General features: G+C 57.8%; 6 protein-coding genes across 13 annotated transcripts in view; 4 read left to right on the top strand and 2 right to left on the bottom strand.

Moving 5' to 3' along the window:
- The window catches only part of RCAN1 (regulator of calcineurin 1), a 57,430-nt gene extending 47,606 nt beyond the window's left edge, over nucleotides 1–9,824 (top strand). Inside the window, exons 1-4 of one of the 2 annotated variants that reach the window (XM_081087306.1) lie at nucleotides 2,655–3,062; nucleotides 5,322–5,495; nucleotides 6,640–6,799; nucleotides 8,879–9,824. In XM_081087306.1, coding sequence (XP_080943432.1) covers nucleotides 2,976–3,062; nucleotides 5,322–5,495; nucleotides 6,640–6,799; nucleotides 8,879–9,048 — 591 coding nt within the window. In that variant the 5' untranslated portion in view covers nucleotides 2,655–2,975 and the 3' untranslated portion in view covers nucleotides 9,049–9,824. Of the gene's footprint in view, nucleotides 1–2,654; nucleotides 3,063–5,321; nucleotides 5,496–6,639; nucleotides 6,800–8,878 lie in introns of those variants that run through there. The other variant, XM_081087305.1, reaches the window with a different exon arrangement.
- A 6,649-nt stretch (nucleotides 9,825–16,473) lies between these two features.
- On the top strand, nucleotides 16,474–37,665 carry KCNE1 (potassium voltage-gated channel subfamily E regulatory subunit 1; the record flags this gene model as incomplete). Its single annotated transcript, XM_081087398.1, has 2 exons — nucleotides 16,474–16,526; nucleotides 37,231–37,665. Exon 2 carries the CDS (start codon nucleotides 37,276–37,278, stop codon nucleotides 37,663–37,665), a length of 390 nt encoding a protein of 129 aa, XP_080943524.1. The 5' UTR covers nucleotides 16,474–16,526; nucleotides 37,231–37,275.
- A 13,376-nt stretch (nucleotides 37,666–51,041) lies between these two features.
- On the top strand, nucleotides 51,042–55,843 carry SMIM34 (small integral membrane protein 34). Its single transcript, XM_081087911.1, has 2 exons — nucleotides 51,042–51,275; nucleotides 54,674–55,843. Exons 1-2 carry the CDS (start codon nucleotides 51,269–51,271, stop codon nucleotides 55,078–55,080), a joined length of 414 nt encoding a protein of 137 aa, XP_080944037.1. The 5' UTR covers nucleotides 51,042–51,268; the 3' UTR covers nucleotides 55,081–55,843.
- A 3,181-nt stretch (nucleotides 55,844–59,024) lies between these two features.
- LOC308516656 (uncharacterized protein C21orf140 homolog) lies at nucleotides 59,025–59,777 on the top strand (the record flags this gene model as incomplete). The annotated part of the gene is made up of 1 exon (XM_081087702.1): nucleotides 59,025–59,777. One exon carries the CDS (start codon nucleotides 59,025–59,027, stop codon nucleotides 59,775–59,777), a length of 753 nt encoding a protein of 250 aa, XP_080943828.1.
- Nucleotides 59,778–61,817: 2,040 nt separating this feature from the next.
- Nucleotides 61,818–70,927, bottom strand: SMIM11 (small integral membrane protein 11). 7 transcript variants are annotated; one of them, XM_081087907.1, is made up of 8 exons: nucleotides 70,479–70,886; nucleotides 67,385–67,422; nucleotides 66,979–67,057; nucleotides 66,371–66,410; nucleotides 66,288–66,337; nucleotides 63,361–63,531; nucleotides 62,735–62,946; nucleotides 61,818–62,116 (listed from the first exon to the last, which is right to left on the bottom strand). In XM_081087907.1, exons 5-6 carry the CDS (start codon nucleotides 66,297–66,299, stop codon nucleotides 63,373–63,375), a joined length of 171 nt encoding a protein of 56 aa, XP_080944033.1. In that variant the 5' UTR covers nucleotides 66,300–66,337; nucleotides 66,371–66,410; nucleotides 66,979–67,057; nucleotides 67,385–67,422; nucleotides 70,479–70,886; the 3' UTR covers nucleotides 61,818–62,116; nucleotides 62,735–62,946; nucleotides 63,361–63,372. The 7 variants fall into 7 exon arrangements, with proteins under 7 accessions (XP_080944033.1, XP_080944031.1, XP_080944034.1 ...); XM_081087905.1 differs by lacking the exon at nucleotides 67,385–67,422; XM_081087908.1 differs by lacking the exon at nucleotides 67,385–67,422 and having other exon boundaries at nucleotides 63,335–63,531; nucleotides 66,288–66,410; nucleotides 70,479–70,927.
- Nucleotides 70,928–72,191: 1,264 nt separating this feature from the next.
- On the bottom strand, nucleotides 72,192–77,072 carry KCNE2 (potassium voltage-gated channel subfamily E regulatory subunit 2). The gene is made up of 2 exons (XM_081087903.1): nucleotides 76,996–77,072; nucleotides 72,192–73,438 (listed from the first exon to the last, which is right to left on the bottom strand). The coding sequence occupies exon 2, from the start codon at nucleotides 73,429–73,431 to the stop codon at nucleotides 73,060–73,062; it is 372 nt and encodes a 123-aa protein (XP_080944029.1). The 5' UTR covers nucleotides 73,432–73,438; nucleotides 76,996–77,072; the 3' UTR covers nucleotides 72,192–73,059.
- Between the last annotated feature and the right edge of the window lie 60,644 nt (nucleotides 77,073–137,716).

The raw sequence follows: 137,716 nt of genomic DNA, 5'->3' as shown, positions 1-137,716 counted from the left end.
ACTGAAGAGTTAGAATCTCCCTCCCTCCTCTCCTTCCTCCCTCCTCTCCCGCCTCCCTCCCTCCTCTCCCTCCTCCTCCCTCCTCTCCCTCCTCCCTCCTCTCCCTCCTCTCCCTCCTCTCCCTCCTTCCTCCCTCCTCTCCCTCCTCTCCCTCCTCCCTCCCCTCCTCTCCCTCCTCTCCCCTCCTCCCCTCCTCTCCTCCTCCTCCCTCCTCTCCCTCCTCTCCCTCCTCCCTCCCTCCCTCCCTCCCCTCCCTCCTCTCCCTCCTCCCTCCCTCCTCTCCCTCCTCCCTCCCTCCTCTCCCTCCTCCCTCCCTCCTCCCTCCTCTCCCGCCTCCCTCCCTCCTCTCCCTCCTCCCTCCCTCCTCTCCTTCCTCCCTCCTCTCCCGCCTCCCTCCCTCCTCTCCCTCCTCCCTCCCTCCTCTCCTTCCTCCCTCCTCTCCCGCCTCCCTCCCTCCTCTCCCTCCTCCCTCCCTCCTCTCCTTCCTCCCTCCTCTCCCGCCTCCCTCCCTCCTCTCCCTCCTCCCTCCCTCCTCTCCTTCCTCCCTCCTCTCCCGCCTCCCTCCCTCCTCTCCCTCCTCCCTCCCTCCTCTCCCTCCTCCCTCCCTCCTCTCCCTCCTCCCTCCCTCCCTCCTCCCTCCTCTCCCCTCCCTCCTCTCCCTCCCTCCTCTCCCTCCTCTCCCTCCTCTTTCTCCTCTCCCTCCTCCCTCCCTCCTCTCCCGCCTCCCTCCCTCCTCTCCCTCCTCTCCTCCCTCCCTCCTCTCCCGCCTCCCTCTGGGTGACCACCATTTGAGCCCCTGAGCCTGATGTGAAAGTGGAGCCTCAGGTTCCACTGAAGTTGGTTCCATCCGAAGGCAGGTGCAGAGAACCACGTGTTTGTTTAGCTGTCGGGCAGCCCATTGAGGATCGGTCCTTTATCCGTGTTTCTAGGAGAAAGACAGTGAGTGGGCCAGTCTCCAGATGCCTCCGTGCTCTCCTCCCTCCCGCGTGGGACCCGCACTGCGGTCCCGGCGAGTGGACAGAGAGGCCCGGCGTGGCCGCAGCTGCTCCGGAGCGCGAGCCTGGTGTTTATAGAGAAGACGGTGGAGCTGCCTCTTCTCCCTCCTCCCATGGCCCCCCGTTTGCCAAGGGGCCCAGGAGGCGAGGGCTCTCAGAGAAGGTCCAGCCCCGAGGAGCGAGGAGCGGGTGCAGCTCTGCATCCTTCTCCTCCTCCCTCCCCCTGCACCCCCCCAGCACCTCCCACACCCACACCCAGCACCACCTGGGTGCGTGTGCCTCCGGACACGCCGCCACTCAGGCCCCAAGCGCGCTCCCTTCCCAGCGCCGGTCCCCTGGGTCCCCTGGGTGTTGGATGCGTGCTGTGCTGCCCTCGGTGTGGCCCCCTTTTCTGGAATGCCTGCATGCGGACCCTTTGGGTTGAGAGCTCTGGCTATTTGGCAAAGTGAGCGCCATGCCTGGGTCCTTCCATAACCGCACCGGCATGAGTGCTGGGCCCTGAACCCAGCGGCGCTCGTCCATCCGTGGGGCGGCCTTCCTGGCTGGAGGAGCTCACGTTCCGGTAGTTTCCGCTGCAGATGTTCTTTTCTGATTGGCCGACTGTGGGTTCTTAGAAGTTAATCTAAACGTGAGTGGTGGGTCCGGTGTGTCTCTAGCACAGAGGGTGCTAATGAAGCTGGGAGGGTGGGGAGGACAGGGCCCGCAGGCAGAGGGACCTCAACTCCCAGATGCTCTGCAGACCTGACCTCTGACCTGAAAGGGCCAGCTGAGCTAGCCTTCCGGCCTGGGGTCCTTTCCTTCCACTCTTTCTCCCTTCCCTAGGAAAACACCCAAAAACTTTCAATCACATGATCTCACTCATATGTGGAACCTAATAAACAAAATAGATCCAGAGACACAGAAGCAAGGAGCAGACTGCGGAGTCTCAGAGGGAAGGGGAGGAGGGATGGGTGGGAAGAGATCAGCCAAAACACTGCATGTGTGCGGACCCAGGGACAGACAGTGGGGGGAAGGCAGGTTAGAAGAGGTCAATGGGGGGGCATGTAAGTACTCTCCACAATAAAGATTATAAATTAATTAATTAAATAACAACTTTCCGTCTCTGAGTCTCAAAGCCCAACATCCCCTTAATGTTCCTTTCCTCACATCAGACACCGGTTCCGTGAATGTGTTTGCAGCTTCCTCTGACTTCAGTAGCCGTTAGAAATGATCAGTGTTGTGGGTTCCTCCTCCTCAAATCGCAACGATCGAGTTTTCCAGTGGAAACCCTGCATTGCACAATCCCCGCTGTGGGATCCAAGTGGGAATCGGGACATTGGCCGAGAAATTTCAACTGCTGGGGGCGGGGGGGGGGGGAGCTGTATTTCAAAACGAGCTCCACTTCTTTCTTAAAAACAGTTCACTGACCAAGACAGACTCCCAGTGTTTCTCACCCCCACCCCACCGTCCTCAGGAAATGCCGGCCCCAGCAGCCGGCCAGGCTGGCTCCCAGGCTCCCCAAAGCCGGACGCTCCGGACGGAGGCTAATTGCTGTTTACTGCAGGCCTTCCTCCTTTTCTCTGTAACATTTTCCATCTCAAGGGGCGTCCATTCAGCAGGAGCGTGTCCGAGCGTGAATGGAATTACTACCAGTGGAAAGTATGCCGCCAGGAGCGGTGAGAGAGCAGCTGCAGGCACAGGCGCAGATTTTCCATCCTCCGCTCCCCAGCCCAGGGCAGGGCCGGTGACTAAGGCGCTGACGTCACCTCTTTCCAGGAGAGGCTCACACTGTCCCTGTCGGCTCAGCCTGCGGCTCCTCGGGGCTCGGGAATCTGCTGCCCAAACCGGATGCGCCCGGAGCCCAGCTTTTTCCCGGGGGCTGGACCGCCGGCTTTATAAGCGCGGGCTCCACGGAGAAGCCCAGCCTCTCAGAGGAACCTCGCTCTCGCTCTCGCTCTCGGGTGCGACCCTGCGTCTCTCGCCTCCCCGGGAGGAAGCAAGATGCATTTCAGAAACTTTAACTACAGTTTTAGCTCCTTGGTTGCCTGCGTGGCAAACGGTGACATCTTCAGCGACAGTGATGCGAGGGTAAGGCTTCTGGTGCAAAGCGAGTTTTGAGTTTTCAAAGCTTGAGGCTGGCTGGGACTAGTCCTTCTCTACTTCCCGTCACTGCCTGTGAACTGAACTTGCGGGGTGGGGGAGTGTGGCTCTCCTGTGGCTTTGGGGAGTAAATCCAAAATGCGTTGAGCCTTAACAAGCAAGTGTTCGCCCACGGGATGGGCTGGGAGGGACTTCCAGAGCTCGGGGAAGCCGGAGCCCTGCCAGCGCGGGAGGCTCTCGTTCTGGGCAGACCGTTCGGAGGGAGGGCGGAGTGAAGAGCACGCGTCGCTGTGGCCCCTGCAGTTCAGGAGAATGATTTTATCTTGGGAAGTGAGGCTGCGGAGGTGGCTGCGTGTCTGCAGCCACACAAGCAGGAAAGCTGGGAAATAACTCCCGTGCCTCCGGGAGCAGCTCCAGGGCTGGCGGTGAGCGCCGTCGGTCACGTCCGTGGCTGTAACCTCCCGGAGGAGATGTGAGGTTTCCGGCAGCACCTGCCACCCGCCAGCTCCGCCGTGTGCGCGGAGGAATGCTCGGTTGCAGCACGTGCTGCTGTTCGCCCTGTGGGTCAGACCTGCTCTCCCCGCGGCACAGGGGCCATCGACAGCGACAGCCGGACGTGCGCTGAGGGACAGGGCACTTACAGGAGGGGCCGGGAGCGGCAGGCCTCACAGATGGCGCGCGCTCTGGTCCTGAGCCCTGGCTTGTCTTCTAAAAATACTCGCCCAAGTCACCTCTGCTCAATTATGAATCATAACTTCAGACCCGCACAGTCAGTCACCGAGCCTGTTCATGAGGCCGTGCGGAACCCCCAGCGCCCGTCAGGACCCCCGCGGGAAGTGCCCGGCGGGGAGGTGGGGAGGCCCTGGCCGCAGTGAGGTCGGGTGGGTGCACCGCGTGCTCCCTGCTGGTCTCTCAGTCCTCGCCTCTGCGGTCGCCCGGGGAGAGTACAGGGGTGTCCATCACCGAGAGGAAAGCCAGGCAATTCCAAGAGCGAGTGAGTTCCCACTCCCGCCTCACAGCCGCTGGTGGAGTCTCCCGGTGGCTGGCACGGGGACCTGCCCCAGCCCTGCCATGTGCAGCGGGCACTTGCCTGGGGCCATCCCTGCCCTGTGCCCAGCCCCGAATGTTCTAGAACAGGGGTCCTCAAACTTTTTAAACAGGGGGCCAGTTCACTGTCCCTCAGACCGTTGGAGGGCCGGACTATAGTTTAAAAAAAAACTATGAACAAATTCCTATGCACGCTGCACATACCTTATTTTGAAGTAAAAAAACAAAACGGGAACAAATACAATGTTTGTATTTGCATGTGGCCCGCGGGCCGTAGTTTGAGGACCCCTGTTCTAGAAGATGCTTTTCTCTCGCATTCGGCATCCCCTCTGCCCTCTGCAGAAGCAGCTGCCTCCCAGAGGTCTCAGGTCCCTGTGGGCCAGCTCTGTCCTGCATCTCCCGTGCGGAGAGCAACTGCTCAGCCCAAACACTGCAAGTTCTTCCAGGCCTGACTGTCCACCGCTCCCTCTCTGGCTGGAATCCTGAGGGGCTGCGGTGGCTGCCCCGCGCTCCCCCCGAAGGACACCCCCAGTGCCCCCTCCAGCGGGAGAGGGGGTGGTCTTCTCAGCCTCTCCAGGAGGCCGCTGGCTCTTTGCTGTGCCGGCATCTTCGCTGGCCCCGCCACTGGAGATGCGCACGGATGGGCGCGAAGCCCGCGTGCGGAGGTGGGTCTCTGCAGGACCTTGGCTTTTAGGGCAATTGTTTTAGTTCAGAAGCAGCAGGCTGAGTGAGAAAACAATGGGGGAAATTTTTAACCCCCTTCCTTTACATTAAAAAGCGCAAGACTTATTACCTGGTTTTCCAGGTCAACAAACACGGCTTTCTCAAGTGAGCCGCCTGCGTCTCGGCCCGAAGAGGCTCGGGGGGCACAGCCCGGTCCTGCGCTGGTGGCAGGACGGGGTCCCAGGCGGGGCGTCGCTGGCTCGGGCCCTCTCAGGCCGGGCAGGGGACGGAGCACACCTCACTCTCCGTTACAAACGGCGTTCCTGTGACGCTGAGAAGTGTTGATTGGTAATTGTCCCGCCGATTGAGTGAGCTCTGTCCGTCCTGGATTCGTCCTTCCTTCTGACGCCATCTCTCTTCTCCCGGGGGTTGAGCGAGGTTCCGGGGTAAGAATCCGCTTCCTCCTACAGAACCGTCATGGAGCGGCTGTCCCGGGCCCGGGGAAGGCATTGAACTCCTTTTATCTTTGCTTCCCAGGCCAAGTTCGAATCCCTCTTTAGGACCTACGACAAGGACATCACCTTCCAGTACTTCAAGAGCTTCAAGCGCGTCCGGATCAACTTCAGCAGCCACCTGTCTGCCGCCGACGCCCGGCTGCGCCTGCACAAGACCCAGTTCCTCGGGAAGGAGATGAAGCTGTATTTTGCGCAGGTGCGTGGGGCTCGTCGGCGCGCGTGCTTCTCCATCCCTGTCCCCCCAAGAAAGTAGCCTGGACAGTGATAACGTCCTGCATCGATTTAAACCCGAGACTCCGTCCTGAGAAAGGCGAACCCACCCTCCAGGTTTCCAGGCCTCCCCTCTCCAGAAAGCGCAGGTTCTGTGACAGTGACTTCACAGGTGGCCTTGGCTGGAGTGTTGATGGGCAGGTGGCAGCCTGCCCTGGGTGAGCGTGGCCCCGGCCCCCAAGACGTGGGCAGTAGGTTTCTGAGAATTTGTTGGGGGTGCCGCCCCCCAGGGGCCCGCGCCCGGGTTCTCGGCAGCAGCCAGCACTGTGGGCCGCGTTTGCTTTGCCTCCTGCTCACCACCCTTCCAGTGCCCGGGCCTCCATGGGAGGTGACCACCTTCAAGGCAGCCCACAAAGTTCCATTTGATGGCTTCTGGGGTGCCACTCCCGGTTAAAGTGAGCCCCGCGGGGAGCGGGGTGCGGGGTGCGGGGTGCGGGCTGTGTTCCCCAGGCAGGGAGCAGCCCCTCTAGGGAAGCTTCCTGAGCAGAAAAGGCCAACTCCCTGGACTTTAGAGCGGGCGCCTGCCCCGCCCCGCCCCCTAGTGGTGAGTGGGCGCAGGCTTTCTGAGGGTGCCTGGCTGTGAGCTGCTCCTGGCTGCCCTGGTGGGTTTCCTATAAATAACGGCTTAGTCCCTCCACCACGTATTCTGATGGTTCAAGTAAATGCCTGTGCAGATTGGGGGTGGGGGGGACCACCCAATGGTGAGATTTGCTGCTCAGCCCCCTAAGCGCTGCTAGAACTTCTAAGCTCCAATAGGATCAGAGGTGCTTTGATGGTGGGAGCTGGTCCCCGGCCCCGCCTGGTCCTGAAGAATGACGCACTGCGGTGTGAGGAGCCGGGAGGAGGGCGTCCAGGCCCATTCTGACTGGACCATTTATACACAGACCGTCTCTGTCCATTCTCCCTCCGCCTCTGGCCTGAGCACCGCGAGCCCCAGTCCTGGCAGGCTCCCCCGAACCCGAGCCAGACACCCTTTGGGCCTCTTTCCACGTGGCCGACCTGGCCCTGTCCTCGCACCTGCATTGGGAGCAGCTTTGCGGCTGCTTCATCGCCCCCCCTTTCTCTCCCAGACGCTGCACATCGGGAGCTCCCACCTGGCCCCCCCAAACCCGGACAAGCAGTTTCTGATCTCTCCTCCCGCCTCACCGCCTGTCGGCTGGAAGCAAGTGGAAGACGCCACCCCCGTCATAAATTACGATCTCTTATACGCCATCTCCAAGCTAGGGCCAGGTGAGCGGGGCCCCCAGGCCAGGTGAGCGGGGTCCCAGGGCCAGGTGAACAGGGTCCCAGGACCAGGTGAGCGGGGTCCCAGATGGGGGGGTAAGTGAGTGGGCCCCGGGGAGGGGGGCAGTGGCGAGGAGAGACAGTGCGGAGGGCCCAGACGCAGGTGCTCGGGGTCGGGAGGTGTGGCCTCCCCACTGTCCTTCCCACCCCGTGTGACCGGTGCCAGCGAGAATCACCCGTCCGCACCTTCAGCTTCAGTGGAACTCGTGGGGCGGGCGTGCTGCCTCTGGCCTCGCTCCTTAGGGAGGAGCGCACAGGGAGGGAGGTGGTTGTGGGGACTGAACGCCAGGGCCCCTCCTGGCCAGCATCCCGTGACCCCGTCCTCACCCACTGACACAGCCTGTGTGGGCTCCGCGTGGAATGAGCGTGGACTGTGGGAAGGAAAGCAGACCCCCTTGGAGATGCTGCCCTGTGGGAGGGTCCTCTGTCACTGCCTGACTCTCAGCTCCCTGCCCAGTGTCGGGGTGCAGAGCCACTGGTCACAGGAAGGAAGGACCGAGCCCCCCGCACCCCTCCTGCCCCAGGGGCTGCTCCCTGTGGAGCTGGCCAGAGATAGAAGGCTCCAGCCCCCGAGGGGACAAGGTGTGAGCCTCGGGGACACCGGCTCCCTGGCCTCGGCTCCTTCGTGAGACGGGCTCTGACCCCCGTGGGGCCTGGGAGCTCCCACGGCGCCTGGCCCCGGCCACGCTCAGCTCATGGTTTCCCGAAACAGTAAACTGTTGGGGGCGCCTGGCCGTGCGGTAGAGGGCCTGGGGAGGAGGCGGGTGTGGGGTCTCGGGGTGAAGAGGGGTGGCCCCGCCTGGTCCCTGCAGCAGAGGAGTAAGTGCTGAGCCATGGCCCCTCGTTTCTCCTTGAGCCGCAATCAGATGTCCTCGGCCGAGGGTTTCAGTTTCTCGGCCGTCAGCAGTTTCATATGGAAAAGGTTACATTTCTGAAATGTCCTGTGCGGTGGAGGGCAGGGATCGGTTACCGACTGCCCGTGGCGCGTGAAGGTCGAGGCGGGCGGCCGGCTGGCGGCATGTGCTCCCACAGCTCCTGCCAAGGCGATCAGGCTGAGGGCTGGAGTCCCCGGGCAGAGCAGGGGGACGGGGTCTTCCCGGGCAGAGCAGAGGGACGGGGTCTTCCCGGGCAGAGCAGAGGGACGGGGTCTTCCCGGGCAGAGCAGGGGGACGGGGTCTCCCCGGGCAGAGCAGGGGGACGGGGTCTCCCAGGAGCAGAGCAGGGGGACGGGGTCTCCCAGGAGCAGAGCAGGGGGACGGGGTCTCCCAGGAGCAGAGCAGGGGGACGGGGTCTCCCAGGAGCAGAGCAGGGGGACGGGGTCTCCCAGGAGCAGAGCAGGGGGATGGGGTCTCCCAGGAGCAGAGCAGGGGGGTCGGGCCCCTGCAGGGGGGCCGGAGTTCACGCCCCTCCACCTCGGGCCAGGCTGCTGGAGAGGACGCTGCTGAGGGAGACGCCTCTGCCAGCACCTCCCCGCGGGGGTTCAGGGAGAAGCTGTGGTAGAAACAGACTCCCTAAAACCAGCGTGCCCTGGGCTTCCTAACGGAGCCTGGTGACTTGTCATAGTCTGGCTGTGCTTTGCAGCCCACAAGATGGCAGAGGTTTTGCACACGTAGTCCCACCCCCACACCCTCTGGGTGGCACCTGATGGGTGGGTAGGAGGGTGTGTTAGGAGCACCGTGGCCAAGGTTGCCCGTGACCGTCGGACCCTCCCGGCAGCTCTCCCCCAGCCGAGGCCCTGGCGCCTTTCAGACAGTCACAGCCTCCCAGGCTCACTGCGGCTGGGCAAAGGCATCTGCCCGCCTGTGGTGGGTGAAGGCGCCTCCCGCGCGGACAGGAGGCCCCGCGGGGAGGCGGAGGCCCTGCCCACGGCTCCTCCTGTCTGGAAGGCGCCACCGAAGCCAGGCCTGTCCGGGGCGTGTCCCCGTCCCCTCGGCCTGCGCAGGAGCGAGGCCGCGCCGCCCGGACACTTGTCCCCGCGCTCGCCTTCCGCTCTCGCCCGAGTGACCCGCGCCGCTCTCTCTCCAGGGGAAAAGTACGAGCTGCACGCGGCGACCGCCACCACGCCCAGCGTCGTGGTGCACGTGTGCGAGAGCGAGCAGGAGGACGAGGAGGAGGAGATGGAAAGGACGAAGAGGCCCAAACCCAAGATCATCCAGACCAGGCGGCCGGAGTACACGCCCCTCCACCTCAGCTGAGCGCGCCGTGCGGTCCGGTCACACCGGAGGAATCTTACTGTGAGGCGGCCTCGGCCTGGGGGGCTGCTGGGCCGCAGGGCGGACAGTCCCGCTCTCGTTGTCAGCGGAGGACCGGGCTTGGCCTCCTGGCCCCGGATGTCCGCCAGTCACGCAGCTGGGTCATCGCACACGGACCTCAGGGGGCGTCTCACGCAAACCCGGCAGTGGTCCATTTCGTCCCTTTCCCAGTGGTTCTGGTTCTGCCAAGGGCAGGCTGATCCCCAGCAGCCCTCGGGGTAGACCCTCCGGGGTGAGTGCCCACGACCACGAAGCATCTGAGGCGGGAGCTGGGGGACCGCAGTGCCGTGTGGACGCTTGGCGCCCCCTCCTCCCTCCCGCCCGCCGGTCCTGCATGTCTGTTACCGGCCCCGGAACTGTCCGTGCCGCTCCCCCTCTTCTGCATGTCGGGAGATCAGCGTGGGAACTGCCGCCTTTCCGGCTCGCGGCTCCTACTGGATCCGTGGCTCGGCGTCCTGCCGGCGCAGCCTGTCGCCGTGCTCACTGACAGTCCGTCTGAGGGTCGAGGTGGGGTCCCCTCCGGCGTCAGAGAACAGCAGGCTCCCCGCCAGCCTCCGGTGGGTGAGGCGTCTCGGCGCAGGCGACTGGGGTTGGCGTCGGTCTGTCTGTCTCTTTCACACGGTGTTCATGATTCCTGGGAATGGCTGGGTGAGGTAGCTGGGTTTTGCCCCATGGAACATCGAGGTGAACTTGTAAATAAAGCCGGTGGTATCTGTTCACACCTGCCGTGCACCTGGTGGAGACACGTGGCAGAGGGAGCCCAGCTGGTGGCGGTGGCCCCCCGGGGCGTGTGCGGTAGGACTCGGAGGTGTGGCTGGGCAGTGGGCGCCGGACGTGAGCGGGACACAGTGCCTTCCCCCTCGCTCACGCGGTTCACTCTGACGCTCCTTGTAGTTGTACGTCTGGTAAGCGGGTGTTCTGTTCTGGCCTTAAAGCACCATGACGACGTCTGTCATTTTAAACTCCTCCCGCTGCCGAGGAACTGCGTGGCTCTGGGGCTGGGGCTGGTTCTCTTTAAGGAAGCGAGCACGTTTGGTGGTTCATGTAAGAAACTGACTGAATGTTCTCAAAACCCTGTTTACAGTGCTCGGCGGGGGGCTGGGCTTCGGGGTTCCCGGCGGAGAGCGTACCTGGCGGCCAGCCTCCGAGTGTCTGATTGACTGCTTTCTACAATAAACCGCACCGCGTGCTCTCATGGAAGTGACCTGCCTGTCCTGTTCTTTATGACGGTCTGTCTGTGGACCCTCTGAGTCCATCCAGTCTCAGGAGGACCGTCCCTCGTCAGGCTGAGTTTAGAAATTGCTGCCTCGTGGCTGTGGCTCACGGGGGTCCGCCACCCTGACACGCCACTAGTGATGGGGACAGCGGAGGGTACTCACAGGGAGCAGACGCCACCGGGGGGGAACCCTCTCCCGGCACCTCTGCCAAACAGCAGCGCTGTGACCGTCACTCGAAAAGTGGGCTTTTCTGTTAGAAAAAGATGCCCATGGGAGATGGGAAGTCACAGAGGCCGCTTCTGTCCGAGAGTCTGTCCGCACGGCAGGCAGCCTCGGCCGGGACTCTCCTTACAGATGGGGGCCGGGGGGGGGGGGGCGGGGTGTTCAACAGATCTTGGCGTTCACCAAGATCTGTTGCTGGACGCCAGCCAGTGACAGGCATCCTGAGCGAGGTTCACGTTCATCCTTTTCCCATGAAAACCACATGCTTCTCCCCTCGGCGGCAGCCTCGTCCCAACAGCACGTGCATGTTTTAAAGCCGCGTGTGCGTGAGGCTGAACCTTGCTGGGAAATCCACACTTCGGTCGCGTCTGTGAGCCTGATGCTTGAGCAGATTCACTAGTGGCCATTGGGCCGGGGGGGGACTGTCACTGATGGTGCCTTAGAGTGGCTCAGAGCCCAGGGGTGGCCAGAGGCGCTGGCACAGTTGGGGGCCCGGGACCCTGTTTCATAATTAACCTGGAAGGAGGCGAGGCGTGGCCTGACCCCTGGCTCCCAGCAGGTCCCCTCACTACAGGGACGTCCAGGCGGTTGGTCCCACTGCGGTGAAGCGGGCAGACCCTGATGCAAATCATTCACCTCCCTCACCCGGACAGTGTCCCATAAGCTGTCCTGTGGCAGGTACGTGGGGCCGTCTCCGCTGAAATTCCACCCCCGTGGTGCTCACGGTCGCTGGTCACCAGGCTGATGGGCATGAGGCCTGGAGTCGTGAGCGTGCCCAGGCCTCCGGGGTTTCTCAGTCCCCGCCTGTGAGGGGCTCAGCAAATGCAGAACTGACAGGCACACGCGGCGGGATCATGCAGAACACACCCTGCCGTGGACTGGCGTGTTCCTCAGGAGATCCTCACTGAGTATATTTCTGAGCTGATGGTGAGGAGACCCATCCAAGAAAAAGACGAGCCCCCAAAATGGACTCTCCGTCAACGTGGAGGGTAGGAGACTGAGTGAAGTGCAAGCTCGTGCAGCTGTGAATCCTCAGCAGCAAAGCCTGACCTGCAGCCGCAGGCGTGTGGGACTTGACGTCTCCAGCGTGTGAGTGAGTGAGCCCACGGGAGACACAGCGTGTGTGTGAGTGCGCCCATGGGAGACCCAGCGCGTGTGTGAGTGTGCCCACGGGAGACACAGCGCGTGGGTGAGTGCGCCCACGGGAGACCCAGCGCGTGGGTGAGTGCGCCCACGGGAGACAGCACGTGGGTGAGTGTGCCCACGGGAGACCCAGCGCGTGTGAGTGAGTGAGCCCACGGGAGACCCAGCGCGTCGGTGAGTGCGCCCACGGGAGACAGCACGTGGGTGACTGTGCCCACGGGAGACCCAGCGCGTGTGAGTGAGTGAGCCCACGGGAGACACAGCACGTGGGTGAGTGCGCCCACGGGAGACGCAGCGTGTGTGTGAGTGCGCCCACGGGAGACCCAGCGCGTGTGTGAGTGCGCCCACGGGAGACCCAGCGCGTGAGTGAGTGAGCCCACGGGAGACCCAGGGCGTGGGTGAGTGAGCCCACGGGAGACCCAGGGCGTGGGTGAGTGCGCCCACGGGAGACCCAGGGCGTGGGTGAGTGCGCCCGCGGGAGACACAGCGTGTGGGTGAGTGTGCCCACGGGAGGCCTGGGTCATCAGAGAGCTTTAATTTCAGGCGTAATGCACAGAGCTCACTTCAGAGGAAACCGATTGTATCAAATATCCGTAGCAAAGAGTTAACACCCTGGACGTGTGAGGACAGAAGTGAGTCGCAGCCGGCGTGTCGCCCTCACAGGTTGCGGAGCCTGAGGAGCATCTGCCTACCGAGCAGCGTTCATCTCAAGGTCAACAATCCGCATAGAAGCTACACATCAGCACTTTACCTTCAAATCATCCGGGGAGTTTAGAATATAATAAATGGGAAATACATCCTTTCTTCCCGGTTCTCTGGCCTTCCACTCCCGAAGCAGGAGGCCGGGGAGTTTGTTCTGCCGCCACCCCTCCTGGCAGGCTCCAGTCACATCTGTGACCCCAGGGAGGGGGATCGGACCCTCATACCCCCTCTTCAGTGCTCCCTTCCCTCTGCTGGTGAAAGGTCACCTTAATCATGGCTTTGGGTTTTGGTGGTTTGTTTTTTTATATATTTTTTTATTGATTTCAAAGAGAAAGGGAAAAGGGAAGAAAGAAAGAAACATCAATGATGAGAGAGAATCATTGACCGGCTGCCTCCTGCATGCCCCACACTGGGGATCGAGCCCACAACGCAGGCATGTGCCCTGACCGGGAATTGAACTGTGATCTCCTGGTTCATAGGTCAACGCTCAACCACTGAGCCATGCCAGCTGGGCATCACAGCTTTGTTTGCGAAAGTAAGAAATGATTTGTAAGGGATTAAGGTGTGGTGTCTACATTCGGCATTTCTTTTTCTTACAAGATTCTGATTAGAGATTCGATGACCATTCTGCATAGCAAATAAGAGCCGAGCGGTCGCTCTAAGGGCTGCTCACAGCTCCCTGGTTCAACACCACCAGGCGCCCCTCTGGCTGACATTCGTGTTCTGGTGATGTGTAATTCTCAGTGTTCCTAGCTCACCAGGGTCTCTTCCCTCGGGACCCTGGCCCAGGTTTTCTCTGCCCAGAACATCGCCCACTGCCCCAGCCCAGCCCGGATTAATGCCCATGTCAGTCCTTCTCCCGTCTGTGAGTCAGCAGCAGCTTCCACCAGGCCCCGCCTGCAGTGCTCAATAAATACAACGGAGTGGTTAACTGGCTTACTGACATTGCTCTACAAGCCCCATCACTAATTCTCTCCCCTTGAGAAAGATCCCAGATGCTCCTCCTGCACCTCCCACTGTACCCCATATTTCCCCATTGTGATGTTTTTTTAATTATAATTTTTAAATTGTTTGTCTTCCTTGTTAGAATATAAGTCAAGTGGAGGCAAGATTCCTGGCTCACAGTAGACATTCAACAGTTATTGGATGGATGGATGGATGGATGGACGGATGGATGGATGGATGGACGGATGAATTGATGGATAACTGTATGGATGGGTAGATGGGTGGGTGGGTGAGTGGATAGATGATGGATGGGTGGATGGATGGATGGATGGATGGATAGATAGATGAATGGATGGGTAGATGGGTGAGTGGATGGATGGATGGATGGATGGCAAGGTGGGTGGGTAGGTGGGTAGATGATGGTTGGGTGGATGGATGAAGGATAATGGATAGGTGGGTGGATAAGTGGATGGATGATGAATGGATGGATGGCTAGGTGGGTGAGTAGGTGGATAGATGATGGATGGATGGATGGATGGATGGATGGATGAATTGATGGATAGGTGGATGGATGGGTAGATGGGTGGGTGAGTGGATGGATGGATGGATGGATGGATGGATGGATGGATGGATAGGTGGGTGGGTAGGTGGATAGATGATGGATGGATGGATGGATGGATGGATGGCTAGGTGGATGGATAGATGATGGATGGGTGGATAGATGATGGATGCATGGATGGCTAGGTGGGTGGGTAGGTGGATAGATGATGGATGGGTGGACGGATGATGGATGGATGGCTAGGTAGGTGGGTAGATGATGGATGGATGGATGATGGATGGATGGATGGATGGATGGACGGATGGATGGATGGATAGATGATGGATAGGTGGATGGATAGGTAGGTGGGCGGGCAGGTGGATGGATGGATGGATGGATGGATGGGGATTTTAGAGGCGGAGGAGTTAGAGGTCACTAAGAAGGAGTACAAATCGTGAGGAATGCTTTCCTCTTCCTAGTGAATAGAGCCATAAGCATCTCAGTGTTTAAATCCAACAAATTTCCAGGCAGCTGGAGAGGTAAGAATGAACGAGAAAATAGTTGTAAGTGTGTTGGGGTAGACAATAGATGAGGACAGAAAAAATATATATGTTTTTAAATTTTCTTCTTAAAATAGAGTGATTGACTAGAAGATGTGACTGGGAAGAATATAAGAGGACTTCTCAGGTGATGGGAGTAGTCGGTGCCTTGACTGAGCAGCGCAATAATGGTGTCAGTGACAACACAGCAGTGGATGAATGAATGAATGAATTGATATATGGATGGATGGATGGATGAGTGGATGGATGATGAATGGATGGATGGATGGCTAGGTGGGTGGGTGGGTAAGTGGATAGATGATGGATGGGTGGGTGAGTGAATGGATGGAAAAAATCTCATCAAATGGCATACCTTAAAGGGTAGCATTTTGTTACATGCAAATATGCCTTAATAAAGTTGACTTAATGGTTTTGTTCCTTTTTATTGAGTTTACTGGGGTGATACTGGTTAATAAGGTTACACAGGTTTCAGGTGGACAGTTCTGTCATACATCACCAGTATGTTGTATTGCGTGTTCACCACCCCAAGTCAATCTCCTTCCATCACCATTTATTCCTTTACCCTCTTCCACCTTCCGCCGCTGCCCTTAATGTTTTAAAAATCAGAATGAAAGGAAAAAGCTTCAAATCTTGGACAACAGACAGAAGTCGGGAGAAGGTCTTAGCTCTGGTCACACCCAGTAGAAAGGTTTTCGTGTCTGACGCTGTACAGAGCCTTAAGCCAGGCGGACAGCCAGCCGGACAGCCTGATTAGCCTGAGATTCCAACAAAGCTTTCCTAGAAGAATTCATGTGTCCACGGCACTTTACAAATCAACTTGGGTCACATTTCTTTAAAGTTCAGTATATGACTAATTTTGGGGTATGTGCGGCACCAACACCCTGCTGCTTCCAGGACAACATACATGTGGTCAGTGTAAATGGGTGGATGTTGGCACCACTGTTCGTGACAGCCCACATGGCCATGTGGCCTCGGGCAGCGGGACCAGGAACATACATCTCAGCGATGCCTCTGAAATGAATGGGCTGTTGGAGAAGAAACAAGAAAAAGACCTACTTCCCACGAGGTCCATTTCATTTCTGAAGCTTCCAAAACACTTTTCCTGCAAATCGCACCAAAAATGCCGCATTCTCTTCCTTAGGGAAATACATTTTAAAGCTACATGGACCATTAGCAGCCATTAAAGAGTGGCTCCTATGCTGTTGGCATGGTTATGCCTTCCCAAATCTAATGCTTTTCACCTGGTTTTATGGCCTCAGTTGCCAAATAACCTCTTTTAACTGAACTTGTCTGAATTCATGATTTTTATAAGGTAGAAATTGTGCCAGTTTCAGTTTCAGATCTTCGTGGCAGGTTGTGAAGTTTGAAAAATGGTGTCTGGCAGAGGTACCCATGAGTGGGCATGGAGAAGCTCCTTAAACTCGTCGCGGTGAAAAATCAGGAACGGAGGGCCCGGCACCCTTTCCAGTCTTATTACACACCCCGCGCTCCAGCTGTGGGACGCCGCCCGGAAACAGCTGGGCGGGGGCGGGCCTCACCTGCAGGCCAGGTAAGCTGACTGAGACCACCAGACAGACAAGCACCCGCTGTCCTGCAGGAGACAGAGTGGTCCTGGACTCGGAGGGAAGAGGCCAGAATGTTCTGCCAGGTTCCTGAGATGGCCTGAGGCCGTGTGAAGGCTGCAGGTGCCTGAGGGGCACTGGGAGGCCAGAAAGGAGTAGAGAAGGGGGCAGTCCCGGCCCCTCGAGTCAGGCACCGCTCACCTTCCCCCTGCGTCCTAGCCCGGACCCCAGGGCGCAAACGGGGGTGGGCGTGCCCCTCTGCTCCCAGGCCCCCACCTGCAGTGACCACCCACCTCCTGAGAGCGCGGTCCTGAAGGCCTGGAGACTGGAATCTAGGCAGTGAGCAGCAGGAGGCAGCCGGCCCCAGCCAAGCCAGCGGCGCCCCCTGCCGCCGGTATTGGGCTGAGCACACCAAGCGCACAGGAGGCAGCGCAGAGCTTGGGGACCAGGTTCTGGTGGAGGCTGAAGTTCCATGGCGGTTGGAGGGAGGCAGGGAGCAGACCTGGCAGAGCTTGCGGGCCACGTGGGAGAGGTAAGAGCATCCTGGCTGGGCCCCACCTATCAGACGTGCCCCCTGGGAGACAGGAGCCGCCGCAGGACCAACCCCAGCTGGCGGGGAAGGTGAGCTGCCGCCAGGAGGGAGCGCCGCGGGGGAGGGAGCTGAGGGCAGCGTCCTGCCACTGCCAGGAGGTGAGTGCTGCCCACAGGGGCATGAGCCCAGAGGGGACCTACAGGCCTCAGGAGACCGCCCGCCCTGTGGCCAGGCCAACACCTCGGCTCAAGTTGGCCTCAGCCGGTGAGAGATGCTGAGCTGCGGCCCTGCGCCTCTATGAGCGGCAGCCCCCAGCCCACCTGGCTCCCCTCACACCGGCTGTGTGCTTCCGGCTGTGCTCTGTCAACACCGATTCCCCGTCTCCTGTTTAGCCAGTACTCCTCTGGGCAACAGGATCAGGAGGGGGAGGAGTCTGAGAGGGATTACAGGGGCTTTGCCCTTGTCACTGCCACTCAAGGTCGTCCTTTCCCACCTCTCTCTGCTCTTTGGTCTCTGGCATCTTTCAGTCAGTTCCCAGAAGACCAGGCGGCAGCATCCACGCCCAGAAGTGAGGCAAATGCAGATGCAACAGGCTGCCCGCTTCTGGACCTGCACTCCGAAAGGCACCCAGGGGTCACATGTTCAGAAGACAAAGTCCTCTGTGTCCCCGGCCTCCCCACCCACCGCGGCTCAGGGGAACCCCAGCTGACCTTGACTTCTTCACCTCTGGGGATCCACCATCTGACTGTTCCCGGGGGTCTAAGGCAGCGGTTCTCAACCTTGGCTGCACATTAGAGTCACCTGGGAATCTTGTTAAAATCCTGATTGCTGGGCCTCATCCCCTGGAAATTCTGTTTCTTTGTTATGGGGTGGGGCCACAACATGAGTAACAAAGAAACAGAATTTCCGGAGGATGAGGCCCGGAAATCAGGATTTTAAAAAGATTCCCAGGTGATTCTAATGTGCAGCCAAGGTTGAGAACCACTGGCCTAAGGTCTTGTCAGCAGAAGTAATTTACCTCCCAGAAACCTGGTGATTACCTTCATGACAGACGTGCTGTTAATGAGGGGCTGGTGAAACACCAAGGTCATTGGTCTGTGAGCTAGAGCAGCCCTGAGGAAGAGAAGCCGGGGCTTTCCCTCCTGCAGAGTCCGTGGGCCCGTTCCTCCCCCCCACGCAGGGCCTGGCCGGCTCACCAAGTCCTATTCGTTCCCCAAGGATGTCACGTGTTCTCGTAGGTGCGTGTGTGTGTGTGTGTGCGCGTGCGTGTGTGTATACACTATATATATATATTTCAAAACTAGAAAAATAATTGAGAATAATATCATGATCTAACTGTATCTCTACTTTATATTTTGCAATATGCCCACCAGACAGTACATACACACACACACACACACACACACACGCACACACACACGCACACACATGCACACACGCACACACACACACGCACACCCAATCATTCCAGGTCCAAGTGAGACCCTCTCCACTCCTGGACTCTGTCTGCCCTCCCCCCGCTGCAGCGCCAGCTGTGACCATGAGCTGTGGTCGTTACTTACAACCTCACGTGTGCCTTTATACTTGGGCTCAGTTTATAAGTCTGTAAGCAAGACGCAGTTTGCTTTCCTGATGGTAAATTTTAAGAATTGGTATATTTTAGGTATAATTTGGAAAATTACTTTTTTTAATCCAACATTGTTTTTTATTTTTTTAAATATATATTTTATTGATTTTTTTTTTTTTATAGAGAGGAAGGGAGAGGGATACAGAGTTAGAAACATCGATGAGAGAGAAACATCGATCAGCTGCCTCCTGCACACCCCCTACTGGGGATGTGCCCGCAACCCAGGTACATGCCCTTGATCGGAATTGAGCCTGGGACCCTTGAGTCCGCAGGCCGACGCTCTATCCACTGAGCCACACCAGCCAGGGCCCCACATTGTTTTTACATCTGCCCACGTGGATGCACAGCCTGATTCACTCTTTGTGCGTCCTGTCTTCTTCCCATCGCTGAGCGTCACTGAATCACACAGAGAACAGAGTCAGCTCATCGCATTAAAGAAAGGGAACCATCCGCGTAACCACCAGCTGGGTCACCAGGGAGAGTGAGCCCTGGCCAGTGTGCTCAGTGGCTGAGCATCCCCCCACGTGCCAAGGGGTCACCTGTTCAATTCCCAGTCAGGGCCCAGGCCCAAGGTGCAGGCTCGATCCCCAGCAGGAGGCGGACAGGAGGCAGCCAATGATGCTTCTCTCCCTCTCCCTTCTTCTCTCTCTAAAAAATCAATAAAAACATATTAAACAAAATTTTATAAAGAACTAGAATAATATTTGCACCCTAGAAGCCCCTCACATGACCTCATCCCATAACCACCTGCCCACTTCTCCAAGGGCACCTGCTACCTTCTCACCATAGTTCCCAGTTTAAAACCTGTGTGGCAGGAAGCGGAGTCCGGAGACTTGTGCCTGGTTTGCTTTGTCCAGTTGGAGAGCTGTGTCTGTGCTTTTGTGTAGCAGCAGTTTGTTAATTTTAAATTCTTTTCTTTTTGCCCTGGCTGGTTTGCTCAGTGGTTAGAGCGTTGGCCTGTGCACAGAAGGGTCTTGGGTTCGATTTCTGGTCAAGGGCACATACCTCCACTGCAGGTTTCCTCCCTAGCCCCAGGAGGGGCACATGTGGGAGGCAACCATTCAATATCTCTCTCTCTCTCTCTCTCTCTCTCTCTCTCTCTCTCTCTCTCTCTTTCATTTCTCTCTTCCATCTCTTCCTTCAACTCTCTGAAAAGCAATGGAAAAAATATCCTCAGGTGAAGATTAACAAAAATAAATAAATAAATTATTGCCTGGCCGGCTGGCGTGGTTCAGTGGTTGAGCGTCTACGTATGAACCAGGAGGCCACGGTCTGATTCCCAGTCAGGGCACATGTCTGGGTTTCCGGCTCAATCCCCGGTGTGGGGCGTGCAGGAGGCAGCCGGTCAATGATTCTCATCATTGATGTTTCTCTCTCTCTCTCTCTCTTTCTCTCCCTCTCCCTTCCTCTCTGAAATCAAGAAAAATATATTTTAAACAAATAAGTATGCTGTAAGAAACATGTGGGTGCAGCTGTCTTTTAAAACAATAAAATAAATGAATAAGTGGATTCTCTTCTATTTAATACACTCTGTGTTTTAGAAAAGTGTGAGGCTTTTCAGAAAAAATGAGACGATAGTCCTGGGAGCGCCCGCCTGCCTCACCCGGTGGCCTCCTGTTGGAGTGGTACCCGGCGCTCTGCTCCTGAACCAGCATTGGTGCCTCAGGAACAGAGCTGTTTGGTCTGGTTTTCTTAGCCTTGCCTGTGTCCTGCTCTGCCCGGGACCCATGGCACTCCCCCGCCAGGTCCCCAGGCTCCGCGTGGCCGGGCCAGTGTCTCGGGTGAGCGCCTGAGGAGGGCTGCCGGGAACGTGGCCTCTGTCTGGTGGCTTCTCATGGCCAGGCGGGGGCACAGTGCTGGGGGCCACAGAGGTGAGGCTGTTTTCATCACACCATTATCAGCTGCAAACCGTCGGAGTGATTTATGACAGCTGACGGCGGCCATGGCCACCCGCCTGAGGTCCTGTCGTCAGGCTTCTCCCTTAGAGTCACCTTTTCTCTCCCTTCCACATGGTGCAGTGGAGGGGGGTCGGATGCACAGCCCACACGTGGCGGGGCGGGGGTGGGGGCTGCTCCCTCTCTGGGAGGCAGAGTATCTGCGGAAGCTGTCCGGAACTCTCGGCGGGGAGATCGGCCTCTTCTTCCTCGTTTATTTATAGTCAGTCATTCATCTAGATCAGCTTGGACCGTGGGTGTTGACGTGACACATTGAGCTATAACCCAGTGCTGCTCTATTTTGTTGCTTGAAACTTCCCTATCTCCCAGGAGCGAGCCCTGGCCCTTTGACTGAAGAACAAACAGTGTCAGAAACCAAGGCCTGGTGATGAGGCTGCTCTGGTCCCTGAGAGCCACTTCTGTGGGCCCCTCGCGGGCAGAGCAGGAATGAGAGGGTTTCACTACATCATGAGGTGCTGTAGATTCAGTCACATTGGCTGATGGTGCTATCACACTCAACTACGCCCTTACTCATTTTCTGCCTGTCGAGTCTATCCATTTTCTGAGAGGGGAGTGTTGACGCCTCCAACTGTAACAGCGGGTTCATCTCTCTCTCTCTCTCTGCAGTTCTACCCGTCTTGCCTTATGTATCTGGATGTTAGACGCACACCTGCTAGAGACTGTTGTGGCTTCTTGGAGAACTGACTCCCTTATCACTCGGTAATGCCCCTCCGTGTGTCTGATCACTGTCCTTGCCCTGAAGTCTGCTCTTCTGAGATTAATAACTGCTGTGATTTCTTTTGGTTACCGTTAGCATGGCATATCTGTCTTCATCCCTTTACTTTTAATCTATATCTATCTTTATATTTAAAGCTGATTTCTTACAGACAACATAGAGTTGTGTCTTGTTTTTTGTGGCGGGGGGGGGGGGGGGTTGTGTCTTGTTTTTTGATACACTCTGACAATCTCTATCTTTTAAAAATATATATTTTTAAATTTATTTCAGAGAGGAAGGGAGAGGGAAAGATAGAAACATCAGTGATGAGAAAGGATCATTGATCGGCTGCCTCCTGCTCATCCCCCACTGGGGATCAAATCTGCAACGCAACTGGGGCATGTTCCCTGACCAGGAATTGAACCATGACCTCCCAGTTCCTAGGTCAGCGCTCAACCACTGAGCGATGCCAGCTGGGCAACAATCTCTGTCTTTTAATTTATGTTTAGAGCATTGGCATTTAAAGTGGTTATTGATACAATTGGATGAATACCTACCATATTTTTGTACTGCTTGCTATCCATTGCCTTCGTTATTTGTTCCCGTTTTTGTCTTACATTCTTTTTGTGCATTTTTGGTTTTAACTGAGCATCTTGTGATTCCATTTTCTCTCCTTTCTTAGCATATCAGTTCTACTCTTTTTAAGCTGACTTTTTTAGTGGCTTCCTTAGAGTTTGCCGTATATTTTTACAATTAACCAGGTCCACTTTCAAATAATACTATCTTAGTTCACGAGTAGTGCAAGTACCATATAGTAACAAAACATTCCTGCTTCTTTCTTCCATCCCTTGTATCATAATGGCCATTCATTTCACCTATACATAAGTTATAATCATCTAATGCATGTGGCTATTATTTTAAACAAACTGTTATCTGTTAGCTCAGTTATGAATATTAAAAGTTTTTATTTTATTTCCACTCAATTCATTGTCCAATACTCTTCCTTTTTTAAAAATATAGATTCAGGGTTCTGACCTATATATCATTTTCCTTCTTTCTGAAGAACTTCTTGGAATATTTCTTGCAAGGCAGGTCTGCTGGAGACAAATTCCCTCACTGTTTGCTTGTCTGAGATGGTCTTTATTTTCCTTTACTTTTGAAGGATAATTTCACAGGATACAGAATTCTAGGTTGGTGATTTTTCTCTATCTCAACACTTTAGCTATGTCACTCCATGCTCTTCTTGCTTGCGTGGTTTCTAAGAAGTAAAATCTAATTCTTATTTTGGTTCCTCTTTGGTAAGCCCTTCCCCCCATCCCTGGCTTCTTAGAAGATTTTTTTTTCTTGATCTTTGACTTTCTGTGGTTTGAATATGATATACCTAAATATATTTATTTTGGCATTTATCTGTGTGTGTTCTCTGAGCTTCCTGGGTCTGTGGTTTGGTGTCTGACATAAGTATGGGGAACTCCCAGTCATTTTTGTTTCAAATATTTCTTCTGTTCCTTTATCTCTTTCTTCTCCTGGTATTCTCATTACGCATATATTACGCCTTTTGTAGTTCTTGGACATTATGGTCTGTTTTGTTTTTTTTAAAGTCTTTTCCTCCTTTACCTTTAATTTCTGGAAGTTTCCATTGATATACCATCAGGGAGTCTTTCCTCAGCCATCTCGTCCCATGCATTCTTTATTTCTGTTGCAGGTTTTCGCTTGACCTCACATTTTAAAAAGTATTTCTTAGAATTTTTCTCTCTCTACCTAAACTACCCATCTTTTTTAGCATGTTAATCTACTTTTCCCATTAGAGCCCCTTGCATATTAGTTAGAATTATTTTAAATTCCTAATTCCTAATCTGATCATTCCAACATCTGTGTCATATCTTAGTCTGTTTCCAGTGCTTGCTGTATCTCATCACTCCATGTTCTTTGCTTTTGGAATGCCCTGGCATCTTTTGCTGAAAGCTGAACATGACATACTGGCTAAAGGAACTTGGTAAATAGGCTTTCGGTGAAGTGACAGGGGTAGGGGCAGTGGTTAGGGTGTTGGCCCTACACTGAAGGGTCTTGGGTTTGATCCCTGGCCTCAGCCCATGTGGGAGGCCACCAATCACTGTGTCTCTCTCACATGGATGCTTCCATTTCTCTCTCCCCGGCCTCCCTCCCTCCTTCCCTTCCCCTCCCTAGAAGTCAATGGGAAAATATCCTCCGTGAGGATTAACAACAGAAAGATCCCAGACGCTGTGAGCAGGTGAAGAAGCCACATAGCGGATGGACCTGTGCCTCCTTCTTTCATGTCCATGTTCCCCTCCTGCTCTCGCTTCTGGACAGAGGAACCCACAGCGGTTCTGCAGCTGCGCTGAGTCCCACTCCCTGTGCTCCCACAGCCCAGGCACGGCTCCCACTTACACCCCAAGAACAACGGGAAAGATCCGCGCTGAACTCTTCAAACCTTGAGTGTCTGCTGTTTGCTGGGCACAGGCTAGACGCTGGGTGGCGATCCCACTGGTCTGACAGCATAAAAGGTGGTGATCCTGCTGGTGATCCCCCCACGAGAACCGTCCTCAGGGAGATGCTGGCTGCAGGTTCCGAGAACCAGTCTCTCCTCTGTTCCCGCAGCCCGGGCAGGTGCGCACGCAGGCTGGGCCGGCGCCGACATGGAGGAACCAAGCTGCTAACCAGCCATGGAACTGCCGCCACACGCCACACGCAGGCGGGTGTCCAGGGAGCTCTGCGTTCGTGGGCCAGGCATGCGGTCCTGCGCTGCTCGCCTGGGGGTCACGTGCTGTGCCCCTGGGCACCGAGCAGAAGCAGAGGAGCATGCCCTCCACCAGCCGGCTCCCCTGGCGGGCACCGCGGCCACTCCCCTGGCGGGCACCGCGGCAACTCCCACAGTTCAGGGCAGCTGAACGTGGGGCTCCATCCCGGACCGGATCAGACGTGGTATTTGGGGGTTCCTGTCCCACGGTGAGCCCGAGGACACCGGTGCCCACCTGAGGCCAGTGTGGCTCCAACATCCCGTCACCTCAACTGAGACTCGGTGTTCGGCTGGTGATGGGTCTCCAGCTCCACGTTCCAGACCCTCGTGCTTCTAGAATCTTGGCCTCAGGCAACAAAAAGCCAGGTTCCTTTTCCAGGCTCCCACCCAGGTCCCTGACCTCAAGCCCAGGGCTGGCTCCTGGCTGCCGTCTGCGTGGCCGCACGCTGGGTGCGCCCCGGGGCCCACCTCCCTGCTGACCGCGGACAGAGAGCCCGTGGGTCGGAGGCTCCCAGGCTCCGTGCTCTGTGTCCGCGAGCCAGGCCCGCTTTCTATTTTTATGCCTTATCGGCCGTGGCTGTGCACTCGGCCGGGAGGGATCAGAGCTGAGCACTGAGCCGTCGCGTCCAGAACAGCCTGCTGTCCTCACGCTGCCCCTCACGGCCTGCGGCACGGCACTCGGCGAAGCTGTTTCAGGTCCACACGGACGCAGGGGCTCCCGCGAGCAGGCGTTCTCCAACAGAACCGAAGACGCCATGTGCCTCGGCTCCGGTTGGTGAACGGACGGTCGTCTGCCGGCCTGGCCCCGCAGGCCCCGAGTCTGCCCCAGGTCGGTTCTGAGGGCAGCTTTGCTGCCAAGAGAAGTAGAGCCCGCACAGCCCTGGCATCTGTGAAGACAAGCCCCTCCCCAGACACGCGGTGTCCACGAGTCCTTGGGCTTCTGCAAACCCCGAGAGCAGCGGAGGATGAAGGGCTGCTCTGCCACCGCTGCGCTGGCGTGATGGACGCGCGCCCTCACACCCATGCCTCCTGCTTGCCCTCCCAGCCCAGCGTCCCGTTAAATCAACTCGGCTCGGCAAACGTTCACTGAGGCTCCGTCGGGCTCAGGCACCCCCTGGCCTGCTCTATGCCTGGGCCAGAAAGGGGCACCCCCAGATCACGGATAGATGAGCAACCATTATCCAATCAAGAAGTAATCTATGGCCCGGCCGGCATGGCTCAGGGGTTGAGGGCCGACCTATGAACCCGGAGGTCACGGTTCAATTCCCGGTCAGGGCACATGCCCAGGGTGCAGGCTCCATCCCCAGTGTTGGGTGTGCAGGAGGCAGCCAATCAATGATTCTCTCTCATTATTGATGTATTTCTCTCTTTCTCTCTCCCTCTCCCTTCCTCTCTGAAATCAATTTTTTTTAAAAAAGAAAAGAAAGCTGGTGAGTGGACCACTGAGGACAGATGGAGCGGTTACATTAGCCCAGGACCCCCTGTCGGATTCCGGGGAGACGCTGTGCGCTGCCTTGGGCGGGGGGCTGCAGCAATGAAAGGGGAGAGTGGTCCTGGGAGCACTGGGTGGGGAGGGCTGCAGGCAAAGGCGATGCCTGTGCCATTGGAACCAGCACAGCTGTCCCCAATGGGGAGAGAAGGTCACTTCTCCCGGAAAGTCTTGCGTGTGTTGGTGGCAGGGGATGGGGCAGGTGGGGAGAGAAGGGGGCGGGCATTTTAGCTCTACTCTGCAGGGGCGGGGGAGGGGAGGGGGTTTGGACATAGCTGATTGGGTGCCTACACCCTGCCCATGTCGGAGCTCAGTAAATATTGAACTGGACTGACTAGTCATCAAAGAGGAAATGTACTTATTGAGAAAAATTCTTTCTTAAAAAGATTTTTGTTGATTTCAGAGAGGAAGGGAGAGGGGGAGATAGAAACATCAATGATGAGAGAGAATCACTGATGGGCTGCCTCCTGCACACCCCACCCCGGGGATCAAGCCCGCAACCTGGGCCTGTGCCCTGACCGGGAATTGAACTGTGACCTCCTGGTTCATAGGAAGATGCTCAACCACTGAGCCGCGCGGGCCGGGCAGAGAAAAATCCTAAGGAAAGGGGTCTAAGCTCAGGTTAGGACAACACGTAGAGTAAGGGTTCCGTCTGAGAGGCAGCGGGTCACCCAGACCCTTTCCCTGTTACAGATGGCGCACGGAGGGGCGTTTGGCGTTTGCTTTTCTGAAGCTTCCCTGTACAGGTTTCCTCTCGCCCTCCTCCGCGTCACCCCAGCACCGCCCAGACTTCTCCCCTCATCATCCGTTCCTCCTGGGAGACCTGCAGCTGCCACACCCACCCACCAGGCGAGGGCCCTGCCTGGGCACAGGAACCACGCCGACGGCCACGAACAGTCACATTTCCAGAAAGTGGCCGTGGTGCACGTTCCCAGAACGGCTGCCCGCGCTGGTTAGACTCAGGCTGGCCAGTCCTCCCACGCAGGGACCCTGGCCACACACGCCCTGTGTGACCGGGAGCTGGAGGCACACCAAGGTAACGTCAGGCATGCAAGGAGCCGGAGAGATGCTAATCTCAGGCCGGCAACTCCGTCCCGGCTCAGCCCCAACACAGGCTGACTTTGTGCCTTGAAACTCGCAGCGCGTAAAGGGATTCTGCCTCCCTCTGGGCCCTGGACCCACTGGGTTTAAACACTCACATAAGGACAATGTTTATATTCCGACGTCAAGCGCCGTCCGCATGGGGATAGTGAGCTTTTGCCGTGGATCACATTCCAGACTGTAATTCATGTATCCACGTTCCCATCAGTACAGCCTATTCCAGGACAGAGCGGGGGGGTTGGGGGGGGTGCTGGTATTTCTTTGGGAAATGTTTCTTAATTGGTTTTGTGCTCTGTTCATAACAAGGTGAAGGTTGTGGTTATTTGTCAGGTGCAAGGGCAGCTGGGATGCCCGAATGGGATGCCCAAATGGCCAGCTGCATGTGTTCCCTGGGTGACGCAACGCTGCCAAGAGTTAGTGCCAACGTCCCAAGACTCGGGCAGAGGCAGCTTAAGTGACTATTTCAATGGGCAGTCATTTCTCTTTTAAAAAAATAATATATTTTTATTGATTTCAGAGAGGAAGGAAGAGGGAGAGAGACACATCAACAATGAGAGAGAATCACTGATCGGCTGCCTCCTGCTCGGCGCACACTGGGGATGGAGCCCGCAACCTGGGCCTGTGCCCCGACCGGGAATCCAACCCTGACCTCCTGGTTCATAGGTCGATGCTCAACCCCTGAGCCACGCAGACCAGGCCGGGGCCTTGTCTTTTCACTTAACATTAAACAGGGAGCCCTCGTGCTGTTACAGGTTATTTCCTACCCATTGTCTCAGTGGCTGCATACGCTCTCCCACGACACAGTGTGATGCTCTGTCCGGGGAAACACAAGGTAACCGTTTTCCTAGTTGAGACGTTTAGAGTCTAGTATGTGAGTAGAACTAGGAAGAACCTTTCCTATGTGTGGAGCTTTCCCACGGTTCAGGTCCTCTCCACAGAACGGATTCCACGCAGGACAATTTCACAGCAAGGCTGTGGACGCTTTCAGACTTTCAGAGTGGCCATGTGGGTGCTACTAGCACCCAGGACGCAGGGGTGCCGCCAGGCTGAGTCTGAGAGGGGCAACGCTGGATGGACCCCTCGCCCACCCCCGGGAGAAGTGATGGGCTGGGGAAGACCGCAGGCTCCGGACAATTTGGGCTCAGGGCAGGAGCTTTGCCACCGGCCGCCTGTTGTGGGACTTGCCCCAGGTGTGTGTGTGGGGGGGGGGGGGGCGGGGGGGGGGGACATTGCGTGGTTTGCCCCTCTGAGCGAGAAGGGCAGTTCCCAGGGCCCCAAGCACTTTGGAGCACAGGTGCCAGGGCCTGATTCCCGAACGGGGACCCCGCCAGCCTGGTCCTCAGCTGCAGCCCAGGCAGGGCCGACACCCACCCGCAGGTGCTCAGTAAATGCCCAGCAGGTGCGGCCACAGCTGGGGTGCGGGCGCCGCTCAGAGAAGTCAGCGGGGTTGGAGCAGACTTGGAGCCATGGGGGGAGCTGTCTGCAGGGCGCTGGTTCCGAGGCGGGGGTTCCCCCCCTCCCCCCTCCCCCCTCCCCTCCCCACCCCTCCCCTCCCCTACCCCAGCAACAGCGCTTCTCGCCTGCCAGCCCCCAACTCCCGGCAGGGAGGCCTGGCTGGTGGAGCGGTAACGGGACCTGCTGCCGCTGGAGCCAAGCGCTTGGGCAGGCGCAGGAGACGGGGCGGCAGCAGGCGGCCTGGGGTCCCGGACCGCGGGGGGCGGGCCGCTGGTGGGGAGGCCACTCCCGCTGGTGGGGAGGCCCCGCCCGCCGCGCACTGGGCCTGGAGGGCGCCGTCCGGGCTGGGCTGTCGGTGCGCTGCGCTCGACCTGCCCACACGTCACCGCCGCGCACCCGCTCTCTCGGCGTCCAGACCCGGTAAGTCCAGGGCTCCTCGCGGGCTCACGGTGCCCCCGACGGGCGGCCCGAAGGGGACTCCAGGGACCGGTCTGAGCCCAGGGCGCCCCGGGCTCCCCCAGACAGGAGGCGCGCGACCCGGCGGTGGAGGCTCCCTGCTCTCCGTCTCCCCGCGGACCGCAGCCGGCACAGAACCTCGGGCACCTCCGTGAGGACAGCGCTGCCGCTGCTGCTGGTCACAGACGCTCTTGCAGGGAGTTTAGGAAACACCCAGAAGCTTCCACAGGAAGGGAACCCGCACCACCCGCGCGCCGGTGCCGGGGCCGGGGCCGCGAAGGGACTTGGGGTGCTGGTGGCTGCTGGCTGCCTTGGCGAGGAGCGCGCGGTCCCGGCGGGTCCGGGAAAGGCAGGGGGCGGAGCGCACGCCGTGTCTGATCTGGAGTTCGGTGACGGCACACGGGCAGCTTCTAGAGAAAGGTGGCGGAGGCAGCCACGTGCTGGGGCTCCCCTCCCTCCGTCCCCCCCCCCCGCCCCCCGCCCCGGGCCGCGCCCCCGGGTCTCCAGGCTCCGGTGTGACCGAGTTTAGGTCGAGTCCGCACTGGGGTGAGGAAGGCGCGTGCAGCTCCATGGCGAGGGGCCTGTGCCCGCGCTGTGGCCACGGTCACGGTCACCGCGTGGGAGCTCCGTGGGCCCCGCTGCTTTCATCACGGGATGAGCTGCCAGAGGCGCCGCGCTCCGGCCTGGTTCCGCCCACAGCACAGACCCGCCCGCCTCATGCTGTTCCGCAGAGGGTCCCCGTGGGTCCCGGTGGGTCCCGGTGGGTCCCGGTGGGTCCCGGTGGGTCCCCGTGGGTCCCCGTGGGTCCCCGTGGGTCTCTCCGAGTTCCCAGAGCGGTCGGTGTGCCGGCCTCCCGCGGGTCAGTAGGATGCCAACTGTTCCGAAACCCAAGTGCCCTCGGCGGACATCAGCGGACTCACCGTGGTCCCCCCGCACCCCCCTCCCCCCCCCCCCCCGCCTCCACGCCCCTGCAGGTGGAGCTGGGAGAGCTCTGTGTGTGCGGGTCTGTGTGTGCGGGCGTCTGTGTGTGCGGGTCTGTGTGTGCGGGTCTGTGTGTGCCGGCGTCTGTGTGTGCAGGTCTGCGTGTGCGGGTCTGTGTGTGCGGGCGTCTGTGTGTGCGGGTCTGTGTGTGCGGGTCTGTGTGTGCGGGCGTCTGTGTGTGCGGGTCTGCGTGTGCGGGTCTGTGTGTGGGGGCGTCTGTGTGTGCGGGTCTGTGTGTGCGGGTCTGTGTGTGCGGGTCTGCGTGTGTGGGCGTCTGCGTGTGCGGGTGTCTGTGTGTGCAGGAGTCTGTGTGTGCGAGTGTCTGTGTGTGCGGGTCTGTGTGTGCGGGCGTCTGTGTGTTCGGGTCTGTGTGTGCGGGCGTCTGTGTGTGCGGGCATCTGCGTGTGCGGGCGTCTGTGTGTGCGGGCGTCTGTGTGTGCGGGTCTGTGTGTGCGGGCATCTGTGTGTGCGGGCATCTGCGTGTGCGGGCATCTGTGTGTGCGGGTCTGTGTGTGCAGGAGTCTGTGTGTGCGGGCATCTGTGTGTGCGGGTCTGTGTGTGCGGGCGTCTGTGTGTGCGGGTCTGTGTGTGCGGGCGTCTGTGTGTGCGGGCATCTGCGTGTGCGGGTCTGTGTGTGCGGGTCTGCGTGTGCGGGTGTCTGTGTGTGCAGGAGTCTGTGTGTGCGAGTGTCTGTGTGTGCGGGTCTGTGTGTGCGGGTGTCTGTGTGTGCGGGCATCTGCGTGTGCGGGCGTCTGTGTGTGCAGGAGTCTGTGTGTGCGAGTGTCTGTGTGTGCGGGTCTGTGTGTGCGGGCGTCTGTGTGTTCGGGTCTGTGTGTGCGGGCGTCTGTGTGTGCGGGCATCTGCGTGTGCGGGCGTCTGTGTGTGCGGGTCTGCGTGTGCGGGTCTGCGTGTGCGGGTCTGTGTGTGTGGGCGTCTGTGTGTGCGGGCATCTGCGTGTGCGGGCGTCTGTGTGTGCGGGTCTGCGTGTGCGGGTCTGCGTGTGCGGGTCTGTGTGTGCGGGCGTCTGTGTGTGCGGGCATCTGCGTGTGCCGGCATCTGTATGTGCTAGGGGTTGAACACACCCACATGCCTGTGTCCTGGGAGTACGTATGGTGCTCCTACCTCGGCCAGACACTGTTCCGGCCTCCAGGCTGCCATGGGGAGCAAGGCGGGCAAAGACCCCCGCGAAGCTCACGTCTTGGTGGGAGACAAACACTAAACAATGTTACCTGAGCAGGTGTGAGCACAGGGGGAGGGGAAGCAACGCCCGGGAGTTGGGGGGGGGGGGGGGAGTGGACATCGCGCTGCTATCAGGCCCCATGCATCACAGCTTCGGGAGCAAGGTGGCTGATATTCATCACACACATTTCAATACGCAAAACACACGCTACTAATGGAATACATACATCATATAAATAAAAATGGTTTAACTCAGTGGTTCTCAACCTCCTGGCCCTTTAAATACAGTTCCTCATGTGGTGACCCCAACCATAACATTATTTTCGTTGCTACTTCATAACTGTAATGTTGCTACTGTTATGAATCGTCATGTAAATTTCTGATATGCAGGATGGTCTTAGGCGACCCCTGTGAAAGGGTCGTTCGACCACCAAAGGGGTCGCGACCCACAGGTTGAGAACCGCTGGTTTAAATTTTACTATATGAAAACCTGCCATGTGGATAGAGGTTTTCACTTGTTCCCCCCGCACCCCCATCTCCTCCCAGAGTGCATTAGGCTTTACCTGTTATTTGCCCTCACGTTGCCTTGCTTCAGCCCTAGCGCTCTGCCCTCCCATTTGGTTGGGCAAACCTGCCTGGCAGCATCTGGAGTTGGAGTGGGGCTGGGTGAGCAAGTCCCACCTCGCCTAGTGATGACAGCAAATGCCCAGACCAATGGGAACAGGGCCCCTTAGGACAGGAGCGATGGGCAGGGCGCTGTGGGGGCCAAAGAGGGCAGGCATCAGGATGGGGTTCACAGGCGAGGGCCCAGTAGAAGATTGACAGGCAATATGGTGGCCACGCCTTTCTCGCAGAGAAACTGGCAAAATCGAGAGGCAGGAAGTGGGGCTTGTTCGCGCCCCACAAAGCCCTGGGGGTGGCCAGGGTAGACCCCACTGGTCCCGTGTTCAGAGGGAAGCAGGGCTCCCCGAATGCATTTAACCTGCTGAGGGAGAGTCCGCTGCCTCCCTCCCTGTGACCTCCCCTGCCCCCGGGGCCGGGAACCTGCTTCACCCCCTCTCCCCACCAACTTCTCGTCCTGTCCCGTGTGGTTTGACGGCCCCTCTCCCACTCCAGGTTCGCATTTCCACCCCTCACACCCGAAGCCCCTCCCTGTCACCCCCGGAGAGGCTGGGAAGCTCCTGGTCCTCTGAGGGACCCCCGCCAGCCCAGGCCCCGCAGGGGGAGCAGGGAGCCCTGTTGGCTCTGGGACAGCAGCTGAGCCCTGTGCAGGCTGCGTCTGCGTCCTCCTCCCTGAGACCCTGACTGCCCTCGGGATGCGCTGCCCCCAGGAGGCCACATGGGAGACCCAGATGGAGCCGGCGACCACCGGGAAGGGTTGGGCCTGTGGGCTCATTCCTGCAAGGAGGCCGTGTGTCACCAGAATTCGGACATGGTGTCCTGGTGAGGATGCAAACGGCTGACAGCTGCTTCAAAGGAAAATTGGTGCATGGAGTTCTTTTTTTAAAACTATACTTTTATTGATTTCAGAGAGGAAGGGAGAGGGAGAGAGAGAGAGAGAGAACCATCAGTGATGAGAAAGAATCATGGATCGGCTGCCTCTTGCACACCCCACACTGGGGATGGAGCCCGAAACCAGGGCCTGTGCCCTGACTGGGAATCGAACCCTGACCTCCTGGTTCATGGGCCGATGCTCAAACACTGAGCCCCGCCGGCTGGGCAACTCATAGAATTCCTGACCCACTAAGACCATATCCACCCACACTGGGCTTTTCCGGAACTGTTTTTACCCCGAGTTTGCTTCCTGAAACAGGCCAGGCCTACTGATGGTTTCCAGGCCTGATGCGCTTTCAAGAAAATGCTGGAGGAATGCTGTTATGATAGGCATGTCCCTCCCTCTCTCCCCAGTAAGTACGTGGAGGCCCGGGGGGCCCAAGGGGCATAGGGTCCATCTAGGACCGAGCCGGGCTGGACCTCAAGATCCCAGACTCCAAACCTGACTCCCCCGCCCCTACTCACCCCAGGACCTGTCGCTCTGCGGACACAGCGTGGGGCCCCACAGCGCCGGGCCCAGCCGGGACCTGCTCAGGAAGCATGCAGAGGCGGTGCTGGGAAGTCGCTCTGAGAGCTCCCGGCTGCTATCAGTGCTGATAGGCGCAGGGCCGGACCATGTGGGGGGGATGCAGGGCTGCCTGGCGCTCCCTGCCCCGCGCTGGCACAGTGGGGGCCTCACAGAGCCAGGGCCTGGGGTCCAGCGGTCTCCACGTGCACCTGTGAGTCAGCACAATGTGCACCTGTGAGTCAGCACAACGGCCGGAGCCCCGTGCCCCCAGGGATCCTGGCAGCTCTGGGTCCGAGCTCTGAGAATGTGTGGCGCAGCCCGAGCATCCAAGGGTTGTGTTTGGAGCCGGAGCCCCCGGTTCCTGCTGCTCCTGCGCCCCGGTCCCTTCAGGTGCGAACGGCGGTGGCTCCCCGTGGGCAGGGGACCCTGATGGCACATTTGGGGCCGGAGCCAGGCCCATGTGGGTAGACCCAGTTTTACTAGATCTGGGAGGCCGGTTCCTCAGCTTTTTTGAGCCCAAGTAGGACACCCATTCCTCTGTAAAGACCAGACAGCCGCCTCTCCGGCACTAAGTCTTTGCATTTAGGTGCATTTTTGAGAAGAGGCGTGGCCTTGGGTGCGTCTGCTCCCCTCTGTGGATCCCAGTTGCCTGTGAGTCGAGGTGGTTGGGGCCGTGGCTCTCTGGGTTCACCTGAGTCCACGTCTCCACGCTGGCCCTGGGCAGCGTGTCCCTCCCGTGGAGGGAACGTGGGAATGGACACGCAGCCCCCACTGGCATGCAGATTGGATCCGGGTCATTAAAACTGCCCTGGCGATGCCAGGCTGGTGCCAGGCTCATTTTGAGGCTCATTACACAAAAACACCACGTGACCCAGCGTGCAGGCCCTGGGGGCACCGAGGGCCTTTAGCAAACGCCGCACAATAAATTAAGAGCAAAGTAAGAAACAGATTTTCTTTACTATTTCGGAGTCGTTGCTTGAAGGCAGCTGATGAACTTGACTTCTCGGGGCCGGCGTGAAGCCCTGACAGGCGGGCCGTGGGTTCGGATGCCACGTGAGTTAGGACGGGGGCAGCCGGGCTGCGGCGAGGACTTGGGAATTTCTCTCACAATTTCTCTTCAGATTCCACCGGGACATGCAAGCCCAGAGCAGAGAACCTGAAAAACAAATGAGAAAATTATGGAAAATTTTGCTATGAAATTATGTTCCTTTTTTTTTTTTTTTTTTTTAGAAAAGATATTTTTTTCAGAGAGGAAGGGAGAGGGAGAGAGAGAGAAACATCAATGATGAGAGAGAATCATGGGTCGGCTGCCTCTGCTCGCCCCACTCTGGGAATCAAGCCCACAACCCGGGCCTGTGCCCTGACCAGGAATGGAACCATGACCTCCTGGTTCCTAGGTCAACGCTCAACCACAGAGCCACTCCGGGCGGGCACGTTTCTCTTCTTATAACATTTCCCCGGTGCCCTGCCGCTCAGAAGATGGAGAGGTCAATGTCCTGAGGCCCCACCCCGCAGCCCAGTGGTTCCCGGGGGCTTTCGGGAACCCAAGGGCAGCGCAGTCTTCGGAGGTGGGATCGGGCCTCTGTAGTTTGTGAAGCTCCCGCTGAGCCAGGTAAGTCCCGGGCTGAGGTTCCCGGGCCGGCAGCTCGCAGCACCCGGAACCTGTCAGAGAGGCACCTGCTCAGGCCCAGGCCCCCGGGTCAGCCATGCGGGTGGAGGGGCGCTGCGTCTCCTCCCGGTGATGCGAAGGCGCCGAGGTCGCGCGCACTGGTGCAGCCGGGCCCGGAGCGCGTGGCCGGCAGGCTTTCAAAGCGCGCGTTTCCGGTTGCTTCTCCTCCACGAAGAAGCCGTGGGTGGGTGTTGAGGGACAGGGCGCGGCGCGGTGAAGGCCCGGGGTGAGCAGTGGCAGAGGTTCCCTGACTCGCCGCGGCTCTAACCCGCCCCCGGGGGGATCGCCGGCCGCAGGCCTAGTCTCACGCGGGGACGGGGACGGAGTGACAAGAACGCCCTGGCAGTAGTTGGCCGCAGGACTCCTTGCCAATTGGGGCGGCTCTGGGTTTTTGGAAAGTTATATTATCAGCCCAAGGCCTGCTCTCTGGGCAGGGCTCTATGAGTGGCTGCCAGTCATTTGGGGGGCATGGGGGACGCTGTGTGTGGGTGGCTCAGCTGCCCCGCAGCCCTGGGCTGAGCTTTAGAGAAAAAGGGAAAGGCTACCCCGCCGTCCCTGCCCGCCCGGGTCAGAGGGGCAAGCGCTGGTTGGCATGAGCCTCCTGCCGCTTAATCCCTCCCAGACTCCCAGGCCCCGGCGGCAGGAAAGGCCGCAAACACACGTGTTTCTGCGTTTGCCCGCTTCTCCGCGGGTGAGGGAGCCATGCGGTCCGCTGTGGGAGAGCCACCCCCACCCCCAACCCCAACCCCAGGCTTCGGCTTCCTGACGGGGTGGGAAAGCCACTGGGTGCCACGTGCGGTCGGCCACTCCACTGGTCCGGACCCACGCCCAGTGTCAGAGATCTTGCTCCCACTCTCCAAAGAGAGAGCCCGGGCTGAGCTGGCCGGTGAGCCTGCCGGGTCCCGTGGCCGGGCGCCAGGAGCAGGTGTCATTCCCATATCGGGGCGCGCTCTGCCCCTCCCCTCGCGGCCCACGCCTGTGAGGGGCTTAGCTACGCTCTGAGGCAGCGCCGGGCGTCTGCTCACTAGAAAATCGGGAGACCCAGGCCTCACCGTCAGAGCTCACAGCCGGCGCCTATGCAGGGAGGCCAGGGGACAGGGCCGGGGACAGAGGGACACAGCGGCCTCCCAGGTGAGGTGTGGGTGGTGCCGACCCGGCCCAGGCATCAGGGAAGGCTTCAGGGAGGAGGTGACAGCTGAGCTGAAGTTTGAAGCCTGACGAGGCACCACTTGGAGTTCATGGGCCGGAAGCAGGAGCAGCCGGGGCTGGAGAAGGGACGGCGGGTCCAGGGTCCCAGAGGCGGCCGGCAGGGCTGGGGCCTGGGGTCTGGGCAGAGCTAACAGCGGAGCGGGGTTGGGGGGCGGGGAAGGCCCCTCACTGGGGGTGGCAACAGCTCGCTGAGGCCGAGCTGCTCTGTCTCCCTGGAGGGGGCATGGGGTCTGAGGAGCCGGGATGGCGGCAGGGGAGTGAGTCCTTGGCAGGTGACTGGCCTCACTGCTCTGGGGCTCGAAGGGGCCTGGGGTCATGGCCAGGGCGTGAGCCTGGAGGAGCAGGGGCAGGGACCAGGGAGAGCTGGAGGGAGAGAGAGGAGGCGACAGCAAATGTGGGTGCAGCAGCTCTCAGGGAGGGGGAGGAGGGAGGGGGAGGAGAGAGGGGGATGGAGGAGGAGGGAGGAGGGGGAGGAGAGAGGAGGATGGAGGGGGAGGATGGAGGGGGAGGAGAGAGGGGGAGGGAGGGGAGGAGGGAGGGGGAGGGAGGAGGGAGGGGGAGGGAGGAGGAGGGACGGGGAGGGAGAGGGAGGGAAGAGGAGGGAGGGGAGGAGGAAGGGGGAGGGAGGGGGAGGAGAGAGGAGGAGGGAGGGGGAGGGAGGGGGAGGGAGGGGGAGGAGAGAGGAGGATGGAGGGGGAGGATGGAGGGGGAAGAGGGAGGGGGAGCAGAGAGGGGGAGGGAGGGGGAGGAGGGAGAGGGAGGAGAGAGGGGGATGGAGGGGGAGGGGGAGGGGGAGGAGAGAGAGGGATGGAGGGGGAGGAGGGAGGGGGAGGAGGGAGGGGGAGGGGGAGGGGAGAGGAGGATGGGGGGAGGAGCACGGAGGAGCATTGGCACACGCCACACGCCACGGGTGCCATGCCTCGGTGGGAAGGGAAGGAAGGCGGCGCACAGAACACGAGTGGACGGCCACGGTGCTGAGGAGGGAAAGGGAAGGAGGAAAGCCGGGGGCACGGAACCCGACACCAGCACATAATGTGTTATCTGCTCAGGCTGCTGCCCAGAACACCAGGCTGGGACTTGCACAGACGTTTATTCTCTCACGGTTTTGAGGCTGGAAAGTCCAAGATCAAGGTCCGGGTGGGGCTCGGTGTCGGGCTTGCAGGTGGCCGCCTGCTCACGGTGTCCTCGCCGGGCAGGGGGAGCGAGGCACTCTTCCTCTTCCTGTAAAGAGGAGGCCCCACCCTGAGCGCCCCCTTTAACCTCAACGACCCCCTAGCACCCCTCTCTCCAGGGACAGTCACTTTGGGGGGGAGGGCTACTTATGAATTGGGGGAGGGGACACGATTTGGACCTTAGCATGTGAGCTAAAATGCACACGGACGATGTGTCTATCACAGGCCCTCATTCTGGTGGTCGCCTGTGGAGGTAGCGGGTGGGACTGGTGGTTGGAAATAAAAGGGAATCAATTTACCAACTGACCAATCAAGACAGGCCATTGTGCAGCCCCGGGGGTGGCACGTGGCATGGACCCAGGCGTGTGGGAAGGCACCTGAGCTTTTTTGTGTGTTTTTTTTAATTGATTTCAGGGAGGAAGGGAGAGGGAGATGGAAACATCAGTGATGAGAGAGAATCATGGATCGGCTGCCTCCTGCACGCCCCGCACTAGGGATCGAGCCCACAACCCGGGCCTGTGCCCTGACCGGGAATCAGACCCTGATCTCTTGGTTCATAGGTCAACACTCAACCACTGAGGTTTTAAAAATTGCCCGTGTCGCCCTGACCGGTGTGGCTCAGTGGATAGAGCGTCGGCCTGCAGACTGAAGGGCCCCAGGCTCGATTCCGGTCAAGGGCATGTACCTTGGTTGCAGGCACATCCCCAGTAGGGGGCGTGCAGGAGGCAGCTGATGGATGTTTCTCTCTCATCGATGTTTCTAGCTCTCTGTCCCTCTCCCTTCCTCTCTGTAAAAGATCAATACAATATATTTTGTAAAATCGTCCGCCTCTGTGTGCATGGTGCGTGGGTTTGGGCCACGACGTGCATTCTGATCTCAAGTTGCCCTTTTCTTCTACAGAGTTTCCCGGGATCTCGCTCTCCGCGGCGGCACCTGAAGTGCAGGATGAGCCTGCCGAACGCCACCGCCGTGACCCCGCTCCTGGCCAGGCTGTGGCGGGAGACCGCCCACCCGGGCGGCAATGCGTCCGGCCCGGCCCGCCGCTCCCCGGGTGACAGCGCGGGCGAGATGGAGGCTCTCTACATCCTCATGGTGCTGGGCTTCTTCGGCTTCTTCACGCTGGGCATCATGCTGAGCTACATCCGCTCCAAGAAGCTGGAGCACTCCCACGACCCCTTCAACGTGTACATCGAGTCCGACTCCTGGCAGGAGCAGGACAAGGCGCTCCTGCAGGCCCGCGTCCTGGAGAGCTTCCGGGCCTGCTCCGTCATCCCGAACCCGCTGGCTGTGGAGCGGCCCCACGCGCACCTGCCCGGGGCGAGGCCTCCGTCGTGACTGGGTGGGGGAACTGGACAGGGCCTCCGGACAGTCCGATTCCTCTAACCCCGGACAGTCCCATTTCTCTCTCGTACTCTGTATGGTATGGACACTTTTTTTTTTTTTTTTTTTTTGCTGTTATGAGGGTGAGGGGTGGGTTAGTAGCACTATTTCTCTAAAATCACATTCGTTCTCTCGGAGACTGTCAGCTGTCCCCCAGAACCTGGCCTCTGGGGGTAAGAGCTGCATTTCCCAGACTCCCTTGCAGCTAGCAAGGTCCTGTGATGAAGTTCTGGCCGGTAGAAGTGGAACTGAGGAGGGCAATTTCTGAGCGATGCTTGAAAAGAGAAGGACATGTCCTCCCTCCGCTCCCCTTCCCTGCCTCCCAGGGGCAGGGCCTGGGGAGAGGGGAGGCAGCTCGGCTCCGGGACCGGAGGGCGTGTTCACAGATGCAGAGTCTCTGGGCAGTGCCACGGCAGGTTCTCCCATCCTTTCTGGACGCCCGCCCGCTCAGACTTCATAGGAAAAGGAAACCAGCTCCCATCTTCCTTAAGATGCTTTTGGTTTACGTTAAAGCAGCAGAACCAATATTCTAAGTAACATGTACTAAGATGCAGGAGAAAACGAACCCCGCTTCAGAATGCATACCAGGAGGAAGGCGCTGGGTGATCATGGCAGGAGGGAGGGTGCCCCCCCCCCCCCCCACGGGCCCAGGGGCAGAGAGGGTGTGGGGCAGTGGCACCGCCTGGGGCTGAGGTGGCAGGGCCTTGCGAGGTGTGCGCCCACGGTGGCTGACTCGTGTCCTCCCAAGACATTCGTTCACGCCCCCGGGCCCTGCAGGGGTGGTTATTGGGAAACAGGTCTTTGCCGATGGCATCAAGGAAGATGAGGCCATTGGGTGACTGATGTCCTCGAAGAAGAGGGCGGTCTGGACCCGGACACACAGGAGAGCCCCGTGTGCCCACGGAGCAGAGACGGAGTGACGCAGCCACAGCCACAGCCACAGCCACGGTCGCCTGGGTGACGCCACCACCGAAGCTGGAGGAGGCGAGGAGGAGGCCCCTGCAGGTCACGAGGAAGCGTGGCCCAGGACCCCTTGACTCCGACCTCTGGCCCCCAGAACTGGGAGGCCACGGGTTTCGGTGGTTTCAGGCCACACGGTGTGGCTTCTGTGTTACGGCAGCCACGGGAAACGCAGGAATCACCCAGTGCCCCTCTCCCCCACCCCCTCCCCAACAGCTGCTTTCCTCCCGCCTCCTTCTCCTCGCCGATGAGGTGGGAAGGGGCTGAGTGGGTGCAGGGAACATACCCCCTTCTCTTCCGCAGTAGAAGGAAGCCTCCTTAGCCCGACCTAAGAGTCCAGAGCCATGTGCCGTGGGTTTCAGCCTCCTGCTCCAGCGGCACAGCAGCGTGTACATGGACGGCCGTGGCCACGGGCAGCTTTAGCTACGGGCAGCCTTGGCCACGGGCAGCATATAGATGGACAGCCGTGGCCACGGGCAGCTTTAGCTACGGGCAGCCTTGGCCACGGGCAGCATATAGATGGACAGCCGTGGCCACGGGCAGCATATAGATGGACAGCCATGGCCACAGGCAGCATTAGCCACAGGCAGCCTTGGTCACAGGCAGTGATGGCCACGGGCAGCATGTAGATGGACAGCCGTGGCCACAGGCAGCATATAGATGGACAGCCGTGGCCACGGGCAACATGTAGATGGACAGCCGTGGCCACGGGCATTATTAGCCACAGGCAGCCTTGGTCACAGGCAGTGATGGCCACGGGCAGCGCCAGCACTCTGGGACCCCTTGCATGCTCACCTGCTTGGGCATTCCTAAATCCCATATAATAAAGAGCTAATACGCAAATGGTCATTGCGCCCTCATGCCCTCCTGCCCTCACGCCGAGGCCGGGGGACCTGAGGCTGCGCCCCCCGCCCTGTGGGGCTTGATTGGGTGGGGGGTGGGGGGGGCGGAGTCCGGGTCTCGAGTGATTTCAAGGCTCACGCGGGTGGGTGGGAACTTGACTCTGGGTCCCGCAGTGCACCCCAGACTCTGACAGGAGGGAGATTCTCATATACATTTTACTAATTTTCTTTCATCTCTGACACTTCTATTATAGATAAAGCAATAGCAATATTAGAATATTTTCTCTAATTAATTCCCTTTTAATGTGCACGAATTTCATCACCCGGCCACTAGTACTTAATAAAACAATTGTTCACGACCCACACAGACTATAAAAGTAACAGACAGCATCGTGGGCCGTCCTCAAACGGACAGCTCCGTCCCGGCTGCGTCCTGCTTCCTGGGACAGACAGCCAGGCCTCAGGGACGCTGGCAGGGTCCTGGCGTGGATGCCTACAGTGCTTCTTGGGTCATAGGGTCCTTTGAAAATCTAATGAAAGCAAATGATCCCTACCCCCTCCCCACCCCACCCCCTCGAAAGAAAATACTCATGCACAGCATCTGGGGGGTTCATGGGCCCAAAAGCCCATTTGCCTGCTGGCTCCCCTGTGGTCCCGGCTGCAGACAGACACACCTCGCCCACATCGAAGGAAAGGCGGGTGGGAGCTCAGGTGTGGGGGGACCCAGGGTGTATGTGGCCCCTGTGAGTCACGGGGTCACACTGACCTTGGTGCTCCAGGCGTGGGCCTGGCTCCTTATCACCAGTCACTCCCCTGGTGACTTTTCCTGGAGGCAGAGGCCGTGAGCTGCAGTCCGCCCGTCCTGGGGGAGCCAGCCGCTCAGCTCCCCCCCCCCCCCGCCCCTCACCTCCCAGGCCCCTCGCCCCGTCACTGTGAGTCAGTGTGTCATGACTCCGTTTGCTCCTCAGATTCTTGGGACTGGCCGAGGGAGTCCGCCCTGGAGAAGCAGACCTACTGTGTGCGCACCTCTCTGACTCGGACGGGGGAGAGTTAGCCAAGCCTCACACCACGCCTGCCCCGCGCCCCCCGGCCTGGCTTTAATACTGCAGGAAAGATAAGCAACTCTTTGGTCTGTTGACCTGGAAGAGCTCGCTCCAACCATGACCTGTCATGCAGCTGCTGAGGGCACAGGCGCAGGGAGGTTCAAGGACACACCCAAGGTCATCGGTTGCTGAATGACCCAAGTGGAGGTCAGCAGGAGCTCTGCCTCCCTAACTTCCGGCTCTTGTCCTGCTGACCAGGCCGGGGCTCCTGGAGGCCGGCGAGGCGGGACGGAGCACAGGGCGGCTCAGAGGGGACGCATCCCTGTGGCCGGAGAGCAGAGACCACGGACACTGCAGGGCAGGGTCGGCGATGTCCCCGACTTACTCTTTCGCACACACTCAACTTGATCATTTTTACAGGCTCCCGCTTGTGGTATCCGACAGTTCATTCTCGAAAGGGCCTAATGCCCCCTGCTGGGTGCCGGGGTGGCTCCGAGGGCAGGAGGTCTGACCCATCTGCCCGGCCGTGGGGCGACCCAGCCGAGGGGAGCCACTGCGGGACTGTGGGTGAAACGCCCCACCCCGGCGCTGACCTGCCTCCTCCCGCGGTGGGCTCGTGCTTGACGGCAGCCGTGCCAGGCAGAGCAAGCGTGTGCATCCCCTGCCCTTCGCGCCTGCAGGCAGGGCCGTGTGGCGTGCAGACCGCCGCCTGGCTCCCCATCCCTGGAGGGCGCCCCATCCCACGTGCACAGCAGTGCCTGCTCCCTGGGCACCGTGAGGGCGACCGATAAGTCACACTTCGGAGATAAGCAAAGGTCAGGAGGACCCGAGGACAAAAGAAACGGGCGGGGAGCGGGGAGGGGATGGACGCGGGGGGTGGCTGTACGGAAGCAAACTCCTTGGATACGACAAACACGTCTAAGTGCAGCGAGGAGCGGGGAGGGTGGGGGGTGAGCCCTGGCCCCCCGGGTGCGCGGGCGTCTGTGAGTCAGCAAAGCCCGAGCGCACCAGCTCCTGGGCGGTCCGCGGGCTCCACTGCGGAAAGGAACTCGGGGCGCGGCTGCCCCCTGGTGGTCACGCGGGGCACACTCCTCAGTGCCTGCCGGGCCGAGGACCACCCGGAGCAGGTGGGGGCCGCTTGGGGCTGGGGAGGTCCCCTTTAGAGACTCTCAGGGAAGTGACTCCTATTCACGTGCCGGGTTCAGCGAGACAGGCCGGCCAAGGCCCCTCCTCCGAGCGGGGCGCTCAGAATTCTTGGGACTCGCTGCCGCCCCCCTTTTGTGATGGAGGCCGCCTCGCCCATGGCCAGGGAAAACTCTCCCCTCCCTTCCAGCTCTTGGAAATCCGTCTCTCAGCCGATCGAAGCCCCCTTCAGTCCCGGCTGGAGCCCCATGCTGTGCGTGGAGGAAGGACTCCCCCAGGGGCGGGGGGGGGGGGGGACCGTAGAGGCCCCGGATGATCTGACCTTCTCCTCTCCGCACTGGTGAGGGGCAGAGGCCCAGGTGAGGCTGTGGGGATGGCCCAGCGCGCATTCCCCGCGGGACAGGGCAGGTCAGGGCTCATTGGGCCTCTAGTCCCTGCAGCGGGATGTGCTGTGGAGGAGGGTCCCTTCTCCCGGCTGCTCCCAGGACACGACATGGACCCGGTAACCATCTTGCCCCCCCCCCTCCCATTCCCTTTGGACCTTCCACACCTGCCACTGTGAGCAGAGGATGCCCAGTGGCCCAGCCCACGCTCAGGACTGTCTGACAGCACAGTCACGGGAGGCCAACAGGACTGGGACCCATCAGTGACGCAGTTGAGTCATTTCAAGCCTTCTGATGGCCCTGCCGAAGCTTAGGGTTAGGGCTAGGGTTAGGGTTAGGGTTAGGGATAGGGTTAGGGTTAGGGTTAGGGTTAGGGATAGGGTTAGGGTTAGGGTTAGGGTTAGGGATAGGGTTAGGGTTAGGGATAGGGATAGGATTAGGGTTAGGGTTAGGGATAGGGATAGGGTTAGGGTTAGGGATAGGGATAGGGTTAGGGTTAGGGTTAGGGTTAGGGTTTGGGTTAGGGTTAGGGTTAGGGTTAGGATTAGGGATAGGGTTAGGGCTAGGGTTAGGGTTAGGGATAGGGATAGGGTTAGGGTTAGGGTTAGGGTTAGGGTTAGTGCTAGGGCTAGGGTTAGGGTTAGGGATAGGGTTAGGGTTAGGGATAGGGATAGGGTTAGGGTTAGGGTTAGGGTTAGGGTTAGGGTTAGTGCTAGGGCTAGGGTTAGGGTTAGGGATAGGGATAAGGATAGGGTTAGGGCTAGGGCTAGGGTTAGGGTTAGGGTTAGGGATAGGGTTAGGGTTAGGGTTAGGGTTAGGGTTAGGGATAGGGATAGGGTTAGGGTTAGGGTTAGGGTTAGGGTTAGTGCTAGGGCTAGGGCTAGGGTTAGGGATAGGGTTAGGGATAGGGTTAGGGTTAGGGTTAGGGTTAGGGTTAGGGTTAGTGCTAGGGCTAGGGTTAGGGTTAGGGATAGGGTTAGGGTTAGGGATAGGGATAGGGTTAGGGTTAGGGTTAGGGTTAGGGTTAGGGTTAGGGCTATGGTTAGGGTTAGGGTTAGGGTTAAGGATAGGGATAGGATTAGGGTTAGGGCTAGGGTTAGGGTTTGGGTTAGGGTTAGGGATAGGGATAGGGTTAGGTTTAGGGTTAGGGTTAGGTATAGGGATAGGGTTAGGGTTAGGGTTAGGGTTTGGTTTAGGGACAGTGTTAGGTTTAGGGTTAGGGTTAGGTATAGGGATAGGGTTAGGGTTAGGGTTAGGGTTAGGTTTAGGGACAGTGTTAGGTTTAGGGTTAGGTGTTTGGTTTTGGTCAGTGTTAGGTTTGGGTTTTGCATTAGGGTCCCCATTGAACCTACTATGTGTGGGTTCAGAACCACCCATTACTGTGTCAGTGGAATCATTTCATCCCTTCCGATGACCTTTCAGAATCAGGTGGATACAGAGCAGGACAATAGGAGGCTAACCCCTTGTAGGAGATCATAAATTCTGAATTTGCCACAGGGAGGAGCAGTGGAAAGTTGCTTTAACCCTAAACCTCACGCTAACCCATATCCTACATCTACACCTACCTCTACCTCTACCCACAACCCTACCCCTACCCCTAACCCTAACTCTAACCCTTACCCTAACCCTAACCAATAACCCTAACCATAACCCTAATCCTCACCAAAAATCCTTACCCTAAACCTAATCCTTAACCCCTAACCCTAATCCTAACCCTAACCAATAACCGTAACCCTAACCCTAACCCTAAACCTAACCAATAACCCTAACCCATAAACCTAACTCTAACCCTAGCCCTAAAACCTAACCCTAACTATAACCATAATCCTAACCTTAACCCTAACATTATCCCTACCCCCTAAGCCTAACCCTAAAACTAGACCTAATCTAGCCCTAACCTTAACCCTAACCTTAACCCCTAACCCAACCCTATCCCTAAACCCTAACCATAAACTATAACCAGAACCCTATCCCTAAACCCTAACCATAAACTATAACCAGAACCCTATCCCTAAACCCTAACCCTAACCCTAACCCTAGCCCTAGCCCTACCACTCACCCACAGTGAATGGGGGTGGGTCTCTGTCCCCCATTGCCCTCCTGCTCACCCACCCCTGCATCTCTCACACTCGACAATCTTCCGAAACCCGCTGCTGTCTAGTTAGAGACGCACTGCAGGAGGCAAGCTGGCGGGGGCTGGGCTCACCCCCAGGCCAGAAAGGCTCCCCCAGGACAAGGGAGGGCTCAGGACGAACTTGGCCACAAAAGGCCTGAGCCAGCAGGAAGCAGGGAGAATTCCCCGGGACCCACGGGAAAGAGCCCAGGGCTTCAGATGGCTCTTCACACACGGCTTTGGAGTGAGGGTTTAGTGAGGGACTCTATTGCTTCCTGTCGCTGCCACGGCCATTTACCACAGGATTAGTGGCTTGAAACAGCCACGATTTATTCTCGCCCAGTTCTTGAAGCCAGAGGTCCGAAATCTCGGTGTCGGCAGCGCCATACCCTCCTGGGGGTCCTGGGAGAGGTCCCTTCCCTTCCCTTCCAGCTTCTGAGCGCCAGCTGTCCTTGGCTGTGGCCGCATCCTCCGCTCTCGGCGTCCATCTCCTCTGGGGCGTCCTTCCTCCTCTCACAGAGCGCAGTCCTGGCTCCAGGCCCACCTCCTCCAGGTGCTCTCATCTGTGGGTCCTTCGCTGATCACATCCGCACGGCTCCTCCAAACAAGGCTGCGTTTTGAGGTTCTGGGCGGACACAGCCCCCTACAGGGGTTCCGGGCCGACGGGGAAGAGCGATGCCAGGCGCGGAGCTCGGTGATAACGGTTCTCACCACACGGAAGTTGCTACCGTCAGCCCAGCTGTGGCTTTCCCACCTGCGGTTCGCCGCGTGTTCCTGTCCCTCGGCTTTTCCAGCGAGCTGGGCGGTCCGGGTCCGGGAAGGAAAACAAGCCTCACGCTGTCGGCAGAGCAGTTAGTGGGGGAATGGGTTCAACAGGCGCAGAACCCAAGGGGCGACCCAGGGAAAGAGGCTGAGAAACACAGACTCGCTCTGAAGTCGGACAGGCAGGCGGCCGGTGAGCACCCCCCAGGGCTGGGCGGGAGTTTGATTGGTTAGGTATGGACAGTCAGAGTTTGGATTTTAAAAATCAATAACCATCATTAGGCCCATATTTATGCACTTTACAATGTTTGTTTTTTTAATGCTTTTGTATGTGTGTGTGTAAAATCCAGGTACTAACCTTTGTGATGCTAGAGAACCCGTGCGGCCCCATCATACAAACATGGCTGTGTCATCAGCGCCCTCTATTGAAAGCCCTTCTGCTGGACACCCCAGGAGTCCCCCCCACCCCCCAGCTCTGCGCGCTGACCTGGTGATTATAGCAACCCCTCGCCACCAGGGGGCAGAGCATCCACATCCATCTGAGTCCCAGCGTCCGCCTCCAGGTGGCTCCCTGGGAGACAGGTGCGCTGTCAGCATCAGGACCGCCTACACGGAATTACTGAGGCCGCCCCTGCGGGAGGGGAGGGTGAGTGACTGAATTTCCAGGGCTTTTGTTTGTTTTTGTTAAAAGTCTGGGCAGCCACAGGTGCAGTTCTCACCTCATTTGCCCCGCAGGCTGTTTCTCTAAGAGCAGGGTGAACTTCCTACGAGAAGATGCTAACGGGGCGGAGGCCAGCTTAGGGGTAATAGATGCTTGTGAAGAAAACAACAGACCATTAAAGGGCCGCCGCTCCGAGGAGGAACGAGAGGGTCTGGGCTGCGGTCAGAGGTGCTCTCTGCATGCGCAGGGGCGTCCAGCTTTTCCACGCGGACGGTCTGCACCACCCGCCGATGGGCACCTGCTTACCCCGCTCAGCGACGTGCAGAAGCTTGCTCCTCTGGGTGCACAGACACCGCCTCCGGCCTTTTGATGCGCGAGGAGGACCCCGCGGTGTGGGTCCCGCGCTGGCTTCAGCCGCTCTCGTTGGGCATCAGGTGGCTTCCAGCCTTTAGCTGTGACGATGGGGCCGTGACAAGCACCGTACCTGTGCCCGGAAACGGCTCGCACACACAGACCCCAGAACGCCTGGAAGCCGGAGCGGTCAGAAGGCGGGCGTGCTGTGACACGTTAACAATGTCACTGTCCTTGCTAATGCTGGCGACAGGAACTGACCCCCATGGGCGTCGCCATGTGTCCCGGCCGTTCTGACAGCGCCGTGGCCTGTGCCGGAGGCCGTGGCAGACCCGTCGCGCAGGCGGCCTGCCCGGTCAGCAAGCGGGAAGTGAGTCCTCCGGGTAGCTGAATGTGCATGCCGAGCGCCCTGCCTGGGAACGAGCATATTTTGATGTTTTAAAAACATCCGTGCTTCCTTTTCTGTGACTAGTTTTTCCTGAATTTGGGCCATTTCCCTGCCGGGGTGCTGCCCTGTTTCTTAATGTTAAAAGCCTTTGCAATATTAAGAAATTGGTCATTTTATTACATGTGTTGCAAACGATTTCCCCCAGTTCGTCCTTTATTTTCTTCTTGAGTCTGTTAATAGCCTTTTGTTTTTGCTGCAAAGCACTTGTTATTTTATTTATTTATTAGTTTTAGAGAGAGGAAGGGAGAGGGAGAGAGAAAAACATCAATGATGAGAATCACTGGTCGGCTGCCTCCTGAACGCCCCACACTGGGGATGGAGCCTGCAACCCGGCCTGTGCCCTGACCGGGAATTGAACCGTGACCTCCTGGTTCATAGGTTGATATTTAACCACTGAGCCACACGGGCCAGGCTACAGGCATGTATTTACTGACGTTTTCTTCAATGCAGCGCTCACCCCCGGAAGTTCAGACGCACTCGTTTCTCTTTTATTTCCTCTTTTGGGGGAAGTCAACCCCACATCGTCGCCACCTTTGCTCCCACGTCCTCGAAGCTCCCTGCTCGTCAGCAGACCAAACACACAAAAGGAAAGCCGCAGCCTGGCCCTGCAGCGCCGTCCCCAGCGGCACCGGAGCCGGGCGCGCTCAGCCCAATCGCGGGCCTGGCCTGACGGACGGCTGGTGTGACTGCCTGGCGGGCGGGTCCGTCTGGGCTGCCCGAGGCCCCGGAGGTACACCCGGAGGAAGGCCGTCCTGGCTCTGGGCATAGGCTGCTCACCTCTCTGTTGTGTAAGCACTGGCGGGGGGGGGGGGGGCGGCACGGCCACTCTGCGTGGGGCCGGGGGCTGCTCTGCCTGTGACCGTGGGCTGCGCCACCCCCTCCAGGGACAGGGCACCTTAGACGGAAGAGAACACCCCTTGAAGAAGAGCATTTGTATTGTCTGCATAAACCCTGACCTGTCTTCCCTCCGCCCACCGGGGCTCTGGGGTTAGAGAGACAGCTGTCAGAACGGCCAGGGACACACAGCGACGCTCATGGGGGTCAGTTCCTGTCGCCAGAGACAGTGGAGGATGCGACCAGGGGAGGCGGGGGAGTGACCACAGCTCAGCGCTCAGTTCTGGGAGCCGCAGGCGGAGCAGAGCCAGGAACGGCCTGAGCAGCCCCGCCCCCCGCCCTGTCACTCACCCTCCACTGAGCAACACCCATTATCCTGGCTTTTTAAGAAATCCTTACTTAATGGTATTTTTTCCATTGCTTTTTAGAAAGAGTGGAAGGGAGGAATAGAAGGAGAGAGAGAGAGAGAGAGAGAGAGAGAGAGAGAGAGAGAGAGAGAGAGAGAGAAGCATCAATGTGAGAGAGACATGTCAATTGGTTGTCTCCCACACACACCTGGACCAGGGCAGGAGGATTGAACCTGCAACCCAGGTACGTGCCCTTTACCAGGAATAGAACCCGTGACCCTTCGGTGCGTGGCCCGACGTGCTAACCCCTGAACCACGCTGGCAGGAACCATTGTCCTGGCTTTTAACACCATAGTATGATTGACCAACAAGGAGGGCTCCAAGGTCACGGATATGCCTGGGCGGTGACGGTCCACAGCTCCGCCTGCAGGGCAGGTGACCGGAGAGTCCAGGGGACCCTGGCCCGGCTTGAAGGGGACGTGCAGGCTGTGGGGAGAGCAGCTTTGGCGCTGGCCCCCGGAGCTGTGTGACACGGGCACGTCACTCTCAGAGCCGGAGAGAGCGTCCCTGCCTGTCCGAGGGCACCCACTGCTGTCCTGCAGGGACTCCGGCAGCAGCCCTGTGGGCAGCCCTGACACAGGGCCTTTCCTGACCGAGTGCCCTGCACAGGGGGACGAAGGCCACCTTCCCCAGGGCCCCCGGTTTCCGGGGCCGAGATGGATGCCGCCCCTGCGACTGCACAGGTGACTCAGCTCTGAAGTCGCACCGTGGGCAGCAGCTGCCCGCGCCCCTCCCTGTCCCCAGGCGCCTGTGTTGGCAGCGCTCCCGTGCAGACACCCCCACAGGGAGCTCGCCTCCCCGCCAGCTTCCTTCCTGCTTCCTGGGACCGGAGGCGGCGGGTCCCTGCCTCCCCCGCTCACAGGTGAGGGGCTGCGGACCACAGAGGGCAGGGCCTTGCCCAGGGCCACACAGTGTGTCACCCGAGTCTGTGGCAGAGCCCAAGGCCACGGTCCCACCCTCCAGGCTGGAGACAGCAGGAACCTAAACAGAACTTTAACAAAGGATAGTATTCCATCAATGCCTATATTATTAAAATACTAGTGGCTCGGTGCACGGATTAGTGCACATTGAAAGGAAATTAATTAGAAGAAATATTTTAATATCGCTATTCACCCTTTCTCTATAACAGAAGTGTCAACCAAATTCACAATCAACAATGACAGATTGAAACACACGCGTGCAATTGGCGCCAGTGAGAGCTTTATATGTACCGTGCATGCGCGAGTCAATGTTTATTTTTAAATTTCCAGTGCGTGTCATATGTCCTGGCTGGTCAGTCAGTCGGACAGACAGACGGTTGGTCAGTCACTTAGCCTTTTATATATTAAAATATAACACACAAACCATTAAAGTCACAGCATACAGTTCAGTGGCTTTAGTGCATTCACAGAGTTGTGCAACCAGCACTAGACCATCACCCTCCCAAGCCCCTCCTCAGCCCCAGGGAACCGCCAAATGGACTGTCTACAGATTTGTCTGTTTTTGACATTTCCTATCAATGGACGCACACAATATTTTGACCTTTGTAGCCGACTTCTTTCACTTAGCAGTGTTTCCAAGGGTTATCTATTTTGTAACATGTATCACTTCTTTTTCTTGCCAAATAACGTTGCATAGTGCGGATAAGCCACACGTTCTGTGTCCTTCGTCAGCTGGTGGATGCTGGGCTGTCTCCACTGTAGCCGCTGGGAGTCACGCACTGTGGGCACTTGTGCACGGTCTGGATGTGTCTCCTTTCTCCGGGTGGGGGCCTTGGAGGGAAGCGCTGGGCCCTGGGCCTGCGCTATAATTTACTTCTCTAGGTCCCACTGATGTGAACTTGATCAAATTACACTTTAAAAGCCAACAGCCTGCCCTGCCTGGCCGGTTGCTCAGTGGTTAGAGTGTTGTCCTGTGGACTGAAGGTCCCAGGCTCTATTCCCAGTCAAGGGCACGTACCTTGGCTGGAGGTTCAATCCCTGACCCCGGTTGGGGCATGAGCAGGAAGCAACCAATTGATGTGTCTCTCTCACATCGATGTTTCTCTTTCTCTCCCCCTCCTCTCCCTTCCTTCCACTCTCTCTAAAAAATCAATGGAAAACCTTGGGTGAGAATAAAAATGAATATATTCATTAAGCCCGGCTGCTGTGGCTCAGTGGTTGAGCATCGACCTATGAACCAGGAGGTCCTGGTTCAATCCCCAGTCAGGGCACAGGCCCGAGTTGCGGGCTTGATCTCCAGTGGGGCACGTGCAAGGGGCAGCCAATCAATGATTCCCTCTCATCATTGATGTTTCTCTCTCTCCCTCCCTCTCTCTTCCTCTCAGAAATAGCCTATCTAATAATAGACAAACATGGTAATTGACCGTACTTTCGCTACGCCTCCCATTGGCTAATCAGCGGGATACGCAAATTAACCGCCAACAAAATGGCTAATTTGCATACTGCAGGCAGGGTGGGACACCGGGAGCCACCAATCGGGCCCCCGTGTGCTGCCTAAGCCCCAGCCCCAGCCAGGACTCCCGTGTGCGGCCCTGGGCGGTGGGACCCTGCGGCTGTGATTGTGATCGTGATCGGAAACCAGGCCGCAGGCAAGGCGGCACCCTTGAACCCAGTAGCCGCCTTGCCTACAGCCCATGATCGTGATCAGAAAGCTGGGCTGCAGGCCAGGGGGCACCCTGGAACCCAGGAGACCATCGGCGAGGTCTGCAGGTGAAGCAGCAATCAAGCTATGAGGGGGAGGGTGGGGGGCGGAAGGAGCTACAGGAGCAGCTCTGGCCGAGACTGAAGACTCCCGCCGGAGCAAGGAGCAAAGCCTGAAGGCTCCAGCCGCAGCGAAGACTGTGTCCGGAGCGAAGATGGAAGGCGGTGGCCAGAGTGAAGGTCTGGGTCCCGGTGCCAGAGGAAAACTGGCGCAGGCAGCCAGGGGAAAGAAGGCCTATCGCAGGAATCTTCGTGCAACGGGCCTCTAGTATTAAAAATAAGTAAATAAAAGCCCACACCCCTCACAAGGGTGGCAGGTCATGGTCCTGTTAGTGGGGAGTCCAGAAGAACGGGGCTGGGGACCCTTTCCAGGGCTAGAATAGGCCCACTTCATGGAGTGTCTGTGACTCAGACGCTCCTCCCGCCTGGCCGGGGCCCACTGCTCCCTGACCCTGCGGGGCTGTGTCCTCCACGGCCTCCTGCCTGTCTCACAGCCAGGACAGCCCCAGAGGAAGTTGGTGACTGGCCCCTGGAGCCTCCTGGCCCCGTGACATGGCCTCGGCACACCTGCCCCTGCCCCGCCCGCTGCAGGTGCAGACCGGGGGTTTCAGGAGCCGCCAGGCTATAGGGCGGGATCCAGCAGCAGGAGAGGCCCGCCCCGTGGGCTGGAGGGGATGGGAGGGCTGGAGGCGACGGGAGGGCTGGACAACCCTTGGGACCAGCATGGGTTCCAACAGCTCCTTCGCTCCAGACCGTCCCCAAGAGCCAGAGCAGGAGGTGCTTCTATTCTGCGCCAGCAGCAGAGAGACCCTCAGTTCTCTGAGTAACTGAGTGAGCGGCAGCTCACCCAGCTCCGTGCTGTAGTTTCTGGCTGGTGCTGCCCTGCGTCTGCCCGCAGGGACACGGCGCCCACGGAAGAGGAGCTCCCGCATGGAGGGTGAGTGATCTCCCGCTGCCAGCAGGGCCGCCCTGGCGTCACTTGTACATTTCACATCCGCACACGTGCGGACGCCACAGGGGGAAGGCCTGTTTCTTCTGCGGGACGTTTACCCACGGAAGCCCCCCAGCCCACCCTGCTGCTCTCAGGAAAGGGAGGGAGAGAGCCGCGTGCTTCGCTGATTAACAGGCTGAGCTTTGTTCATGTGGGAAATAGCCCGTTTCCAAGTGCGTTCCTGTGTGTAGTTTTCAGTTGGGTGTTTTTATATGTGTCTGCACGTATGGCATCATTTCATTCCGTAACAATTCCAGAACGTTCTATGAGTTCATCCGCGTGTTCCGCGTTTAAACAAGTCCTCTTGCCCTAATTAAGTTCATGATGTTCCTGGCGGGTTGAGCTGCTTTTTAAAATAATTATGGGTATTTCCCCTTCTGAGGTTCGCGAGCGTTCCACCAGCCGTGGTGTGGAATTCCTGAGGGTGGTGGTGTTTCTCACGACTTAGTCTGCTCATTCGGGCGATGCCAAATTGGTGTGCAGAGTTTATTTTTAACCGGCTTCTCCCTCATCTGAAAGCACTCAGGTTACTGGTCCATGTGGAACTTAATGAGCTGAACTACCAAGCAAGATAGAGACCGACTCTTAGAGAGCAGCTGCCAGCCTGGGGGGCGGGGAGGTGGTGGTGAAGGGATTGAGCAAAACAGAAAAAATAGAGAGAATTGGTGGACAGGGATGATAGTGCGGTGGTTGCGGGGGGGAGGGGGATGAGTAAAGGGGGAGAGGGCACAGAGGGGATACAAGGTGATAGAATAAAAAATACATACACACAAACATACATGTATTAAGGTTATTCACGCGTTCTGACAATAACTCCCGTAAAAAATACCAGCCTCTCTGAATCTTGCGTCAGCGAAATGAATTAGCAACAACATCGCATAGAAGCATTATGGAGCCTTCGGTGCCCCCAGCAGCGGGCCACGGGCTCACGCTGTCACACGTCTGACTCCATCTGTGCTCACGAGGCGCCCGACACGGGACTCGGCCCGGAATGTTCCAGGGAAGCCCCCGTTCCTCACTGCTCCTCGCTGCGTCCTTCCTGCTTGCGGCTCCTGGGAGCGAGAACAGTTTGGGGTTAAACAGCAGTTTAGATGCTAATCTCCTGGCCTGGGAGGGCACCGGCTTTCCCCAAGGGCACTGCGCTGGCCGGCCGGACAGTGCCTGCTGGGGCTCTGCGGCTTTAAAGCCATTTCTTTGTGAAAATAAATGCACACAGTACGCGATGTACTAGAGGGCGTCCGGGCAAAGCCATCTCCCCCCCATTCCTCCCGAGGGCACCGCAGGTCCCGACTGCCTATTCTCCTACAGATATTTACATTTCATATATATCATATTTCATATATATTATATTTCACAAAAATTTATATTTCACATATATTTATATTTCACATATATTTACATTTCACATATATTTACATTTCATATATATATCTATATCCCATATATATTTATATTTCACATATATATGTGAAAGCTTCAAGCAGATAACACATCCCCCTTCATTTACACACATGATTGCACATTATGTCTCCCTTGGGTTACTTTTTAATTAATATTTAGTACCAAAAACGCTCTTATTGATTTTCGTGGCTGCATAGTACTCCACTGCACGGGGTCCCAGAATGCACTGCACTGTCTGAAGGCGGTGCTGCTCAGGCTGTTTGCGGGCAGCAGCAGGGACTACCTCACACACGCGCTGCTCCCACCAGGCCCCCGTGGGTCCACAGGACGCGTTCCCGCAGGGGGAGCGCCTTCTCGGGCAGTGGCCAGGTGCCGCAGGGACTACCTCACACACTCGCTGCTCCCACCAGGCCCCCGCGGGGCCACAGGACGCGTTCCCGCAGGCGGAGGCCGGGTCAGAGGTGAGTGATGGTGCTGTCGCGCCCTGCGGACTGGGCGTGTGGCGTCACCTCACAGCAGCCACGCAAACACATCCACGGTGCGTTCTGAAACTGCATTTGCAGCCGATAGGCAACAAAACAATATTTTTTTGTGCTTCTGACTTGCATTTTTCTTGTGAGTAATAGTGAGAAGCCTTTAGCATGTTCTATAACTTAATTGTCTGTATCCTTAGCATATTTTTTTCTATTGGCATTTTGGGCTTTTTCTTCCAGAACCAGAAGCTATGAAGAGAAACTCAGGGGTATAAATTGTAAATTTTCTCATTTGTCGTTGTTCTTGGTTTAATAGTAAGCAGAAACAACATTCTTCTATTAGCTGAATTTAACATTTGTTTTCTTTTGTCTGCTTTTCTCCCCTTCTGAGTTTTGGGTTAGGGTTAGGAGGGATGTCCCACTCAGAGATGATAAAGGGACCATCTACTCTGCTTTTCTCTAGCGCTTTAAATGGCTTATTTTTTTAAATATATATATATTTTATTGATTTTTTACAGAGAGGAAGGGAGAGGGATAGAGAGTTAGAAACATCGATGAGAGAGAAACATCGATCAGCTGCCTCCTGCACACCTCCCACTGGGGATGTGCCCGCAACCAAGGTACATGCCCTTGACCGGAATCGAACCCGGGACCCCCCCAGTCCGCAGGCCGACGCTCTATCCACTGAGCCACACCGGCCAGGGCTGAATGGCTTCTTTTCATGCAGTCACCGCTGACTTCTCTGCACTGGTTGGACAGGACGTGGGCGACGTGGGCCCAGGGCCCGTTGCTCCCGAGTGACCCCCTCCCTCGCGGGGCAGGGACGGCCCTTTGTCACCCACAGGCCCCCACGCTGCCTCCGGGGGTGTCAGCTCGGGCCCACTGGTCTCCATCTGAGCCCCGCCTCCCACGGCTCCAGCTGCGGTGGGTTTCGGGGAGGCTGTTTAAGGAGCATTGGGCCGGGCCCTCCAGCGCCCGGCACACCCTCTGCACAGCCCAGGAGCCCCCGCGGGCTGTGGGCAGGCACAGGACTCATTCTCCCGGAAAAGGCGAACTGCGGTCCTGCCTGGCTGGCCCTGACGTTCGGCGAGGCCGGCTCCCACCCAGCACGGCTTCCCCACCTTCTTTCCCGTTCACCGGGACAGCTCACTTCCCCATGTGCCCTCGGTCTAGCTCCCAAAGCAATTCTCCGGGCATTTTCATTGCGATGGTGCTACTTGTGCAGGTTACTTCAGGGACGATTGGCATCTTTATGATGTTTCGTCTCCTGTCCCACAGCTTGGGGTTCTGAACTCTTTGATCTTTAAAACCGTACGGACGTGCTGTCAGGCTCCTGCCCATTGACCAGGAGGTTCCCCCGCAGTCCCCGCCGTCGCTTCCCGCCGACGTGACGACCTCCCAGCACGGGCCTGGTGGCCAGGCAGCCCCGGCCCTGGATGCTGGTCTCACCTGGGTCTCTCTGTCTCTCAGTGGCTGAGTGGACCGCCTGGGGAGCCCCCAACCAGACGCAGGCGGGCGCTGCCCACACCCTGGTGCACCTGCTGCGGGACTCGGCGGAGGGGAGGAACGGCAGCGCGCCCCCCAGGGCCCTGCGGCTCCCGGACGGCACCAGCGCCGCCTGGTACATCCTCACCATCTTCGGCATCTACGCGGTGGTCTTCCTCTTCCGCTTGGCCAGCAACATCCTCAGGAAGAACGACAAGTCCCTGGAGGACATTTATTACCTAAACTTGACCTCTGAACTCAAAAAGAAAGGGCTCCCGAGCAGGGCAGCCAAGTGCTCCACGCTGACCATCAGCAACACAGCTGCCCTGCAGCCCCGCCAGGCCAGCCTGGGGCCCGGGCGCAGGGACAGCGGGCCCCACACCGAGATCTAGGGCACCCCTTGGCAGGCAGGGCAGCCAGGTCGCCACAGAAGAGGCTCGGCCTGCCTGCGGGGAGGGGAGTGTGCTCTGGGCTTACCTGGACCAGGGGGTCGGGGCTGGAAGGCCACCCTGGCCCGGGGCACTTCCAGGGGTGGCGCTGACCAAAGCCAGCATCCTGTGTCCTTCTCGGGCCGCCTGGAGCTCTGAGACGAGACCGTGGGGGCAGGAGCTCCCGGCCACACTGTCCCTTCAGTAGGAAAGCTTGTGTTCCAGGGAAGAGTTCGGGCAGCCACCTTCTCAGAGCTGAGAAACCCCTGGGGGCCCGGGAAGGTGGCCTTTTGTCATGGAGAGAAGGCTGAGTTTGGAGTCCAGAGGCCTGGATGAAACTTCAACTTTAGGGGTTACAAGAACTTTGGGGGGCTAGTGGCTCACCTGGGATGCGTGGGGGTTGGGATATATGGTCCCAAAGGGTCAGTCATTCTGAAGACCCCAACTGGAATGTAAAACCAGAGTCATTAACATCAGAAGTGGGTGGAAAGTTCTTCGTTTTCATTGAAACAGTGGGGTCCACTGAACAAAAGCATTCGTTTTGGAGTCAGAAGGACCCAACTCTAGTCTGGGTTCCATTAGCCACCACTTGGGTGTGAATCTGCTTCATTACAGATAAAATGAGGATAATGACGCCAGTTCTTCAAGCCTTCCGAAGTACGTAAGAGCTAATGAGGTCATGCACGTGAATGTATTTTGAAAAGTAAAATAAATACATAATTATAAGCCTTGTGTTGTTGGTGTTCGTGGTGATTATAGCTGATACTGGTGTTGGGTTGATATTGATGGTGGTGGTGGTGGTGGGAGGTTGATGTAGATGATGGTAGTGGTGGTGAATGGTAGTGACAGTTGATACTGGTGTTGGTGTTGGTAAGGTTGATGTGGATGGTGGTGGTGGTGATGATGGTTGATATTGATGGTGGTGGTGGTGGTGATGATGGTTGTTGTAGATGATGGTAGTGGTGGTGGTGATGGTAGTGACAGTTGATATGGTGTTGGTGTTGGTGAGGTTGATGTGGATGGTGGTGGTTATGATGGTTGATGTTGATGGTGGTGGTGGTGGTGATGATGGTTGATGTAGATGATGGTAGTGGTGGTGGATTGTAGTGACAGTTGATACTGATGGTGGTGGGGAAGTTGATGTAAATGGTGGTGGTGATGATGATTGATGTTGATGGTGGTGGGGAAGTTGATGTAAATGGTGGTGGTGATGGTTGATGTTGATGGTGGTGGGGAAGTTGATGTAGATGGTGGTGGCGATGATGGCTGATGTTGATGGTGGTGGGGAAGTTGATGTAGATGGTGGTGGTGATGATGATTGATGTTGATGTAAATGGTGGTGGAGATGATGGGTGATATTGATGGTGGTGGGGAAGTTGATATAGATGGTGGTGGTGATGGTTGATGTTGATGGTGGTGGGGAAGTTGATGTAAATGGTGGTGGTGATGGTTGATGTTGATGGTGGTGGGGAAGTTGATGTAAATGGTGGTGGTGATGGTTGATGTTGATGGTGGTGGGGAAGTTGATGTAAATGGTGGTGGCGATGATGATTGATGTTGATGGTGGTGGGGAAGTTGATGTAGATGGTGGTGGTGCTGATAGTTGCTGCTGAGTGGTGGTGGTGATGATGGTTGATATTGATGGTGGTGGTGGTGGTGGGAGGTTGATGTAGATGATGGTAGTGGTAGTGGTGATGGTAGTGACAGTTGATACTGGTGTTGGTGTTGGTGAGGTTGATGTGGATGGTGGTGGTGGTGATGATGATTGATGTTGATGGTGGTGGGGAAGTTGATGTAGATGGTGGTGGTGCTGATGGTTGATGCTGAGTGGTGGTGGTGGTGCAGATGGTTGATATTGATGGTGTTGGAATTATATTAGGAAGTTTAATCAGCAGAAGCAAGTCAGTGGGACCCAGCGGGCAGCCAGGCTGTGCTCCCGCCGGGCTGGATGTGTCCGGACAAGGGTCGGTGAGGCTTTGTGCGCGAGGACAGAGGACAGCTCTGCTCCGGGAGAGGCGCAGGGGAGCAGGTCTGGCCCCCTTGCAGCCCGAGTTCCTGAAGTCCACGCGGGAATCCTGAGGCTGCTTCCGTCCCAGGCAGCCAGGTGTGGCTTCCTCCCTGGGGAAGAACCTGAGTGTCTTGACAGGCCCACACCTGGACCACACCACGGTGCTGTGGGGAAGGGGGATGGAAGCAGGTGGGCAAGCGGGTGCCCATGACGGTGCCATAGGAAGAAAGCAAACATGTACGAACACTACCAAGTGCTAGGACGCTGGCCAGCGGAGCTGATGCCCTCACACGCTCTGTGGGGTGGCAACATTAGGGAAGTGAGGCCCAGAGCGGCGAAGAGATCGGCTCATTGTCACACAGCCGGCGGGAAATTCAAAGCTTGGTCCCTCAGATCCCAAAGTTCCTGTGACATTCCCACGAATACACTGCTATTTCCCTGCAAGGTGAGGAGGGGGAGGGCGACTGCTCGGGCTCCGTGGGTCTCTCTCCTTGACATTCTGCATCCCAGCAGGAGCCCAGTGCCCGGGCAGGGGGCCAGAGGATCGGAGCTGCGCACACAATGGCCAGAGTGGAGGGTGGCCCCTGGCCCTGCCATGGCTCTGGCCTCGGGAGTGGGGTCAGGAACCTGACAATGCCCGAGCCCAGATGGCTGAAAGAAACACCTGGGATGCCTCCCACACAACCGGGTCTGCGGAGACCCAACTGGCACACGCACACGCCTATTTGCATGTGTGGCAACTGCTTCCGTTTTATTGGGGGGGGGTACCCCTAGTTCACAAATATCCCGTCTGATGGCTGGTCTGTGCGGGGCAGACGACCGCCCAGCAGAACTGCAGCCAGACCTGCTGTTAGGGTGTCTGCCACTGCATCTTGGGATGAGGGAAGCATGTCAGTGTCCCTGTAGAACACGAGCCACTGGGCAGGGAATGAACCAAGAGCAGAATGTGCCCGAGGAGAGCAGTCCCAGAGGAGGGCCTCCCTGGGAAGCGGCGGGTGCCCTCTGGGGCTGCAGGGCTCTGGCTGGGTCAGGGAAGGAGCTGAGGTGTTGCCTTAAGTCACGTGGAGACAGGGCCACACTGCCCCCTGGCGGTCCTTCCTCACCTCGACTCCCAGGTGGGCGGTGACTGGAGGAGGCTGGTTCGCACCCAAGGAGGCAGGACAGGAAGAGGAAGGGCTCTCGAGGTTCTGGGAGGTTCTGGCCTCCCGTGCAATGGTTTGCTTCTGTCCAGGCCCCGCGCTGCGGCCGAGCAGGCCACCCCGGTCCCACCCAGGCGCTGGCCAGGCCTCTGCATCGTCTCTGCAGGGGCGGCTGCTGGCCGGGCACCGAGTCCCCTATCAGTTCCTCTCAGGCCCCGGGGTTCCAGCCGCCACCTCCAGGGCCAGGCAAGCGCCCTTCTCCCTGCGCTCACAGCAGCGGGAAGACCTGGGAGACTCGGGGAGTAGGCACCATCTACTGGCCACGGAGAGGCGGCGGGCGAACCCCGAACCGCCAGCACCTGACCTGGGATCCCCCGCAGGACTGTGGGAAAGTGACCCTGTCTAAGCCAAGCAGCTGGCGACACTGTCACGGCAGCCCTGGCAGACGAACAGCTGCCCATCATGCCGGCCTCAGGCAGAAGCCACACACACATCTCCCATGGGGGACGTATCATGTCAGCCAGAGGGAACTGTTCTGAACGTGTCCCGTGATGTTCTCACATCCCAGTGTGTCCGTGGGCAGGCCCAGCAGGAAGGCCCTTGTGAGGTCATCGCCCTGGCGTGTCCGTGGGCGGGCCCAGCAGGAAGGCCCTTGTGAGGTCATCGCCCTGGCGTGTCCGTGGGCGGGCCCAGCAGGAAGGCCCTTGTGAGGTCATCGCCCTGCTCTGGGCAGAACGCACAGATGGAGACGGGGGAGCGCCATGCCCCGCTGTGCACACCCTCTCTTTAGAAACATCGTCATCAGGAGTCCCTTTGACAGCATCAAGAGGAAGCAATGCCTCCAGTACCTGAAGATGCTGAGAGCGCTGCAGTTTGACGGGTTTACGACGGTGTATCTCGGGGAAACAGAGATCCCCGAAAGCCTGGCCACGGGGGAGGACTTCAGGGGCGAGCTCTGCGTGCCGAGTCCGAGCTGGTGCGTGGTGCACGCGGGGGGCAGCCAGGGCTGGGTGCCGTGGCGGTACCGGGTGTTCCTGAGAGACGAGCTGAGCGTCCGCCCGGAAGACGGCTTCTTCGCCGAGTTCTGCGAGGTGGTGAGGAAGGCCTACGGGAAGTGCGCCATCGTGGTCAAGGACGCCCGGCGGCCGGAGGCCAGGCCCAACGAGGACGGGGAGCCCCAGGCCCAGGCTCGCGCCCGGTCCGTCGTCAACCTGACGAGCATCACCTGCTGCCCCGACGTGGCCAAGGCCTGTGGGCACGAGCTGCTCTGCCTGCCTCCCCCGTACAACTACCTGAACCCGCTGGACCTGGCCTGGTCCGCGCTCAAGTGGTTCATCATCAACCACAGGAAGGAGTTCTGCCTGAAGTCCATCGACAGCCTCTACACGTACCAGTTCCTCCTCCTCGGTGACCTCATCAGCAAAGGCATGGAGAGCATCAGCCCCAGCAAGTGGAGGACCCTCATCAACAAAGTGCGCAGGTGGGAGAACTACTACCTCGGCAAGTTCTCTTAAGGGCGCGTCCTCGCTGAGCAGCCAGGCTGGGCCCAGGCACGGTCGCGGCCCAGGGTCTCCCTGGGCTCGACTCCGGACCACGGCAGCCACTGGTACTCCCACGGCGACCGCGCAGGGATGCCACGAGGACTGCGGTTCCCGGGGGCGTGGGCGAAGGGCTTCGGCTCAGTAAAGCGTCCTGGTAGCTGAGGGGTCTGGACTCCTGTGTTGAGGCGGCTTTGAGGGCTGGGCCAGGGGCGGACGGGGCAGCTCAGCTCAGGGGGCCTGGTGAGCACGGTGAACGGAGCTCAAGACCGTGCTCAGCGTGTAGGTCTCAGAAACACGGAGGAGCGAGTGCAGGCCCCAAGAAGTGTGCCCACCCGTGTCCGGCCCCACATGACCCACGGAGCCAGCCGTGCTCCTCTCCTCCTCTGCTCAGAGGCCAGTCCCCTGCCCACTTTGCTCACCTGAAGCCAGGCCGCGGAGGAGTGGGACCCGGAACTCGTGTTGGGTGGTTTTGCTTTTCAAACAAGAGCAGCTCTTGCTGGTGCATCCTGCTCACCTGATCACCGAGAAAGCCTTCCCTGTTTTCCCACCGCAAACCCGTCTTTCAGGGTCTTTCACCTCCTGCTGTTCTGTGTCGACACCGATTTCTGTGGTGGCAGTTTTGCCAGCTGTCTGGTCTGATGTCGGCTGAGCCTCACGCCACGTGAACCGCAGGGGTGAAGAGAACACGCAGCCGCCCTCGGACCTAAGGAACGCGCCGCCTGCCAGCAGGAAGGCACCGAGGGCCTGCGGGTCACGGGACGGAGATGGGACTCAAGCTTCAGCTGATTGACTACCGGCTCCCTGAGGCCCTGAGGGGCGAGGGCTCTGAAAAGCTGGCACCGGCCGCCCCGGGTGCCTGGGCCTCGATACACGGTGCCCCTGCCCGACGAGTCCGGGCTCAGCGTGTCCTCCTTCAGACCTAACACCGACCTCCCTTCCTGTCTGCTCCTGAGGGAGACCCTCCCTGTGCCCCGCAGACACGCTGCCAGACACTGAGCAAAGGACACTAGCTCTGCCCCGACACCAGCGGCAGGAAGTCAGGGAGTTCATCGCGGGCGGGCGGGGGAGACGGCGGTACAGCCCCATCCCTTTCGGGGCAGCCACGCACGGTGGGTGACGATGACAGCGACCCCACAGATGTCCTCCCGAGGTTGGCTGACGGAGCCCGGGCATCCCCAACAGCCGCATCCCGCGGCCTCCCGTGGGCCAGCGCGACCCGAGGTGACGGCAGTGCCGCCCTGGAGGCCGCTGCCCTGGCCTTGCCCACCTGGGGTCCAGGCTCCACTGGGCGGAGGGAGCCAGGCTGGCCAGTGGGGCTGCCGCCGCCCAGGCATGCTCTCCTCTCCTTCTCATTGTTTCACAACCAGTTTTACACACGTGCCCTCCTTCAGCCAGACAAGCCCTGCACGCGGCGGGGCAGTGAGCACGAACGCGCTCCCTCCACGGGGCCCGGCTGTGAGGAGTGGAGACCTGCCCACAGCACTTCACACGAAACAGGAGGAGCCCCACCCTCACCCCACAAAGTGGCCGTTCACGGCTGATGACGGATCCCTGGACACCAGGAACCAGGGCCCGTCTCTACTCCCGTCTCAGACTTGGCCCCTTAACCATCACTTCACTGTCCAACTGGCTGGGCAGTAAGGCCCGCAGGCCACGCCACCCCTCCCCGTGAGCGCACCGCCTCTGCCTGCCTCGATGAAAGCGCCAAGGGCCAAGTTCCTGGGAAGAGGAGAAAACGGGAGGAGGGCAGCAGGTCAGAGGGCGGAGGTCAGAGGGCAGAGGGTGAGGGCGTGCAGCGGAGGCTTCCTCCCCACAGCGTGGCCACTTCTACAGCCCAGCCCTGGGGGGGGGGGGGGGGAGAACCTACAGCAGCTGTGGGTTTGCAGAACTCCCTGCCGCACAGCACAGGGTGTGCGTGTGAGGGAGACAGACAGACAGGGACACGGACACACACACACACACACACACACACACACACACACACGCCGGCCGATCCCAAAGACCAGAGACGCCTTTGTCCAGGTGTTTACTTTACTAGAGAAAATACAGGTTCTTAAAGCCTCTGCCAGGTCCCATCACTTTAGTTCCGCTGCAGCTGGGAGTTACCCTCGGGAGTTTCTTCTCCTCGGCCGAGTCCACTCTCCACGTGGCGCCGTGTGGTGCGTCTAGGAGAGAGGGCCGCCGTGTAGAGCAGCGTCTGGGGAGAGGGCCGGTGGGAAGCAGGAGCCGTCTGATGAGCAGCGCGGACGCCCCACTCGCTCAGCGCAGCGCTCATGTGCAGCCACTCTGGCTCAGACACCACTGAGTTCTTCCTATATAATAAAGAGCTAATATGCAAATGGTTGTCACGCCCTCACGCCAGGGCCGGGGGACCTGAGGCTGGGCCGGGGGACCTGAGGATGCGCTGGGGGACCTGAGGCCGTGCCCCCCTACCTAGCAGGGCTTGACGGGGGTGGGGCTGGCCAGGTCTGGGTCTCACGCAATTTTGAGGGGCACGTGGGTGGGCGGGGACTTGACTCTGGGTCCCACAGTGCACCCCAGACTCTGACAGGAGGGAGATTTTCATATACATTTTACTAATTTTTGTTCATTGCTGACACTTCTATTATAGAGAAAGGGCAAATAGCAATATTAAAATATTTCCTCTAATTAATTCCCTTTTAATGTGCACGAGCTTTGTGCACCGGGCCACTAGTCTCTTATAAACGTACTTTCCTTTTTTCATTTTCCAGAAAAAGGTTTCCGCCCATACTTTCGGTATCATGATTTTCTTTCTTCCCAAACCCCCAGCCCTGAGCTCAGCCATCAGGCCCCCCCACCCCCACGCACCCCCCAGCAACTGGCGTTCGAGAGAGGGAGAAGTGTGACCGTCCTCCCCCTTTTCGGTTCCCCACAAAACTCAGCGCATGTTCTGTGCAAGCAGCTCTCACCTTTCGCTTGGACGCGCTCCCTCTTCCCCCACGGGGTCCGGCTCCCGAGGTCCAGCCGATGGAGCATCTCTTTAACAAGGCGGCTCCCACCACAGGAGCTGATGTGGCCCAGCCACGTGGGCTGCTCCGAGGCCCACGTCTGAACGCTGCAGGGCGGGCAGCAGCCGGGGCGAGCGTGAGCCGGGTGAGGACCCCTGCAGCCACACTTCACCCTGAAGACCCACAGCAGGGCCTCACCGGAGGTGCAGGCGGGCTTCAGGCCTGTGACCCGCCTCCTCCCCACCCCCTCTTGCGCTTTTACGCACCCCTGCAGGTGTTTCTAGAGCATGCTTCTCCGGGGAGAAGGCGAAGCTTTCACTCGATTCCCTGAGCCCTGTGGCCCCACCCCTCCACCCTGAAGCACCCCGGCCCTCAACGGGGGAGAATCACAGGCTGGGCGGGGACCAACCCCGAGCTCCCGGCTCATCGGGACAGGCATGAGGGTCAGGACTCTCCCTGTCTCCCTGTCTCCCTGAGCGCTTGACAGCTGGTGCGCCCCTCCCTACCCCCCACCCTGCCTGCACCCACCTTAGACCCGAGGGACACGGCTGGGCTGCCCACCTGCATCTCCCACCCGCAAGCCGCACCTGTGGCTCCCTTTAGCGCGCTTTCTTCTCCGACTTCTTCTCCGCTTCCAGCTGTCGCTCTCTGGCTTCCAACCTCTTCCTTTGGTATGCTTTGGCTCCGGCAAATGCCAGGCAGAGAATTAATGTTTTCGCTGCCAAGATGTACAGCAGCAGGGGCACATGATCCAGCACCTGGGAAGGAAGAAGCCGTTCCAAACGTGCGACTGTGTGCGACCACGTACGAGGTCCCGGCCCCACGTCGCTGACATCCAGCCCAGCGCCGCCCTTCCTGCCAGGACCGCCCGGGCTGCAGACTCAGGACCCTGCTCTGGAGGCGGCGGGTGGGCCCGCTCTGTGCTGCCACCGGCTGAGTGGCCGGGTGACACCCGGCTGTTCCGAGCATCTGTCTCTCCGCCTGCCCAGGAAGCTGGGCAGCCCCTCCCTCTAGATTCCCCAGCTCCAGTCCCCCCCCATTTCCTCTTGGTTCCCACCACCCATGAGCACTGGCGCAGAAGGTAAAATAAATACAAAAGTAAGGACACCCTGTACGCCAGTTCACACGGAGCTGCAAACACACCATTCCCACGGAGCTGCAAACACACCATTCCCACGGAGCTGCAAACACACCATTCACACGGAGCTGCAAACACACCATTCACACGGAGCTGCAAACACACCATTCACACGGAGCTGCAAACACACCATTCACACAAAGCTGCAAACACACCATTCCCACGGAGCTGCAAACACACCATTCCCACGGAGCTGCAAACACACCATTCACACAAAGCTGCAAACACACCATTCACACGAAGGTGCAAACACACCATTCACACGGAGCTGCAAACACACCATTCACACGGAGCTGCAAACACACCATTCACACGGAGCTGCAAACACACCATTCACACGGAGCTGCAAACACAGACGCTCCCGCCTGCACTGACCACTTCCTCTGAAGCTAGGTCATGGGCTGCCTGCGGAGTCTGAGGAAGCTGTGACCTAATGGGGGAGGAATATACTGGAAATCAAAAGGAGGAACCGAATATTTCAATTGTTCTCAGCGAACTAAACAGCGAGAACACGAACTCCGAGTGACTGGACAGCAGCTGACACCAATCACGCCCACAGGCGCGGGCAAGCACACCGGCCAGTCGCTCTGGCAGGAGAACCGAAGTCCTAACACTTCACAAAATGAAACTTTTACTCCAACACAAGCAGCTTTGCTACTGGTTTCCAGTCCTCCCTCCCTCAGACCCACAGCTAACCACCCTCCCCTCCCGCTGCAGTCCTGCAGGTCCCATTTTACAGACGAGGCTCGGCTGCACGCTTCTAAACCAGCTATTAAACGGTACCTTATTTTACCTCCTGGGAGGAAAAAACCCGTTTGTTGCCATAAATACGCCTCTTGGTATGTTCCTGGGATTTCTAGGCAGCTGAGCCTCACTGATACTGGGAAAGCGCTCTCTCCAGTTCTGGAAATCTCTGCGCGAGCCGTGCAGTCCTGCTGCATCCCTGCCCATGTCCCAGCCCCAGCCCCGGCCACGGCCCCGCTATAGTCCCAGCCACGGTCCCCAGAGCCGCCACGTAGCTGCATGGCAGCAGCTACGGCACGTGGATCCGACGGCGGACAGAGCCAGGAAACCCACTGAGACAGAACCACCACAAACAGACCCGGGGGAGCGGGTCCCTGCTTGCTCTCTCCTTAGAGGTTCCAGAGAGGAGTCGGCAGAGCAGGGCAGCCAGGGTCAAGGACACCACAGGGCTGAAGCGAAGGGTCAGGGCCCGGCCTGCCTCTGGGGCGCTAAGCTTCAGCTGGGTGAACCCCCTTCGATTTCTAACAAATCCCTCCATATGTGCAGACCTTAGGGGGTGAGTGAGACAGCTGCGGCGAACAGGCCTGGTGAGCACAGGGGAAGTCCTGCCCCCCGAGTCCTGATCGCCTCGTCTGGGGTCCAGGGCTTCTGAGACAGTGGACCCCTGGACAGGCCCCACGGCCTCCTGAAGCCCCCCAACCCCGCACCCCAGGAGCTGGGAAGGAGGGGTGTGTACTCCCCCATCCTGCTTCCAGACCTTTCCAGATCTTCTCGCAAGAGAAACCCAGGGATGTTTCGAACAAGGAAATGCTTATAATTGAAAAAAAAACAAGGTCCTAAGTTTAAAATACACATATCACATTTACATACATGAAAAAATACACCAACATTGTTCGTAGTAGCTCTCTGGGTGGGATGACGATGCATGATTTCTATCTGACTTCCTACTTTTCAAAGTGTCTACAAGGACATATATTTTAGTGGCTGTCCTGTGACCAACCCCCAGCTAACCCCACCTGCTTCAGGATTTCACATGACACTCAACACACCCTTCTCCCACGGCCGCTCGCTAGCAGGCGCCTCTGTGCTGCCCTTGAACCTGTGCTCCCAGCACCGGCCCGTGCCTCCCGGGGCTCAGGCGTGTTCACTCCCCAGGCAGGGTCAGCTGCACCTGCTGTCACGGGAGATGACTGAGTGCAACACGACACGGACGAGTGTGACTCTGTACAGAGACGGTGTCCGTGACAACCAGGTGGATGCCTCCCATGCAGTTCCACGTTTCAGTTGGAAAAGAAAAACCCACTTGTTGGCAACAGAAATGTAAAGACCAGGGAAGAAGATCTGGGGCGACTTCGTATGCAGACGCTCCCGTGACCGCGATCCAACGTAAGGAAACCGGAATGTGAAACCGTGGGTCACTCTAAAGGCGTGGGCTTTGCAAGACGAGGGGCCGATCCGAGACCGGCCGTGGGCCCCTCTAAGGGGGCCTGGCCCCCTCCACGCGCCTGCATGTTTAACTTAAAGCCAAATATGAACTATGATTCCTGCTTGCATCGACGACTTCTCATTCTGAATTTCTACCATCAGGGGGAAGAAAACCCCTGAGCCACCCATGTGTAAAAGCGCGCTCACCTCCCAGTTCATGCTGGACCCACGGTGACGTCACTCCTGGTGGACGCAGAGCCGGACTAGCAGTCACTCCTGGTGGACGCAGACCCCGGCCAGCACACGGGGAGGAGCTGGGCGCCAGGCGTGCTGGGAAGAGAGGAAACAGGTCGAGGGGGGGCGGTTGGGGGGGCTGTCCATGACGAGCAAAGAGCGAGCTTCGCAGAGAGGAGGCTCAGTGTCCCCAGCAAGCTGGCCCGGAGCTGGGTGAGAAGCAGCGACCTGGGTCAGAGCCGGGACAGGCGCGGCTTATTGGGCAGAAGGACCTGGCTGACCTGCTGGGAATGGGAGCACAGCTGCAAGCAGAGGGGCCCTGCCGCTCCCACGGGGACAGGTGCTCCCACTCCACTCACTAGGGATGTAAAAGCCCAGGTCCAAAGTCGGTTCCTCCACCCCTCCTGCCCGGAACCAGAGCTGCTCTGAGGGTAAGAGGCTTTCTCGGGTCCCCTGAGTGTTAATCTAGGTTTTTCAAAACTATCCGGAGGGAAGGGAGTACACGATGCGGGAAACGTTGCCTGAGAAAGCCATTGTGGCCTAGAATTCCCGCCTAAAGTGCGGGGCCCAGGGAAGTGGGGCAGGGCGTGACGGGCAGGGACACGGCGGAGCGCAGGACGGCTCTGAGGCCTCGCTGTCACTATTTCGAGATGGTGACACATACCCCTGGAGTCAGAAGGCTCGAGCTCGGGATGCAGACACTACACACTCGGGCGACTTCCCTCTTGGGGCCTCGGTCCCATCTGCAAACGAAGAAAGGGGGTGTCGACCGGCCGGGCCCAGGGTCCCTCCTGCTCCTGGAACGTGGAGACGTCCAGCTTCACGCCGCGGTGCCCAGCCAGGCTGAGGGCAGTGATGCGCCCACTCATTCAGCCTTCACACCAGCCCTCCGAGGGGAGTTCACCGTCGCCACTCCAGAGCCCGGGACAGAGTTTATGAAACACGTCCAGGGTCACAGGCAGGGGGACTGGGACTCAACCCTCCAGTCTGGGCCCACAGTCTCAGCCTGATGGAGGCAGAGAGCTCTGCACTCAAAATCCACACGGATGCTTTTCTTTAAATATACTCACCACTAAAATGAAGAGAAACAGCGGAAAGCCTCATAGGCCTTCAGAATGGAGAAAAGACAAACTTCAGAGATGTTTCATAGAAAACTTTTTCACTTACAAAAGCATCTAAATATAAAAAGTTCAGCCCGGGCCGGTATGGCTCAGTTGGGTGTTGTACTAGGCACTGAAGGGGTTGCCGGTTCAATTCCTGGTCAGGGCACATGACTGGGTTTCTGGCTCAATCCCGGGGGCAGGAAGGGGCGTGCAGGAGGCAGCCGATTGATGTTTTGCTCCCACACTGATGTTTCTCTCTCACTCCCTTCTTCTCTCTCTAAAAAATTCAAACCTTATCTATTCAAGGTCACAGTATCCTGAAAAGCTGGGAGTTGGCACAAGATAGCCAAGTTTTCCCCATGACTTTTGCAAAGTCAGATAAGCTAGCAACAGGAATTTACACCATCATCTGTTTACGTGTGATTGAAGGTCAGCGCTGACCTTCCTGTGTAAATGGCCCGTTTGTCTTTAAGTAGCAGCAGATTCTGATCTGCACTGAAGTGTTGCTAGAGTTTCCACTTCGAGTAATCTCTAATAATCTCAGGGATTAGCCATGTTGTAAATGAAAACAAAATATTTGAGGGTTGTGTACATTTTACTTTTACAACTCCTTTGAGTTGTGTACAAACACAGTAGGTGAGTTTGGCTGTTCCCCACTGCATACCTTGACTCCCAAGGTCAAGGATAACAAATAGGTCCGAAATATTTACAGGAGGAAGTAGATTAAAAAGAACACCCTGTTGTCTGGCCCTCTGGCAAACATGTACAGCGAGGCCTCCCAAACAGGCAATTGGTTCTGCAACTTCAAGCGAAATGACATAAAGTGGACCCCATTTTACAGGAGGCTAAGGAATATAAACAAGAGTTAAGTTCCTACGACACCTCATCAATGTTGCAATGAAACAACACTGGACAGAAGGACAGACGTTGGAGGAGCTGTTGTACTAGGTGCGCTCACTAGTGCTGTGGCTGTGGGCACGGCACCTGGCCCCTCTCAACCTCGGCTCCCTCAGCTGTAAGTCCGCCTTCGGGGCTGGAGGAGAAACCCTGGGCACCACCCTCAGCCCACGGTACATAAACGTCAACCATGACGGTCACGATAAAGCCCTCTCCTTCCGCTAATGGACAGGCCAAGCTGAAGACCATAAACAAGGGACATCCTGTGAAAAATGCAGTCACTGCAAGACAGCGGCCATGGTCTAGAGACCACCTGAGCACCAGGAAAGCCGACATCTGCACTGCACTCTATTCCCGGTGGCACCCAAGGCAGGGCATGTGACCTGGGGCAAATCGTGAACCTCTCTGAGCCAAAGTGTCCTCATTTTAAAAATCAGAACCCAGCCCTGGCCGGTGTGGCTCAGTGGATAGAGCATCGGCCTGCAGACTGAAGGGTCCTGGGTTTGATTCCAGTCAGGGGCACATGCCCAGGTTGTGGGCTTGATTCCCAGTAGTGGGCGTGCAGGAGGCAGCCGATCAAGGATTCTCTCACCATTGATGTTTCCATCTCTCTCCCTCTTGAATTCAATAAAAATATATTTTCTAAAAAAAAAAAAAATCAGAATCCAAAGAACAATGCTGCAACTCTGGAATTCGGAAGCCACCATTCTATTCTCTCTGATATCACGGAACCAGACAGTAAAAACACACTGGCACCTGCCTCGACTTCACGCATGGAGTGATACAACCCACGCTCTTTAGGAGAGAAACACAGAAGGTCAACCTGCAAACAGTGTTGGGGTGCGGTGAGGGCGGGAGAGGAGAGGCAGATCAGGGTGGCTCCCCTCACCCTCAGCCTCCATCCACATTGTGGGGGGGGGGGTCCCCATCTCCCTCAATGACATGCTCCCACTCCGCAGGCCTCGCAAGACTTCAGCAAACGAAAGCTGAGGAGCCTAAAAATATCCGAAAATATCCGGCCGTGTGCTCTGACTCCAGGCGACACCGGGTGCAATTAGAAACGGGAGGCAGCTGCTGTCTGCAAACGCCAAGCTGGGGACAAGGCTGCGGCTCAAGTCAACCTAAGCAGGCAGGCACTTTAAGCTCCCCTGGAACTATTCCGTCTTAGCTCAAAACTAAAAAATAGCCCGAACCGGTTTGGCTCAGTGGATAGAGCGTTGGCCCCGGTCCGGGTTCCACTCCCATAAAGATCCCCAGTGGGGGGCGAGCAGGAGGCAGCCGATGGATGATTCTCTCTCATTGATGTTGCTACCTCTCCCTCTCCCTTCCTCTAAAAAACCAATAAAAACATTTGAGCTCATAATGGCTTAGAGAGAAATAGTTCTATTTCCTTTACTGCAAAAATATCCTGATTTTTTCTTTGGCCGGATTTCTCGAAAGACAGATAAGCTCGCAGACTGTGGCTAGGCCACCTGAAGCCACATGGACAGTACTGCCCGCGACCTGCTTCCTCCTGGCACACGCGGCGGACTCGGGGTGTCCAGGGGGGTCTCCGCTCTGTCTGACCTCCTGCCGGCCTCCACTTAGCTGTGTCCTTAGTCCCACCTTCCCAAGCCGTTCTCCCTCCGCGTCTCCACCCTTCCCACCCCAGCCCCTCACCCCTCACCTGAAGGGGGTGCGGGGAGGAGGGGCATCACTTGGCCGACCTCGGGGCCCCACTCCCGGGTCAGCCGGGGTTCCCTGGGCCGGAGGCCTGGGTCTCAGCGCCTCTGCAACCCGGCCAGGGTCCTCTCCGACCCCCAAACTTCGGGAGCAACACCGGCCCCCTCACACCCCAGCCCTTCCACTGAACAGGGCGTCCGGAACATGCACTCGTCCCCAAGCCCCTCGGACACCAGCACCCTCTGGCCGGCACCAGCCCCGGGCCACGTGCCAGCCTACGCACGCCGCCCCCGGGGCCTGGATTCCGCGGCGCCGGGACAGCCGAGCCAGGGAGGCGCGCGGGTGAGGGCCGTGACCCTCCGGTCCCCACTGGGCGGGGAGCCGGCGCCGCGCGGCCGGGGGCCGACTGGCGGGGATCCAGGAGAAAGCCGGACACCCCCGCGCCCCAAAGAGCCCTCGGGCTTCCGGTCAGGACCCCGCAGACTCAGAGGTCATGACTTACAGCTCCAAGTCGCCGGGACCGCTGCGCCGAGTGGGCTTGCAAACCAGGACTCCCACAATGCGGCGCGGAAACTACACGTCCCGAAATGCACCGCTCCGCGCCTGCGCAGTGGGCCCGGGCCGCCTGGGCGGGTCCCCTAATACTGCCCCGGGTCTGTTCCGGTTCCGCCCTTCTCCGACCCCGAGGAAGATGGAAGCCGGAGGGCGGGGCGCCGCGGGGCCGCTCCACCCTCAGCTGCGCCGCAATCCTTGGTGCTCGCGACGGAGGGCCCCAGGCTCCCCAGCAGTTCCCAACTCAGCTTCCATCCTCGCCACCAAACGCGCGCTTTTCTTGGGGACGGCGCGCGTCCCCGGGCTGGGTTCCCGATCGCCGCGTGCGGAGCTGGAGCACTGAGCCCCGACTCCGTGCGCACCGGGACCGAGCCCGGCTGGGCGCAGGGGAGAGGAGCGGCCTGGGCTGGAGGGCGTGGAGAAGCGGGCAGAGCAGAGCACAGCAGGCTCCTTAAAGCGGGAGTGCACACTCAGAAGGAGGAGAGGCCCGGCCGGTGTTGCTCAGTGGTTGAGCATCAACCTATGAACCAAGAGGTCACAGTTCAATTCCCGGCACAGGCCAGGGTTGTGGGCTCCATCCCCAGTGTGGGGTGTGCAGGAGGCAGCCGATCCATGATTCTCTGTCATCATGGATGTTTCCATCTCTCTCCCTCTTCCTTCCTCTCTGAAATCAATAAAAACATATTTTAAAAAAAACACAAAAATAAAACAAAAACTGTTGTGTAGGTCAATGTAGCTGCTATCTCTGGCTGAGGCCAGTTTTTATTTGTCTCAACTATTGATTGCCCCAGGAAATGGGGAGGGGAGCAGCGAGGGGCCGGTGTCAGCCACAGGTCATATCCACAGGCTCTGACTTAGAAGGGCGGGGATGGAGCCCAGGGCCTCTGTCCCCTGAGCTAACTCTCCTGCCTCTGGAGCGAAATCGCAGCTAATTACAAGAATCGATACCTTGATTATATCTCCCCCTGAAGAGACAGACCCTGTCGCAGGTGGAATACACCCCACAAGCCAGTGCCGGGAAGGAGGGCTCCTGTTCTGAGTTTTGTCTCCTGCCCTGAGACGTGAGGCCCTGCTCGCCTTGCTCTGCCTTGGGGATAGGTGGGGGTGAGGGAGGGGAGGGGGAGCCAGGAGGCAGGGAGCTCCATGCAGCCCACCCCAGGCATCTGTCTCCCAAAACTCCTACCCCAGCTCCTGAGAGAGGGGACTGTGGCCTTAGGCCCGCCCCTGGCCCTGCTCTAGCTCCGCCCACTCTGTGAGGCTCTCTGCTGTGACCGTCAGTTGTCATCATGATGTTTCCGGGTCTGACTGCCTCCCTGCTGGGTGGGTGCCTCCCGCTCAGGGGGTCTCCTCCCCTCTGTTCTGCGGAGGTCAGGCCCGTGACCTGAGTGGACAGAGGGCAAAGGCGCTTATGGGATGAATGAGTGAAGGCCCCTAATCTGCGCAGGGCAGACTCGGCATCGGCACGTGCAACGGTCTGACACGCGTGTGATGATCGGGGTGCCCGCGGCCTCACACTCCGTGATGTGAAGCGATTGTTGTCGAGCTTTGCAACACACCCCAGCAGCTCAAACACTCTCTGTCCCCCGGTCTTTGCAAACATAAGTAAAGGTAGTCGCTATAGAGAGAGGAAAAGGAAATGGTGTGAAAAGAAAAGGGTGCGTATAAAGCCATGTCGTGCCTTTATTGCTTTTTCCATACTAAGAAGAAGTCCAGCGAGTTCATTTTTGTGGGACCGTAAATGACCGTTTAGCAATGTTTGCGTGGGTAGCTCTTCACGATTCTCCCTCCCTGTGCTGGGCTGTCGTCCGACTCCGAGCAAGTTCAATGCCAGGAGAAGGATGCACCTGCTGTCACCCCACGGCGCTGCCGCCTTCATCGGGACTCGTGCTCCGAGCGCATCAATGATGCTCCTGTCAGCCCAGTGACGGGGTAGATTCCGAACCTCGGCATCTGGGCCACACATCCTATTCACCGGTTGAATCAGCCACATACAACATCACGTGTCGGAGTAAGAAGGCTCGGCGCTTTGCAAATCTCTTCTTTCTACCCCCTGCCACTGTGCAGGTGCTCACACAGCACACCACTCCCATGAGCAAGCGCCAGGCACCGACACCACATGCCGCCTGCCTCGGGGACGCAACACACGGTCTCCCCAGCGTCTCCGCAGACAGCGAGCAGCGAGGTGTCTTCTGAGCAGAGAGTTGGGGGGCTCCAGGGCGCGGGCATCTGGGGTAGGCTCCCTGTCTTTCTCGCTTGTCAGGAAGACGGGGTTTTTTGTTTGTTTTTTGCTAATCCTCACCTGAGGATATTTTCCCATTGACTTTTAGAGAGAGTGGAAGGGAGATGGAGAGACAGAGAGAAACATCCATGCGAGAGAGGCACATCGATTGGTTGCCTCCTGCACGCGCCCAACCAGGGGCCCGGGCCGGGGAGGAGCCTGCGACCCAGGGACGTGCCCGGGACCGGAATCGAACCCGGGACCCTTGGGTCCGCAGGCCGAGGCTCTCTCCGCCGAGCCACGCCGGCCAGGCTCACGGGGACGTCTTGAAGCCCGCCGCACCGAGGTTCTGGTGGACGGTGGCCCTGGCCTCCTCCAGGCTCAGGATCTGGTTCTTGTACTTCTGCTTCCAGTCGTCCACGATGTACTGGTGGTAGGGGTCGTTGGAGTGCTCCTGCCGCTTGGACTTCACCGTGCTCACCAGGATGGCCACCACGATGAAGGAGAACATGCCGATCATCACCATGAGGTACAGGATGACATAGTAGAAGTTCTCGGCGTCCACCCGGGCCTGCAGCGCCTCCTGCTGGGCGGTCGTGTTCCGGCGCCACGCGTCCATGTACCCGACGAGGACCCTCCTGAAGGCGTCCTCCAGGGTCTGCGTCAGGTTGGCCAGGGCGGGCATGCTGCTCCTGCGCGAGGCCAACGGGGAGACGGACGGACAGTGAAAGGGGGTCCTTTCCTCGCGCGGCTGCGGAAGGGATGGACGGGGGGCGCGCGAGGGGGAGCGATGCGATTCCTCCCTAGCCTGCTGGTGGTGGACCGAGCACACACTCGGTTCTTTGAGCTTTTCATGTGCACCTGTTGCATGCATGATATTTGCCAAAAGTGTAATGGGGGACATCACACTGTACCGAGTATGACCCCAACTTAAATATGTACCTAGCCCTGGCTGGCGTGGCTCGGTTGGTTGGAGCGTCGTCCCATACACCAGAAGGTGGCGGGTTCGATTCCCGGTCAGGGCACCTACCCAGGTTTTGGGTTCCATCCCCAGTCGGACTGTGTGCAGGAGGCAGCTGATCAGTGTTTCTCTTTCTCTCTCCCCTGCCCTCCCTCTCTCTGAGATTAATAAAAACAAACAAACAAATAAATAAAATATATATGTAATTGAACGTATGCCTGCATGTGAAAATGGAGAAAAGACTGGAAATAAATAGTTTGAAATGTTAATAGTGGGTGGAATACTTAAAACTTCTCTTCTTCTTTACACTTTTCTCACATTTCCGACGTTCACCAACATTCTCGCATTACCTTGCTTTAAGATGGACTATTAACCTCACAGTAGCTAGCACCAGGCTTCCCATGAGCCTCAGCTGCTGCCGCGATGGCCCGGGGTCCCCGTGCTTCAGGGGATTATGGGAGGGAGGCTGCGAAGGGACACTGGCAGGGTCTGGCATGTGTGTCGGACCCTCGGTCCAGGCAGTGCTTTCCCAGGTGCAGCCAAGAGGTGACTAGTACATCCGTGTCTGAAAGACGTGTTTCAGGCGAGGATGCGGAGAAACAACCCGAGACGCCATCACATTCTCAAACCAGCTCTCTCTCTGCCTCGCTGCCCCCCCCCCCGCCCCCCGCCCCCAGCATCACCTGATGACGCCATTCCATGCAACCCAGCCTCCTCCACACCACCTCCTGGGCCCAACGCCCTCTCTGCCCTGCACGCCAGTCAATGTCTTCGTTTGTTTGTTTGTTTGTTTGTTTGGTTAATCCTCACCCGAGGATATTTTTCCATGGATTTTTAGGGAGAGTGGAAGAGAGAGGGAAACATCAAGGTGAGAGAAGCACATCCGTTGGCTGCCTCCTGCACACGCCCGACCGGGCCCTGGGCCAGGGAGGAGCCTGTGAGGAGCAGGGACCTGCAGGTCCTCTCAGGCCATAAAAACCCCAACGACCCAGCGGGGGGTCTGCCTAGCGCCCCCTGAGGGTGTGGTGAGTGAGTGCTCCCCTCCCGGGTCCTGTGCCAGCAACCGGAATCCACAGCCACACCCACCGACCCCAATCTACAGTCCTCTTTTCCCAACGTACCTGCCCTGCGGGTGGGAAGGAGAGAGAGGGCAGGAGGAGGGTTTGTAGGTCCCTTAAAAAGAAAACCATTTCATGTTGTTTTTCTCCCGGAAAGCGTACATATGTACATACGAAGCTCTCCCTTCAGTTTCCGGGCCCCCTGGGCCCCCTAAAGCCCATCCTAGAATCTGCAACAAAATACCTCAGTGCGGACGCCCCAGGGGTTTCCAGGTGCTGGCGTGGCAGCGCGCACCCACCCGCCGGCGGACCCTGCTCATTGGTCAGCTCTCCTGCAGGGACACGCTGTCCACCAAGCTTTCTGATAAGACCCAACCGCAGGGAAAGGCCTCGGGGGTGAGTGCCCGAGAGCGGCCTGGCCAGGCTGGAACGTCCAGTCCCAGGTGGAGCCCGTGGGAGCACTGAGCGCGCGGGTGTCTGCTCTGCGAGCCCAGGAAAGGGCCCAGGCACCGCGTGCGAAGGCCGCTTCCCGATGGACACGCGCAAACATGCCAGGAAGGTGCCAGTTCCAACACCCACTCAGCTCCGTGACCGAGGCACTGGCCGTATGTGGAATGCACACTCCCCCTCGAAGGAGAACGCCTAACAGGTCTGGACTTAAGCCAGTGGTTCTCAACCTTACTAATGCCCGACCCTTTGATACAGTTCCTCATGTTGTGGTGACCCCCAATTTCATTGTTACAAATTGAACATCATTAAAGCATAGTGATTAATCACAAAAACAATATGTAATTATATATGTGTTTTCCGATGGTCTTAGGCGACCCCTGTGAAAGGGTCATTCGACCCCCAAAGAGGTTGCGACCCACAGGTTGAGAACCGCTGCCTTAAGCCATTGGTTACGTTCTCTTAAACCGTGCGAAACTGCCACCGACACAGGTTAAAATGGCCGAAACTGGCAATTTCATAGGGTGCAGCCAGGTATAGGCGGGCCTATGTGTTTCAGATGTTTTTACTAAGGATTTCTGCTCCAAAACAACAGCAGGAACACCAGGATGGCCCACCCAGGCCGGCTCAGTGGCTGAGTGTTGACCGTGAACCAGGAGGTCTCAGGTAGATTCCTGGTCAGGGCACAGGCCTGGGTTGCGGGCTCGGTTCCCCAGGAGAGGGCATGCAGGAGGCAGCCGGTCCATGCTTCTCTCTCATCATTGATGTCCCCTCTCCCTTCCTCTCTGAAATCGATGAACACATACTGAAAACCCCACCACAACGGGCCTTGGAGATGACGGAGACCGACCTGGCCCTGCGGCAGGTGGAAGAGCCGCAGCCTCAGAGCTTCCGCCTCCTGTCCTAGGCCCCCGGGCTCGCATGCCGGCTGCCAGGACAAGACACCGTCACCTGCCCAGCACCCGCCCTGTCCCGGCAGGGGCCACACAGGCCGGCAGCGCCCCCCGTCCAGCGTCGGCGGCTGCTCAGCTGAGCTGGGCAGAAGAAGGGAGACCAGGGCCGCGGCTGGAGCCTGTGGACATCAACAAGTCGTTCCCCATCTCGGGACACACAGCGGCCTCCTGTGTCCCGCCGTGCCTGCCCAGGTGTGTGCCACTCCACACGGGCTGTTGACACCATGAGCAAGTGGCCCCCCACTGGCCCCCAAGTCTACAGTCCTCTTTTCCTAAAAGGTGGGGGGCCGCTGGCATCACCGGGGCCTACAGAAGGCAACAGTGTCTTTCCTGTGTGTGTAAAGGACAGGAAAAGGCAGGTTCCATTTCCATGAAACTCCCATAAAACACTTACAAAATGGCCCAAGCCGGTGTGGCTCAGTGGATAGAGCATCGGCCTGCAGAACGAAGGGTCCCAAGTTCAATTCCGGTCAAGGGCACGTACCTCGGTTGCGGGCACATCCCAGGCCCGGGCTCTGGTTGGGGGGCGTGCAGGAGGCAACCAGTCAACCTGTTTCCCTCACACCGATGTTTCTCTCTGTCTTTCCTCCTCCCACTCTCTCTAAAAATCAGTGGTAAAGTATCCTTGGGTGAGGATTTAAAAAGAAAAAGAAAAACTTAGAAGATGGAATTACTGAGTAACCAAGGAAAACACTACCAGCAAAAGGAGAGAGAGAGAGAGGAATTCTTAAAAATCGCTCCTCTGAGAATTTTCTGGCAAAGGGAAAGAGCTGTTACTTAATTCCTCAAATACAATGACGAGAAAGCATTTGCGATGGGAAGGTGCTTACCGACGCGGTGCGGGGGACCCTGGCTACGCAGCTGGGCTCTGGCCGTCCTGCTGTGGCTGCCCAGCCCTCCGGCTTGTGCGGAACCCTCAGCCGCCCTTGCCAAGTGCAGTCGCAACGCCGGGCTCTTATGAGCCCTAATGTTTAATCTAATCTTGTGCGGAAAGTTAAACACGGCTGCTGGGAACTCACCTTGGTGCTGGGGGGGGGGGGGGGAGGGTGCCGCGTGGAGTGTTGGCATTGCGCAGAAGTGCCAGGTTCCCTCTCGGCCCCGTGACCCTGCTCCGCCAGGACAATGCCTGGCACAGGGAGCCCCCCAGGAAGTCGGCCCATGGTACTCCCGAGGCAGCCGGGCAGAGGGCGAGCACCCCAGAGCGCTGAGACGGACGTGCTGTCCCTGGGTCGGGGGTGGGGGTCGACGAGGAGGCCAGAAGATTGGAGGCAAGCGCCCCTGTTCTCACCACCTCCCGGTAAGACAGATGCTGCTGAAATTCCCCTCCCTGGTCAATTTCAAAGGCTTTGCAACAACACGGCATCTGACCAAATGGGAACTGGCCACAGGGAGGCGCTGCACCGAGGAGGGGGGTCAAGTCCAGCAGAGCACAGGAAGACGCGAAGAGCTGAGCAAACTATTTACTCAGAGGTCCTTCTCTGTGGGGTGGGGTCCGTGCACGGGCAGCGTGAGGCTTACCCAGAGCCACCCCTTGCCGGTGCTGGCCGCCTGCGTCTCCCAGCCTCTGTGGTGTTAGTGTCGGGCAGCCGTCGCAGGCCCAGAGGGGTCAGGCGGTCGGGTCAGGTGGAGGAAGAGCCAGGATTTGGATCTGATCCCAAAGGCGGCCGCAGGAGGTACCCGCTGCGTAAAGGGAACTTGGCCTCCCAGCTGGATTCCTCACGAAACGGTGCTTTCAACACTGTGGTCTGAAGTCCACTTGGGGGGAGAGGGGCGCCGGCCAGAGGAAGGTGGCTAGGATGTCACTGTCCACACGTTGTAGTAGCTAATGCACCGGGTGCCATGCACCCAAATGCCAGGGTCACGGGCACCCTGCACCAGCTCCTCGGGCACCGTTGTCCTGCTGGGTCGCCTTCGCCGAACAAGATAAGGCAACCCAGCCAGAAAGGAAGGGTTTGAGGTCTCATCCACCTAAAGGGTCAAAAGGCCAGGAAATCCGCTGGGGAGACGGCGCCACCTGCTGGTGGGAGCGGGAACAGAGACCAATCTCCTCCCAAAGCAGCCGGGCTGTTGAACTTCTGGTCTGGAATCTCCCCTGTGAAGGCCAGGAGACCCGAGCGGGGTGCAGGTGCGCACCGGGGAAGCAGAGGCAGAACCGGAAGGCGATACATCCTGGTGACAGACCGGGCGGCCCAGTTACCCAGCGGCCCTGGTCCGTGGACCCGTCGTCTGTGAGACGGAGGGAACCCGCGTGCCCGCCTCATCGTAAGAGTGAAATGAGGCGACGGCTATAACGCAGAGCGCAGACCTGCACACCGCAGAGTCAAGCCCCTACGCGTCGCTGCTGCTTCCATTTTCCAGGGAAATCAGCGAGAAGACATGGCAGTGAGCGGCCAGCGGGACCAGACCTCGCCTAGGAGAAGGTTCCAGAGCCTGGGCAAGAGCAGCTTCTTAATGGCTTATTTCCATTTTTTCCATTTATTTAAAAATATATATTTTTAAATTTATTTCAGAGGGAGAGGGAGAGAGAGAGGAACATCAATGATACCAGGACGCCAGGACTCCAGCACGCCTGCACGCCAGCATGTCAGGGTGCCAGGACGCCAGGGCCAACGGTCCCTTTGAGGATCCGATGGCAGCCCCCTCGCAGAGCTCCTCCGCCCACACAGGGACACGTCGGTTGCCCAGGGAGCCGCGCCTGCATGTGGACTTGAAATTGGATGTTAATCAGCCGGGTGTCCAGCGCCGACAAAGCCCCGCGTTCCTCCCCAAGGGAAGGTCGTCCTCAGGCTGCGGTGCTGCTGTTCCGAGGGCCCCGCTGAGGGTCCAGCCGCAGGCCCGACCCTCGGAGAGCTCAGCTGCTGGGCCAGGTGGCGGGGCGGAGGGTGCGGCATCGTCTGCGGGGATCGCCACCTCGGTCACCCCCTGTTGGCCTCCAGCCGGTCCTGCGAGGAGACAGCCTGCAGTCTACAGACCCGGTTCCCGCCGGTGACCCTGCGCTCTGCGCCCTCCCCCCCCCCCCGCCCCCCGCCCTCCGCCCCCCGCCCCGCCTCCAACGCTGTTACATCACAGTTCAGGGGGGCCCGCTGCAGAGCTCGCACGTGATGATGATGGAGGTGGCCTTTGATGACCCCGGAGTGAGCTGCAGGTACAGGCCTGTGCCAGGCTTTCTTTTTCACGGAGTTAAAGTAACTTTTTGTTTCCATTCTTACTTAGCTGTCTTCAAAGCTCGTCCCATACTCCTCAATGGCTCAGCATCGTCGTTCATTAGGAACACGGGACTTGCAACCACAACAAGGTACACTACACACCTGCTAGAATCGCTAAATCTTTACCAGACTGACACCGAGCAATGGCGAGGCTGTGGGGTACCCGGAAGCTCCCCACACCGCCGTGGGTGGAACACGGGGCAGCCACAGGCTAACAGCTTCCTGGGAAGGTACCACAGGGCCCCAGCTATCCACTGTGAGGCATCCACCCAAGACAACTGGGAAAAGTGTGTTCACACAAAGACGTACGCAGAAATGTTCGTAGCAGCGTAATTTGCAAGAGCTAAAAGCTAGGAGTAACCTGATATCATTCAACAGGTAAAGGGGTATGCAACCTGTGGTACAGCGATCCAACAGACTCTTCCTCGGCCACAGAAGGGAACATACTAAGGATACCTGGAACAATGCGATGGCTCTCACCCACGCCCCGGCCGGTGTGGCTCAGTGGGTTGGAGCGTTGTCCTGTGCACTGGAGGGTTGCAGGTTTGATTCCCATGAGGGCACATACCTAGGTTGCAGGTTCGATCCCCCGTTGGGGCATGTACAGGGGGCAACTGAGCGATGTGTCTCTCTCACATCTCTCACCTCTCTCTCTCTCTCTCTCTCTCTCTCCCTCCCTCCCTCCCTCCCTCTCTAAAATCAATTTTAAGAAGTCAGATGCAAAAGATATTATACTCTATAATTCCATTTCTAGAAATTCCAGAAAGGACGAAAGTAATCAAAATCTATAATGATGGAAAGTAGATCAACTGTTTCCTGTGGGGGAGGCGGGTTGAGAGAGAACTTTTAGGAGTAACTCACGCTTTTTCTACCTTAATTCTGGTGGTGGTTACCGGGGTGTATACATTTGCCAAAACTCATTGAACTGTACACTTAAAATGGGTACATGTGATTTCAGGTAAACGATTCCACAATAGAGCTGACCTCTTAAAAGTCCACTGTGCACAGGTGACCTGTAAATTTAAATCTCCAGCCCCTTCCTCTTCAGACTCAAGTGTCCACATGCTCACCCGCCATTTCCACTGGGTACACAAATATAATGGAAACCACTCAGCTTTTAAAAAAAGAAAATTCTGACATGTGACCACACGGATCGACCTTGAGGACTTTATGCTGAGTGAAACAAGCCGGTCACAGAAAGACAAATACCGCATGATCTGGTTATGTGCGCTGCCTAAAACAGTCCAATTCAGAGAATCAGAGAGGGAATGGTGGTTGCTGGGAGCTGGGGGAGGAGAAATGAGTTTCCAATCAACAGGCATAAACAGTTCAGTCCCGCAAGATGAATCAGCCCTAGGACCCACCTGCAACATTGTATCCATAATCAGCAACATTGTATCCATCATCAGCGTCATTGTGTCCATCATCAGCAACATTGTATCCATCACCAGCAACACTGTATCCCTCATCGGTGCCGCTGTGCTGTGCAGACAAAGGATTTGCTTCAGGTGAGTGACCTGAAGGACAGAGCACAGCTGAGTGTCCAGAAAACGGGTGGCCAGGAACCTGCTGTCCCCTCTGAAGAACTGATGACCATTTTCGAGTTGATGGTCCTTCGAGCCCCATGAGGCAGGGTGTTTACAAGAGGTTCTATCTGCCAGGGCCAGAGAAAGGCCATCTAGACCAGAGGGTGCGGTGTCCAAAACGACCACAGGGTGTCCCCACAGCGCCGTCAGGGCCTGGCTCCCAAAGCCGCGCAGAGCAGCGTCTGCTCTGGGTGCAGGATGACAGGGGCCTCCTCACCGCAGCTCCCACGGCCACCAGCCCAGAGCAAGCCTTCAGGCCTACTTCCTTTTTTCCTTTTAATGGAATGAACTATTTTTAAATGTATTTTTAAATTTATTTCAGAGAGGAAGGGAGAGGGAGAGAGAGAGAGAAACATCAATGATGAGAGAGAATCATGGGTCGGCTGCCTCTTGCACGCCCCACACTGGGGATCGAGCCACAACCCGGGCCTGTGCCCAGACCAGGAATGGAACCGTGACCTCCTGGTTCATAGGTCCGTGCTCAACCACTGAGCCACACTGGCCGGGCCAGGTATGAAGTTTTAGATGTGCTTTCTGGCCCAGCATCTCCCACGGCAGGCATGTCGGAGGCACACTGGGAGCCGCAGAAGTCACAGCCGCACCCTTTGTGTCTGTGGCTCCGGGGGATGGATTTCCCATCTGAGAGGGAGCAGCCAGGCCCTGGCCGGTTTGGCTCAGTGGATAGAGCGTCGGACTGCGGACCAAAGGGTCCCAGGTTTGATTCCAGTCAAGGACACGTACCTCCTTCCAGCCCAGTCCTAGCGGCGGCGCGTGCGGGAGGCAACCGATCGATGTGTTTCTCTCACATCGATGTTTCTGTCTCTCCCTCTCTCTCCCACTCTCTCTAACAATCAGTGGGAAAATATCCTCGGGTGAAGAGGAACAAAATAAAAAACAATATTGATAAGAAGAAGCAGCCGGCACCGTCCCCCTGGCCCGCACAGCTGTGGCTGCGGTCCCGTCCAGCAGCAGCGGGAAGGCTGGCTCCAGCACAGGGCTCCCATCGGCCACCACTGCTGGGCCAACCGCGAGGTTCACCTGTCCTAGAGCCGGCAGCCGTCCGGCCCGGTAACACGCCTGCAAACTCGGTCAGGAACGTGCGGGGCCGCCCCACCTCTCACCCTGGCCTCGCCAGAATGGCCTCGATCCATGAGACTCCTCTGCAGACGCCTCCCATCCTCTCCCCCAGGAAAACCCCGCTCCCCACTCTGGGTGCAGTGGTCACTCACCTCCACGTCCCTCCGCCCACAGGGCGCCCCTGGGAGTGAGGTCTGTGTCAGGAGGGCACACGCAGTGCCAGCCAGGCAAACGCAGTGTCAGCCGGGCACAAACAGTGTCAGCCGGGTACACAGTGTCAGCCGGGCACACACAGTGTCAGCCGGGCACACGCAGTGTCAGCCGGACACACAGTGTCAGCCGGGCACACACAGTGTCAGCCGGGCACACGCAGTGTCAGCTGGACACACAGTGTCAGCCGGACACACAGTGTCAGCCGGGCACACGCAGTGTCAGCTGGACACACAGTGTCAGCCGGACACACAGTGTCAGCCGGGCACACACAGTGTCAGCCGGGCATACAGTGTCAGCCGGTCACACAGTGTCAGCCGGACACACACAGTGTCAGCCGGGCACACAGTGTCAGCCGGGCACACACAGTGTCAGCCGGGCACACAGTGTCAGCCGGGCACACACAGTGTCAGCCGGGCATACAGTGTCAGCCGGGCACACACAGTGTCAGCCGGGACACAGTGTCAGCCGGGCACACACAGTGTCAGCCGGGCACACACACTGTCAGCCGGGCACACACGCAGTGTCAGCCGGGCACACACACTGTCAGCCGGGCACACGCAGTGTCAGCCGGGCACACACACTGTCAGATGGGCACACGCAGTGTCAGCCGGGCACACGCAGTGTCAGCCGGGCACACACACTGTCAGCTGGGCACACGCAGTGTCAGCCGGGCACACACACTGTCAGCCGGGCACACACGCAGTGTCAGCCGGGCACACACACTGTCAGCCGGGCACACGCAGTGTCAGCGGGCACACACACCTTGTCAGCCGGGCGCTGGCATGGCTCCCTGGGCATCGCCCGCGCCCTCACCACAGCGTCGCAATGACCATGTCGCCACGGGCTCCCTGTCGCCCCTCCTGCTCGACGCGGAGAGCAGCACCTGCATTTACTGCACCTTCTTCCCAGTACCACCCTGCCTGGCGCCGGCTCAGGGAACGAATGGGCTGATGCGTGGATGAAGTGATCGATCGGAGGCCGGAGGAGCTAACGAATGGGCTAACTGATCGATCACTGCGGGAGGCCCGAGGAGCTACGGAGAGAGAGCCCGGAGCCACAGACCCAAGGTCACCTTGAGCCAGGCCTGGCTGGACCGGCCCTGCCCCCACGAGGGTGACTGCTCCCCGCCTGATCCTCGGGTCCTGTGCAGCCACGGCCAGAGCAGGAGAGGCCACAGAAGACCCCCCCCCCTCCCCCCGCTTCCAGCCCGGCCTCCTTTGCTCTTCTTCTTTGGAGAAATTAAACACGAGGCTCTTCACTGGGTTCTTGGGGGGGGCGGGGGGGGGTGGTGGAGCGGGGGGCAGGGGCTGAGCAGGAGCGGGAGCAGCCCTGAGGGCCACAGCCCTGGTCTCGGGCGCAGACTCGGAGCAGGAGGCCGGCTGGTCACCTCGGATGCCAGCCTCGCGGTGTGAGGAGGGCACCGCTGCCAGGAGTCGCTGGGCACACACAGGCATTCGGGGCCCGCGGTCCAGCCCCCCCACCCCCTCCTCCCCCCTCCCCCCTGGCAGACAGGCCTCTCTGTCTGGCCGCGGAGTCAGGGCGGCCCAGGATGAGCTGCAATAATTGGCAGGTGGCCCCTGGCCGGGCTGCAGTCCTCGGGGGGCTCGTGAGAAGCAACCTGGGCGCCCACCGCGCCGTGTTTAGCTGGGGCTCCGGGAAGCCTCGCTGCCACGGCCAGAGAGGAGCCGGTGGCTGGAGCGCCAGCAGACAGGCCTGGGAGGGCCTAGACGAGGAGGCCCCTCTGGCGCCGTCAGCGCTCCCGGCCTCCGTGGGCGAGAGGGGGTCCTGCCCAACCCTGCTCCCCTCAGAGCTCAGGCCGAGGGGCGGAAGCGGGTCGCCGGGGAGAGGGGCTGTTTCTGGGCTGGAAGGCAGCGAGCGCCCTGCAGAGGCCCAGGGTGTGCGTGGCCTTGAACTACTCACTTTGCATGAATCCCTGCGACACTGGGAAGACTCAGCTCCCCCCCTCCCCCTCCCCCTCCCCCTCCTTCTCTCCCCCCTCCCTCCACCCCCACCCCCACCCCCCACACACACACCCCGGCACCTGCCAGCACCAAGGCCTCCCCGGGAGCCGCCTCCACGGCGGAACAAGCAGGTGATGAGAGTGCCCGGGAGCACATGCTCAGGGTCTGAGGAGAGGACTTCCTGGAACAGAAAGAAAATGATTTCTTATTTCAAACACTTGGAAAATACACGGAAAAGAGGAGGATCATTGCTGAGAGGTGAGTTAGAGGCCCAGAGGGTCACGTGAAAGAAATAGCTCATAATATGGAAACACACGTGGATGGAGCCAGAGAGCAGCAAGAGACTCGAGAATGGGACAGGGGACCGGACACCTAAAATACATTGTTATTGATCTCAGAGAGGAAGGGAGAGGGAGGGAGAGAGAGAGAGAGAGAGAAACATCCACGATGAGAGAGAATCCTGGATCGGCTGCCTCCTGCACGCCCCGCACTGGTGATGGAGGCCACAACCCGGGCCTGTGCCCTGACCCGGAATCCAACCGTGACCGCCTGGTTCCTAGGTCGACACTCAACCACTGAGCCACCCTGGCTGGGCGAGACCTGACATTTAAATAACAGAAGTTCCAGAAGCAGGGAGAGGGAGAGGAGGGAGGGAGGAGGGGAGTGGGGGGGGGGGGGAGAGAGAGAGAGAGACATAAACATTCCCATGGACTCACACAGGATTTCAGTTGCAGGCGGACAGGCCCAAGTCCCTGAGAGGACACATTTTTACGTCACACGCCTGGAACCTTAGACGGCCGCGGACCAAGGAAACGTCTTGCCGAGATGAGAGAGCGAGGAGTACGGGAGGACATACGCCTTTCGTACACCTTCGTGCTGTTTCACAGTAAAATGAGTCTCATTATTTACAACTGACAGCGAAATATGTTAACGCCTCTGAAATGACTCTCATTTGTCTACGGGCTCCCCCGGCCCAGCCTCTGCGGTCCTGCGGTGGCTCCCCGCTCCCGCCGGGCCCCTCCAGACCAGCCGCGCCCTGGCCGCCGTACCCGGAGCCCGGAGCCCGGAACCGTGCTTGTCGTGGCGACGCAGAGTGGGTGGCCTGGGGCGGAGTGGGGAGCGAGCTGACCTTGTCCACTGTGTCCCCTGGGCCGAGCCTCTGGTCCTTGGGGAAGCGCTGGTTCCTAAAGGCCATCAGCAGCTCCTCCCGCAGCCTGCCTCGGCCCCTCAAAGGAGAGCCGCCCCACATGAGAGCCCTGAGGTTTCCATGACAACCCAGGATGGGACCCAGCGAGGTTCTTCAGGGACTAGATGGTGACTTGGCCTCCCCCATCCCATGTCCGTCCCCGCTTCTTGCACCCCCTCCTTGCTTGTGTCCCCCCATCATCCCAGCCCCGTTGCATGGGGTGGTCCCTTCTTCTCAGGAGCACGCTCTGTATTTGAATGCTGACTCGCCACTGGGCCTGCTGCCGATGACTGCCAGGCAGGCCCCTCGAGGCAGGCGGGACCAGGGGCTGCTGGGGGTTGAGACCCAGAGAGAGGGCAGTGCCCTCGGCGGCCTCCCATCTGCCTCTCGCTGCCCCAGTCTCTGCCGGCACAGGCCCAGGACGCCCCTTCTCCCAGCCCCTCCCACCCTCCCACCTGTTCTCCAGTCGCACCTTCAGCACCAGCTGGGCCATCCTCAGCCCGAGACCGGCCAACACTGATTTTTTTCGGTTTGTTTTTAAAACATATTTTTATTGATTTCAGAGAGGAAGGGAGAGAGAGGTGGAAACATCAATGATGAGAGGGAATCATTGATTGGCTGCCTCCTGTACACCCCCTACTGGGGATCAAGCCTGCAACCTGGGCATGTGCCCCTGACCAGGAATCAAACCCGGGACCCTTTAGCCCCCAGGCTGACGCTCTATCCACTGAGCCACACCAGCCAGGACCAGCCAACACCGTTTTGACCTTAACTCCCGATTGCTGACTAACCATGAGCTCCCAGCCTCGTCAGAATGATCCCACCAAAGTGCAGGCCCGACAACCGCCTGGCCAGCGGCACCGGCGGCCTCCGCACCTGCCTGGCTCTGGGCTTGTTTCCACCCGGAGGAGCTGCGGCTCTGGAGGGCGTGGCCACTTCCTCCGAGAGCTGGCCGAGGAGAGGCCGGGCGCTCAGCGTCTCTGGAAGATGCGAGCCCAGCGGGGCGGCCGCGCCCTCTCCCAGGATGCGCAGAGGCCACCCCAGGTGAGGGTGGCACTCGGGGAAGCCGCGTGGCCCTGGAGGCCCGACCAGGCCCTGGCGGACCTGCAGCCCCGGGTTCTGCCCGCAGAGACCCTCAGCTCCGTGGGTCCCTGGAGAGCCCGCCCCGTGAGCAGGTGAAGCTCATGGAGAAGATGGGCGGCACCTGGTCACCTCCTCGGGCTGCCGGCTCTGCGCTGGGCCGGGCCGGTGTGTCTGCCAGAGGCCCCCCCGCCTGCACCACCAGGAGCCTGCGGAGCCCAGGGGCCTTCGAGGGGCCCCTCTGCACCCCCTGGTGTCTGGCTCCTGCCTGGGCCTCTCCTTGCAACCACAAGGCAGGTCTTTTAACCAACCTGGGCCCACTCCATGCCGTGGGCCAGAGGAAAACAATAAAGCTTTTTGCAGCAAAAAAAAAAAAAGGAGGAGGAGGGAGAAGAAGGGAAATGAAAAGAGGGAACGCCCTGAGCAGGAGGCTTCCCCCCTCCCTGTCTCCCTGGGGAGGGAGGGGGCTGTGCAGCTGTGGGGGACGCGGCTCGGGGAGGGGAGAGGTGGCCCCGGAGGAAGAACTGTGGAGCCGCCGCCAGCACTGACCTGCGTGTGTGGACGCATGGGGTCTGCGAGCCACACTCTGAGGCTGGAGTGTCACCACCTCGATGGCGGTGGGTCTCCAATCGGCACGTGTGGCTGCAGGGCCGGCGCCTTGCCCGTCTGGGGACGCCTGGCTGGAGGTAAACTTCCAGGTGCTCAGTGGCTCTGAGGGACACAGGGCACTACACACACACACACACACGCACACGCACATGCACACACACACGCACACACACATGCGCGCGCACACACACACACACACACACACGCACGCACACGTTCTGCTTTTTTGTTTTGTCATCTCCCCTCCCTCCTTGCCATTCCACACCCCCCCATCTGATTCCCTCCACTTCTCTGGTCAGAAACTGGCCGAGGCCTGCGGCTCCGACCTTCCCGACTAGGATGCTTCTCAATCCGGAGGCCAAGGGATAAGGCCACGGCCACCTCTCCATTCTGTGCCCGGGGTGTGCGGCGGGGTCGGAGCAAAGACCCCAGGGCAGCGCCAGGCCTCACTGCCCACACGGCCGAGGCCCGAGCTGACAGACACAAAGAGGCAGGCTTTCCATCCCGACCAGCGGGGCTCAGTGGTTGAGCGTCCACCTATGGACCAGGAGGTCAGGGTTCGATTCCCCTTCAGGGCACATTCTCAGGTTGCGGGCTCCACGCCCAGTGTGGGGTGTGCAGGAGGCAGGGATCAATGATCCTCGCTCATCATGGATGTTTCTCTCTCTCTCTCTCTCTCTCTCCTTCCCTCCCTCTCTGAAGGCCCCTGCGTGGGCCCTGCCCCATGGCACACACCTCTGCCCCGCACAGATGAGAGGTGCTGAGCACCCTGGTGACAGCTGGGCCCCTGCAGAGCAGGGCCAACTCCCAGCCACACGGCATTCCTGGCAGGAAAAGCCTCCTTACTCCCCCTGCACCAACGAGAGACAGCCCGTGAAGACCCCTGCCTGTGGGAGGCAGGGCGCCCAGGCCCTCGGTCCTTGGAACTCGCTGAGCCCCGCAGGCAGGGGGCAGGGTCGCCCGAGGCCTCCATGCCAGCAGCCCGCTGAGAGCGCTCAGGCCCACGGGGGGAGGAGCCTCGATGGCCGAGCCAGGAGCAGGTGACCGGGGAGTGTGGCCGCACTGCATGGTCAGACCTGCGGTTACGGCGAGCCCGGAGGGCCGAGTCTGCAAACAGGGGCTGGAGGGGGGGAATGTGGACGGGCAGGGCATCCATTCCCGTGGCTCCCGAGAGCCAGGATCTGTGCTGGAAGCCGGCGCCAGCAACTGGAGACGTCTTTGTCAGCATCCCGCGTCAGCTGGATAACGTCAGAGTCATGGGCCATCCGAGCCAGGCCAGATGGAGGCAATACGGCACATGGAGTGAGCAGCCTGGTCCTGGGCTGCCCTCCACCCGCTGCTGCTTCCGGCATATCTTCCTGCTGGTCACCCCCGCGCCCCCACCCCCCGCATTCCCCTTCCAGTCACCACCAGGAACAGCTGGGGGTCTTCCCTTCTTCCTGCCGAAGTCGGCTCCTGGGGAAGGGGCTGGCCCAGGGTCCCTGTATTCACATGGCCCGGGGTGGGTGCCTGCGGGTACAGGACCACACTCCCATGTGGACCTGAGGACCTGGCCCGGGCAGGGGGAGGCAGGAGGCACCGTGACGTAATCAGGATGGCTTTGGGGGGCACTCGCCCCGCTCTGCCTGCCCCTTCCCGGGGGGCACTCGCCCCGCTCTGCCTGTCCCTTCCTGGGGGGCACTGGCCCCGCTCTGCCTGTCCCTTCCTGGGGGGCACTGGCCCCGCTCTGCCTGTCCCTTCCTGGGGGGCACTCGCCCCGCTCTGCCTGTCCCTTCCCGGGGGGCACTGGCCCCGCTCTGCCTGTCCCTTCCTGGGGGGCACTGGCCCCGCTCTGCCTGTCCCTTCCTGGGGGGCACTCGCCCCGCTCTGCCTGTCCCTTCCTGGGGGGCACTGGCCCCGCTCTGCCTGTCCCTTCCCGGGGGGCACTGGCCTCCGTGGCTTGGCCTCAGTTCCCTCCTCTGTCAGGAGGGACGTGACTTCGGTGGCACACGTTCCCTTCGTGGGGACCAGCCACGGCAGCCTGGCAGGGGAACCCTCTCACAGGCCCTGGGGGGCCCCGGTGATTATGGCGAGGCGGGACCGCAGCCCTAGCTGGCTCCAGCCACCCCAGGCGAGGCTGCACCGTGGGAACAGCCTCCAGAAAGGCCCACCGGGGTCGGCCGGGCCCCGCGGACGAGGCACAGCTGTGGTTTCCACGGGAGCGTTCGGGGTCCTGTGGATGGTTTGACAGTACGCGATCCGGGGCTTCCGCCTGCCCTGGGGCGGCCCCGGGAGAGGGGGTGCCTGGTTTCACCCCCTGCAGGGGTGCCACGCACACTGCATGTAGACCGATGTCTCCCTTTTTGCAGCGGTTCTCAACCTGTGGGTCGTGACCCCTTTGGGGTCCAACGACCCTTTCACAGGGGTCACCTAAGACCATCGGGAAACACATATATAATTACATATTGTTTTTGGGATTCATCACTATGCTTTAATGATGATCAATTTGTCACAATGAAATTGGGGGTCACCACAGCATGAGGAACGGTATTAAAGGGTCGCGGCATCAGGAAGGCTGAGAACCACTGCTTTAAGGCGAAGAGCGCCCCAGCCTCGGGCAGGCGCGTTGCTTGGGGAGGGTTGGCAGGAGGCCACGGCGGACAACCTAGTTCCCATCATCGTCCCTCCTCCCTCCCAGTCAGCAGCTCACCTCGCTCCGAGCCTCCCCGCAGGACTGGGAATCCAGAATGTTCCACAGACCCCGCCGCCTGGCCCAGACCAGAAGGCAGGGCCACAGATGATCATTATGGGTATTCATAGGTGTGTGGGCTTTTTAAATTCTCCATGGAAGAGGTCGTCGGGGTTCGGAAGGAGATGTTAGCATCACTTTTTATAGCTGACGAGGCATTTAAAATAGCCGTTAGGACAGACGGCCTCTCTGAAGCCCGGGCCGCTGGGGTGGACACAGTGACGCCCTGTGGACTTGCTGCAAATTGTTTACTTTGCTGCCGATCCAACGCAGAGAGAGGGCTCTCTGTGCCGGGGGTGGCATAGGTGTCAGCCGACAAGAACTCCCCACCTCAGCCCGCTCCTCCCTCCCCTCAGCTGTGCGCTGTGGAACGGTGCCGGTCCGGCTGCGGGCCCGACCAGGCCCCGGGGTGGGCTGAGCTGAGCTGGGCTGGGCCGGGCGGGTTTGTCATGTCACTGCATTTCAGACCCTGGGGTGCAGGGAATGGTGCAGGGAATGGGCAGAGCAGCGACTTCACTGAGGATGAAGGAAGGGCATGTTGGAAGGAGGGGAGGGGTGCCTTTCCTCATAGCTCAGGCCTAACTGGACTCCATGACCATGCGAATCCCGCCTTCCCCTTAGCTCACCCTGCTCGCTATCTGCTTCCGGCTGAATTGTGCGGTCCCCCCCCTCCCCCCGCCCCAGTTCCTATGTTGAGTCCCTAATCCCCAGTGCGTCAGAATGTGACTGTATTTGGTGACGGGTCCTATGAAGACGAAGTTAGGAGGAGGCCGGTGGGGTGGCCCGATTCCTATCCGACTGGGATGCTTATAAGAGGAGATTAGGATGCACAGAGGGACACCGGGAAGGGTGGGCAGAGTGGAGGGCCACGTGAGGACACGGCGGAGACGGCCAAGGACAGCGGCCGCAGAGGGAACCGAGCCTGCCAGCACCGTGGTCCTGGACTTCCAGCCTCCAGAACTGCGAGGAAATGCGTTTCTGCTGGTCCAGCGCCGCCCCCCCCCCCCTTCTGTGAGGAGCCCTGGCCATTCCCCACGGTCCCCAAAGCACAGAGCCCGGAGGCTGTCCCGGCTCCTGTCCCTCGTCTGCAGGCGGGAAAGCTTTGCATCTGCCCGGCAGGGCTGCTGTGAGGGCTCCGACCACAGACGTCCAGGCAGAGCAGACGCTGCCTGCGCCATCCCGGCTGTCAAATCCCCCTCGTTACTGTCAGACGGCGATCAGCATTCCTCCAGCACTGACGGATCCTCGTCCAACGCCTCTCCTAGGACCGCTTGCCCTTGATTTGTGATTTTGGAGCAAAGAATTCAGAGATTTTAGCAACCCTAGACTCGCCCTCTCAGTGCCGGATGTAGCAGGACTCCACGGGGGACATTGATGGTGTCTGCCGCCCCTAAACCAGTTCCCTCTCCATGGCTTGGCACCCTCACCAGTTTCCCAGAAGGTCAGCATGTGCTGGCAGCATCGACAAGGCGAAGGGGTGGGCAGTCCGTGTACATGGTCTCCACAGGCTGCTCCCCTTCTTCTCAGCCTCTGATAAATGTCTTGGCACGATTCTGCCCTGACATAATGTTTTCTCTCCCCAAAGAAATATATATATATAGTAGAGGCCCGGTGCACAAAATCCGTGCACGGATAGGGTCCCAGGCCTGGCGATCAGGGCCAATCAGGGCCTTCCTTTCCCCAGCTGCCAGCTGCTGGCTGAGGCCTTCCTTCATTCCGTGCCGCCCCCGGTGGTCAGTGCACGTCATAGCGAGCGGTCAAACTCCTGGTCAGTGGAACTCCCGAGGGGACAATTTGCATATTAGCCTTTTATTATGTAGGATAGCCTGACCGGTGTGGCTTGGTGGTTGAGCATCGACCTATGAACCAGGAGGTCAAGGTTCGATTCCCTATCAGGGCACATGGCCAGGTTGTGGGCTCCATCCCCAGTAGGGGGCATGCAGGGGGCAGCTGATCCATGATTCTCTCTCATCATTGATGATTCTTTCTCTCCCTCTCCCTTCCTCTCTGCTATTAATATAAATACATTTACGAATAAAAAAAGAAATGTATAAACACATTTAAAGTGCTGTGATCCCGTCTCCTCTCTACCTGCCCTGCAGATGTGCAGGGGACGCGGGGCTCACAGTGGCTCACACTTTTCTGGAGCAGGTTCCCCGGGACAGCGTGGCCACAAGTAATGACGGCTTAGGTCCTGCCCAACAGTCCCGGCCATTGATCCACATTTAGTTTGCTTGTCCTGAAGCTCCTGGGCTGTGGCCGCCTCCGAATATAAACTGATACACGAGAGTCTCCGAGCTCACGCCGCCGGCCTTGGCTGGCCTCCTGGCCGCACGCCGCCCTCCCCCTTAACGTCCCTGCATGAAAGGGCCTCCTCAGCCCGCTCCTGGCGGCGGCTCCCTGTGGCTTTCCCCTTTCGGACACATCTTTCTGCCAACACGCGGACCCCGCGCTGGCTCCACGCGGCCCCTCACACTCCCCTCGCTGTTCAAACGCCACGGAGCAGCCAGCACGCACTCCTGAACGCAGCGCCACCGACCCAGCACGGTCACGTCCCATCGCTGGCTCCCGGCGTTGCAGACCTGCCTGTTCCTGGCTGGGAGCTTCAGCCCCAGCATTGTAGCGACGCTGCCATGTGAAAAGTGAGGGGTCCCCATTTGCACCAACAGTGGACCCCGTCTATGATTTCCTCCGTGTCTGACGTCTCTCCCTCCCCCGGCCTCAGGCCCCTCTCTCCCCAGGGCCACTGTCTGCCTGAACCCTCTCGCGCCTCTGCCCCCGACACCGGCTCCTTTCTGACTACAAAACCCTCTTGCCCGGAGCCCGCTGCCCTTCCCCGCTGCCTATTTCTCACGGCCAAATAAAACAGTCATGTGACTTCTGTATTTCTTTCCTTTAAGGCCCGAAGGAAAATTAACGGCTGTAAATGGACTGGGTGGAATGTGAGCTTTTGTTTGTTTGTTTTTGTTTATCTTCACCTGAGGATATTTTTCCATTGGTTTTTGGGGAGAGTGGAAAAGAGAGGGAAGGACGGAGAGAAACATCCATGTGAGAGAAACACATTGATTGGTTGCCTTTTGTATGGGGAGGAGCCTGCAACCAAGGTGCCAGCCCTGGACCGGAATCGAACCTGGGACCCTTTGGTCCGCAGGCCGACCCTCTATCCACTGAGCCAAACCGGCTAGTGCTGACTGGGAGCTTTAATAGCTGCATCACACGCAGGGCTTCATGGAAACTCCTGTTTTGTTTTGTTTGTTTGTTTGAAATGTATTTTTATTGATTTCAGAGGGAGAGAGAGATGGAAACATCAATGATGAGAGAGAATCATGGATCGGCTGCCTCCTGCACATCCCTCACTGGGGATCGAGCCTGCAACCTGGGCCTGTGCCTGTGACCAGGAATCAAACCAGTGACCTCCTGGTTCATAGGTCGACACTCAACCACTGAGCCACACCGGCCGGGCGGAAACTCCTGTTTTTTAAGAGATGAGCAGTTAGAGCCAGAGGGTAACAGAACAGGCAAAGATTCACAGCGAAGAATATTCAAAGGCATCAGCCAGTGAACACAACAGGGCCGGATACATATAGACATTCATTTCCAATTTATTGTTGAAAGTATTACAGATGTCCCCCGCCCTCCATCGGCCCCTTGTAGCCCACCCCGCCCTCCACCGAACATGTATTAAAACTGAAAACCAAGAGAACCATTTCTCGGAGCCGGCGGATAACCCGTTCACTGGGCCAGCTCTCCCTTGGCCGCCTCGCGGGCGAGTGTTCGGAAAGCTGCTTAGCTCCTGTGAAATGAGGCATACCTTCCAAGATGTCCTTTCCAAACTTAAATTTGAACCTGGAATAAAATGCAATTCCTCACTCCCCAGGCCCTGCATCTGCTGGCAGAAAACGCGAAACAAATTTTCTATTAGACAGCAGAATCCACGCCAGCGCGCCCTCATGTTTCTCATCAACATGCCTTCTTTCCTCTGTTCCCATCACTTCCAACTCTCTGTGGGGCCCTCGCACAAGCCCTCTGCTCTTCTCCTCAGCGCCCCGTCTGGCTGCAGTTTCTGGCCCTGGGGTCACTGCAGGCCGGAGCGCGCCCACCGGCTCCTGCGCGGTCCTTGGGGTCTTCGAGCCTCTGCCACTAAAACCACGGGCCCCGTCCCCCGGGCCCTCCCAGCTCAGGTGGAGTATTTTAAACGAAAGGCTGCGCTCGTCCTGAGAAGGCAAACACGGATGGAGCCACACGATTTCCCAATCTGGCCTTTGAGAAAACAAATCGCTGTCTGAGTGCCACCAGGGCCCCTGCTGGAATCATTTCCACCGCGGCCGCAGGACAGAGACTCCGGGTTCTGGCTCAGACAGGGCGGCCCGTAGCCCGCCGTTGGCACCCGCCCACCTGGGCCTGCGGCCTGCGGCCTGTGGCGGGCAGCTGCCTCCGGGCCGGCCTGGCCTGCCCCCATCCTCCGTCCCCGTGGGGTTGTTTAAAATACATGGGCATGTTTTCAGCTTGAAACTATTGAAAACATTTCCAATAAGCTTTTCTAATTACGAGGCCTGCGATTTGGAGAGTGAACGTCTCCAGGGGGCCTCGGACCAGGGCCTTCCTGAGAAAGCAGCCAGGCCACGTGCACCTGGGCCTCGGGGGGGCCGAGCCGGGGCGGACGGGGGTCCCGTCAGCCACAGTCCCCTTCCAGAACCTTCCTGCCTGCTGTGCCGTCCTCTCTCCTCAGCCTGGAAGGTGCACGTATGGGCTGGCAACCCGAGGACCCAGGTGCCAGGCCGTCTCCCAGCTTCGTGCAGGCAACGGTGTGGTTGACTCGAAAGACAGCACCACCCCGGCCAGCCTGCGGACTGAAGGCCCCGGGTTCGATTCTGGTCAAGGGCACGCACCTCGATTGCAGGCTCCTGGCCCTGGTCGGGGGCGTGCGGGAGGCCACCAATGGATGTGTCTCAGATCGGTGTTTCTCTGTCTCTCCCTCTCCCTTTCACTCTCTCTAAAAATAAACGGAAAAAATATCCCTGGGTGAGGACTTAAAAAAAAAAAAGCACATGCCCCCCCCCCCCGGCCCCCCCGCACACACGGAGCTGGTCCTCCACATGCGGGGCCTGGGCCGGACGCCCTTTCCTCAGCCGTCGGGGAGCAGGTGATGCGAGCTGGCGACACACGTTCCCGTTAGCTTTCCCCGCGCGGAGCGGAGGAATGTGATTGTGTGGTCCCTCGCGCTGTTCAACGCCACGGCTCTGACCAGCAGAAAAACGCAGAAAAATGCGCCCCTGCGTCCCCCTGCCCGTCCCACTGGGCCGAGTTTGCACAACGGAGCGGAAAGGCCCGCGGGCCCCCGAGACGCGGCGCGGCCCTGAGGTTGTCATCCCCTCTTCAATCTTCCTCATCGCATCTCCAGGAACGCCAGGGTGTTGTGAAATCCTCCAAACAAACCCACTCGAGTCAAAAACCAAATAAACATACAGCCGCTGGGCGGGGGCAGTGGAGAGGGTTGTGAAACCGCCGTTTCCTTCCTGGGTAGCAGCACCCGGGGGGGAGGGGGCGGGGGGGGGGCGCTGTCTGGGAACTGCTGTCTGGAGATGCACTCCCCACCTGGGGGCTGTCGGGATGAGAGAACGGGTCCCCCTGGCACGGGGCAGCGGAGGGTGGGAGGAAGAGGCTGCACCGGGGAGCATAGGAGACACAGTTTGGAGGTGGGAGGGCAGAGGTGGGATGGGGGGTCCAAAGACAGGACCCCGGTGGGGCCCGCCTGGAGAGGGTTAAAGGACGCCTGCACACCTCTCTCTTTTAAAAAAATGTATTTTATTGATGTCAGAGAGGAAAGGAGAGGGACAGAGATAGAAACATCGATGATGAGAGAGAACCATGGATCGGCTGCCTCCTGCACGCCCCACGCTGGGGATCGAGCCGGCAACCGGGGCCTGTGCCCTGACGGGGAATCGAACTGTGACCTCCTGGCTCATAGGTCGAAGCTCAGCCACTGAGCCGCGCCGGCCGGGCTGCCCACCTCTGTTAACTGGGGACACCCGAAGTCCTCTGAGGAGGAGCAAACTTTGTCGGTCACCCCAACATGCAGAGAAGTTAAGCCATCCCTTCCCCATATCTTTTCCCCTTTATTTTCTTTTGCATTTGGGTTTTAAAAAGAAGTGGCTTGATGCAAAGAATATGATTTCATGAAACTCTACTGTGAAATAACGCCACTGAGTCTAAGAAGGCAGAGACGACACAATTACCTTTATGGAAGCACTTCTGTCTCACCTGCCAAGTGTTTCCTAGAGCCGGATTGGTCAGAGCTGTGGGCGGGGCTGTCTCTCCAGGCCGAACCCATACAGCATAGCTTAGTGCATTTTGTTTTTTAAAAACATATATTTTATTGATTTTTTTACAGAGAGGAAGGGAGAGGCATAGAGTTAGAAACATCGATGAGAGAGAAACATAGATCAGCTGCCTCCTGCACACCCCCTACTGGGGATGTGCCTGCAACCAAGGTACATGCCCTTGACCAGAATCGAACCTGGGACCCTTCAGTCCGCAGGCCGATGCTCTATCCACTGAGCCAAACCCTTAGGGCGCGTAGTGCATTTTGATTGGTTGATCCGGTCATTAGGTATTTTTAGGATTGCTACTGATGCCTCCACTGCCTCTCTAAGAGTGGGGAGGTTTAAACAAAACCCAGTGAAGGGCCTTCGAGTTCCAGGAAGCTGGGTTCGAATCCTTGTTCCTCTAACAGTGGGAGCTCGGGCTTCCGTTTGCTCACCTCCCGTTCCTCTCACCCACAGCGATGCACAGCCTCCCGGGAACCAGAGCTACTCGCCCTCCCAGGCGAGTGCCAACAGCCCCCCGGGCCCCCTTCAAGCAGGTGAAACAGAGACCAATAGGCATCAGGTAGCAGGGATGCGTCTCACAGGTCCTGACCATTCAGACTCCCCTGCAGGCACCTGATCGCCGCCAGCCCACATGCGGAGGCCTCTGCTCGGCCTGGCTGCTCTCGTGACACATGAGTGGCATTGCGAGGAGCCAGGCGGCTTCCTCTGCCGGCCCGGCTCAGTCCTCAGCCAGGCATCCGGTTCCCCTCTGCAGCCATCGAGTCTGATCAGACTGCTCATCAATTATGAACCTCTGCCTCCCGGGCCTCCTGCGCCCCCAGCTCTCAGCCGGGGAGGGGCCGAGCTCTCTGTGGTTAGTTTGTTCTGTATTATCAGAGAGGAATTTTCAAGCAATTTCCCAGCCCGTGGCTAGTTTATGGCGGGCGGTGTCCCTACGCGAGGCTCCCATGTCCGCATGTGCACACACAGCCCGCTGCACTATTAGTCAGAAATGCACACATGCACGATGGTTGTCTTCACATTTAAGAAATGTATATATTTTTATTGATGTCAGAGAGGAAGGGAGAGGAAGGGAGAGAGAGAAACATCAATGATGAGAGAGAATCATGGATCGGCTGCCTCCTGCACGCCCCGCACTGGGGATCGAACCTGCAACCGGGGCCTGTGCCCTTGGCTGGGAATCAAACCATGGCCTCCTGGTTCATAGGTCGACCCAACCACTGAGCCACGCCGGGCCCGGCTGTCCTCACATTTTGAAGAACGTTCCCATGGGCAGGTACTAGATCTACTCGCTGTTTCTCCAGAAAAGCAGAAAGAAATGGAACCAAGAAGAGGCGTCCGGGGGAACATGTTTGTTCCCCCAAATCAGGAAGAACGCGCCTCATTAGTGTGAGCCGCAGGAACATGGAACTACCTGCTCCTGGCGGGGCGGCCGGTCCCGGCCCCGGGAGGAGGACAGCCCTGACCCAGCGTTTCAGGAGGGAAGCAAAGGCTTCCCACCCAGCGAGGACCGTGGTTCCTTCGGACCAGACGCTGGGCTCCTGCCGTTGGGCCGCCCGTCCGTGCTCCCAGGAAGCGGGGCTGCTCCGGGGCCGGCGGGCTCGGTCCCACCTCCCTTCACTGGCTCAGCCCCTTTCCTTCCCTGGCAGAGTCTCACAGTTTAGGGCAGTGGTTCTCAACCTTCTGGCCCTTTAAATACAGGTCCTCACGTGGTGACCCAACCATAATATTATTTTCGTTGCTACTTCATCACTGTCATGTTGCTACCGTGATGAATCGTCATGTAAATATCTGATATGCAGGATGGTCTTAGGCGACCCCTGTGAAAGGGTTGTTCGACCCCCAAAGGGGTCGCGACCCACAGGTTGAGAACCGCTGGTTTAGGGTTCATGTGTACACACACTGGGTGTTTTGTTTGGCGTGGTTTCTGCTTTCTGAGAGCAAGAGGTTACAGTGAAAGGAAAGAAGAACTCACACGTCCACAGTCCCATCACTTAGAATCAATGTTAACTTTTTTGTCATATCTGCTTCTTGTCCATTTTTTAGGGAGAAGAAAAGGGAGAGAGGGAAGAAGGAAATCAGGCAAGGGAGGACGGAGGAAGGGAGAGAGGGAAGGAGGGAGGGAGGGAGAGAGGGGTGAGTCGAGGAGAGATATTAGCTAATGTCCCCCAAACCGCGAACCCTCACCCACTCCTCTCCACACCTCCCTGGAGGCTGAAGTGATCGGGTATCATTCCATTTCTTAAAACCCTTTTCTAGGAACATACGCCTTCACTAGATGCGTGCACACACAGACACACACACACACACACTGTATGGTTTTATTTTAAAAATAATATCTGTAACCCATCAATCTGCATCTTGCTTTGGACACACTACCTTATGTTTAAGACCTATTATTGCTGATTATATCAACTTTATTTCTAATTTTTAATTGCTGTACGATATTTCATCATTGGAGAATACCACATTTTACTTATTTCTGTGCTGAAGGATTTCTGTCATTCCCTTCTTCCTGCTGCTACAAACAATGCAGTAGCAGACACTCATACAGGACCCTCATGGACCACAGGAGTGTGCATAGGACCCTCACGGACCACAGGAGTGTGCATAGGACCCTCACAGACCACAGGAGTGTGCATAGGACCCTCACGGACCACAGGAGTGTGCATAGGACCCTCACAGACCACAGGAGTGTGCATAGGACCCTCACAGACCACAGGAGTGTGCATAGGACCCTCATGGACCACACAGGAGTGTGCATAGGACCCTCACAGACCACAGGAGTGTGCATAGGACCCTCACAGACCACAGGAGTGTGCATAGGACCCTCATGGACCACACAGGAGTGTGCATAGGGCCCTCACAGACCACAGGAGTGTGCATAGGGCCCTCACAGACCACAGGAGTGTGCATAGGACCCTCATGGACCACACAGGAGTGTGCATAGGGCCCTCACAGACCACAGGAGTGTGCATAGGACCCTCACAGACCACGGGAGTGTGCATAGGACCCTCACAGACCACAGGAGTGTGCATAGGACCCTCATGGACCACACAGGAGTGTGCATATGACCCTCACAGACCACAGGAGTGTGCATAGGACCCTCACAGACCACGGGAGTGTGCATAGGGCCCTCACAGACCACGGGAGTGTGCATAGGACCCTCACAGACCACAGGAGTGTGCATAGGACCCCCACAGACCACAGGAGTGTGCATAGGACCCTCACAGACCACAGGAGTGTGCATAGGGCCCTCACAGACCACAGGAGAGTGCATAGGGCCCTCACAGACCACAGGAGTGTGCATAGGCCCCTCACAGACCACAGGAGTGTGCATAGGGCCCTCACGGACCACAGGAGTGTGCATAGGACCCTCATGGACCACACAGGAGTGTGCATAGGACCCTCACAGACCACAGGAGTGTGCATAGGACCCTCATGGACCACACAGGAGTGTGCATAGGACCCTCACAGACCACAGGAGTGTGCATAGGGCCCTCACAGACCACAGGAGTGTGCATAGGACCCTCACAGACCACAGGAGTGTGCATAGGACCCTCATGGACCACACAGGAGTGTGCATAGGGCCCTCACAGACCACAGGAGTGTGTATAGGGCCCTCACAGACCACAGGAGTGTGCATAGGACCCTCATGGACCACACAGGAGTGTGCATAGGACTCTCACAGACCACAGGAGTGTGCATAGGACCCTCACAGACCACAGGAGTATGCATAGGACCCTCATGGACCACACAGGAGTGTGCATAGGACCCTCACAGACCACAGGAGTGTGCATAGGGCCCTCACAGACCACAGGAGTGTGCACAGGACCCTCACAGACCACACAGGAGTGTGTATAGGACCCTCACAGACCACACAGGAGTGTGTATAGGACCCTCATGGACCACACAGGAGTGTGCATAGGACCCTCACGGACCACACAGGAGTGTGCATAGGACCCATATGGAACCACACAGGAGGTTGCCTAGTGAATATCTTAATGCATAATTTACAGGACACAGGTTAGACACATTTTCCATTTTCATAGACACCAAGATGCCTTTACCACTTCACATTTCCAGCAACTTTTTATGAGAGTGTCATTTCTCCTACAACTTGCCAGCGGCGGAGATAGCCTGACGACTAGATTTATAAATACTCTGGGTGAGGAGTTGCTCTTTGTGCTTTTATTTGCCTTCTCTGAGTATATCTTTGTTTGCTTGCTTGTTGGCATTCACATTTCCTCTTCAGGCAATTCATTTTTTCTACTTTTTTTTTTATTATGTGTTTTGCATACTAATTTCTGGTTTATAATATGTGTCTCCCTATGTTTTCCAATCTTTTGCCAAGAGAAATGTCCACTGTACAGAAGTAAAAGGTTTTTTTTTTTGTAGAATTTAAAATTTGAGGTAGTTGAATATATACTATATACTATATATATATAATTTCTCTTTATTGTTTGGGCTTTATAAAAATTTTTCTATTTTTTCTACTCCATTATATTATCCAATAGTCTTTTACGTATATTTTTCACATTTAGGTCTGTAATCCATCTGGTGTATGTGTGGAATGTATGGTGTGAGGTAGGGATCTAGTTGCATCTATACCATCCTTCCCCCCATCGCCCATTCCTGACTCCATACGATTTTTCTGCGATTGTTTAATGATCCCTTGTGAGCCAGGAGGTGACAAAGTGGTATAGTTTCAATTAATTCACACTGGGGCGCATGGAGTGTAAGCATGGACCTACAGGGAGCAGTCCTGATGTGTCACTTAAGTAGTAGTCACAGGCCTGTCCGTCTGGCTGGCACAGACCCTCTCCCACACGTACTTAGGGTAGACGTTATGGGCCAAAATGTGTCCCCCCGAAATTCATATGCTAAAAACTTAACCCTCAGTACCCCTGAGGCAATTCAGTTAAAATTATGTTTTAGGTAATTTTAGACTGGGCCCTACCTCATTCTGGCTGGTGTCCTTATAAAAAGAGGAAATTTGCAGGCAAGGAGACCCCAGGGGCTGTGTGCACAGAAAAGACCGCGTAAGGGTACAGCGAGAAAGCAGCCACGTGCAGGCCCAGGACAGGCCTCGGGAGAAAGCAGACCTGCCTGCTGGGCCCTCGCTCTCGGATGTCCAGCCTCCAGCCTCCGAGGCAATGCAGGTCCTCTGTCTAAGCTCTCCTGTCTGGGGTACTTGGTTTTGGCAGCCCTGGGAACCCCGACAGTCAGATAATCCTCAACAAAAATGGGTGAAGGAGCTTGTCATGAGGAGGTCAGATGTAACCCTTTCAGCGTGGACTTTCCGCCAGCACGGTGAAAAACGTGAGTGCTCCATACTTAGAGCTCACCCGAGCGAGGCGGCAGCGAGGAGCCCGTGTGGAGGCCATAGGAGCCGTGGGTGTACTTGTCAACAAATCAGTCCCTTTCCCCCCGGCGGGCAGGAGCCCACCGACACAATGGGTGTATCAGCTGCTTACTGCTGCGGAGACAAAGGAACACACACTCTGTTGCTGAAAACACATTTGTTATTGTACAGTCCCGGGGTCTGTGTTGGTAAGGCTGCGCTTCTCCTTGGGGCCCAGAAGAGCGCCCACACTCCGGCCTGCCTGCGCCTGGCGCCCACCTGGGTGGCAGCCCCTCCTCCTCCTCCCACCAGCTGCTCTCCTGTCCCAGCCCTCCTCACACTCAGACCCGCCGCCTCCTTCTTCCAAGAGCCTTTGTAATGGCATTTGAGTCCCTGAGCGACTCAGGATCACCTCCCCACCTCAGAGCCCCTCCCTCAACCACATCTCACAGCCCTTTTCGCCACAGAAGGCGGCACAGTCCCAGGCCCCACGGGGCGGTGGCGGGGGGCGGGGGGGGGTGTGGACATCAGCAGGAGCCTTTGTTCCGACCGCACAAAGCAGTTCAGTACAACCTCTTAGAAGAAAGCAGTTCCGTTATGTTCAAGAACAGAGAGCTTATGCCTGGCCGGTGTGGCTCAGTGGTTGAGCGTCGACCTATGAACCGGGAGGTCAGGGTTCGATTCCCGGTCAGGGCACAGGCCTGGGTTGCGGGCTGGATCCCCAGTGTGGGGCGTGCAGGAGGCAGCCGATCCATGATTCTCTCTCATCATTGATGTTTCTATCTCCCTCTTCCTCTCCCTTCTTCTCTGAAATCAATAAAAACATATTTTAAAAGAAGAAAGAATAGAGTTTTAAAAGAATGAATGCACTGAAAGCCTCCCTACTTAACGCGACAGGAGTTTTCGATCGAGTGTTTACACACGGCCTGTGGGCACAGACCTTTCTCAGAACGGTGTCTACGTCCTCGGTAAACGTGAAAGGTGTTGCTTCGGTTAATTCTGTGTTTGGCTGGAGCTCTCTGTTGAGCATTTTCCACATTCGGCCGGATCCCATCTGCCATGTGCAGTGGGGCCTGTTCCCACTTACAGCTCCTCTCCCGGGAGCAGCCTGGGGGCCCAAGTGTCCCGGACTCAGGGCCGCCCCACTGCTCATCTCTCCAGGCGACTTGCGCAACCCCCAGCGGGGCGCCCAGTCCCAGAGAAGCAGACTCCTAGGCGGCCAGACCCAGCCTCTGCAGCTCCCGCCGCCCCCCGCTCAGGGGGCACTTACTTGCCACCACCGGGAACTCCAGTGTCATAGGCGGAACGCAGAGTCATCAACGGACAGCGTTAATGGCCACCTGCCGGGGCCCTGCAGCTGTGCTGAGCGGGTGGGGAGACGGCTGCAGGCAGCTGTGATGAACATGCACGCACACGAGAGATTCAGGGACAGACAGCTCCCCGTGCAGCCTTGGGAGGGAGGAGGGAGCTGATTGTTCTGGAAGCTGCTGCATCCCAGGGGACCTGTGTTAGGACAATGACCTCCCCAGGCTATGGAGGGGGACTGTTTATCTGCAGCTACTGCTCATACCCAGACCAAACACTGCCGTGGCCGTCTGTCTGTCTCTACATGTCTATTACAGACACCAGCTCCGAATGGGTGCACGTGATTGTGCAAGTGTCTGCTGGACACGTGTGCACACGGAAGCCTGTCTACACCTGTGCTTTTGTTCCTGTACGTGCCGGTGTGTGTCTGGGCAGTGTGTGTCTTAGCTTTTTCCTAAGAATCAAGAGAGGCCAGCCCAGCCGACCTATGAACCAGGAGGTGAGGGTTCAGTTCCAGGTCAGGGCACGGGCCCGGGTTGCGGGCTCCCGGTCCATGATTCCCTCTCTTCACTGATGGTTCTGTGTCTCTCTCCCTCTCCCTTCCTCTCTGAAATCTATAAAAATCTATTTACAAAATAGAATCCAGAGAGGACAGAGGTGGGATCTTCCTGCCCTCCGGCCTCTCCCGCCCCCTCTGACACTCCCGAGGCGCAGGTGTCTGCCCCCCACACCACCCTTCCTGGAAGGTCCCCCCTGCTCGCCCGGGCAGGCATGAGATGCCACTGGCCTCCCCGCCTTCGGCCGCCACGCCTCCTGCGGAGGGCATGTCCCAGGCTGGAGGCCGTGGTCCTCACCTCACGCTGAGCTCCCCAGGTGGGCGGGCAGGCGGGCGCCGGGTGGGGACGTTGCCGAGGTCTTGGCGTCAGGTCAGCTGGCTGGTTTTTCTCAGGGGGCAATGGTTACTTCAAAGAAGCAGCTGAGATCTGAACTCATTCCATTCTGTGGGCTCTTATTTTAATCTTTTAAGTTAATAAAGTTGATTTTTAGCAATTTCAGGTTCCTATCAAAATTGAGTGGAATGTTCAGAGTTCCCCTGTGCCCACTGCCCGCACACATGCACAGCCTCCCGGGTCCCGCGTGGCCCGTGTCACCATCGCCGCCCACACCGACACGTGGCCCCGACACGTGGCCCCGACACGCAGAGCCTGCGCCTGTGCATTAGGGCCCCTCTGGGTGCGATGCCTTCTCCGTGACGGACAGTGTACACTGACATGTACCAGCCACGCAGCACCGCACAGAATCGGCTCACTGCCCTGAACCCCATGCTCTGCCTCTTCATTCTCCCCTCCTCCCCCAGCTCCTGGCAACCACCGATCCTTTCACTGCTTCCAGCGTTGCCTTTTCCAGAACCTCCTATAGCTGGACTCACACAGCAGGCAGCCTTTTCAAACTGGCTCCTTTCACAGTCATATGCATTTAAGGGTCCTCCATCTCTTTTCATGGCTTGGCAGCCCCTGCCCGTCTATCACGAACACCATGCCAGAGTTTCGGTGGCCACAGCTCACCCAGCCAGCACCTCCTGGAGGACCTCTTGGCCGCTGCCGTGTTTTGGCAGCAACCAAGACGCTGCTATAAGCATCCGAGCGCAGGCTTATGCGTGGGCGCCGGTTCTCAGCTCCTTTGGGTAAATTCGGAGGAGCCGGAGGGCCGGATCGGATGGCAAGCGTGTGTTTACTTTTGCAAGAAACTGCCAAAGTGTGCAGACTCTTTTTACATTTAACCTTTCTGCCTAACTCTATTTTTCACAAAACCTCAGGGGGCGGCGTGCGCGATGCTTCCAGAATTCCCCGACTCAAGAATGTGGACACTTTGTACAGGCTCCTGGCCTCTTCCCGACTCACAGTCCCCCGGGAGCTGAGTGTCCGCACCTCCATGCACACCACCATCTGCCTGCCTCCTCAGCGTCCACAGGACTCACACACACACACACATCCACGCACACACACACTCACAGCACACACATGCACACACACGTACACATATGCACACACACACAATTACTGGTTGCTTTATAATTTCAAGCGTTTGTAGTGTAAGCCAAGAGGAGACGGACAGGCTGCCCGGGGGCAAGAAGCTGGCGGTGAGCTAGGCACTCACGAAGCCGGGTGATGGTCCCCGGGGCAGCCTCCCCAGGCTGGGTCCTGGGCCTCAGCAGAACGACCAGCTGCGCCTGATGGGGCCTTTGATCACAGGGAAGCCCAAACGCCAGTGGGAGTCGCAGGCTCCAGGCAGCACCTTGTGCTAAAAAGGCTGTGGGTGCAGACTCCTGTTACTGACTGGCTGAGTCTGAGGACCAGCCCGCTCATCTGCCCTAACATTGCACAGAAGTAGAGCGGCCTCTACTGCTAAGAATGCTGAGAACTAGCCCTGGCCGGTGTGGCTCAGTGGATAGAGCACCAGCCTGTGGATTCGATTCCGGTCAAGGGCACGTACTTTGGCTGCAGGCTCCTCCCCGGCCCGGGCCCAGGTGGGGGTGCATGCAGGAGGCAACCCATCGATGTGTTTCTCTCACAGCGCTGTTTCTCTCTGTCTTTTCCTCTCTCTCCCATTCTCTCTGAAAATCCATGGAAAAATATCCTCAGGTGAGGATTTTAAAAAGAAGAGGAAAAAAAAAGAATGCTGAGAGCTGTACAAAATTCACGGACCCGTTCATTGGAAAACACGTGTTGAGCCCTGGTACCGTCGGCTTCTCCGTGAATGGCATGATCCAGTCTGAGTTTGAGAGGGAAGAGCCTGGCAGAATCTGGACTTGGGGAGGCAGGGAGGGTGACGGTGAGAAACGCCGTGTTCGGATGTATTGCCAGAGCAGAATGCGTCTCCCTCACTGAACGATGCCTCTTGTACCAGCTCATACACATGCCCAGGTTAAACGGCCCAGGTGTAAGGTGACTACTTTTCCCAGCGAGGAAGTGGAAATAAGAGGGGCCTGGCTGCTGGTGTCCTGGGAACATGGTCACCCCACTCCCAGACAGGCCGCTGACCCTGCTGGAGAAGATGCTGTTAAAATGTGAGGCATTCCCAGGAGGCCTGAGGCCGCGAGGAAGCCACCCCCGGGGGGAGAGCTGCCTGGGAGACACGGAGGCAGGCGTTTCTCCGTGGCCTCGCCCAGGTGTTAATGGTGACGCAGGGGCGCACGGGGTGGGGAAGCTGCTGGGGAGGACGACGGGGTCATACACTCACCCCGACGAGCTCCAGGGGGACCCCGCACGGCGGGTCCTATGAACTCAGAGGCAGAGAGTCTCCACCCAGGACGGTCTGAACACAGACATCCCAGCTATGAGCGGTCATGGCGGGGTCACGTGCGAGGCCTGCAGCCTTTCTGCCAAAGGTCAACCTTCACCTTGCCTGAGCCGTCAATTGTCTTTTTGCATCTACCATAACATGCCTTTCGAAGGGCAGAATCATTTCGCAGGCCCTCAGGGCTCACCCTCCACCAGAGCAGAGGCCACAGGGCCCCTCGGGTCATCTTGTTCCAGAATATTCCATCTCCATGGCTGCGCTGTGCATTCCTAAGTGTCTGCACCCACAAGTGGAGGGGAAGTATGTGCCTCCCCCTTTTGCGTTTTATCCTAGAGCCGTGGTCGGCACACTGTGGCCCCTGGAGTGTGGCTCTTCCACAAAATACCACGTGCGGGCGCGCACGTACAGTGCGATTGGAACTTCGTGGCCACACTCCAGGGGCCAAAGAGCCGCATGTGGCTCGAGAGCCGCAGTTTGCCGACCACTGTCCTAGAGGTCTCCCTGCTTTGCCTTCCCCCGCCCCCTAATCTACCACGAGTGGGTTTCATTTACCCCCCCATCTCCTCCTTTTATTCTCGGGTGTAACATACGCTGTGAAACCGCCCTTCTCCGGAGCACCTTCTCAGTCCGCTGAGATTTCGCTTCCTGACAATTGCTATCAGTTTGGCTCCAATGAACTCATTGAAATGCTCTGTTGGCCTGGACGCGCATGTCCACACTGTTGTGTTGACTTATCAGAACCGCCCGAGGGAGCCCAGTGAAGTCTCCCTCCCTTCCTGTCCCCCTGCTCGCTCTCCTGGAGGAAGGACCGGCAATAAATGGAACCACCAAACGCCAGGCCGCTGGCGGGACGGAGAAGCAAACTCCTCCGACAGTCCCTGCCGCAAACAATCCTCGGGGATGAGGGTTTGAGTGATGCCCGGCTGCAGCAAGGGTCTTAGTGCAAAGGGTGTGGGCATGGGGCGGGGCAGAGAGGGCCGTGGGGCGGGGCAGAGAGGGCCGTGGGCGGGGCAGAGAGGGCCGTGGGCGGGGCAGAGAGGGCCGTGGGGCGGGGCAGAGAGGGCCGTGGGCGGGGCAGAGAGGGCCGTGGGCGGGGCAGAGAGGGCCGTGGGCGGGGCAGAGAGGGCCGAGGGCCGTGGGCGGGGCAGAGAGGGCCGAGGGCCGTGGGCGGGGCAGAGAGGGCCGTGGGGCGGGGCAGAGAGGGCCGTGGGCGAGGCAGAGAGGGCCGTGGGCGGGGCAGATGGGCCATGGGCGGGGCAGAGAGGGCCGTGGGCGGGGCAGAGAGGGCCATGGGCGGGACAGAGAGGGCCGTGGGGCGGGGCAGAGAGGGCCGTGGGCGGGGCAGGTGGGCCGTGGGCGGGGCAGGTGGGCGATGAGCGTTGAAGCTGAAGTTCCTGCAGTGGTGCCGCTAGAAGAGGGAGGCCGCCTAGAAACGTTGCTTTGCTCCGGACCCCGCAGCCACCGGGTGAGTGACGGCCACAGCTCGGAAGAGTCTCGTATCAGCGATGGGCTCAGCACCGTCGCCTGTCTTCCAGAGACTATGCACTGATGAGGAAAAGGGACTTAAACGTGTGCTGTGAATGAGAGAGGCGCTTAACACACCTCGTCACTTTGCAAGTCTGAGCTTTACGCTTTGTGAAACAACAAAAATCTGGTTTTAGGGACGCGATTTTACTGGCTGTCGTGGCTAAAACAGTCACTGCCCGTGTGAGAGACGCGAGCGTAGCCGGAGCTTCAGTGTTAATGGCGGGGTCTCCCTTTCGGAGCGACCTTGACCATTTGTCTTGAAATTGCCCTAGTAAGTTTCTCTTTCCCCTAATTTAACAGAATTCTCTCACAAGCTAGAGGACATGGACGTCAACATATTTAACAATAGGTTCCGAACTCTCAGAAATACTTCCTCTGGAAGGTTTTGAACAGATGGTTAAAAGTTTGCATATGACTTTTTATAGGTAACAGGTCATTTTCAACAACAATACCGCACGGCAGTGGAATATTTCCAAACACCTGTTTTCAAACTGCGTCTCCACGGCATGATGTACTTTTGAGGATTAGTAGCTCTCTGACTCAAAGTTCAAAGATCATCTTTCCCTTTACAGTTCATGTTTACGCACGACTTCAAAGCCATCAGCAGCCAGCTCACCACGGACAGCCACGTGCCACAGACACTGAGTTTGCCACACGCACCGACAGCAGCGGATGCCTCAGCTCTAAGTTAGATCCCTTTAAATATTTTACCAAAAAATCCCACACTCAGTAAGCCTGTGTGATAAGAAATATGTTCACAATGACTTCCCTTCCATTACAGAATACTCTAAAGCAGCGGTTCTCAACTTGTGGGTCGCGACCCCTTTGGGGGTCGAACGACCCTTTCACAGGGGTCGCCTAAGACCATGGGAAAACACATATATAATTACATATTGTTTTTGTGAGTAATAACTATGCTTTCATTATGTTCAATTTGTCACAATGAAAATACATCCTGCATATCAGATATTGACATGATGATTCATAACAGTAGCAACATTACAGTGATGAAGTAGCAACAAGAATAATTTTATGGTTTGGGTCACCAAAACATGAGGAACTGTATGAAAGGGTCGCGGCATTAGGAAGGTTGAGAACCACTCCTCTAAAGAGTCTTGTATATTTGAAAGCTTTTTGTTTTATTCATGCCCTTTAAAAAAACCTTTATTGTGGAAAGTATGACACAGGTCCTTCTTTCCCCACCATTAACCTCTTCCGGCTGCTTCTATCCCCCACCAGGCCCTCACAACCCCATTGCACATGTCCATGGGCCATGCGTATATGCACACAAGTTCATTGGTTGATCTCGTCCCCCCCCCCCCCAACCCCCCTGCCTTCCCTCTGAGGTTCAATAGTCTGTTCATGCTTCTATGACTCTGGGTCTATTTTTGATCATCAGTTTATTTGGTTCATTAGATTCCACATATGAGTGAGATCATGTGATACTTATCTTTCTGACTGGCTTATTTTGCTCAGCATGACACTCTCCAGAAAGTGAGCCTCGTCAATGTTATCCTCTAACCCCCCCCCCCCCAGACAACTCCTCCCCAGTGACAGCTCCCGGTGGAGAGAGGAGCCTGTGAGTCACCTCGGGGGGGGGGGGGGGGTCTACCTGGCAGGGTCACCTGGAGGTTTCTCCTCTTTTTGACCGATTTGGTTGCCGTGCCAATACCGTCTGCTCGGGAAGCGTTGTTTTTGTCAGAGAAGTCACTTTGCATTAGGAATGTCTTCTCCAGCCGTCTTTCCTTCCGAGGCCTGGGCCTGGACGCCCTCCCCGCTGCGTGGACTCAGCACATTCCACGGGCAGAGCCATGTGCAGAGTGGCCTCCCACGCGGTCCCGCTGCTCCTGCTCTCGCTCCCTCCATCCCCGTCGGTCTCCAGGGCGAGCTCGGCGGTATTTGCTGACAAAGGAATGCACTGTCATCCAGGACAGTTTGCGGTCCGAGCATCGCCCCCAGCTGTCATCACCGCCTGGAATGACAAGTGTTTCGGCCACAGGACAGAGCTGCTTCCTGTTTACTGGTCATTAAGACGCTGACAATTAAGGAAGAAACAGGCCCGCTGGGGGCTTCTCAACGTCTCCTCCAATTTATTGCGACTTTTGTAACGTGCTGGGCCGAGTCCTGAATAGCTGCAAGCATTCCCCAGATTCTAGAGCGTCGCCTCCCTGCCCTGGATAACACGTTTTTAAATGTTTTGCAAGCGTTGCTGCCTCCTCCGCAGCGTGAGTGGAGGCCCCGGGTTACAATAGCCACGCAGCCGGAGCTGCAGTGTGAAGGGCCGGCGACGTCAATCATCCTTGAAGCCGTGTTTGTGGTCGTTTCGCTGTTTTTCTTGGTGACTCGCTGCCAGAACCCGTTGGATCTTCGCTGTGTGGCCTCGGCTTGGGGCAGAGCTCGCAGCGAGCGCGGCGCCGGCTGCTTCCTGAGGCTTCGCTGCCCTCGGATCAGTCGTGTCTGAAACCGGCACTTTCCCTGCAGCTTCGTTCCCAGCCCCAGGCCCACTTCGTGGGGGCTGGTGTTGTTAGAACAAGATAATATGCCCCGTAAGCCCACTTAACCGAGCTGACACAACTCGTTTGCCTGAACTGGAATGAATGAATGTCCCCCTGCACCCTGGGGACACCCTCGGCTCCCCCAGGTAACATGAGACGCTGGCCTAAGGACCACACATGGGGACCAGTGTTATTTCCCACACGGAATGTCAGCAACATTAAAGGTCTTATTTTAGGTTCTTAAAATGATGTTCTCCATGGACACAGACAATAGGGTGGTGAAGGCCTGGGGTGGGAGGGGCTGGGTGGAGAGGGGAAGGGGGGGAAATGGGAGACATCTGTAATACTGTCAACAATAAATATCCTATCTAATAAAAGGGTAATACGCAAATCAACCGAATGCCGAATGACCAGCCACTATGACATGCACTGACCACCAGGGAGCAGATGCTCAACGCAGGAGTTGCCCCCTGGTGGTCGGTGTGCTCCCACAGGGAGAGCACCGCTCAGCCAGAAGCCGGCTCACAGCTGGTGAGCACAGTGGTGGTGGCGGGAGCCTCTTCTGCCTCCGTGGCAGCGCTAAGGATGTCTGACTGCCTAAGCCATCAGTCGGACATCCCCTGAGGGCTCCCGCACTGCGAGAGGGTGCAGGCTGGGCTGAGGGACTGCCCGCCCCCAAGCACATGAATTTTGTGCACCGGGCCTCTAGTACATATATAAAATTAAAAACAAAGGATGTTCTAATATCCCCTTCTACATGCTAACAGGTCATCAATCATGTACACACTGGCGGCGGGGCGGGGGGGGGGTGTCCCCTGCTTTGGAGACCACTGTTAACTCACTTCCCTGATAATAAAGAGTGATTATTTACTCCCCAAGTACAGACCGGTTAGCCAGTCACCCAACCCATCTGTTCTCCTTCTTGGCCCACACTGACACGTTTCCTTGTGGCTCACGTGGGCATGAGGCCGCATTCCAGCCGATGGCATGTGCCACTTCGAGCCCATGGAACCACATGCCACCCTCCCCCCGCTCTCTGTTCCCACACCTGCGTCTGGGGCCAATGCCCAGGGCGAACTCGGGAGCCGGACGTGGAAGGTGCCACGTCTCCGTGTGGGGGGGCTCCTGGATGACTGTGGGGCCGAGCTCCCCTCTCTCCTCTGCCTTCAGCGGAACTTGACACGAGTGAGAAGTAAGCTCATGGGTCCAGCTGCTTCCTTTGTGTGAGATGTTGGGCAGGTGCTGTAATGGCTACAGAAATAAACAGACACATCTCCGACCTCAAGAATATAACCAAGACAGGAACACGCATGATCCTATGAGTCCGTCCAGAGCACAGGCCCCGGCAGAGGGGCCTGGTGGGAAAGAAGTGCAATGGGAGTTGACACAGAAGACACCCGGTCCAGTGAGTATGGTCAGAAAGCGGTCCATGGCAGAGGCCACATGTGCACTGGACTCTGGAGGAGAGCGGTTTCAGTGGACAGAGCCTCAAAGGAGAGGAGACAAGGAGAGGTGGGGTCCTCCGTGGAGGTTGGGTGCCAAGCTTGGGCGTTCGGCCTTGATCCTGCAGGAATGGAGAGCCGGTGAGAAATCTGGGTGAGAGAGGCAGTCCCGTCGGCACATCGGGGGGTGACCTGGCACGGGGGCGGGGGGGGGGGGGAGTGGAGGGGGTAAGGAAGCCTGGAGGAGGCACAGGAAGGGCCGTGCCCAAGACCCATTCAGAGGCGAACAGCAGGGAGAGCCATGTGACAGCTCAAGGCTCAAGCAGCGGGGGAGGGGTGGGGGCGGGGAGAGGGGGGAGGGGTATCTGGCACGCCTGCCTGCATGTCCTGGCTCTGTCACTTGTCAGCTGTACTGACCCGGGATCAGCTACCTAATGACCTCAGCCTCAGTTTCCCCACGCAGAGAAGAGAGGATCATAGTAGAAGGTACTTCGTAAGGTTGACGTGAAGAGCGAAAGGCACGTAGACAGGGCGCGGCGCAGTGCCTGGCCTTAGCGAACAGCCAACCAACAGTCGTCGTCGCCTGTATCCCAGGGAGACACAGGCAGGGCCTGCGTTGGGGCAGTCACAGGGTCACAGAAAAGGGCTGCATGCGTGCGACATGCGAGGAGGCCGGTGGATCAAACTGACCCCCAGGCCGGTCTCGGGTCCTTGGGAGAACGTCCTCCCGGTGGGAGGATGAACTGGTTTCCTGAAAAGAAGAAAACCCCGCGTTTGGACGAGCCAGGCTTGCGGGGTGCAGGGAAGACGGGGCTACTTGCGGACCAGGATGAAGGGGGCAGCAGAGACGGGCAAACGTAAGGTGTGGGATCAGTTGTTGGAGAAAGAGTCCACGGGAGGAAGGAGCAGCTGTGCACGAGACGGGCAGAGAGAAGACACGCATCCTCCTCCCTCCGGAGGGGAAAGGGCACGAGGGGAAAGGGCACGGGAAGGTCTAGAAAAGTTGAGGTAGCTGGTGGCGCGCGGCCTGGCTGTTTCTGAGAAGTGTGGTCACCCGCCGGTGTGGGGTGGCGGTGGGGAGAGAGATGTCAGCACAGGAAGCGATCAGTCAATCACCCCTGAACACTCCCCGCCTCCAGCTGCTGCTCGTGGGAGACCCAGCAACACGGCACGGGACTCAGGGCTCTGCAGAGGGAGTGTGCAAAGGAGGTTGTTTTCCCGGAGGTTGTTGAATGACCAACTTTCCTGGCTGCTGGAGGCTCCCAAGAGCCAACACTCGCCCCCCCTAGAACCGGCTGTTAAAGTAGAAGGTCACCTTTCTTCACTCAGAAGCTGTTGGTCAGGATCAACCCCAGGGCATGGCCCTCCGGGTGTTTGCCAACTGGGGCCACATTGCAGTCCTCTCACTGGTCCCAGAGGAGCCCCTGGGAGACGGGGAGCTGCTTCAAGCGGTTGGTGCTGAAGGGGCCGGAGGGCCGGTGTGGGCGCAGCGCGAGCTCCCGCTGCCGGCACCCACACGCTCCTCGGGTCAGGCCTCCATGAGCCCCGGCTTCGGGCTCCTCAGATGCTCCCTCTCAGCTGGTTTCATCTGCGGACAATGTGGTGGAGGCGAGAGAGGAGGTGCCAGGAGGACGGGCACCCCTAGGCAGGGCCCGGCCTGGATGCCGGAGCTAAGTCCCAGCGGCGCTGAGGTTGAGCAACCCGAGCTGGACGCGCTGGAGGTGGGAGACCCCCAGCCGGGGAGGGACCCCCCCCACACGCCCCCCGCAGGCCCGTCACACGGGAACGCTCCCAGCGCAGCCAGGCCTTGGGTATGTTTCTCCTGCTGCAGGTAATTGCATGTGGCATTTCTTTGGATCATTTATGCGTGTGTTTTTCTCCCTTTTCAGCATAAGAAACTCAGCAGATGGAGAGACCTCACGGAGGGTTTCATTGCTCCTGGCAGCCTCTGGCTCCAGACAGCGCGTGGCCTCCTGCCTCGCGAGCAAGGACGGCTGGAAGCGTTTCCGCCGCCTTCGGGCCCACAGGCGGTGAGCGGGCACCAGGTTTTTCCCATTTGTTCCGTCATCAAAGCCCCCTTCCCGCCGGCACAAGGGGTTCTACGGCGACCCGAGCCCCACTCAGAAGCCTCTGTTCAGGTCTGACCTTCTTGCTGACATGAGGGCTGCATTTAAGCGCGTCTCCGTCCCCGTCCAGCCGGGACCCAGGGCTCCTGCTGCAAGCCTGGACGGGGATGAAACGCCCATCCATGACCGCGAGGCGAGCACAGCTGGCGCGGCTGGGAGAGGACAGATGGGGGGGGGGGGAGGACGCGCCGGGAGGACGGGGATGAAAGGCCCATCCATGACCGCGAGGCGAGCACAGCTGGCGCGGCTGGGAGAGGACAGATGCCGGGGGGGGGAGGGGGGGAGGACACGCCGGGAGGACGGGGAAGTGGGGAGACAGCAGAGAGCACAGCATGTCGCACCAGCACCTGCCCAGGAAGAGGCTCAGGGGAGACGGGCCTCAGGGTCCATCGAGGGGATCAGGGGCCTGTGGCCACTCCCAAGAGGTTCAGCTTCTCGGAAGCCCAAGCCAGACTGAGCCCCAGGATCTGCCAATCTTGAACATCTGTTCTCGTTTACACCCAGAAGACGGAGCTAAGAAGGGGTGAAAAGAAGAGAGAAAAAGGGGTGTATTGAGGGTGAGGACACTGGAAGCTCCAGGTTTAGGCTGAAGTTTGGGGGGACCAGGACCTACACTGAGGTAGCAGTGGACACCCCAGCTCCCTATCCTCCGGCCTGCCTTTTATCTGCGAACCTGGGCTCCCCTTCCATTTCCCCATCACCTTCTGTCCCCACAGAGAAGGAAGGCACGTCACTCTCTGGGGTCCCCCCTCCGTCACCCCTGGGATTTGATCAGAATTCCCCATGACACCCCCATGCAGCCTGGGGGCGTGGCCTCTGCTCCTGTGCCCCAGGGCGGATGCTTTGCTTGCTGCCCTGAATGGCCCTGCTCACGTCCCCCCCCCCACCACCACCAGTGGACTCTCCACTCTTTACAGTCAGGGGTGGCTCTTGCTGTGGGTTTTCCCAGGAATTAGCATGATGGCGACTCATAGTTCAATACCTGATCAATACCTGATCAGAACAAAGAATGAATCTCCTCACTCCCACTCACCTAGTCCTGGATGAGATGCTGCAACCACACTCAACCCTCCTGCTGCCTGCTGTGAGCCTGGCACTGTGCCAGCCTGGAAACACCATGAGAGACAGGGCCCTGCAAGCCACTCACAGGCCTCAGATGATGACAGTGATTGACGGGAGAGCCCTGCTGGCTGCCTCCTGTCCTGCCCTCCTCATCTGACGCTGGGCCTGCCTGGAAGGTGGGCGCGCTGCCTCCGGCCTTCTCCTCTCTTCTCCCCGGCCCCCAGTGGTCAGAACCGCTGTAGGAGCATGTGGTGTTTTTGCCTTCACAGCAGGGGTACCTACCAATATTAACAGGATGGAAACGAAGAACGCTCAACACCATGCCGGGCCCGGGACAGTCCCGGCCGTGGGGTCATCCCACATCCTGCCTGGTTTCCACATGTCCCCCCGGCTCCATGCAGGTCCACTCTGTTCCGTCTCACATGTAAACACCAAGCGTTTCGTGGAAGGCTTAACACAGGCTGGGTTTTCCCAGAAGGATCGCCCGGCTGGCGTGGCCCAGTGGTTGAGCGTCGACCTATGAACCAGGAGGTCACGGTTGGATTCCCGGTCAGGGCACATGCCCCGGTTGCAGGCTCGATTCCCAGTGTGGGATGTGCAGGAGGCAGCCGACCCATGATTCTCTCTCATCATTGATGTTTCTATCCCTCATTCCCTCTCCCTTCCTCTCTGAAGTCAATAAAAATATATTTTAAAAAATAAATTTAAAAAATAAAAAGAATGAGACTCCCATGTAAATCAAGGGGAGACTGTACTTTGCTAACTGAGGGATGGTCACCAGCTGGGACACGGTGATCAGCAGCCCAGCTCACCTGTGGCACCTGCATCGGCATCTGCCCAGGGAGGCCCAGGCATCTGGCTCGGGCTCTGTGTCTCTACCTCACCCCGCCAGGTTCACCCGTGGAGACACATACCTTTTGGTTATAAATCCCTTTCCATTTATTTTACGTTGGAGCATTATGTCAGCCTTCAAAGTAGAACGCACGCGGGGGGAGTCTGTGATGAACGCCTGTGATGGGTGAACTGTGTCCTCCACCCCAATCCGAACCTGCAGGACCTCAGAACGTGGTCTCCTTGGGAAATAGGGTCTTTATCAAAATAACCAAGTTAGGGTCCGGCCTTCAGGGCGGGCTCTGATCACTGTGACTCACTGAAAGGGGAAACTTGGACACAGAGGGCACGTGGAGGACAGTATAAAGGACACAGGGAGCAGACGGCCATCTGCCAGCCAAGGAGAGAGGCACGGGGCGCACGGGGGAGGGGACCCACCGTCCTCACAGCCTCAGGAGGAACCAGCCCTGCCGACACCTCGACCTTTGACGTCCAGCCTCCAGAGCTGGGAGGGATTCATCTCTGGATTTTCTGCCGCCCGACCTTCGGCACTGGGTTATGGCAGCCCAGCCACCATTCCCAAAAGGCACGGGGTGTGAGGATGCATGGAGAGAGGACGGACTGAGATAACTGCTCGGCTCAGATCTCCGCAGAGCTGCGGGATATGGTCCTGGACGGCACCAGTAACACGAACGTCGGGCTTCTCTTGGCAAAGGCAGCCCTGAAGTGGGGAACGCTGGTGTCAGACATAACCACCGTGTTAAACAGCAAGAGACGAGAGAGAGCACCTCTGGCTGGTAAAGACCTCCCGCTCTCGAGGGGGGTTGACCACAAGCGACGGAAGTTAAACCAAGAGAGCAGCCCTTGCCCTTACCGGTGTGGCTCAGTGGATGGAGTGTCAGCCTGTGGACTCAAGGGTCCCAGGTTCGATTCCGGTCGGGGGCATGTACCTTGGTTGCCGGCGCATCCCCAGTGGGGAGTGTGCAGGGGGCAGCTGATCGATGTTTCTCTCTCATCGATGTTTCTAACTCTCTATCTCTTTCTCTTCCTCTCTGTAAAAAAAAAAAAAGAGAGAGAGAGAGAGCAGCCCTTGTCCAGTGCTCAGACCGGAGGCAGCTCTGGGCCTCGGCTTGCTGCAGACGAGCAGCCCGCTGACCTCTGTACGGTTTTCCAGTGCCAACATCCCCACTTGTCCTCCCTTCTTCGGGCCAGTCCCAGGGACAGGCTGGGCAGGTGGAACTATCTCCCTTTATTTATTTATTTTTCTGGTTAATCCTCACCCGAGGATATTTTCCCATTGATTATCAGAGAGAGTGGAAGGGAGAGGGACTCAGGCTGGCCGCATCCCCAGCTCTGAGAGCTGCTCACCGCCCGCGGGCCCAGCACGGCCCCTCGCCGCCTCTCTCCTCCCCTCGCTTACCGCTACTCACGGTCTAGCAGCTCCTCACACACAGTATCTTTATTCCCACCTGACCTCCAGGTGGACGCTACTGTCCTTATTGTACAGCCTCCAAGAGGTCGGGTCATAGGTCACAGGCCAAAGGTCACAGGCCCGGAGAGCGCGGGGCCACGCTGTGAGTCCAGGACTGTGCTCCCCATGGGGTGTGTGAGCCTAAACCCGGAGCCTGGTTAGACCAGCCCCCAGCCGCGCCAGGTGACCGCAGCCGCAGGAGCCGGGCCAGGCAGTGCTCACATAACATCGGAAAACGCCACTGCTATTGTTTTCCCAAACACAGGCAATCATCAAATTCCCTTAATCTCACACATGTGCACTTTTTAAAAAACTCCAGCCCCCCACTACCACTTGTCAGAGAGAACGCTGACTCGGCATAAACACTATTTACATAGTTATTACAATGGACTCGGTCTCTTCAATAAAGTCGAAATCCACTGAGCTACACTAGCCAGTTAGTGGGCAAGTGGGGAAGGACGCTGGACACCCCGTGTGCGGTCACATGTGTCCAGAAGGCTCTGGAAGCCTGGCTCGCCGCTGTTCTCCCAGCCATGGCAGCCCAGGTGGCGCTGAGCAAGAACAGGCTCTGTGGCCGCGATGCCGTGACGACGACGACGTCCCTGACCATGAGGGCCAAGCAGGGAGACGGGAATGGCTCAGATGGGGTCCCCTCCCCCGATCAGAATACCCGGGCCCCACACCCACATGGGAAGTCTGGGGACGGACAGGGACCTGCATTCTAACGGCCTCCCAGATGTCAGCATTCACCGCACGCGAGGCCCACAGGTCGGGAGGAGAAATCAGGGTACAGACACTGGCCAGGAGCTGCGGGGTGTCCGGAGGAGAGAGGCAGGAGGGAGCAGAGGAGATGCGAGGGCTGAGCTTGTGGGCAGGCAGGATGGACGGACGGCGGTGAGGGGAGAAGGAAACGCAGCCCAGGTTTCCGACCAGGGGGCTGGGGGATGGCGGGGTCATTGATGAAACAAGGAGGAGAAGCAATGTTGGGGAAGAGAATGTGTCTGTGTGTGATCAGCCTGAGGCTGAGCTGCTGACATGCAGGGCAGGTGACACCAGAAGATCTCCTCGCGGCCTTGGAAATCTGGTCGCTGTTCGCAAACCACGGGGCCCTGATGAGGCCCAGGCCAAGAGCGGGGTCTTCCAGAGACTGTCAGCTTATCTGCTCATGGCCGAGATGGCAGCCTTCACCCAGCCGCCACCTGCCGAGATCGGCCGCTAGTCTCACACAGGAGGGGAGGCAGAGGAGAGGGGCCTCGTGGGTCCCTGCAGATCCACCTCACCGCGTGGAAGCCAGCTCCAGACCCCTGTCCCCAGAGCTGCCTTAGGATAGCGTCTTCCAAAGTGCACCTCCCCCCGAGTCAGGACCCGTGCTCTGGGTGGCACCTGTGTGGGTGTCACCATGAACCCCTCAGTGACGCCCGAGGCGGCCCTGGAGTCCTTGGCTGTGTTCTGCACTCGGAGAGTACGGCTCACCAGGAAGTGAGGGCGAAACCTGGGAGCAAGTTCAAGGACACCTTTCAGACCAAAAGGCCTCCAGGACTGACCTTGTCTGTGGATCCAAGTGGCCCGGTGCTGGGGTCCAACCCCAGCAGGTCCAGGGGTCCCCAAAGGTGTGGATGGAGTCGGTGAAGAAGGAATGACACAGAGACAGCATTCAGTTGATCAGCAGCCTAGCCAGGATCTCCAGCCAAGTTCTGGTCTGGATCTCCAGCCAGGTTCTGTGTCCATGTTCTCTTGCTAGGTTCTCCAGCCAGGTTCTCCAGGTTCTCCAGCCAGGTTCTGTCCAGGTTCTCCCGCCAGGTTCAGTCACCAGGTTCTAGTCAGGTTCTCTTGCCATGTTCTATCCAGGTTCTATAGCCAGGTTCTGTCTCTAGGTTCTGTGGCCAGTTTCTGTCCAGGATCTTTTGCCATGTTCTCTCCAGCGAAGTTCTTCTGTCTCTAGGTTCTGTGTAGGTTCTGTGTGTAGGTTCTGTGTCTAGGTTCTGTGTCTAGGTTCTGTGTCCTGTTGTCTTGTTACATCTGTATTTATACCAGTTGATTCCAATCCTATCAATCTCTATTCCAAAGGTTAGGGTGTTTCTTATCTCCATTCCAGGGAGTAAAGATTATGTACCTTAAGCATGATTGTTTATAGTTAAAGTGATTAATTACCCGCCTGGCACTTAGTTAAGGGGTTTTATTCCCTCCCTAACTTCAGGGGAAAATCCCTACCTGGGGAAACAACCTTTCTCAGAGAGTTGACATTGGTTAAAACACATAGTGCCAAGAAGGTGAGCAAACATATTAAGAACAGTATGCTATATATGCCAGGTCCCTTGAAACAGCAAGGATGGACCGGCTCCCAGCAGCCCAGCCCTTCACCTGTGTGGTAACACATGTAGGACTCAGGGAGGGACCCGTCTGAAACTCAGATCTTTGGGTTTCCTGAAAGGCGTTTTCTTATTTCGCTTCCAGTCCGCCCAACGGGTGATCTGGGGAATATCATGGCCGGAAATGCATCTAGAGGTTTCCAGTGAAAATAAATCGCCTCACCTGCCCGTGTGGCTCAGTGGTTGAGCGTCGGTCTATGAACCAGGAGGTCACGTTCCATTCCCGGTCAGGGCACAGGCAGGACTGTGGGCTCGATACCCAGTGGGGGCGTGCAGGAAACAGCCGATCCATGATTCTCTATCATGGATGTTTCTCTCTCTCTCCCTCTCCCTTCCTCTCTGACATCAATAAAAATACATTTAAAAATAAATTGCCTCAATCTTTGCAAATGATACAAGGACCACAGGCTGGTCACTCGCAGACCAGCTCCAGGATGGACTTCAGGGGGCCACGGATGAGGAAATAAACCCCAGCAAGGGTCCACCTCCCTCCTGTCCCCGACTCTACCCCCCCAACACACACACCTCCCCACACACACGCCTCCGGAATGGAGCCCCAAGCCCGTCTCAGCCCGGAAACGCGCAGATGCTACAGAAAACCCGCCTGCTTTACTGCTGCCCGGGGCTCTCCTGCGTGTGGCCGGGATCCTGGCTCTGCATCGGCAAGTGCAGCTCCCCTCACGGCAGCACCCCAGGCCCAAGCCTCCCCTGATCCCAGTCCCTGTCCCCGCAGGTCCCATGGGCACACGGAGAGCAGGTTGCATGAACATAACCGCCCGGGTATGTTTCCTTTCCAGAATTCCCCTCCTAGCGCCCCCACCCCCGGGGCTGAGAAGGGCGCTCCGTTTCGGTGTTGCCTGCAGACCCACAGGGGGTGATGGTCCCGGATGGCGCAGGCCTGTTCGCGCTGACGGGCGCGTGTCGCTGTGCTTGTCTCCTGCGCCGCATGGAGTCAGGGCAGCTGATTCCACATCGTCTGGACACACGGAGTTCACCATCCGGGTGTGGACGGGCGGGTTGTCCCGAGGCCTCTGTCCCGGCTCCCCGTGCGCCTTCCTCTGGCATCTCCACCTGGTGCTGCTCTGCGTGTCGCTGCCCTGACCTCCTCTCACAGGGACCCCGTCCGATTGGATGGGGACACCCCGATGGCCTCACCGCCTTCATTTCCATTGTCAAGGCCCCGTCTCATACACCAGTGGTTGGCAAACCGCGGCTCGCGAGCCACATGCGGCTCTTTGGCCCCTTGAGTGTGGCTCTTCCACAAAATACCACGTGCGGGCGCACACGTACAGTGCGATTGAAACTTTGTGGCCCATGCGCAGAAGTCGGTATTTTGTGGAAGAGCCACACTCAAGGGGCCAAAGAGCCGCATGTGGCTCGCGAGCCGCAGTTTGCCGACCACTGTCCTACACGGTCACGGCTCAGGTCCTGACGGTTCAACATGGGACTTCGGAGGGGACACAGCCATCTATGGCGGTCACAGCCCAGCTCGCCCTCTGCCGGCCGGCCAGCTGCTCCCGAGAGCTGCAGTGGCCAAAGGGGGGGAGGCCCGACAAGGCCCGTGCTTTGCGGGAAGGCCACGGGGAGGAAGAGGAGGAAGCGAGTGGCTGCGCCTCTGTCCTTGCTGTTTGGACGCCCACCTCCGTGGGTCACGGGAGAGCACCCGGCACGTGGGCTGAGTGCAGATTCTCACATGCACACGTGCGTACATGCACACATATAACGCCCCGGGCAGCAGGCACGGCCAGGAGCCGGGGGCACTCTAGTTACCACGGGAAACCAGGCACCAGGCCCAGGGTCCCCCAGGACAGCGCCCACGCAGGCCCCACATGGAGACGGGCCAAGGCCTGGCAGAGCTGAGGGTGCTTCGTGCAGCCACATGGAGAGAGCTGTCTGGGTCGTCACAGGGGATGGGCAAGCATTTCAGGGAACCTGCTCGAAAGGGAAAAAGACGCAGCCTCTCCCTGGAGACATGGCGCCCCGCCCGCGGGGCCTGTGGGTGCTGCTGGGGGAGGGGGGCCACCACCTGACCAGAAAGGCTCCGGAAGGTGTGGCTGGGCTCCGCCTGGCGGGGGGCCGGGGGTGGGGGGCCCAGCAGAGGGGACACAGCCCCGACGAGGACCAGGTTCGGGTTGGAGCCGGCGGTGCTCAGGCTGTGAGGAGCCTGCCCTGTGGGAAGCGGAGCCAGTTTTCCAAGTGCAGACGCGGGGCTGGGGCGCTGTGGAAGAGGATCGCTTCCAGGAGGAGCAGGAGCTGCCGCGGGCCTCGCTGAGACAGGCCGGGCGCAGGGGAGGCGCCTCCTGGGGCTCAGGGCCTCGGTGCCGGTGCCCGAGACCAGCCTGCGGCGTTTGGCAGCCGAGCGCGCGCCGTCAGCAGGATTGCTTTCCAGGAATCTCCTGTTCAAAGGACTTTTGCCAAGAGGTGCTGTTTTGCAAGCCCTGCAGCCCATCTCCCTCCTCTCCCGGCAACTGATAGAACAGCGGTTCTCAACCTGTGGGTCGCGACCCCTTTGGCGGTCGAACGACCCTTTCACAGGGGTCGCCTAAGACCATCAGAAAACACATATATAATTATATATTGTTTTTGTGATTAATCACTATGATTTAATTATGTTCAATTTGTAACAATGAAATTGGGGGTCACCATAGCATGAGGAACTGTATTAAAGGGTCGTGGCATTAGGAAGGTTGAGAACCACTGTGATAGAACCATTTACCCACCTGGAGCAGCCTGCTCATCCTGCCCGCTCCCTGCCCACCCTGCCTGCTCACCCTGCCCACTCCCTGCCCACCCTGCTTGCTCACCCTGCCCACTCCCTGCCCACCCTGCCTGCTCACCCTGCCCGCTCCCTGCTCACCCTGCCCGCTCCCAGCTCACCCTGCCCGCTCCCAGCTCACCCTGCCCGCTCCCTGCCCACCCTGCCCGCTCCCTGCCCACCCTGCCTGCTCACCCTGCCCACTCCCTGCCCACCCTGCCTGCTCACTCTGCCCGCTCCCAGCTCACCCTGCCTGCTCACCCTGCCCGCTCCCTGCCCACCCTGCCCGCTCCCAGCTCCTCTTGGGCTGGTCCTGCAGACAGACAGCCTTTCTGCCTCAGCCGGAGGCGGGAGCAGGGGGCGCATACGGTATGTGTGCTGCTCAGCCCGGACCCGCGCGCTGGCTCCCAGCGGCGCGCATGCCTCCCAGGCAGGGCTGCTGCTGAGTGGGCTCTGACATGAGTGACGGGCAGGGCCCTTTCTAAACAGCTGCCTGAGGCCTGCCACTCGCTCAGCGGCTCCTCCACAGAAATCAGCCCACACAGTGAGCCGTCTACTAGGGTTCCGTCAGGCCCGGGAGCAGGAGGGCCTGCGGGGAGAGCGCTTCAGGCTGCGGGTTCCGGGGCCTGCGGATCCACTGGCCGGCCTCGCACGTCAGCACCCAGCTCACCGCCAGCGCTCCCCTCCTGGCTCCCGGGCCTCCAGCGGTGTTGTTACATCGAGCGCGGGGCAGGCGTTGTTCTGGGAGTTTTTGTAAAAATATGTTTTTCTTGATTTTTAGTGAGAGAGGGAAGGAGAGGGAGAGAGAGAGAAACATCGATGAGAAACATCATGGACCAGCTGCTTCCCACACGCCCGCTACTGGGGTCGAGCCCGCAACCCCGGCCTGCGCCCCGACTGGGAATCGAACCGGTGACCTCTTGGTTCCTAGGTCAATGCTCAGCCACTGAGCCCTGCCCACTGGGCCGAAGTGAATGCACTGGGCAGGACCATGGCCCGAGCCCTCAGGTTTGGGGCGGCCCAGGCCTATGGGGCGTTTCTGGCAGCCCCGTGGGACCAGGTGTGTGAGCAAGAGCGCCACTGCTCGCCCAGGCTTCTCCTCGCCTGCCCCACAATGCCAGGCAGTGCGTGGGTTCAAGCCCTCCTTCCTGCCCGTCACTGGTCTCCCTGCCCAGCCCGAGGCTGCTGGTCCCGCTGCCGGCTCTCCTGTCCCAGAACGTGGAGGCTCCGCCCTCGGCCTGGGCTCCGGACATGTCAGGGGATTTTGAGTCCGCCCTCTCCACACAGTCCTCTGTTTAAGGTCACGGTCCTGCTGCAGACTTCTTTCTTGGATGTCAGTGCCGGGGTCCAACCCCAGCAGGTTCAGGGGTTCCCAAAGGCGTAGACGGAGTCGGCGAAGAAGGAATGACACGGAGACAGTGTTCAGTTGATCAGCAGCCTAGCCAGGATCTCCAGCAAAGTTCTGGTCTGGATCTCCAGCGAAGTTCTGTTTAGGATCTCCAGCCAGGTTCTGTGTCCATGGTCTCTTGCTAGGTTCTCCAGCCAGGTTCAGTCCAGGTTCTCCAGCCAGGTTCAGTCACCAGGTTCTAGTCAGGTTCTCTTGCCATGTTCTATAGTCAGGTTCAGTCCAGGATCTTTTGCCATGTTCTCTCCAGCGAAGTTCTTCTGTCCCTAGAGAACATTCTGTGTAGGTTCTGTGCCTAGGTTCTGTCTCTCTCTCTGTCTCTTGCTGTCTTGTTACATCTGTATTTATACCAGTTAATTCAATCCTATCAATCTCTATTACAAAGGTTAGGGCGTTTCTTATCTCCATTCCAGGGAGTAAAGATTATGTAGCTTAAGCATGATTGTTCGTAGTTAAAGTGATTAATTACCCGCCTGGCACTTAGTTAAGGGATTTTATTCCCTCCCTAACTTCAGGGGAAAATCCCTACTTGGGGAAACAACCTTTCTCAGAGAGGCGACCTTGGTTAAAACACATAGTGCCAAGAAGGTGAGCAAACATTTTAAGAACAGTATGCCATATATGCTAGGTCCTTTGAATCAGCAAGGATGGACCGGCTCCCAGCATGTCAGGAACTCGGCCCTCTCCTCCTGACATAGCAGCCCTCCTTCCCGCCCGCCTGGGGCAGTGGCTCACGCTGGGAGGGACTGGGAGGGACTGGGAGGAGGCCCCCCCCACAGAAAGGCAGGAGGTAAGAAGGGCCCGTGTTCAGCAGCACACACAAGCCAAAGGACAATGCCCGCATTTCATGAGCCCGCAGACCCCAGGCGCTGGCCTCGGGGATGTGCTCCCCGGCTGAGAAGAGGGACCCAGCACTTCAGTGGGCAGAATGGCCTCCCCCACCCTGTCCCCCGGCGTCCAGAGCCCGCTCCTCGGGTCTCCCCCAGACGGGCGCTCATCGCCTTCCCTCCCCGCACCCCATCTCTTGAGGGACCACAGCAGTCAGTGACCCCACAGTGACCCGGCAGACACTTGAAGGACAACTGCTGCCTTTTCAGTGTCAGAGAGAGAGAGAGAGAGAGAGAGAGAGAGAGAGAGAGAGAGAGAAGGCCAGATGATGCCGGGTTGCAGGCATGACCCCCAGTGTGAGGCGTGCAGGAGGCAGCCGATCCATGATTCTCGCTCATCATTGATGTTTCTAGCTCTCTCCCCCGCTCCCTTCCTAAAAGAAACAAACAGAATCAAGTGTAAATGCAGCCGTCTCCTTAAAGGGATGTGCTGTGCTGTCCACTGTCTGTCAGGAAAGCTGGACACACCCTCGCCAGCCGCAGGGACTGCTGGGTAAATACCGTAACTGACCAGCGCTCTTGACCACACAGCAGCCGGCTCCGTGGCGTCCCCATGGCGCTCACTCTGCGCTGTGGCTACTGAGAGAGAAGCCAGACCTCCTGCCACCAGAGGGAAAGCCGGTCTCCCACAGATGGTGTTCAGCATGTTTAACAGCAAGAGCAGAAACAAAGCTTCCCCTACGGGTTTATTCCCCGAACTCAGGAATTCCTGCAATTCCTGCACTTCCAGCGAGAACACATGGTTACCCCCTGTTCTAGTTTACAGACATCTCCTCGCCTTCCCTTAGGGGTCGCCTCATGTGTCTGTTCTCCCTCTTGTCCCTCACCCTCAGGCCACCCAGGTTCCCTCCATATTTTTTTTTCATTTTTGTACTTGAATGATAAAAATCTTTCTTAAGTCTTTATGATCTACGGTCAAACCTCCCACGTGTGAGCGCACCAGGCTGCAATGAGGGGAGATGATGTCGCGATCCCATCCTCCTAGCTCCGTGGAGCTGCGCTGCAGTCCGAACACCGGGAGAAACGAATAAAAATGACAAATGGGTTTGTTGGCAGGGCTCGGGGCCGAGCTTTGCTGGTGGCACCATAAACTGGGAAAGAATTTAGTAAAAAGCAATTTTGCAAGATGTGAGACGTCATAAAAAGTATTCTACTCTTTGACCTGGCGGGGCCTCTTGGGGAAACATGTCCCAAGAATTAATTCCAAGGAAACAGACATATTTTAAAAAAGATGCTCCACGTCCTGCCGTCTATCAAAACGACCCCTTGGGAGCAGCCCGGGCGCCCAGCTGCGAGGAGGTGGCTGAGGCGGCTGCGCCCTGGGAACACACTGGCAGGGTCAGTGGTCACCGGCAAGGACGTTCCACGGGGGACTGTGAAATCTGGGGCGGGTCATGCCGAAGATTCTGAGTGGAAAGAGTAGAAAACAAACCAGGGAATGCCGCCGGCGTCCAGAGGAGGGTGGGTGAGGGGAGCAGCTGGTGTCGTGGGCTTTCAGAGATGGGGACCTCAGCTCTCTCCTCACCCTGCCAGGCAGACGGGCCTGCTTGCCCTCGTACGGTTTACTGAACAGGGAGGCACACACGGGCTGAACCATGCAGCTTTGGTCCCCTGGTTCTGCGTGTGTGTGACACATTGAGAGAGAGTTCGATGATGCTTCATGTGTTTTTAAAATGTGAGTTTTGTCTGTTTATTAGAAATCAAAAGCAGGACTTAAACAGGGGGAGAGGGACTGCGTTCCCTTCTCCGATCTGTTCTAGGTGTTGGCTTAACCTCCGCAAGGGTGGCATCCGAGCCGGACCCCCAGGCGTTCCATGGAAGTGCCCACACTGAAGCCTCCAGCTTCCCCACTGCCCTGAGGAGCTGCCACCAACCAAACAATCGCCTGCCCCGCAATTGGCTGAGGAGGGCAGTTCATGCACGACCAAGCCCTGAAGGCCGGTCTCGCGGGGATGGTGGCATGATAGCGCGCCTACGAAAACAAATGCTCCAGGTAGTTCCACCCAGGGCAGGAGCGGAGCGGAGGGCCGAGCTGGCCTGAGTGTGTGCTGAGGAGGCCAGGTTACTGTGACTCACATGTGGATGGAGGCTCTGCCGTGTCCGTGGACAGCAGGCCTCTCCATACGCCGGCTCTGGAGCCCAACCCACCGGCACCTCGGTCCCGCTTCATTCGAGCTCCGCCTGTCTCCACCCTCCACCGCCATCTCTGGCGGCCTCTTACCCCCACTCTCCCCACTCATAATGAAACTCACACCGGATCCTTTCCTTCCCCTTCAAGCAGTGACATATCTGTGAAAGTTTCACAACCAGCTCTCTGGAAAGACGAGAGCTGCCAATTGCCATAGTGTAAATACTCAATCATGGCCAAGTTCAAGCTACCAACATGGCATCACCGGATACGGAACCGAGAAGAGAAGCACATCATTATGTAGCATTTAAACCACGGTTCCCATGTCCATTGTATCACAGTTCCCGTGTCTATTGTACCACAGTTCCCATGTCTATTGTATCACAGTTCCCGTGTCTATTGTACCACAGTTCCCGTGTCTATTGTACCACAGTTCCCATGTCTATTGTATCACAGTTCCCGTGTCTATTGTACCACAGTTCCCGTGTCTATTGTACCACAGTTCCCGTGTCTATTGTACCACAGTTCCCATGTCTACTGTATCACAGTTCCCGTGTCTATTGTATCACAGTTCCCATGTCTATTGTACCACAGTTCCCGTGTCTATTGTATCACAGTTCCCATGTCTATTGTTCCACAGTTCCCATGTTTATTGTACCAGAGTTCCGGTGTCTACTGTATCACAGTTCCCGTGTCTACTGTACCACAGTTCCCGTGTCTATTGTATCACAGTTCCCGTGTCTATTGTATCACAGTTCCCGTGTCTATTGTACCACAGTTCCCGTGTCTATTGTATCACAGTTCCCGTGTCTATTGTACCACAGTTCCCGTGTCTATTGTACCACAGTTCCCATGTCTATTGTATCACTGTTCCCGTGTCTATTGTATCACGGTTCCCGTGTCTATTGTACCACAGTTCCCGTGTCTATTGTACCACAGTTCCCATGTCTATTGTATCACAGTTCCCGTGTCTATTGTACCACAGTTCCCGTGTCTATTGTACCAGAGTTCCCATGTCTATTGTACCACAGTTCCCATGTTTATTGTACCACAGTTCCCGTGTCTATTGTATCACGGTTCCCGTGTCTATTGTACCACAGTTCCCGTGTCTATTGTACCACAGTTCCCATGTCTATTGTATCACAGTTCCCATGTCTATTGTACCACAGTTCCCATGTCTATTGTACCAGAGTTCCCATGTCTATTGTACCACAGTTCCCATGTTTATTGTACCACAGTTCCCGTGTCTATTGTATCACAGTTCCCGTGTCTATTGTACCACAGTTCCCATGTTTATTGTACCGCAGTTCCCGTGTCTATTGTATCACAGTTCCCATGTTTATTGTACCACAGTTCCCGTGTCTATTGTATCACGGTTCCCGTGTCTATTGTACCACAGTTCCCGTGTCTATTGTACCACAGTTCCCATGTCTATTGTACCACAGTTCCCATGTTTATTGTACCACAGTTCCCGTGTCTATTGTATCACGGTTCCCGTGTCTATTGTACCACAGTTCCCGTGTCTATTGTACCACAGTTCCCATGTCTATTGTATCACAGTTCCCGTGTCTATTGTACCACAGTTCCCGTGTCATTTGTATCACAGTTCCCATGTCTATTGTACCACAGCTCCCATGTCTATTGTACCAGAATTCCCATGTCTATTGTACCACAGTTCCCATGTTTATTGTACCACAGTTCCCGTGTCTATTGTATCACAGTTCCCATGTCTATTGTACCACAGTTCCCATGTTTATTGTACCACAGTTCCCGTGTCTATTGTATCACAGTTCCCGTGTCTATTGTACCACAGTTCCCATGTTTATTGTACCGCAGTTCCCGTGTCTATTGTATCACAGTTCCCATGTCTATTGTACCACAGTTCCCATGTCTATTGTACCACAGTTCCCGTGTCTATTGTACCACAGTTCCCGTGTCTATTGTACCACAGTTCCCATGTCTATTGTATCACAGTTCCCGTGTCTATTGTACCACAGTTCCCGTGTCTATTGTATCACAGTTCCCATGTCTATTGTACCACAGTTCCCATGTCTATTGTACCAGAGTTCCCATGTCTATTGTACCACAGTTCCCATGTTTATTGTACCACAGTTCCCGTGTCTATTGTATCACAGTTCCCGTGTCTATTGTACCACAGTTCCCATGTTTATTGTACCGCAGTTCCCGTGTCTATTGTATCACAGTTCCCATGTTTATTGTACCACAGTTCCCGTGTCTATTGTATCACGGTTCCCGTGTCTATTGTACCACAGTTCCCGTGTCTATTGTACCACAGTTCCCATGTCTATTGTACCACAGTTCCCATGTTTATTGTACCACAGTTCCCGTGTCTATTGTATCACGGTTCCCGTGTCTATTGTACCACAGTTCCCGTGTCTATTGTACCACAGTTCCCGTGTCTATTGTACCACAGTTCCCGTGTCTATTGTACCACAGTTCCCGTGTCTATTGTATCACAGTTCCCATGTCTATTGTATCACAGTTCCCATGTCTATTGTACCAGAATTCCCATGTCTATTGTACCACAGTTCCCATGTTTATTGTACCACAGTTCCCGTGTCTATTGTATCACAGTTCCCGTGTCTATTGTACCACAGTTCCCATGTTTATTGTACCGCAGTTCCCGTGTCTATTGTACCACAGTTCCCGTGTCTATTGTATCACAGTTCCCGTGTCTATTGTACCGCAGTTCCCATGTTTATTGTACCGCAGTTCCCGTGTCTATTGTATCACAGTTCCCATGTCTATTGTACCACAGTTCCCATGTCTATTGTACCACAGTTCCCGTGTCTATTGTACCACAGTTCCCGTGTCTATTGTATCACCGTTCCCGTGTCTATTGTACCACAGTTCCCGTGTCTATTGTACCGCAGTTCCCGTGTCTATTGTATCACAGTTCCCATGTCTATTGTACCACAGTTCCCATGTTTATTGTACCACAGTTCCCGTGTCTATTGTACCACAGTTCCCGTGTCTATTGTACCACAGTTCCCATGTTTATTGTACCGCAGTTCCCGTGTCTATTGTATCACAGTTCCCATGTTTATTGTACCACAGTTCCCGTGTCTATTGTATCACGGTTCCCGTGTCTATTGTACCACAGTTCCCGTGTCTATTGTACCACAGTTCCCATGTCTATTGTATCACAGTTCCCGTGTCTATTGTACCACAGTTCCCGTGTCTATTGTATCCCAGTTCCCATGTCTATTGTACCACAGTTCCCATGTCTATTGTACCAGAATTCCCATGTCTATTGTACCCAAGTTCCCGTGTTTATTGTACCACAGTTCCCGTGTCTATTGTACCACAGTTCCCATGTCTATTGTACCACAGTTCCCATGTTTATTGTACCACAGTTCCCGTGTCTATTGTATCACGGTTCCCGTGTCTATTGTACCACAGTTCCCGTGTCTATTGTACCACAGTTCCCATGTCTATTGTATCACAGTTCCCGTGTCTATTGTACCACAGTTCCTGTGTCTATTGTATCACAGTTCCCATGTCTATTGTACCACAGTTCCCATGTCTATTGTACCAGAATTCCCATGTCTATTGTACCACAGTTCCCATGTTTATTGTACCACAGTTCCCGTGTCTATTGTATCACAGTTCCAGTGTCTATTGTACCACAGTTCCCATGTTTATTGTACCGCAGTTCCCGTGTCTATTGTATCACAGTTCCCATGTCTATTGTACCACAGTTCCCATGTCTATTGTACCACAGTTCCCGTGTCTATTGTACCACAGTTCCCGTGTCTATTGTACCACAGTTCCCATGTTTATTGTACCACAGTTCCCGTGTCTATTGTATCACGGTTCCCGTGTCTATTGTATCACAGTTCCCGTGTCTATTGTACCACAGTTCCCGTGTCATTTGTATCACAGTTCCCATGTCTATTGTACCACAGTTCCCATGTCTATTGTACCAGAATTCCCATGTCTATTGTACCACAGTTCCCATGTTTATTGTACCACAGTTCCCGTGTCTATTGTATCACAGTTCCCGTGTCTATTGTACCACAGTTCCCATGTTTATTGTACCGCAGTTCCCGTGTCTATTGTATCACAGTTCCCATGTCTATTGTACCACAGTTCCCATGTCTATTGTACCACAGTTCCCGTGTCTATTGTACCACAGTTCCCGTGTCTATTGTATCACAGTTCCCATGTCTATTGTACCACAGTTCCCGTGTCTATTCTATCACAGTTCCCGTGTCTATTGTATCACAGTTCCCGTGTCTATTGTATCACGGTTCCCGTGTCTATTGTACCACAGTTCCCGTGTCTATTCTATCACAGTTCCCGTGTCTATTGTATCACAGTTCCCGTGTCTATTGTATCACGGTTCCCGTGTCTATTGTACCACAGTTCCCGTGTCTATTGTACCGCAGTTCCCGTGTCTATTGTATCACAGTTCCCATGTCTATTGTACCACAGTTCCCATGTCTATTGTACCAGAATTCCCATGTCTATTGTACCACAGTTCCCATGTTTATTGTACCACAGTTCCCGTGTCTATTGTATCACAGTTCCCGTGTCTATTGTACCACAGTTCCCATGTTTATTGTACCGCAGTTCCCGTGTCTATTGTATCACAGTTCCCATGTCTATTGTACCACAGTTCCCATGTCTATTGTACCACAGTTCCCGTGTCTATTGTACCACAGTTCCCGTGTCTATTGTATCACAGTTCCCATGTCTATTGTACCACAGTTCCCGTGTCTATTCTATCACAGTTCCCGTGTCTATTGTATCACAGTTCCCGTGTCTATTGTATCACGGTTCCCGTGTCTATTGTACCACAGTTCCCGTGTCTATTGTACCGCAGTTCCCGTGTCTATTCTATCACAGTTCCCGTGTCTATTGTATCACAGTTCCCGTGTCTATTGTACCACAGTTCCCATGTTTATTGTACCACAGTTCCCGTGTCTATTGTATCACAGTTCCCATGTCTATTGTACCACAGTTCCCATGTCTATTGTACCACAGTTCCCGTGTCTATTGTATCACAGTTCCCGTGTCTATTGTACCACAGTTCCTATGTTTATTGTGTTCATAGATAGAAGAGGATAGATAACAGTAAATTGTAATTAAATAATAAGGAAGTGAATAGTTTTGAACATTCATTATCTTTCTTTTAATACAATGTATTCAATTGTAAGTTTAAATTTAATTTTTAACTTTTAATAATAGCTCACAAAACTCCTGCAAAATTACCGATCAGTTCTTGTGAGCCAACTCGGCACAGGCTCCAGCACACAGCCCCTCTTCATCGACGTTTGGACCATGAGACGACCGTGCCATAGGGTCCATCATTGGCCGACACAGCCCTTTCTGAAGCTCCCCGCGCCCGGGGTCTGGGACAGCACCCTCTGGGGTCCCCGGCACCTCTGCAGTCCTCCTCCATCCCTGTCTGGTTCCAGCTCTTTCCCCCAGCCGCTGTGCATATTGTGTCCCTGGGTTTTCAGTCCTCACCTGTCTTTTCGTATCTTCACCAGGTGATCTCGTTCACTACTAACACATACTTGACTCCAGTGTGATCCCACGTTGGCACCCCGACTCCCGACATTTCTCCTGGGTTTGGAGGCCCCGCATCTCCACCTGGACCGTTCCTTGGTGCCTTCTTGCCTACCTCTCCATCCAAACTTGATGTTGTCCACATGTCCCTTGTCTGGGAGTAAGGATGAACCCATTCACTCACCGCTAAGTCATTTGCAAATATTTGACTGAGTATGTAACGGGGCCAGACACCATGTTCAGCTCTGGGTGCCGAGAGCCGGTCCACCCTTGCTGTTTCAAGGGACCTGGCATATATGGCATACTGTTCTTAATATGTTTGCTCACCTTCTTGGCACTATGTGTTTTAACCAAGGTCACCTCTCTGAGAAAGGTTGTTTCCCCAGGTAGGGATTTTCCCCTGAAGTTAGGGAGGGAATAAAACCCCTTAACTAAGTGCCAGGCGGGTAATTAATCACTTTAACTATGAACAATCATGCTTAAGCTACATAACCTTTACTCCCTGGAATGGAGATAAGAAACACCCTAACCTTTGGAATAGAGATTGATAGGATTGGAATCAACTGGTATAAATACAGATGTAACAAGACAACAGGACACAGAACTTAGAACACAGAACCTAGACACAGAAGAACTTCGCTGGAGAGAACATGGCAAAAGATCCTGGACAGAAACTGGCCACAGAACCTAGAGACAGAACCTAGCAAGAGAACCTGGCTGAAGAACCTAGAGACAGAACCTGGCTACAGAACCTGGATAGAACATGGCAAGAGAACCTGACTAGAACCTGGTGACTGAACCTGGCTGGAGAACCTGAACAGAACCTGGCTGAGAACCTAGCAAGAGAATATGGACACAGAACCTGGCTGGAGATCCTAACCAGAACTTCCCTGGAGATCCTGAACAGAACTTGGGTGGAGATCCTGGCTAGAGATCCTGGCTAGGCTGCTGATCAACTGAATGCTGTCTCCGTGTCTTTCCCTCTTCACCGACTCCGTCCACACCTTTGGGGACCCCTGGACCCGTTGGGGTTGGACCCCAGCATCTGGGAATGCAATAGAGCGAAACTGGCTCTCCGAGTCCTCAGGAAGCCCACTTCCTCGTGGGAGACACAGACGGTCCACAAACAAGCAAACAGAAAAGACGCCTCACACATCAGATAATGAAAACACCCTGAAGATGACGGCTAAATGTGTCCTGGGCACTCTCATAACTACAGAATGAACTCCCCGGCATGCTATCCAAGGACACTAATTTGTTAGTCACTTGCCAGGTGCAAAACGCTCTGTGAACATACACACAGGCATAGACACACACACACACACACACACACACACACGATTTATCTCCTTTGGTTTCCTGAATTGTCACAGAGAGGGCTTGGCCACCCCTCCAGCAGGTGGTGAGCGGCATTATTTGTCACTTTGCACGGGACCCTCTCCCGGTGGCCCCGCCTTCCCCGCAGAGGGTCCCGCTCCCACCCCTCCTCCTCTGCACAGGGACCGGCCTCACATCCCCACGGTCCATTGGAGCTGGTGTCCCCCACGGGAGCCTGTGCTCACCGCGGCCCCTCTCCCGGGGTTGTGTTTGCTTTACTTTCCCCACCCACAAAGCACGATGGCCCGCATGCCTCCTCCTCAGGCGGCTTCCTCCCTCTGACCCTCACGCCCCACCTTTGCCCCCAAAACCTCTCCCTTCTCTGCGCCTCCACAGCCCTTTGCTCAGGGCACATTTTTGTTGAGCGCCTACTGTGCACTCAGCGCTATCCAGGCGGAGGGGAAGAGGGCTGAATACATCGAGGCCGCTGCCCTCATGGGATGGTCGTCTAGCGGGAAGGAGACACACACATACACAGTCTCCAATAGCAACCCGAGCCCCGAGACAAGGTGGGGGAGGGAGTGGGGGTGCTCCAGGTCTGGCTGGGGAATCACCCTCCCGTCCCAGGGGCACCCCCGGCCCAGCCCTCAAGCACTGGCCTCTGGGCCCAGGCTCATCTCCCCCAGGGAGGGTGGGGGTCACGCCTTACCCCTAGGGCATGCGCAGTAAGTGCTTCTCTAGTACCTAAGCCAATGGGCTTCCATAGACCATCTCTGTGGGCACGGAGCCCAGCCAGTGATCAATGTGCTGGATTCCAGGAAACCTGACAGCTCAGCAGAAAATCCTGGGGTGCTGCCATGCGCCCCGCTGTCCAGCTATTCCTGTGGCCACCGGAGTGGCTCACACTTCCCGTCTCCCAGGACCAGCGTGCCACATCCGCCACTTGGCAGGAGGTTAGAGCTGCATCACGGACTGGTCTCGGCCACGCGGGGAATTTCTGTCCTGGGAGTAGCTCGGCCCACCTTTGCCCCCAAAGGTGCACATCTGGTGGCATCCGTCCCAGAGGCCAGCTGTGTCTCCCCGGCTCCTTCCCGAATCCAGCGCCACGGCCATGGCCATGGCCACGGCCACGGCCACGAAGCCACTGCGGCTCCCTTGTGGGGACGCACAGACACCGGGGCGGGGGGGTGGCACAGGTGTGCTCCCACACACCCAGAGCCCATGCAGCGGGCAGATGGGGGCTGAGGAGGTTCCCCTCCCACCCGAGGGTAGAAGAGTGGCAGGGCAGGCCGCAGGCCCGATCCCATCTCGCGTTACTGGCCCCCTCAGGATCTACTGTTCCTCTGAGCGGGGATACGTGTTATGGTACCGCGAGTCCCAGTACAAGGAGTACAAGGGGAGTGTTATTTCAGGGCCCAGCTCTGTGGCTTTAACCCCGGCACCTCGTGTGTCCGTGAACTCAGATGTGCACGTGAGCCGCGGGCACACTTTCCTGTTTGGGCAGCCCACCGCGTGGCTGAGAGGCGGCAAAGCAGTTTGAAACCACTGGCCTGATCCTGAGATTGTCTGGCTGGGGATGGGGGAGCGTTTCTCCGTCTGATCCCCCCTGAAGCGAGCGGACTTCCTGCCGCTCCTTCTGGCCGAGACGCGCTGGAGCTAACGAGACCCGTGTGTGGAGGCGCTGGAGGCTCCAAAGAAAATAGGGGCTCGCGAGGCCCGGGCCTCCGCAATGGGGAGAGGGTGCTCCACGTCGCAGGCGCAGTTTTGCACAAAAAAAATGAAAGGGAATCGTTTTCTGTGCGGTGAGCAGGGTGAGGCTCTGAGTGCTTTCGCTTCCCAGCCTCGGTGTGCAGACCTCCCACCCGTGGCCGCACAGCCCAGAAGGCTCCTGGTATTGCTGTGACGGGCACGGGGGTGTGGGGAGGGGTGGAGCGTGTGTGTGCGGGGAGAACAAGGGGCCACAGAGAACCGCGGGTACGTGGACCGGGAAGGGCCGCGGGGAGGGGGAGGTCTGGCCCAGACGACCTGGGTTCTAGCAGCAGCCCTGCCGGTTCCTCGCCCTGTGGCCTTGGACACGGTCACGCGGCATTAAGCTGAGCTCCCTTTTGAAGCCAGGCCGCCCAACGAGGGGACCTCTTGAGAAAATTCCCGCCTGGTGTTCAGAACACAACGTCAAGACGAGGTGCTGGAGAAACGACAGGGGGGGGGGGGGGGGCGGGGGGGCTCCGCCTGCTGGGAAAAGTTCACTCCGTCACCCCAGCTGGGTCCTGGGTACAGTTAGCCCAGGGCTTGGCCTGCAGGTTCCTCATACGCATGTCAAGCCTTTGCCCTAAAGAGCCCATCACTGGAAAGTGTAATGACCAAGGGCGTGGGTGCCTCTTTGGGGAACATTGGCCTTTCCCTCCTTAGCAGCTCACAGGCCGCTGCCCTCTCCCCGGCCATCCTGCGTGTCCTGGGACACACGGAGGAAAACGGCCCTGAACTCACCTGGTGGAGTCCCTTTGCCCTGCAGCAGCGGCGCAGGAGCAAAGAGCCCTCACCACTCTTTGCTTTTCTCTAGTTTTCTATAAATTACTGTTTTCAAACGTATTAATAAAGGTTTCCCTGACACACACACACTCTCCAGGCCGACATGAAAACGCGTCAGTGAACACAGCACAGCTAAGAACAACAAAGCACATTTTATCTCCTGGAAAAGGAGCCTAGAGTCTCTTAATGGCAACTGTCAGTTTGAGACAAAGCACTTCATACACTGCCCTGGGGTCTCCAGGGGTCTAGAAAAAACGGGAGGCCAGGGCAGGCCTGTCTCCCCTCGAGGGCGTGGTTGGGGGCCCCAGGAGAAGATCCGGAACCTCAAGCATGTAGACCGTGATGGATGAACAGGAGGACTGAGAGCAGGACCCAGGGAGGCAGCCCAGCTGGGTGCCCGCACACACTCGCTGTGGATTTCCTGTCACTGGCCCGGCTCAGCCCCCTGACACTTGAGGGTACAAATGCAAAGGCCGAGCTGAAGCAGGAGCCCCTGGTGTCGGACCCTCTTACCCACCTGCCTCCAGGTCATGACCTTTTCCACGTCCACTCAGCAGATTCCGCCCAAGCGTCCAGGGCGTCTGCATGCAGTCAGTGTGGATTCCACTTTGAGGACCTGGCGGGGACACGCAGAGCTCAGCAGATGTTTGCTGATCAATCGACTCCGCGAAGGCAGCGCGTGTGGACTCAGCCAATAGTTCTTGGACACAGGCTACATACCAGGCCTGGGTCTGGGCACTGGATTGACAGGGGCGAGCAAACCAGACACAGCCCGAACCCTAGAGGGACCCAGAGGCCAGTGGGAGGGACAGGAGCCGAGCCCGCGGTACAATAAACGTAAAAGTGCACACCCAGTGCCCTGATGGGGTGTGCAGGCGCCTGAGAGACGCAGTGGGCGCTTAGCCTGGAGGCAGGTCAGGAGGGGCCTTGGCGGGAGTCATCTACAAGACGAGGGGCCAGCCAGGGGCCCACGGAGGGGACGCGGGGGAAGTTGGAGCCCAGAGAGAGGCGGAGACCGGGGAGGGAGAGGAGACCGGGAGGTAAAGGGAGGGAGCAGGGTCCCGAGGACGTGAACGGCTTAAACTGGGGCCCGTGGGTGCAGTGGGAGCCATGGGGTGGGGGGTGGGAGGGGGCTGGGGCAGGATGTGAGGCATTTCGTTTCTTCTTTAAGGAGGACACTGTGGCTGTGAGGAGATGGCCGCAGGTGGACAGAGTCCCAACTACACGTGGAGACAGGAAGCAGGCCAGTGGCACTCCAGGTGAGAGCGCTGGTGCTGGGGCCGGGGTGGGCGTGGAGGCGGAGAGAACCCACGGATGGCAGACTGAGCAGGTGGAGCCAACGGGCCCGCGGTGACCGAGGGGCGAGAGTTGCAGGGGCAGCTCAGCCGTCGGCGGCTCTGTTTCCAGGAGGGAGCACAGTGTTGGGGCAGGTGGGGGCAGGCGTGTCGGGAGGTCTGCTGTCCTGAGGCCGAGGGGCCCATGGGCGCTCCAGGTCAGGCTGGCCAGGAGGTGGTTAGAGGTGAGGGTCCTGGGGCTCAGACGGGGCGAGGCTGCTTTCTCCACGCTGCCTGGGAGGGCCCCACCCGACAGGCCTCGCGATGACAGCCACAGGCCCCGGCTCGGCCGAGCGCCACCGGCCCCAAGGCCCCCAGCCCCGTCTCGGGAAGGCTGACCAGCCACTGAGGCAACATTGGGAAAACATTAAGTCCAACCACAGACACTCGGTGAATGGCCGCGAGGGCACC

This window comes from Myotis nattereri (assembly GCF_964212035.1).
Source record: "Myotis nattereri genome assembly, chromosome: 3".
Lineage (NCBI taxonomy): Eukaryota > Metazoa > Chordata > Mammalia > Chiroptera > Vespertilionidae > Myotis > Myotis nattereri.
The sequence above is the reverse complement of the archived record's forward strand: the minus strand, read 5'-3'. Positions and strand labels throughout refer to the sequence as shown.

Bases quoted from the DNA above. Each gene is read 5' to 3' on its own strand.
- KCNE2 (XM_081087903.1), bottom strand. From the start codon at position 73,431: ATGCCCGCCCTGGCCAACCTGACGCAGACCCTGGAGGACGCCTTCAGG.